The sequence below is a fragment of the Bos taurus genome, chromosome 15, assembly GCF_002263795.3.
Source record: "Bos taurus isolate L1 Dominette 01449 registration number 42190680 breed Hereford chromosome 15, ARS-UCD2.0, whole genome shotgun sequence".
Lineage (NCBI taxonomy): Eukaryota > Metazoa > Chordata > Mammalia > Artiodactyla > Bovidae > Bos > Bos taurus.
This window is the reverse complement of record NC_037342.1, coordinates 49,754,087-49,898,265: the sequence shown is the minus strand read 5'-3', so window position 1 is coordinate 49,898,265 and position 144,179 is coordinate 49,754,087. Positions and strand designations below refer to the sequence as shown.

At 37.1% G+C, this 144,179-nt stretch overlaps 5 protein-coding genes and 7 pseudogenes across 5 annotated transcripts; 10 read left to right on the top strand and 2 right to left on the bottom strand.

Moving 5' to 3' along the window:
• Nucleotides 3,670–4,273, top strand: OR52AH1P (olfactory receptor family 52 subfamily AH member 1, pseudogene; annotated as a pseudogene).
• On the top strand, nucleotides 11,519–12,454 carry OR52J3D (olfactory receptor family 52 subfamily J member 3D). The gene is given in 1 exon segment (NM_001206686.1): nucleotides 11,519–12,454. A coding segment is annotated over 1 exon segment (936 nt).
• Nucleotides 25,224–26,148, top strand: OR52J14P (olfactory receptor family 52 subfamily J member 14, pseudogene; annotated as a pseudogene).
• Nucleotides 35,052–35,663, top strand: OR52E68P (olfactory receptor family 52 subfamily E member 68, pseudogene; annotated as a pseudogene).
• LOC784727 (olfactory receptor 52E2) lies at nucleotides 41,810–42,764 on the bottom strand. The gene is given in 2 exon segments (XM_059875050.1): nucleotides 41,810–42,685; nucleotides 42,687–42,764. Coding segments are annotated over 2 exon segments (954 nt in total).
• Nucleotides 42,765–61,492: 18,728 nt separating this feature from the next.
• On the top strand, nucleotides 61,493–62,437 carry OR52E1 (olfactory receptor family 52 subfamily E member 1). The gene has a single exon (NM_001390584.1). The coding sequence runs from the start codon at nucleotides 61,493–61,495 to the stop codon at nucleotides 62,435–62,437; it is 945 nt and encodes a 314-aa protein (NP_001377513.1).
• On the bottom strand, nucleotides 67,057–67,918 carry OR52S1P (olfactory receptor family 52 subfamily S member 1, pseudogene; annotated as a pseudogene).
• On the top strand, nucleotides 78,464–79,363 carry OR52E3BP (olfactory receptor family 52 subfamily E member 3B, pseudogene; annotated as a pseudogene).
• OR52J1 (olfactory receptor family 52 subfamily J member 1) lies at nucleotides 86,002–86,958 on the top strand. The gene has a single exon (NM_001390065.1). The coding sequence runs from the start codon at nucleotides 86,002–86,004 to the stop codon at nucleotides 86,956–86,958; it is 957 nt and encodes a 318-aa protein (NP_001376994.1).
• Nucleotides 99,738–100,675, top strand: OR52E51P (olfactory receptor family 52 subfamily E member 51, pseudogene; annotated as a pseudogene).
• OR52E58 (olfactory receptor family 52 subfamily E member 58) lies at nucleotides 117,833–118,771 on the top strand. The gene has a single exon (NM_001390582.1). It carries the CDS (start codon nucleotides 117,833–117,835, stop codon nucleotides 118,769–118,771), a length of 939 nt encoding a protein of 312 aa, NP_001377511.1.
• Nucleotides 139,278–140,230, top strand: OR52E19BP (olfactory receptor family 52 subfamily E member 19B, pseudogene; annotated as a pseudogene).

Here is a 144,179-nt window from a genome sequence, read left to right as displayed (position 1 = left end):
ATGATCTATTCATGGGGGCTGAGAGCTAATACCTTGATATGATATGCAGTAATCCATTTCAGGTGGGAAATCTTGCAACATTTAAATGGAGATTATGTATCTTCAAAAATATCTAGATCAAAAGCATTTAAAATCTATTTATAAGAATGGTTATGTATTTGGTTGATAAAGTAAATTTCTGCTTCTGGAAAGGGTTAAAGGGATTGAGTGAAATGCATTAAGGAAGCTTGATGAAAGTCTGAGGTAAGCACTGACTTAATATTGAGCATTTATTTCCGGAGACAAACTCAAGTAAGCATCACAAGGTCTAGCAGCCTTGCTCTTGGCCAGCACCCTGACAGTGACCACTGGCAATTACCTGGAAGTTTCAGTTTTCTTTTTTTTTTTTTTAATTTAAATTTATTTATTTTAATTGGAGGCTATCTACTTTACAATATGTATTAGTTTTACCATACATCAACATGAATCTGCCACAGGTGTACACATGTTCCCCATCCAAACCCCCCTCCCACCTCCCTCCCCGAATCATCGCTCTGGGTGCATCAGCCCCAAGCATCCGGTATCATGCATCAAACCTGGACTGGGGATTTGTTTCTTATATGATATTACACATGTTTCAATACCATCATCCCAAATCATCCCACACTCTCCCTTTCCCACAGAGTCCAAAAGACTGTTCTATACATCTGTGTGTCTTTTGCTGTCTCACATACAGGGTTATTGTTACCATCTTTCTAAATTCCATATATATGCGTTAGTATACTGTATTGGTGTTTTTCTTTCTGGTTTACTGCACTCTGTATAATAGGCTCCAGTTTCATCCACCTCATTAGAACTGATTCAAATGTATTATTTTTAATGGCTGAGTGGATTGCAATAAACTGTGGAAAATTCTGAAAAAGATGGGAATACCAGACCACCTGATCTTCCTCTTGAGAAATTTGTATGCAGGTCAGGAAGCAACAGTTAGAACTGGACATGGAACAACAAACTGGTTCCAAATAGGAAAAGGAGTACGTCAAGGCTGTATATTGTCACCCTGCTTATTTAATTTAGATGCAGAGTACATCATGAGAAACACTGGACTGGAAGAAGCACAAGCTGGAATCAAGATTGCCAGGAGAAATATCAATAACCTCAGATATACAGATGACACCACCCTTACGGCAGAAAATGAAGAGGTACTAAAAAGCCTCTTGATGAAGGTGAAAGAGGAGGTGAAAAAGTTGGCTTAAAATTCAACATTCAGAAAACGAAGATCATGGCATCCGGTCCCAACACTTCATGGGAAATAGATGGGGAAACAGTAGAAACAGTGGCAGACTTAATTTTTGGGGGCTCCAAAATCACTGCAGATGGTGACTGCAGCCATGAAATTAAAAGACTCTTACTCCTTGGAAGGAAAGTTATGACCAACCTAGATAGCATATTCAAAAGCAGAGACACTACTTTGCCAACAAAGGTCTGTCTAGTCAAGGCTATGGTTTTTCCTATGGTCATGTATGGATGTGAGAGTTGGACTGTGAAGAAGGCTGAGCACCGAAGAATTGATGCCTTTGAACTGTGGTGTTGGAGAAGACTCTTGAGAGTCCCTTGGACTGCAAGGAGATCCAACCAGTCCATTCTGAAGGAGATCAGCCCTGGGATTTCTTTGGAAGGAATGATGCTAAAGCTGAAACTCCAGTACTTTGGCCACCTCATGCAAAGAGTTGACTTATTGGAAAAGACTCTGATGCTGGGAGGGATTGGGGGCAGGAGGAGAAGGGGACGACAGAGGATGAGATGGCTGAATGGCATCACTGACTTGATGGATGTGAGTCTGGGTGAACTCTGGGAGTTGGTGATGAACAGGGAGGCCTGGCGTGCTGCAATTCATGGGGTCGCAAAGAGTTGGACATGACTGAGTGACTGAACTGAACTGAATACTCCATTCTGTATATGTACCACAGCTTTCTTATCCATTCATCTGCTGATGGACATCTAGGTTGCTTCCATGTCCTGGTTATTATAAACAGTGCTGTGATGGGGTACATGTGTCTCTTTCATTTCTGGTTTCCTCGGTGTGTTTGCCCAGCAGTGACTGCTGGGTCATAAGGCAGTTCTATTTCCAGATTTTTAAGGAATCTCCCCACTGTTCTCTATACTGGCTGTACTAGTTTTAATTCCCAATAGTGTAAGAGGGTTCCCTTTTCTCCACACCCTCTCCAGCATTTATTGCTTGTAGACTTTTGGATAGCAGCCATTCTGACTGGCTTGAAATGGTACCTCATTGTGGTTTAAGTAGCCGTGCAAAATACAGCTCTCTTTTCTTTTTTTTTTTTTCTCTCTCTCTCTCTCACACACACACACACACACACACATATACACCTCAACTTGGGAATGTATATAACATTCCGTTTATTTTTTCAACCTGATATTGGAAATATTGGGAGATAGGGAAGTATGGAGTTATACTAAAGGTAAAAACAGAGGTAGGTGCTATTTTATCCCAATCTTGAACAACACTGCCTCGAGTTGATGACTCTGAAAAAATTCAATCTGTTTTATTATTTTATATTATGGGGCTTCTCTTGATTGCTTCTTCATTATTTCCAAGGCATTGCAACAATACCCTTCTCCATTTCCTATAGACAATGACAGAAAGCAACTTTTTTTCCTATTAAATTTTGTTACTCAGACAGTATTGTGATGCACAAAAATGCCTTCAGCAGATTCTTAACACCCTGAAGCCTTCTAGGGTGTTCTCAACCCATATTTTCAGTGTCTTAATCAGGAGGAGTTAACCTAGTGCATGTTATTTCTGAAGCAGTGATAGGAGGTTTCTTCTGTGGAACTGATGTAGAATGAGAAGTTAATGAGGAATTGACACATACCACCATAAACAACCCCAATCATAACAATCTAGAATGAGCCACTAAGAAATGGAATGGCCTTGGGAAAACAGAGATATCAATGAAAATCTATGCAGGTTTAATATTATCTTTCTTTTTGGGCTCCTTTGAGTACAGAGGTGTGTGACCAGACTATATCTGCTCTTGGGCAGGCGAGAATGCCTCTGTCTTTGTTTGTGATAATATATTTTTCTTAAATTTTTTTCTGTCTTTTTGACTGGATAGTAGGTATGATGTTGGAATCTTCTCTGTGTCAGTAAGGATGAATGAATCTTTAGAGAATTTTCACATTTTCTAATTATGGAAGGTGTGTCCATTCATGCCTTTGACTTTATTTTCTCACCTGCCTATCTCCTTTTGGGTTATGCCTGCATTTTCACAAGTGTATCCTTGATTATTCACATGTCCCTCTTCAGACAAGGACTTCATAAAGGGTATGGGAAATACTACATTATTCCATACTTCATGTTATGTTTTATAGTTCTGCCATGGATTTGATGCTAAAACCTTTGTGTTAAAAAATAGGATTAAATCTGTATAAATATTATGTGCATTCTTTAAGCCTGGTCCATTCAAAAGAGATTGACTTCCTCTAGAATTTAAAAAAGAAACAAACAGATAAGTCCTTCCATATAGAAAACCTTTCCATTTTCACTTAGTACTGAAGCACTTAGCACTGAAGCACTTAGCTGATCATTTTTATTACCAGTTCTTATTAAATCTTTTTTTCCCCCTGATTCTAGGAGTGGCAACTTCTCCTAATCTGTGATTTGGAAGAATGTTTTATCACAATAGGAGCATTTTTCACCCAACCACATTTTTCCTCATTGAAATCCCAGGTCTAGAAGAGGTCCATGGCTGGATCTCCCTGCCTATCTGCTCTGTATACCTTTTGGCTTTACTGAACAATGTCACAATTCTGCTGGTTATCAAGATGGACCAGACAATCCAGAAGCCCATGTTATACTTTCTGGTCATCCTTTCAACAATTGATTTGGCCCTTTTGACAACCTCAGGACCCCATATGCTGGGTATCATATGGTTTAATGCTCATGAGATCAAGTTTGGAGCTTGTGTGGCCGAGATGTTCTTGATCCATGCTTTCACTGGCACAGAGGCTCAAGTCCTGGTGGCGATGGCCTTTAACTGCTGTATGACAATTTGTGCTCCACTCCAGCACATGACCATCTTGACATCCAAGGTGTTGTGGGCATCAGTTTGTACATTGTAATGTGTCCAAACCTGCTTACACTTCCCGTGATCTGTGTCATCTATTGCTTACGCTTTTGCCAGTTTCAATAATAATAATACCTCAAACCTACTGTGAACACATGGGAACTGCAAAACTATCCTGTGGAAATATCCAGTTCAGTTCAGTTTAGTCGCTGTCAAGTCCAGCTCTTTGCGACCCCATGGACTGCAGCATGTTGAACTTCCCTGTTCATCACCAACTCCCAGAGCCTATACAAACTCATGTCCCTTAAGGCAGTAATACCATCCAATCATCTCATCCTCTGTCATCACCGTCTCTTCCTGCCTTCAATCTTTCCCAGTATCAGGGTCTTTTCAAATGAGTCAGTTCTTCACATAAAGTGGCCAAAGTATTGGAGTTTCAGCTTCGGCATCAGTCCTTTCAAAGAATACTCAGGATTGATCTCCTTTACAATGGACTGGTTGGATCTCCTTGCTGTCCAAGGCACTCTCAAGAGTCTTCTCCAACACCACAGTTCAAAAACATCAATTCTTTGGCATTCAATTTTCTTTATAGTTCAACTCTCACATCCATACATGACTGGAAAAACCATACTGGAAAAACCATAGCTTTGACTAGACGGACGTTTGTTGGCAAAGTAATGTCTCTGCTTTTTAATAAGCTGTGTAGGTTGGTCATAACTTTTCTTTCAAGGGGCAAGTGTCCTTTAATTTCATGGTGGCTGTCACTATCTGCGGTGATTTTGGAGCCCCCGAAAAAAAACTCTCTCACTGCTTCCACTGTTTCCCCATCTATCTGCCATGAAGTGATGGAACTGGATGCCATTAACTTAGTTTTCTGAATGCTGAGTTTTAAGCCAACTTTTTCACTTTCCTCTTTCACTTTCATCAAGAGTCTCTTTAGTTCTTCTTTCCTTTCTGCCATAAGGGTGGTGTCATCTGCATATCTGAGGTTATTGATATTTTCCTGATTTCAGCCTGTGCTTCATCCAGCCCAGCATTTCACATGATGTACTCTGCATATAAGTTAAATAATCAGGTGACAAATTACAGCCTTGACATACTCCTTTCCTGATTTGGAACCAGTCTGTTGTTCCATGTCTGGTTCTAACTGTTGCTTCTTGACCTGCATACAGATTTCTCAGGAGGCAAGTCAGGTGGTCTGGTATTCCCATCTCTTTCAGAATTTTCCACAGTTTGTTGTGATCCACACAGTCAGAGGCTTTGGCGTAGTCAATAAAGCATAAGTAGATGGTTTTTCTGGAATTCTCTTGCTTTTTCCATGTTCCAACAGGTGTTCGCAATTTGGTCTCTGCTTTCTCTGCCTTTTCTAAATCCAGCTTGAACATCATGAAGTTCATGGTTCACATATTGCTGAAGCCTGGCTTGGAGAATTTTAAGCATTACTTTGCTAGTGTGTGAGATGAGTGCAATTGTGTGGTAGTTTGAACATTCTATGGCATTGCCTTTCTTTGGGATTGGAATGAAAGTGGACCTTTTCCAGTACTGTGGCCACTGCTGAGTTTTCCAAATTTGCTGGCATATTGAGTGCAGCACTTTCACAGCATCGTCCTTTATAATTTGTAATAACTCAGCTGGAATTCCATCACCTCCACTAGCTTTGTTCGTAGTGATGCTGCCTAAGGTCCACTTGACTTCACATTCAAGGATGTCTGGCTTTAGGTGGGTGATCACACCATCGTGGTTATCTGGGTCATGAAGATCTTTTTAGTATAGTTCTTCTTGGTATTCTTGCCATCTCTTTTTATTATCTTCTGCTTGTTAGGTCCTTACCATTTCTGTCCTTTATTGAGCCCATCTTTGCATGAAATGTCCCCTTGGTATCTCTAATTTTCTTGAAGAGATCTCTAGTTGTTCCCGTTCTATTGTTCTCTTCTATTTCTTTGCACTGATCATTGAGGTAGGCTTTCTTATCTCTCCTTCCTATTCTTTGGATCTCTGCATTCTTTTCTATTTGTAAGGCCTCCTCAGACAACCATTTTGCCTTTTTGCATTTCTTTTTCTTGTTGATGTCTTGATCACTGCCTACTCTACAATGTCACAAACCTTTGTCCATAGTTCTTCAGGAACTCTGTCTATCAGATCTAATCTCTTGAATCTATTTGTCACTTCCACTCTATAATCATAAGGGATTTTTTATTTAGGTCATACCTGAATGGTCTGAGCACTGAAGGATTGATGCTTTTAAACTGTGGTGTTGGAGAAGACTCTTGCAAGTCCCTTGGACTGCAAGGAGATCCAACCAGTACATCCTAAAGGAGATCAGTCCTGGGTGTTCATTGGAGGGACTGTGTTGAGGCTGAAATTCCAATACTTCGGCCACCTGATTTGGATAGCTGACTCATTGGAGAAGACCCTCATGCTGGGAAAGATTGAGGGCAGGAGAAGAAGGGGACGACAGAGGATGAGATGGTTGGATGGCATCATCTACTCGATGGACATGGGTTTGGGTGGACTCCAGGGAGTTGGTAATGGACAGGGAGGCCTGGCATACTGTAGTTCATGGGGTCGCAAAGAGTCAGACAAGACAGAGTGACTGAACTGAACTGAACTGAATGGTCTAGTGGTTTTCCCTATTTTCTTTAAGTCTGAATTTGGGAATAAGGCATTCATGATCTGTGGCACAGTCACCTCCCAGTCTTATTTTTGTTGACTTTATAGTGCTTCTCCATCTTCTGCTGTAAAGAATATAATCAATCTGATTTTGGTATTGACCATCTGGTGATGTCTATACGTAGAGTTTTCTCTTTTGTTGTTGGAAGTGGTTGTTTTCTATGACCAGTGTGTTCTCTTGGCAAATCTCTGTTAGCCTTTGCCCTGCTTTTTTGTACTCCAAGGCCAAACTTGCCTGTCAATCCAGGTATCTCTTGACTTCCTACTTTCACATTCCAGTCACCTATGATGAAAAGGACATCATCTTTTGGTGTTAGTTCAAGAAGGTCTTGTAGGTCTTCATAGAAACGTTCAACTTCAGTTTCTTAAGCATTAGTTGTTGGGAAACAGACTAGGATTACTGTGATATTTAATGATTTGTCTTGTAAGTGAACAGAGATCATTCTGTCCTTTTTGAGATTGCACCCAAGTACTGCATTTCATACTCTTTTGTTGATTATGAGGGCTACTCCATTTCTTCTAAGGGATTCTTGCCCATAGTAGTAGATATAATGGTCATCTGAATTAAGTTTGCTCATTCCAATCCATTTTAGTTCACTGATTCCTAAAATGTCAATGTTCACTCTTGCCATCTCCTGCTTGACCACTTTCTATTTACCATGATCCATGGACCTAACATTCCAGGTTACTATACAATATTGTTATTTATAGCACTGGAATGTACACCCACCATCAGTCACATTTACACCTGGGTGTCGTTTTCGTTTTGGTTCCATCTCTTCATTTTTTCTGGAGTTATTTCTACACTTTTCTCCAGTAGCATTTGGGCACCACCAACCTGGGGAGTTCATCTTTCAGTGTCATATCTTTTTGCCTTTTCATACTGTTCATGGGGTTCTGAAGGCAAGAATACTGAAGTGATTTGCCATTCCCTTCTCCAGTGGATCACATTGTGTCAGAACTCTCCACTATGGCCCTTTCGTCTTGGGTGGCCCTATGCATCTTGGATCATAGTTTCATTGAGTTAGGTAAGGCTATGGTCCATGTGATCAGTTTGATTCATTTTCTGTGATTGTGTTTTTCATTCTATCTGCCCTCTGAAGGATAAGGATAAGAGGCTTATGGAAGCTTCCTGATAGGAGAGACTGACTGTAGGGGAAACTGGGTCTTGTTCTGATAGGCAGGGCCATGCTCAGTAAATCTTTACTTACTATCTCTTAATAACACATTAAGTAAAAGTAACCCTAACTGGAACAATGGGATAAAGACCTCAGAGAAAAGGTGTATGACCTTACCTAATGTTTCTCAGCTTTTGTTCTGAAATTAACTCTTACTAAACTTATTGGTTACATGCCCATGATTTCCAAGATATTGCCATATTTGAATATATGTATATGAAAGTGATTGAGAATATATATAGAGAGACATATATATACATATATATACTTAAGTATGTACATGCAGATACACATATATGTTTGCACTTCATATCATGTATGAAGTTTTATATTTCCAGAGATTTAACTTTAAGATTTGTGTGATATAACTGAAAGACAAGAGTCAAAAGAAACATTTAACTTCATTCTTTGTAGTCTATGCTTTATATCTTAAACCTGATCATGCTCTGTTTTAAGTATTATCTAAGATATCTGCTTAAACCTAAAGAGATTCAATTTTTGCACTCAAATACATTCCAGTCAGAATAAGAACTATGTGTACATTTGACTCAGCACTAATGGATAAGTGTTACAATAAATTAGAACTTTCACCAAATGTTACAGACTGGTGGCATAAGAGATTCTCAGTATAGTTTACATAGGTCCAGTGTTTACAAAGGTGGTGCTGTGAGCTAAATCTTATTTTAATTAACCACTTAAAATATGCCAGGAATTATACTGAGTGCCTGATATATAGTACTTAATTTATCTTCAAAATGCCTTATGCTCTTGGTCCAATTATCATCCCTAATTTTCCAGTTGAGGAAACTGAGACATAGAGATAATTAGTAAATCACTCATGGTGATATAGCCATACATGGGAGTCCAGTATTTGAACTGAGTCAGATCAATCCCAGGGTTGGCCACTTTGACCATTTGTCTCTATGGCCTCTATGACATATATATGAACAACTGTAAAAGGGGAGCAATCGTGGACAGAGGATAGTGGGTCCAAAGACCCCTAAAGCTAAGCTTTCAATGAACTGAGATACCTGGTCAGTGAAGGGAGACAGGGAGAGCTAAGGCTGAAAATGGAGTCTCCAATGCTAGCTTATTATGTTTGAACTTAGAATATGAATTAGGTGCCATTTTGTCTAGAAACAACAACCCATAGAATTTGACTACAGAATCTTCCCTAGAGGAACATGAATACTTCTCTCTATGGCATATACAAATGATAATATCTGTGTTTTTGTCCCACATTCATAACTTTCTATAAATCCCTAACCATGTTACTTTCTCTTGGGTTTCTCTTTTTCTACATCATAGTCTGAGGGTTTTGTCAGCAATCTCAGAGGAGTTAATCTCAGAGCACGATTTATAAGAGAAAGCTGAATTAACTCATTTTTTTCCCAAACCTATAAACAGCTACAACCTTAATATAAAACTTCTCTCTCCAGACTGTATGAAAAAACAGACATAGAGTTTTACTGTTTGATATTTATCATGTGTCTCTCTTTCTAAGGAAAAATGAAGCATCACACATGAATTTTCTTTTTATTTAGGTGTGTACTGAACTCAAATGAAAGAGGCACGATCCATCCAACGTGGCTGAGAACTACTACTTTGATATGATATGCTTGATGCAGTAATCCGTTTCAGGTGGGAAATCTTGCAGCTTTTAAATAGAGATGGGTATCTTTAAAAATATATAAAAGATCAAAGGCATTTAAAATCTACTTACAAGAATGGTTATTTAGTTGGTTGATAAAGTAAAATTTCTGCTTCTGGAATAGGTTACAGGGATTGAATGAAATGCCTTTATGAAGCAGGATGAAAGTCTGAGGTGAACAGTGGCGTGTTATTGAGCATTTATTTATAGAGATGAACCCAAAGTAGGCATCACAATGTCTTCTAGTTTTGCTCTTCACCTGCACCCTGACAGGGGCCATTGGCAATTACCTGGAAGTTTCCATTTAAAACACACACACACACACACACGTACACACACATAAAGGAGCACTGCAAAATACAGCTGTTCTCTATCTCTCCATCTTTCTTTTTTTCTTTATCTCACAAACACACACACCAACTTCAGAATGTATACAACATTTATTTTATTCATTCAACCTGATATATTTCCCATGGAAATATGGAGTTATACTAAGGTTAAAACCACTCCAGTACTCTTGCCTGGAGAATCCCATGGAGGGAGGAGCCTGGTAGGCTGCAGTCCATGGGGTCGCTAAGAGTCAGACACAACTGAGCGACTTCACTTTCACTTTTCACTTTCGTGCATTGGAGAAGGAAATGGCAACCCACTCCAGTGTTCTTGCCTGGAGAATTCCAGGGATGGGGGAGCCTGGTGGGCTGCCATCTATGGGGTCGCACAGTCGGACATGATTGCAGCGACTTAGCAGTAGCAACAGCAATGCTACTTTATCATGAACTTGAAGCACTCTGCCTCAAGTTGGGAACCCAGAGAAAGTGTCTTATCTTTATTATTTGAGTTTATGGGGTTTCTCCTGATTGCTTCTTGATCATTTTGAAGGCATTGCAAAATTGCTTCTATTTCCTTCAGACAATGATGAAAAGCAAGTCTCTCTTCTGTTAGATTTTGTTGTTTCAGATTTTTTGTGATGCTCAAAAATACCTTCTGCAGATCCATAACAACCTGAAGCCTTTTAGGCTGTACTCTACCCACACTTCCAATGTTTTAGTCAGGCAGAAGGAGTGAATAGAGTACATGCCAGTTCTGAAGCAGTGATAAAATTATCAGGTTTTCTCAGAGGAGCTGATGTAGAGTGAACAGTGAATGCAGAATTTGTCACATACCACTAGAAACCAATATATTCATAACAATCAAAAATGAACCACTATTAAATGAAATGGCTGAGAAAATAGAGACATCAGTGAAAATCTACAGAAGTTTATTATCTTTTTATTATTATCTTTCTTTCAGGGATCTTTCAAGTACAGAGGTATGTGTCCACTTGAGTCTGCTCTTGGGCAGGAATCTCAGAATGTCTGTATTTTTTTTCTTATGATAATATATATCTCTGATATTTTGCTTCTGTCATTTTACAGAAAACTGTTTGATCTTGGAATTTTCTGTATGTCAAAATGATAAATAAATCTTTAGAGAAATTCTGCCTTTTCTAATTATGGAAGTGTTGTGTGCATTCATGCCTATGACTACTTTCTCATCTGCCTCTCTCTTTTGGGGTTATGTCTGCATTCTCATATGTGTATCCTTGGCTTTTCATGTGTCCCCTTTCAGTAGGGATTTCAAAAAAGATATAGAGAATATTAAATTATTCCATACTTCATGCTATGATTTATGTTTTCTATTTTGCCCAGGGTTTGATGATAAACCTTAGATGATAAAAAAAATAGGGTTAAAGGTTTATAAGGATTACATATTTTGAGACTGGACCATTCAAATGAGTATGGCTTGATTTAGAATATGAAAAAGAATTAATAGATCTTCCAAAGCAAAATTTTTCATTTCACAATATATTGAAACTCTAAGCTAATCATTTTCATAACCAGTTCTTACTGAAATTTCTTTTTTTCTTCTTCCTTCTAGGGGTGACGACTTCTTCTACTCTGTGACTTGGAAGGATGTTTTATCACAATAGGAGCATTTTTCACCCAACCACATTTTTCCTCATTGGAATCCCAGGTCTGGAAGAGGTCCATGGCTGGATCTCCCTGCCTTTCTGCTCTGTTTACCTTGTGGCTTTACTGGGAAATGTCACAATTTTGCTGGTCATCAAGACAGAGAAGTCCCTCCAGGAGCCCATGTTCTACTTCCTGGCCATCCTTTCAACAATTGATTTGGCCCTTTCAACAACCTCAGTACCCCGTATGCTGGGTATCTTCTGGTTTGATGCTCACGAGATTAGTTTTGGAGCTTGTGTGGCCCAGATGTTCCTGATCCATGCTTTTACTGGCATGGAAGCTGAAGTCTTGCTGGCGATGGCCTTTGACCGCTATGTGGCGATCTGTGCTCCACTCCACTACACGACCATTTTGACATCCCGGGTGCTCATGGGCATCAGCATGTGCATTGTAATTCGTCCACTTCTGCTTACACTTCCCATGATCTATCTCATCTATCGCCTACCATTTTGCCAGACTTATATAATACCTCATTCCTACTGTGAACACATGGGAATTGCAAAACTGTCCTGTGGAAATATCCGAATTAATGGTATCTATGGACTTTTTGTTGTTTCCTTCTTTGTCCTAAACCTAGTCCTTATTGGCATCTCCTATGTTTATATTCTCTGGGCTGTCTTCTGTCTCCCATCCCAAGATGCACGACTAAAAGCCCTAAGCACATGTGGGTCCCATATTGGGGTCATCTGTGTTTTCTATATCCCCTCAGTCTTCTCTTTCCTTACCCACAGATTTGGACACAAAATACCTCGCTATATTCATATTCTTGTTGCCAACCTCTATTTGATTATCCCACCCTCACTCAACCCCATCATTTATGGTATAAAGACCAAACAGATATGGGAGCCTGTACTCCGTGCATTTATTAAAAAATAAGACACTTACCACATTGTTTTATTAAGGATTTTGTTCTCTCAAGGAAGATATGCGTATTCTTGCTTTAACAAATATCTCCTGGTCCTGATCTATTGCTGCCAGATTGCAACACAAGTTGATTTATTCCTAACTGCTGACTAATGGGTTCTAGGACTTGTGGAAACTTTATTGGAGCTTCAATTCAAAGGTTAATAGGCTAACTTGAAAGGAAGCTGTTGTGGTCTCTATTTGTATATCATCATACTTTGTTCTTGATAGCATGAAACTATTTCTCTTCCAGGCAAAGAATGTATAAATGGTGTGTTTTTAGCTCTTTAATTAGAGAAATGTGGAACTGGGACTTTGACCCAGTAGCCTGTGTCCATTCACTCACTCATTCATTTTTTTTATTCTCCTAATTTACATTCATTTTATGTTTATTGTATGTATTGAACCATTCTTATCATTGTTGTTGTTCAGTCACCAAGTTGTGTCTGACTCTTTGTGACCCTATAGACTGCAGCATGCCAGGCCTCCTTGTCCCTCACCATCTCCCAGAGTTTGCCCAAGTTCATGTCCACTGAATCCATGATTCTTATCATTAAGGATGATAAATGAACCAAAATAAAATGAACGTCTGTTCTTATGGAGCTTGCATTCTCTTGTGCCCTTAAAAAAAGCCAAGTTCATGGGCTTTGGCAACCTATGAACTAAGGAAGGAGAGAGGTGATCACCAGGGGATGACTGACTCATACTGCACGTGGCCAGGACTGCTGGTCGCCTATGCTCTGTCCAGTTCAAAATAAAATCATTACTAAATTTGTAGCTGAAGTGGAAAGGTCAGCCAAATATGTAAGATTCAGAGAATTGGTAGCCAAAACAAACGTAAAATTTCAATACTCTTTCTCACTAATACCATCAGTGTCATTTCAGTGAACTTCTCTCTATACTCAGACCCATAATATAAGGGTGGTATTGTAGTTAAATTACATATAGCATTTCTATCTATGTGATACATGCTGTTGTTTATCACTTAACTGGCTGTTCTCTCAGTCTACACTTCATCATAAAATACTCCATTCTCAAGTCCAAGACTTCTCATTCTAAACCTATGATCTATTTCTAGTGCCTTCCTGATTAACTTTCAAGTTATCCAATCAATCAATGATTAGTCAACTTCTGCATGACCAAGGATTTTCAACTGATTCTACAATAAGATTTCTTTAGACCATACAATGGGGTTTTGCAGCATCCAACTTGTCATATTATTTTCTATCTTTAACAAATTATTTTCTTTTTCATACTTTAAAAGAATTAAAGTAAAAATGTAATAAATATATTTCTTCCTACAACTCATGAATTAATGAATTTTAACACTGCAGTAATCTCAAAGGTAATGCTTGTTAAATTAAAGTTTAAACCATCTTTAACACTGTTCCAATAGATCTCTCCTATTTTTCCACAGGCAAATTTTATCGTATGTTTTTTGACATTACAGTATGTCAATTTTTCGCTTTATAACCAATCACACTATTTTCTATTTTAGTTAGATCATGTTAATTTAGTTAGAAACCTTACTATGTATTTTTTAATAGCATTGATTTTATTTACATATTCCTCTATGAATAGATACTGATACTAAGTTTTAAGTAGAAATATACTACCTATGCTTTCATTTTCTTCTTGGTACATTTTTAGATCATTTATCCAGGCTGTACAATTTAATATAAAATTACTGGGTAAAAGGATTGTAATCAATTACAACATAATTCTGCTTTCTTGATCTTTGCTTTTGATCACTTTTTAAAAATTTCACATTTTCAATACTTTCTTTTCTTCACATTTTTATGCTTTCTGATTTAACTTTCCTAAGATTAGTTAATTAAGTGTTCATTTTCTAAGTACACTGGTTTGTAGTTCAGTTCAGTTCAGTCACTCAGTCGTGTCCAACTCTTTGCGACTCCATGAACTGCAGCAGGCCAGGCCTCCCTGTCCATCACCAACTCCTGGAGTTCACTCAGACTCACGTCCATCGAGTCAGTGATGCCATCCAGCCATCTCATCCTCTGTCGTCCCCTTCTCCTCCTGCCCCCAATCCCTCCCAGCATCAGGGTCTTTTCATAGAGTCAGCCCTTTGCATGAGGTGGCCAAAGTACTGGAGTTTCAGCTTTAGTATCATTCCTACCAAAGAACACCCAGGACCGATCTCCTTTAGAATGGACTGGTTGGATCTCCTTGCAGTCCAAGGGACTCTCAAGAGTCTTCTCCAACACCACAGTTCAAAAGCATCAATTCTTCGGCGCTCAGCTTTCTTCACAGTCCATCTCTCACATTCACCCTACTCTAAACAAAACAAAAATTTTAGGCTTCGTTGATTTTTTCCTGTGGTTTGATTTTAGGAATTGTCATTCCAGCAGGTTAGCATAGTGCATTGGACTCCCTTGGAACTCCTTTCCTGACCTTGAAGCAGAACTGTCTTCAGTCTAGCATTTGATCTCAGTAGTAAAGCCAGAGTGAGAATCAGAAGGCTTGGCTGGTTGAAAAAATAATACTTCACTTAACATGGACATTCCATCAATTTCTTCAAGTGAGAAACTTTAGTTATCACTATATAAGTAATTCTCATTCATTTTTCCATAATACTTTGCCACAAGTTCCAGAGTTCCTATTCTAAATAAGAAGTGGTGGCAGTACAGAACAAGGTGGCTTGACTTCAGGTAGTATCAGAGTAAGCCTGGAATTGTCTTCTGCATCCAATAAGTGAGAACATGAAAAAGAGACACCCACATATCATGAGTCAGATTGCAGCTTAAAGCAGAACCATGCGAACAAATTGATTTTGTGGATATCAACTCCTCGGCCTGGCAGCTGTATCTGAAAATTAGAAACCAATACTATTCTTATGGTTAGAGAGACACATACACTGAAATGAAAAGTAGGTATGAGGTGTGGTCTTAGTAGGCATTCCAAAGAAGCACTTCCTACCCCTCATATATGTATTTTCAGGTGTTAGTACTGGAGTGAATTGCCAATTCCTTCTCCAGGGGATCTTCCCAACCCAGGGATTGAACCCAGGTCTCCTGCATTGTAGACAGATGCTTTACTGTCTGAGCCACCAGGGAAATCTGTATATGTAGTTACATGCAAAGGTATAAGTGAAGACCTTATAATACACTTCAGTAAACTTTAACATGCTTGTTGAAACATGAAATAAGCTCAAGATCTAAATACAGAGAAATAAGGCAGTATAATACATTGAATAATAATATAGATTTTGGAATAAGACATTTGGGTTCAAATTCTTTGTTGTTGCTAAAATTTTCTATAGCTCAAGTTTTCCATATGTATAATGGAAATAAACATAGTATCTATGTTGTAGGGCTGTTTCAGAGACTAAAGACATTAAGAAAGTAAAATACACTTTGAAAATACCTCTTACCTAAAACCACATTAAGTAATATCAGTCCTAACTATAACACTGTGATAAAGGCTTCAAATAGAAAGGTCTCATGGGGAAAAAAAATACTTAAGTATGATCAATGGAACAAAATAGAAAGCCCAGAGATAAATCCATGCACCTATGGACACCTTATCTTTGACAAAGTAGACAAGAATATACAATGGAAAAAAAGACAATTTCTTTAACAAGTGGTGCTGGGAAATCTGGTCTACCGCTTGTAAAAGAAGGAAACTAGAACACTTTCTAACACCATACACAAAAATAAACTCAAAATGGATTAAGATCTAAATGTAAGACCAGAAACTATAAAACTCCTTGAGGAGAACATAGGCAAAACACTCTCTGACACACGTCACAGCAGGATCCTCTATGACCCACCTCCCAGAATATGGAAATAAAAGCAAAAATAAACAAATGGGACCTAATTAAAATGAAAAGCTTCTGCATAACAAAGGAAACTATAAGCAAGGTGAAAAGACAGCCTCCAGAATGAGAGAAAATAAAAGCAAGTGAAGCAACTGACAAAGAATTAATTTCAAAAATATATAAGCAACTCCTGCAGCTCAATTCCAGAAAAATCAATGACCCAGTCAAAAAAATGGGCCAAAGACCTAAACAGACATTTCTCCAAAGAAGACATATAGATGGCTAACAAACACATGAAAAGATGCTCAACATCACTCATTATCAGAGAAATGCAAATCAAAACCACAATGAGGTATCATTTCATGCCAGTCAGAATGGCTGCGATCCAAAAGTCTACAAGCAATCAATGTTGGAGAGGGTGTGGAGAAAAGGGAACCCTCTTACACTGTTGGTGGGAATGCAAATTAGTACAGCCACTTTGGAGAACAGTGTGGAGATTCCTTAAAAAACTGGAAATAGAACTGCCATACAACGCAGCAATCCCACTACTGGGCATACACACCAAGGAAACCAGAATTGAAAGAAACCTGTGTACCCCAATGTTCATTGCAGTTCTCTTTACAATAGCCAGGACATGGAAGCAACCTCGATGTCCATCAGCAGATGAATGGATAAGAAAGCTGTGGTGCATATACACAATGGAGTATTACTCAGCCATTAAAAAGAATACATTTGAATCAGTTCTAATGAGGTGGATGAAACTGGAGCCTATTATACAGAGTGGAGTAAGCCGGAAAGAAAAACACACCAATACAGTATACTAATGCATATACATGGTAATGATAAACCTGTATGTGAGATAGCAAAAGAGACACAGAAGTATAGAACAGTCTTTTGGACTCTGTGGGAGAGGGAGAGGGTAGGATGATTTGGGAGAATGGCATTGAAACGTATAATATGAATAAAAACTTATTGGTACTGAAAAAAATAATTAAGTATGTATCTTTACATAATTTTGAATTATAAGTAAAAAAAAAAATCAAACAAACAAAAACCCGCACCAATCTTACTTAACCTAAATATTAAGGGAGATTTTCTCTCACCTTAAAACAAAGTACAATAAAAATATTGGTCTGAGTTCCTTGTCACCAAGAAGAAGTTGTTCTGATATTTTTTGATAACTAGGCAATACATTTTTTAAAGTATTTCAGAGCTGACATTCTGTGACTCACTTGTGTCTAAGGTTGCTCTTGTCATGATTCTAAAACATCTAACCAGCAACTCCTCAAAATAGATGCTTCTTCATTCCAAACTAGCAGAAAAAGGGATATGAACTTCCCTAATATTTCTCAGCTTAAGTTCAAAAAGTAATTCTGACTGAACTTATCAGTTACATGCCTATGATGTCAAAGAAAATGCTATGTTTGAATATTCACATACTAAACTATTTTAGAACATATATTTATAGAGATAGATACACACATACACATATACATATATAGACTTCCCTGGTGGCTCAGATGGTAAAGAATCTGCTTGCAATGAAGGAGACCTGGTTTCGATCCCCGGGTCAAGAAGATGCCCTGGAGAAGGAAATGACAACCCACTCCAGTATTCTTGCCTGGAGAATTCCTTGAAGAGAGGAGCTTGATGGGCTACAGTTCATGGGATTGCAAAGAGTTGGACACAACTGACTGAATATATTTATACTTAATATTATGTGTGAAATTTTAAATTTCATAACAGTCAACTTTAAGGTTTGAATGATACAACTGGGAAGACAAGAATCAAAAGAAATATTTAATTCCATGCTTTATATGGAGAAGGAAATGGCAACCCACTCCAGTGTTCTTGTCTGGAGAATCCCATGGACAGAGAAGCCTGGTAGGCTGCAGTCCATGGGGTCACACAGAGTCGAACACGACTGAAGTGACTTAGCAGCAACAGCAGCAGCATGCTTTATATTTGCAGACTTTATATCACCTGCTTTATATCTTAAGCCTGATGTTTTTTCTTAAATATTATCAAAAATGTCTCCTTAAATGTAAAGAGATATAACACTCAAAATAAATATATTCCAGTGAGAATAATAACTATGTGTACATTCAATTCAAAACTAATGAAAAAATGTTTAAAATAAATGCAAACTGTCAGATCAAATGTAACAGATTTTGTGGCATGAGCAATTTCTCAGTATAGTTTATATACTAGTTTATATATAGTTTATATATGAAGGTGGTGTTGTGAGCTAGCTCTTATTTTAATTAATCATTTAAAATACGCCAGGTATCAGACTTCCCAGGTGGTTCATTGGTTGGAAATCTGCCTGCCAACGCAGGGACTTGGATTCAATAGCTGGTGCAGGAGGATTCTACATGCTGCGGGGCAACAAAGCCTCGACTCCACAAGTACTGAGCTCATGTGCTTCAGTTGGAAAGGAGCCTCTGCTCGCTGCAACTAGAGAAAGCCAGTGCAGCAAGGAAGATCCAGTGCGGCCAAAAATAAATTAATTAATAGAAAAACAAGCTAGGTATTATACTAAATGCCTGATATTTGATATCTACTATTTAATTTACTCTTCAAAATACCTCTAGGCAATTGGTATTATTATCATCCCTAATTATACAGTTGAGAAAACTAAGATATAACTAATAAATCACTCATGGTGATATAGCTGGTACATGGGAAGTCCAGTATTTGAAGTGAGTCAGGTCAGTTCCAGGATTGACTGTTTTTACCACTTATCTATGGCCTTTGTGATATACATATGGATCATTGTGAAAAGGAAGCAGTCATGGACAGAAGATAGTGGGATCAAAGACCCACAGATTGGAATCCCTGAAGCTAAGCATTTAATGAACCCAAAACACCTGGTCAGTGAAGGACAGAGAGAGCTAGGGCTGAAAATGGGGTCTTCTATGCTGGGTTATTATGCTTGAATTTAGAATATAAATAAGGTACTATTTTATCTAGAAAACAGAAATCCATAGAATTTGACTGCCAAATGAAGGACATGAACATTATCGGTATGCCACATTCAAATAATAATATCATGTTTTTGCCCCGTATTTATAATTTTCTTGATATAAATTCTTATCCATTTTACATTCTCTCAGACTTCTCATTTTCTAAATCATAGTCTGATGGTTTTGTCAGTAATCTTAGAGAATTTAATCCCAGGGCATGATTAAAAGAGTAAGCTGAATTATCTTATCTTCCCCAAAGGTATAAGCAGCTATAACATAAAACTTCTGTCTTTGTACTATATAAAAAATGGACATAGAGTTTTACTCCTTGATATCTATTGTGTCTCTATTTCTGTGGAAGAATGAAGCATCACAGATGAATTTTCTCTTCATGTGGGTGTGTACTGAAGTCAAACGAAGGAAGTATGATCCAAGGTGGCTGAGAACTACAATCTTGATATGATATGCTTGATGGGGCGGGGGTGGGGATGAGGATCTTGTAAATTCTAAATGGAGATTGGGTAACTTTAATAATATTAGAAGATCCAAGACTTTAAAAATCTGCTTACAAGAACAGTAATATACTTGGTTGATAGAGTAGAATTTCTGCTTCTGCAAGAGGTTATAGGGATTGAATGAAACACACATATGAAGCCCAGTGAAAGTCTGAGGTAAGCAGTGGCTCATTACTGAGAGTTTATTTCCAGAGATGAACCCAAAGTAAGCATCACAATATCTAGAGGGCTTGCTCTTGACCAGCACCCTGACAGTGGTCAATGGCAATTACCTGGGAATTTCACTGTTCAATAAACACACATACAGGAGCATTGCAAAATGCAGCTTTTCCTTCCTTCTCCCTCTGTCTCTGTCTCTCTCTTTGTCACAATACACTGTCTCCCTCTCTAAATTCATAATGTTTACAACACTTATTTTATTTTCTCAACATGTTATATTTGCCAAAGAAATATGGAGTTATACTGTGGGTGAAAACAGGAGTCTGCTACTTTATCCTGATCTTGAAACACTCTGGCTCAAGTTGAGGTCCCAGAGAAAGTTCTTTTGTTTCATTATTTAATTTTATGGGGCTTCTCCTGATAGCTTCTCCATCATTTTGAAGGCATTACAACAGTACTCTTCTCTATTTCCATTAGATAATTACAGAAAAAAATTATCATTCCTATAATACCTTATTATTCCAGACAGTTTTAATATGCCTTCCCCAGATCCATAATGACCTGAAGCCTTCTAATTTCTCTTCTACCCACATTTCTCTTGTCTTAACCAGGCAGAAGGAGTGAACTCAGTCGCTAGTTCTGAAACAGTGATCAAATTATCAGGTTTTCTCAGAGGAACTGATGTAAAGAGTGAATAAAGAAGTTGTCACATAGCACTAGAAACAACCTCAAACACAACACTCTAAAATGAGCCCTTATGAAATGGAATGACTTTGGGAAAATAGAGACATCAATGGAAATCTACTGAATTGTATTATCTTTCTTTCTGGGCTCTGGGCTCTTTCAAGTATAGAGGTATGTGTCCACCGGTGTCTGCTCTTGGGCAGGCATCTCTGAATGTTTCTGCTTTTTTCTTGTGATAATATGTATCTCTGATATTTTGTTTCTGTCTTTTTGACAGGATACGAGGTTTGATTTTGGAATTTTCTCTATGTCAATAAATGATGAATGAATCATTAGAGAATTTCTGCATTTTCTAATTATGGAAGTGTTGTGTGCATTCATGCCTGTGATTTTACTTTCTCACTTGCCTATTTCATTTTGGGTTGTATCTGCATTCTCATATGTTTCTCCTTGATTTTTCATGTGTCCCTCTTCAGATAGGGACTTCATAAAAGGTATGCTGCTGCTGTTGCTAAGTCACTTCAGACGTGTCCGACTCTGTGCGATCCCATAGACGGCAGCCCACCAGGCTCCCCCGTCCCTGGGATTCTCTAGGCAAGAACACTGGAGTGGGTTACCATTTCCTTCTCCAATGCATGAAAGAGGAAAGTGAAAGGGAAGTCGCTCAGTCATGTCCGACTCTTAGCGACCCCAAGGACTGCAGCCTACCAGGCTCCTCCGTCCATGGAAGTTTCCAGGCAAGAGTACTGGAGTGGGTTACCAGTGCCTTCTCCGCATAAAAGGTATGAGGACTGCTAAATTATTCCATACTTTATGCGATGTTCTGTGTTTTATAGGTTTGCAATGGGCTTTATAATAAACCTTCAGGTGTGCTCAGTCATGTCTGATTCTTTGTGACTATAGTCTGCCAGGATTCTCTGGCCGTGTAAAATTTCCTGGCAAGTATACTGGAATTAGGTTGTCATTTCTTCCTCCAGGGATGATAAACCGAACATGTTAAAAAATAGGACTAAATCTGTATAAGTATTAGGTTCTTTACACTGGGCCATTTAAAATATTATGGCTTGATTTAGAATTTGAAGAAAACAATAATCAGTTCAGTTCAGTTCAGTTGCTCATTCGTGTCCAACTCTTTGCGACCCCATGAATCACAGCACACTAGGCTTCCCTGTCCATCACCAACTCCCGGAGTTCACTCAGACTCACATCCATCAAGTCAGTGATGCCATCCAGCCATCTCATCCTCTGTCATCCCCTTCTCCTCCTGCCCCCAATCCCTCCCAGCATCAGAGTCTTTTCCAATGAGTCAACTCTTCCCATGAGGTGGCCAAAGTACTGGAGTTTCAGCTTCAGCATCATTCCTTCCAAAGAAATCCCAGGGCTGATCTCCTTCAGAATGGACTGGTTGGATCTCCTTGCAGTCCAAGGGACTCTCAAGAGTCTTCTCCAACACCACAGTTCAAATGCATCAATTCTTCGGTGCTCAGCTTTCTTCACAGTCCACCTCTCACATACGTACATGACCACAGGAAAAACCATAGCCTTGACTAGACGGACCTTTGTTGGCAAAGTAATGTCTCTGATTTTCAATATGCTATCTAGGTTGGTCATAACTTTCCTTCCAGGGAGTAAGCGTCTTTTAATTTCATGGCTGCAGTCACCATCTGCAGTGACTTTGGAGCCCAGAAAAATAAAGTCTGACATGGTTTCCACTGTTTCCCCATCTATTTCCTATGAAGTGATGGGACTGGATGCCATGATCTTCGTTTTCTGAATGTTGAGCTTTAAGCCAACTTTTTCACTCTCCACTTTCACTTTCATCAAGAGGCTTTTTAGTTCCTCTTCACTTTCTGCCAGAAAGGTGGTGTCACCTGCATGCTGAGGTTATTGATATTTCTCCCGGCAGTCTTGATTGCAGCTTGTGTTTCTTCCAGCCCAGCATTTCTCATGATATACTCTGCATAGAAGTTAAATAAGCAGGGTGACAATTTACAACCTGGATGTACTCCTTTTCCTATTTGGAACCAGTCTGTTGTTCCATGTCCAGTTCTAACTGTTGCTTCCTGACCTGCATACAGATTTCTCAAGAGGAGATCAGGTGGTCTGGTATTCCCATCTCTTTCAGAATTTTCCACAGTTTATTGTGATCCACACAGTCAAAGACTTTGGCATAGTCAATAAATCAGAAATATGTATTTCTGGAACTCTCTTGCTTTTTCCATGACCCAGTGGATGTTGGCAATTTGATCTCTGGTCCCTCTGCCTTTTCTAAAACCAGCTTGAACATTTGGAAGTTCACGGTTCACGTATTGCTGAAGCCTGGCCTGGAGAATTTTGAGCATTACTTTACTAGCATGAGAGATGAGTGCAATTGTGCGGTAGTTTGAGCATTCTTTGGCATTGCCTTTCTTTGGGATTGGAATGAAAACTGACCTTTTCCAGTCCTGTGGCCACTGCTGAGTTCTCCAAATCTGCTGGCATATTGAGTGCAGCACTTTCACAGCATCATCTTTTAGGATTTGGAATAGCTTGACTGGAATTCTGTCACCTCCACTAGCTTTGTTCGTAGTGATGCTTTCTAAGGCCCACTTGACTTCACATTCCAGGATATCTGGCTCTAGGTCAGTGATCACACCATCGTGATTATCTGGGACATGAAGATCTTTTTTGTACAGTTCTTCTGTGTATTCTTGCCACCTCTTCTTAATATCTTCTGCTTCTGTTAGGTCCATACCATTTCTGTCCTTTATCGAGCCCATCTTTGCATGAAATGTTCCCTTGGTATCTCTAATTTTCTTGACGAGATCTTTAGTCTTTCCCATTCTGTTGTTTTCCTCTATTTCTTTGCACTAATCGCTGAGGAAGGCTTTCTTGTCTCTTCTTGCTTTTCTTTGGAACTCTGCATTTAGATGCTTATATCTTTCCTTTTTTTCTTTGCTTTTCACTTCTCTTCTTTTCACAGCTATTTGTAAGGCCTCCCCAGACAGCCATTTTGCATTTTTCCATTTCTTTTCCATGGAGATGGTCTTGATCCCTGTCTCCTGTACAATGTCATGAACCTTTGTCCATAGTTCATCAGGCACTCTATCTATCAGATCTAGGCCCTTAAATCTATTTCTCACTTCCACTGTATAATCATAAGGGATTTGATTTAAGTCATACCTGAATGGTCTAGTGGTTTTCCCTACTTTCTTCAATTTCAGTCTGAATTTGGCAATAAGGAGTTCATGATCTGATCCACAGTCAGCTCCTGGTCTTGTTTTTGTTGACTGTATAGAGCCTCTCCATCTTTGGCTACAAAGAATATAATCAATCTGATTTTGGTGTTGACCATCTGGTGATGTCCATGTATAGAGTCTTCTCTTGTGTTGTTGGAAGAGGGTGTTTGCTATGACCAGTGCATTTTCTTGGCAAAACTCTATTAGTCTTTGCCCTGCTTCATTCCATATTCCAAGGCCAAATTTTCCTGTTACTCTAGGTGTTTCTTGACTTCCTACTTTTGTATTCCAGTTCCCTATAATGAAAAGGACATCTTTTTTGGGTGTTAGTTCTAAAAGGTCTTGTAGTTCTTCATAGAACTGTTCAACTTCAGCCTCTTCAGCGTTACTGGTTGGGGCATAAACTTGGATTACTGTGATATTGAATGATTTGCCTTGGAAACGAACATAGATCATTCTGTCGTTTTTGAGATTGCATTCAAGTACTGCATTTCGGACTCTTTTGTTGACCATGATGGCTACTCCATTTTTTCTGAGGGATTCCTGCCCACAGTAGTAGATATAATGGTCATCTGAGTTAAATTCACCCATTCCAGTCCATTTTAGTTAGCTGATTCCTAGAATGTCGGCATTCACTCTTGCCATCTCTTATTTGACCACTTCCAATTTGCCTTGATTCATGGACCTGACATTCCAGGTTCCTATGCAATATTGCTTTTTACAGCATCAGACCTTGCTTCTATCACCAGTCACATCCACAACTGGGTATTGTTTTTGCTTTGGCTCCATCCCTTCATTCTTTCTGGAGTTATTTCTCCACTGATCTCCAGTAGCATATTGGGCACCTACTGACCTGGGGAGTTCCTCTTTCAGTATCCTATCATTTTGCCTTTTCATACTGTTCATGGGGTTCTCAAGGCAAGAATACTGAAGTGGTTTGCCGTTCCCTTCTCCAGTGGACCACATTCTGTCAGACCTCTCCACCATGATCCGCCCATCTTGGGTGGCCCCACGTGCATGGCTTAGTTTCACTGAGTCAGACAAGGCTGTGGTCCTAATGTGATTAGATTGACTAGTTTCCTGTGAGTATGGTTTCAGTGTGTCTGCCCTCTGATGCCCTTTTGCAACACTTATCATCTTACTTGGGTTTCTCTTACCTTGGACGAGGGGTATCTCCTCACCGCTGCCCTTCCTGACCTTCAACGTGGGATAGCTTCTCAAGGCCCTTTTGCGCCCGTGCAGCCACTGCTCCTAATCCTTCCAAAGCAAAATTTTTCATTTCATATTATATTGAAGTGCTAAGTTAATCATTTTTTAAATAACCAATTCTTACTGAAATTTCTTTTTTTTCTTCCTCCTTCTAGTAGTGACAACTTTTCTTACTCTGTGATTTCGAAGGATGTTTTGTCACAATAGGAGCACTTTTCACCCGATCACATTTTCCTCATCAGAATCCCAGGTCTGGAAGAGGTCCATGGCTGGATCTTCCTCCCTTTCTGCTCTGTTTACTTTGTGGCTTTACTGGGCAGTGTCACAATTCTGCTGGTCATCAATATGGACCAGACTCTCTGGGAGCCCATGTTCTACTTTCTGGCCATCCTTTCAACAAGTGATTTGGCCCTTTTGACAAACTTCAGTACCCTGTATGCTGGGTATCTTCTGAGATTATCTTCTTCATGAGATTAATTTTGGAGATTGTGTGGCCCAGAAGTTTTGATCCATGCTTTCACTGGCATGAAGGCTGAGGTCCTCATGGCCATGGCATTTGACTGTTCTGTGGTCATCTGTGCTCCACTCCACTACATGACCATCTTCACAGCCTGAGTGTTGCTGGGCATGAGTTTGTACACTTTAATTTGTCCAGTTCTGCTTACACTTACTTCCTATGATCTATCTCATCTACCCTCTACCCTTTTGCCAGGCTCATGTAATAATACTTCATTCCTACTGTGAGCACATGGGAATTGCAAAACTGTCCTGTGGAAACATTTATGTCAATGGTAATTATGGGCTCTTTGTGGTCTCTCTTTGTGGTCTCCTGCACCTAGTCCATGTTAGCGTCTCCTATATTTGCATTCTCCATGCTATTTTCCATCTGCCATCCCAAGATGCAAGGCTAAATGCCCTAAGAACATGTGGCTCCCATGTTGCTGTCCTCTGTGTTTTCTATCTTCCCTCAGTCTTCTCCTTCATCACCCACCAATTTGGGCAAAACATACCCTGCTATATTCACATTCTTGTTGCCAATCTCTATTTGGTTATCCCACCCTCACTCGACCCCAAAATTTATGGTGTGAGGACCAAACGGATATGAGAACGAGTGCTCCATGCCTTTATTAAAATATAAGGGCTATTACTATGTTCATTAAAAAGCATTTTGATCCAGAAAGAAAACCTGTGTGTGATATTTCCAGAAAGATGGTGTGTCTAAATTTAGTGCTATCACATTCCATGTTGGGGATTTGATTCTGGCTCATTAATAATTCTATACTTTGAATAATCTTTAAAATATTTCAAGTTCAAGTACTGATTCCTATTGTGGAAGAAAGGACTGTTTGCATGATTTCACTTTGAATGTGGATAATATGTGCAACGACCTCTCCTAGCATAATGTTTCTTAATACTGTTTCACCCCCCAATTTCCCCTCTCAGCCTAACAAAAGAAAGACAAGGAAACATATAACAAGAAACTTTGTTACCATAACAAGATTTTAAATATATTATTGATATTATTTATCTTAAATGCTAATTTTAATCAAACATATGAGGTATTTAAGTTGAAATAACCTACTCAGAGACAATGAGACTACCAGAGGCTTTTTTGTCTTTCTTAGAGTCCAAATTTATCACTTTAAATTCAATAATTTCTGGGGAATGGAATTGTGATTTTTAATTCATGTAAATGGTAGTACTATGTATGACCTCACAGACAGTTTTTTCACTTATTATTAAACTTAGAGATATATCTACGCTAATACAAATAAGACATAGTTATTTCCTTTAAAACTTAATAGAATCTTTCATTTGCATTTTATTTTTCCTCATCTTTTGATGACATGAATAGTACTTTAGTTATTTTTAATTTAGAACCAATGTGACCTCTTTATGAATTATTTTTGTGCATATTTGAAAATTTTCTAAAGTTTCTATATTTGAAATTGTTAGAGAGTAGGCTAAAGACTAAAAAGTATTGCTTTCTTGGATTGTATTTCTTATTTATTGTAATTTCCTTCCCACCTCACCAATTTTTCTACCTAGCTTCTTAAAAGTCTCATTGCATGAGTTGAGTGCACTTGATATTAACACTTTCCTATATTAAAAAAAAAACACTTTCCTATAAACCCTTTTCATTTTACTACCTTATTTTTACATTAAATGTCATTGCTGCTGCTGCTGCTAAGTTGCTTCAGTCGTGTCCAACTCTGTGCGACCCCATAGACGGAAGCCCACCAGGCTCCGCCGTCACTGGGATTCTCCAGGCAAGAACACTGGAGCGGGTTGCCATTTCCTTCTCCAATGCGTGAAAGTGAAAGTGAAGTTGCTCAGTCGCGTCTGACTCTTAGCGACCCCATGGACTGCAGCTTATCAGGTTCCTCTGTCCATGGGATTTTCCAGCCAAGAGTACTGGAGTGGGTTGCCACTGTCCTCTCCAAATGTAGTCATTACCAATTATATTACCTATGGCACAACCTTCAATCACTTTCAAATTTAGGGCTCTGCATAGCTTTATTATATACCATCATGCCAAAATCTATTTTATTATTTGGATTTGTCCATGTGTGTTTATGTGTATGTATTAATTTTTACCTTTTCTTCTAGTCTAACTGCAATTTGTTTTGGTGTAAAATGTAGGCAAGAAAATAAACAGTCTCTTTTTCTATTCCTAACTTGTTTTATAACACAATTGAGTTATTAAAATTACACAATTGAATTGTACTTAATCTTTCTTCATATTGAATTTCAATTTATACAAGAATATGATTTTCATTAATAGAATAGGCTTGTCTACCTGTTCTTTACTCAATATCACAATGTTTTAATCACTACAGATTTGTAATATATTTGAATAAATTTCAGAGCTGATTATCCTTCTATAATTATCTTGCCCTCCTTTTGTTCTTTATTATAATTTTTACAAAAAGTCTTGTCACTTTGCCATAGTTAACAATATCCTCATGGAATTTTGAGTTAACTTATTCTTGGATTCACTTACACAATATATTCATTTCTTAAAATATCAACTAATAATTAAATATTCTCCACACGCAAATGAGCACAGATGATAAGATGTTCCACGGTAATTTTGTACTGTGTCTACTTAGCTAAGCTAACATTCTATTTCCCAGAATCCTCTCCCCTACTAGTTTTCAGTTTAGGGTTGGTTACATAAGAAATGCAGAAGCTGTGGGCACAAATGTGAAACGGTAGTCATTTTTTGTTCTACAGTTCTACACTTTACGGGCAATGACAGGTAAACAGTGATACTGCTGCTGCTGCTGCTGCTGCTGCTAAGTCGCTTCAGTCGTGTCCGACTCTGTGCGACCCCAGAGACGGCAGCCCACCAGGCTCCCCTGTCCCTGGGATTCTCCAGGCAAGAACACTGGAGTGGGTTGCCATTTCCTTCTCCAATGCATGAAAGTGAAAAGTGAAAGTGAAGTCACTCAGTCATGTCCTAGAGGGTTCTAATTTCTCCTCACTTCCCCCAGCTCCACGTCCAGCTCTCCATCTACCAACCCTGCTGACAAAGTTATTTCAAGTTCACCACTAGATACTTTACTGCAAGTACACAGGTGCAGTAGCCGCAGGTTATAAGCCATCTTCCATAAATTTCTATATCTTCTTCCTTTATGATTCCATCCCAGAAGCTGACTGTACCTAGCTTTCTGCAGAAAGCAACTCATTCATGTATACCTAATATGTTTAGCAAATTTGTTTTCAAAACTTTTCTAGTTCCTTCTACATTTGTATCAATTCCTGTGATAAATTCTTTACTTCTTATATTCATAGTAATTCTGAATCCTAACTGACATAAGTATATATGCATGCATGCATGTGTGTGTGTGTGTGTGTGTGTGTGTGTATGTATACCAAGAGTAGCTTCTGCGTAAAAAGTTCTTAAGAATGCAAATTTAGGATTAGTTCCTTATTCAATTAAAGTCATTAAGATCCCTGTTGGTAATGAGGACACTAGTGGTGTAGGGGATGCAGTGACAAAATTGTTGTGTATATTATCCCTCTAGACTTCCTTAACCAAGTGCTTAAAAAAAGGCAAGGCTCTCAATGTCCAAGTATTTCTGCCAAAGAAGATTTTGATAAGAATAAAGACAATATAGATTTGGCTTTTTGTGAAAAAATAAGCTGGAGAACCTGAATAAAGGAAATAATGAGCTCAGGGTTTTAAATATCCAGCCCAAGATCCAGGTAAGAAAATGGAAATCATTTTTGACTATCAAATGGTAACCCACTCCAGTGTTCTTGCCTGGAGAATCCCAGGGACGGTGGAGCCTGGTGGGCTACCGTCTATGGGGTCACACAGAGTCGGACACGACTGAAGTGACTTAGCAGCAGAGAAATACACATCTCTCACTAGTCCATTCATTGGGAAGAAGTAGAGTTCTAAGAATTGAAATGACATTATATGAGTATACCCCAGTGAAGTAAATCCTGAGTTCTGCCAAACCTCTCACGATTTGAAGCAGCTCTTCTTCTCTTGCTTGAAGTTTATTGTCTCCCCTTGTCCATAGAAAATGTGATACTCTCCCCTGACATAGATGAATTAAAGTATATTGCTTATCTATCTCATAAGCTATTCCCATCATTCCTTACTATCTCTAGAATTATGCTCTCTAATACAAATAAACTGTGGGTCACCTATTACTTCAAGTTTTGTAATCATCACTTTACAAAAGCTAAAGCAAAATGAAATTAATTTGGTAGAATATTTAATAAAACATAATATGCAAATATTATTTAAATATAAATTCAACATAAAATATCAATTAAATACTTTACATTCTTTAAAATTCCAAGCAAATCTTAATTCAGTACTTTACATTTAAAACACAGATTGTTTCATTCACTAAATTTTCAATGACTGAAATAAAATGCAGCCTTAGAAAAACAAAGCAAAATATAGTGTTGAACTGAAATTTTTTTATACTGCTTCAGACTTTAAATTAAATGAATAAATATTAAAATTAAGTTCTTCTGTTGCATTTGCCAGATTTCAGATGTTCAGTAGTCATGTATGGCTGGTGTCTAACATAATTCTAGACCTATAACTGGAATCAAATGGCAGCAGACTTTAAGGAATAAAATCCTAACCAAAAGAATTGAAAGATTTTGTCACTTTGTACAGATAGAAACTGGGGAACATATGCCTTAGAATTTAGAATGAATTCTAAGACTATTTGATTTGAGTAGAAGGAAAATGACATTTCAAGAGACTGAATTTTAAAATGAGGATGTTAAAATGAGATTCTAGATTCAATGTTTTCAGGAGTGGCTCTAAGACTATTTGGTTGGTTGACTAAAACCTGGACTCACTGATGGCCTGCAGCAAATGTAATTGAAATGCCAGTATTTTCTTGGAGAAGCTGCAAAAAGAGTTTCCAATGATTTCAGGGAGCACAGAAATTTCAAGTGGATTTATCATGTAATTTCTACTCAACCAGCCCCCATCTCTATTCTCAGAGGGCCTAGGAAACTGTCTTTTCACTATGGCTGCGATAAATAATATTCATGAAGAGAACCCAGGAAACCAGGAAAATATCCCTTTTGACTAATTTCTGTAAGCCAGGAAAGATATCATACATTTTTGCTGCAAAACTACTTTCTGAATTCAATCTTGAAACAATTCTAAAACATAAAGCCCATTGAAACGGAAGCTGTATTTCTTTGAGGAAAAATTCTGTTAAATCACTAAATACATACTAGTCTTCTTGAAAGGGACATGGGATCATTTATCATCAAGACTGTGGATTGGAAAGGGGACCAGCTAGAGTCTTGGTGAGGCCAGGGGAGGAGTGGACTGGACACTGGTCCTGAACTGATACTAATATCTGGAGAAGCAAAATGCCACTGTGGTTCACTATTCAGAGTAGGGGCACATGAAGGTCTGGCAATCAATGGAGTTTTGACTGGTGCCCATCTCATAGTGAACCACAGGTTCTTGTAACCTATCATAGAAAATAATAGCACATTCACAGATGCTGTGTGTTAGTCACTCAGTAATGTCTGACTCTTTGCAACCCCATGGACTTCAGCCCACCAGACTCCTCTGTCCATGGGATTGCCTAAGCAAGAATGCTGGAGTGGGTTGCCATTTCCTTCTCCAGGGGATCTTCTCGACCTAGGGATCACACCAGGTCTCCTGCATTGCAGGTGGCTTCTTTACTGTCTTGAGCCACAAGGGGAGTCTCTATATTCATAGATAAATTGCAGAAATTAGTTCTACCATTAAGAAATTAAAATGTTTACTCCTGCAACATCTCCATTGCACTTGTTTCTCAACTATACGAAAGACAAACTGATCTTGGGTAGAATCCATGGTGCTTGGGTTCAATCACATTGTTATGCTTTCTTTGAGGAGGTTAAGAGTTCTCATGATTCCAGGAAAGGAATATAGTTGGTTCACTTAGGCTCAGGTGCATATCACTGATTTTGAATAACTGGTATCCTTATCCCCAGAAAAGGGCAGAAATATCTAATGGATTTTTCTACTTAGTGTAGGACCTGGCTTAAAACAGGAACTTCTAGACCCTTCAGTCTTTAATGAATGTTGCTCAAGGCAGTTTCATTTAGAGGCTTTCCTTTGGGGAGAATCTTATTAAGGATAAAAATTTCATTCTCTATTTGAGCATACATGAAAATGTAGAGATGAAGATAGACTCAGAAGCACTTAATGTGCACAGTTTGGTCAGTCTATCACACCTTTCCCCAACCCACAGACAGAATGACAGACAGAGGGGAAGAAAGGAGAAAAGACAGAAGGGCCAAAAAAAGGGGGAGAGCAGTAGGGCTGAGAGTTGAGTTCATGAGATGATGTTCAATATTTACATATAATAGAAAAAAATCACTTTATAACTAACCCCTGTTTGCATTTTCATCTTTTTAATCATTATAAGGTCAGATGTCTCAACCTAGGTAGATTTTTCATTGATTCATATCAGAATGAAGTACAAAAAGAGAAAAAAATCCTAGGTGTGTCTTCTCATATCCCAGTGCTAAAGTGGTTATAACTGAGCCCTTGTGGCTCAGCTGATAAAGAACCTGTCTTCAATGCAGGAGACCTGGGTTTGATCCCTGGGTTGGGAAAATCCCCTGGAGAAGAAAAAGGCTACCCACTCCAGTATTCTGGCCTGGAGAATTCTGTGGACTGTATAGTCCATGGGGTTGCAAAGAGTCAGACACGACTGAGTGACTTTCACTCACTCACTCGTGTGTGTGTGTGTATATATATATATACATATATATATATATATATGTGTGTGTGTGTGTGTGTGTGTGTATGCACACACACACACACACACACACATATATATAGCAACAGTAGAAATAGAGAAATAGTCTGGTGCATTTCTTTCTGATCACAGCTATGTACCAGGCAAATGAAGGATCAACCCCATATTCAAAGAGTATTGTGCTATATAAACAGTTCCCAGCATGTATGGATACTAGAGGAGAAAAACAACAAACAAAAATTATGTCTCCAAAGTCATAAGGTTTTGCTAATGTATTTCCCTGTACACTCTTGGCTTTTGACACTACTGAGGTCCAGAGTTTTCAGGTTCTAGTTCCTTGGACGGGCATGTATTTTATATCAGAAAACTAATGATTTCCTGAAAACATAAGGAATTCCCTACATGAGTTAAAATTCCTGAGACAGGCAGTAAACCTTGGGTCTACTTCATAATTATCTCCGTCACTCAAAACTTAAGACTCTTTCAGGAAACTAAATATTTAAGGTATATCTTTCTTTTTATCAAAGAAATCTTATAGAGTATTTATATTTTATTACTTATTTAAACAACAGAATACAAAAATATCAATTAAAATAATTTCTAAATTGCACTTTAAGCTCACCATTCAAAAAAATTCCTTATGTATTTAAATATGTATTTAAAATTCACTTAACTGATATGCCAGGCTCAGTACTATATCTCTTCCTCTCTCTCTAAATTTATAAGACATTTACTCCTTTTTTTCTATTTACCTAAATCTACTTCTGAATCTTTCTGAATTACTTTTCTCTTACCTTTAAAAAAATTATTGTAAACCACTCTAGACCTAATCTATGAGAGATGAGAGATTCACTTTTGCTGTCATTTATTATTCCGCAGAATTTAGACTAATACAGATTCTCCTTAAATACCAGAAAAAATATTTCTTAACAAAAATTTGTGTAAAAACTACTTGTATTTATTTTGCCATTTGCAAAAGTAAGTAAACTTTTACCACAGCATATATGTGTTTGTCTGTGAGTGCATATAGTTGATGTTTGAAAAACATGGGTTTCAACACGGTCACTATACCACCTATGGTTAATTGAATTCACAGGTGCAGAACCAGATACATATGGTTGACTACAGAGTGATATGTGGAATTTTGACTGCATGGGAGCCAGTGCCCCTAACATATGCATCGTTCAAGGGTCAAATATAGGTAGCTGTGCATACATACATACCAATCTACATAGAGAGAGAAAGAGAGTTATATAATTATATATGTATGTGTATATATATATATATATACACACACAGTTATTTATTTCATATATATATATATGTATATATACAAATCTTCAGCTAGCCATAGCTCTTGATAAACCCATCATAAGTCAAAAATGCATTTAATACATCTAACCTACCAAACATCATAGTTGGGCCTAGCCTATCTTAAACCAACTCAGCACACAGTTACATTAGCCTACAGTTGGACAAAATCATCTAACACAGTGCTTTTTGTAACACATGTTGAATATCTTATGTAATTTATTGAATACTATACTGAAAGTGAAAAACAGAATGGTTGTGTGGGTACAGGATAGTTTTAAACACGTAAGTTGCTTCTATTTATATATATACACACATATTGAGAGAGAAAATTGGAAGATCTCACTGTTTACAACATCATATAACTTTTGCATAAATATCTATTCAGTTATAAAGAAGATATTTGAGATTAAACAAGGAGTTATTTGATAAGAAACAATGTTTGGTTGCCACTCCTGTAACTTTTTCTGCCCAACAATGATTGCATTTTTAGTCCTCCATCCTCCTTTCTTAGCTCTCCATGCTCTTGGCAGAAAGCACACATTTTAAAGCTATGGGGCATAATCAATGATGTGTCACAAAGAAGAAATTTTAGTAGAATTATTCTCAAGATTATTCAATATCCTACTTTTCAGTCTCATCTTCCTTCCCTCCCTCTCTTGTTTCTATGAAACAAAGATTTAGAGTAATAAAATTCAGTTTTCTTTAAACTCCAATTATAAGTTTTCTTAAAGTAGAAGATTTCAATCAATATGATAAAACAACAACAACAACAACAACAACAAGTTTACTGAGGAGTTTTTTTCTATATTGGGATAAACAGATAATTGCTTCTTTCCGGTACCGGTAAAGATCATGGTAACAGACCGGGACCTCCCAACATGGATCAGCATACATTTGCCATGAAGGCATTATATGAAACCACAAGCAAGATGCCTCTTTCCAATGGCACTGAGTTTCACCCCTCCTCCTTCCTGTTGCTGGGAATCCCAGGACTGACAAACATTCACATCTGGACTGGCTTTCCTTTTTGTGCTGTGTATCTGATCACACTCATAGGCAACTTCACCATCTTGTCTGTCATTCAGACTGAGCACAACATTCACCAGCCTATGTTCTGCTTCCTGGCTATTCTGGCTACCATTGACTTGGGGCTGTCCACAGCCACCATCCCTAAGATGCTGGGCATATTCTGGTTCAGCTGCAGGGAGATAATTTTTGATGTCTGCCTCACTCAAATGTTTTTCATTCACATCTTTACTGACATGGAGTCCTTCTTGCCATGACTTATGGCCATTATGTAGCTATCTGTAACCTTCTTCATTACAGCATTTCTGACTGGACTTCCCTGGTGGCTCAGTCAGTAAAGTGTCTGCCTATAATGCGGGAGACCTGAGTTCAATCCCTGGGTTGGGAAGATCCCCTGGAGAAGGAAATAGCAACCTACTCCAGTACTCCTGCCTGGAAAATTCCATGGATGGAGGAGACTGGTAGACTCTGGTCCATGGGCTTGCAAAGAGTCGGACATGACTGAGCACCTTCACTTGTTCATTATAGCACAATCCTTACTAACAAGATAGTATCTCTTATTGGTTTTGGGGTGATAGGGAGATCAGTCCTCTGTGTATTTCCTTTTGTATTCCTCATCTTGCAACTGCCCTTTTGTGGACACCGAGTCATCCCCCACAGGTACTGTGAGCACATGGGTCTTGTTCGTCTGGCCTGTGCAAGGATCAGGGTCAACACCATATATGGTCTGGGGACCATTGCTCTCCTGGGATTTGACATAATGGCCATTGCTCTCTCCTATGTTCAAATTCTTCATGCTGTTTTCCATCTCTCCTCCTGTGAGGTCAGACTCAAGTCTCTCAGCACCCGTGGTTCCCATGTATGCATAAGTCTAACCTTTTATACCCCAACCCTCTTCTCTTTTATGACACATTGGTTTGGCTGAAATGTTCCCTGCTACATCCATATTCTTCTGGCCAATCTCTATGTTGTTATTCCACCAATGCTTAACCCTGTCATCTATGGAGTTAGGACCAAGCAGATTCATGAAAGAGTGCTCAGAATATTCATCCCAAAATAAATAGCAAATGAATACCTCCAGTTTTGGTCCAAAAGATTAAATGTTAACATGTATACATCTGAGAAATGAAGAGAGGCCTTGAAAACGGCAAATAGGTGCAGCCATGATTACTTACTGGAAAGGATGTCTTTTAAATGTGGATCTCATCTATTTAGGGAGTGAGAGAATAACCTTTGAATTCTAAATAGTGTGAGTGAGTGAACATTCTATATGATTATTGGAAGGTGGACAAGAGAGATATGTTCATGATTTCCAAGATTTACGTCATGTCTTTTGTGACTAGGTCGAATAACAGAAGATATTTTTCTATTTTCACTATGGGTACCAGGTATTCCTCCTCCTCTCCTCTTCCTTTTTCTCTCTACCTCTTTTTTTCCCCTAGAAAAAGTCATTTTAATTTCAGTATTCAAGTGAGTTTTATGACCTTTTGAAAAAATAAATTTTCTTTTAAATTACTTATGGGGTTGTCATCCTAATCACTTTAGTATTTGGATCTTCTAAAATTCTTAACCCAGCCCTGAATACAAAGACTCTAAGAACAAAGGGTTAAGGAATCAAAGATGAAAGATAGTATACTCACAACTATTTATACCCCAAAAGTTTTGACATTCTGCCAGAGTATGCCGTTTCCCAAACACTAACTTAACTACAAGGTTTCATAACTTTCATAACTAAGGTTTTATTAGCTGGGATTTGAAGCTCAATAATAATACTGCCAGTTAATGTGAAACTCAATCATGAAGACTTGAGATTTTTGTTTTATGAAAACAGAGAATTGAAATTCTTTTATGCCATAAATGTGCATTCAGAGTCCATGAACTATGCTGTGCTTTTATTTAGGGATAGAATATTTTTCTGTCAGACCCCATTCTTCCCATTTCTTGGTAGAAACATGGTATGGAGTACTTCTCTTGGCTTCCTGCTAGTGCATAGGACACTATTGCACAACCCACTCGCAGTGCCTACCAGCCCTGCTGTAGGACATGATTTCTCCTGGTGCTGTTCTTCACTTCATATCCTGTACTTGATGGGAGTATGTGACATGCTGCTCCGACACTACTCAATTAGTGTTTGTCTTTATACTGGTGCCCTTGCTTACTGCATATTTCACTTACAGCAGCAGTTTAAGGGGCTCGGCAGAGCTGGAGGAACCATGCATTCAGGAGGCATGTGCAGTTGATAACAGACCAGTTTACATGCCTTATGAAGGTAGTCAGGAGACAGATCTGTAGTCTTGCCTCTCTATATTCTGATACCATGAGCTAACGAAAGAACAAGGTTTAGGGGGTCTTGCTGTGCTAATGGGATTCCCAGGTGGCTAAGTTCATAAAGAACCTGCCTACAATGCAGAAGACATCAGAGATACAGGTTCAATTCCTGGGTTGGAAAGATCCCCTGAAGGAGGGCATAGAGACCCACTCCAGTAATCTTGCCTGGAGAATCCCATGGACAGAGGAGCCTGGTGGGCTACGGTCCATAGGTCACAAAGAGTTGGACATGACTGAAGTGACTGAGCAAAAATCCTGCTCATCCTTGGGTCAACTGACCTTGTAATTTCTTTTTAAACTAGTTGCCTTAATAATCATATGGTAAGTAGGTTTGATCACTCATCTTTCTGAGGTCAGGTACTTGATTTAAACACAGAGTCACATATTTCTGAAGTCTTTCAGCATCATGATGATTGGGACATAATCTCTGCATTGAGAAGTTTGAAAAAAACCTTTATACATCATTTTCACTTCCTAGTTCTTTTTATGAAACTAAAATTCCTGATTGGAAAAGCAAAATTTTTTCTAGATACAAGGATGAAATTTTAAGAAGTGTTTTGAATTAATTGTGGAAACTATAAACAATTTCATTGTCCCCAATGTCAGAATTTGAAAAAAAAAAAAAAAAAAGACTTTGCTTTACCCCAGTCTAGCTCGCTCTTTATTCTCTTTCTTCTTTTCTTTCTCCTCTTCCTTCTTCTGATGCTCATCTTTACTTTTTTCCTCTATCCTCCAAATTTCTGTCAGTCAGTTCAGTTCAGTCACTGAGTCTTGTCCAACTCTTTGCAACCTCATGGACTGCAGCACACCAGGCTTCCCTGTCCATCACCAACCCCCAGGGCTTGCTCAAACTCACGTCCATTGAGTCGGTGATGCCATCCAACCATCTCATTCTCTGTTGTCTCCTTCTCTCTTGCCTTCAATCTTTCCCAGCATCAGGGTCTCTTTCAATGAGTCAGTTCTTCACATCAGGTGGCCAAAGTATTGGAATTTCAGTTTCAACATCAGTCCTTCCAAAGAATATTCAGGACTGGTTTTTTTTAGGATTGATTGGTTTGATCTCCTCCCTGTACAAGGGACTCTCAAGAGTCTCCACCAACAACACAGTTCAAAAGAATTGAACACAGTTCAGTTCTTTGGCACCCAGTCTTCTTTATGGTCCAACTCTCACATCCATACATGACTACTGGAAAAACAACAGCTTTTACTAGATGGACCTTTGTTGGCAGAATAATGTCTGTGCTTTTTAATATGCTGTCTAGGTTGGTCATAGTTTTTCTTCCAAGGAGCAAGTGTCTTAATTTCATAACTCCAGTCACCATCTGCAGTGATTTTAGAGCCCCCCAAAATAAAGTCTGTCACTGTTTCTGGTGTTTCCCTATCTATTTGCCATGCAGTAATGGGACCAGATGCCATAATTTTAGTTTTTTGAATGCTGAGGCAATGGTAAACCTCTTCTTGCCTTGAGAACGCCATGAAGAGTGTAAAAAATTTCTTCAGCCTTTTTCAATATGTCTTACTATAGCTCTCTCTCTCTCTGCCTTACCCACCTCTTCCTAACCTAATTTAGTTCTCCATTTCATTTACACTCAAAGTACAAACAACTTTTTTCTTATTGGTTTTAATGAGTAGTTGACTAATTGGGTTAGTAGAGTAATTAGACACAGGAAGTATAAGTAAATGAAAGCAGTCAAGTAAATGAAAAATTCACTTCTATAAATACTAGAAATTCTGTATGTTTAAAATTAAATACATATCCATCTCATTAAAATATTTCTTAAACAGTTTATCTCATTTCACATGCTAGCAAAGTAATGCTCAAAATTCTCCAAGCCGGGCTTCAACAGTACCTGAACTGAGAACTTGTAGATGTTGAAGCTAGATTTAGAAAAGGCAGAGGAATCAGAGATCAAATTGCCAACATCCACTGGATCACAGAAAAAGCAAAAGAATTCCAGAAAAACATCTATTTCTGCTTCATTGACTACACTAAAGTCTTTGATTATGTCGATCACAACAAACTGTGGAAAATTCTTAAAGAGATGGGAATACCAGACCACCTTACCTGCCTCCAGAGAAACCTGTGTGCAGGTCAAGAAACAACAGTTAGAACTAGACATGGAAAAATGAACTAGTTTAAAATTGGTGAAGAAGTTCATCAAGCCTGTCTATTGTCATCCTGCTTATTTAACTTATATGCAGAGTACATCATGTGAAATGCCAGGCTGGATGAAGCTCAAGCTGGAATCAAGATTGCTGGGAGAAGTATCAACAACCTCAGATATCAATGCCACCCTAATGGCAGAAAGTGAGAGAGGAAAAACAGAGCCCCTTGATGAAGGTGAAAGAGGCTTAAAGTTGGCTTAAAACTCAACATTCAAAAAAGTGAAGATCATGGCACCCACTCCCATTATTTCTTGGCAAATAAAAGGGGAAACAATGGAAACAGTAAGAGACTTGATTTTCCTGGGCTCCAAAATCACTTAGGATGGTGACTGCAACCATGAAATGAAAAGACACTTGCTCCTTGGAAGAAAAGCTATGATTAATCTAGACAGCATATTAAAAAGCAGAGACATCACTTTGCTGACAAAGGTTCATATAGTCAAAGCTATGATTTTTTCAACAATCATGTACAGATGTGAGAGTTGGAACATAAAGAAAAAGGCTTGGCGCCGAAGAATTGATGTTTCAAACTGTGGTGCTAGTGAAGACTCCCTTGGACTTCAAGAAGATCAAGCCAGTGAATCCTAAAGGAATCATCCCTGAATATTCATTGGAAGAACTGATATTGAAGCTGAAGCTCCAATGCTTAGGCTACCTGATGCGAAGAGCTGAATCATAGGAAAAGACCCTGATGCTGGGAAATATTGAGGGCAGGAGGAGAAGGGGCAACAGAGGATAAAGTGGTTGGATGGCATTAAAGACTTAATGGACATGAGTTTGAGCAAACTCCAGGAGACAGTGAAGGACAGGGAAACCTGTAGTGCTGCAGTCCATGAGATCACAAAGAGATGGACATGACTGAGCGACCGAACAACATCAATACAAATTGATGAATGTGCTAATTAACCTGACTTTGGTAATCATTCACAATGTGTACATATATAATATCATCACATGCATACATATAAAAATCACTTTGTATAAGCTAAATACAGACAATTTTTATTTGTCAAGCATACTTTCGTAAAGCTGGATAGCCTGAGTTAATTTAGAATTTGATATCCTCCAGATAGCCTTAAAAATAAAGTGGGGTAAAATTATTTTTAGCAAAGAAAAACAAAAACTCACCACCAACAGAACTGCATAAAGGAAATAAGACCTAAGTTTATGTAAGAAGGAACACATACCAGTAGAAACAGTAGATATCGGGAACATTTAAATGGAAATTTACTGTCCTACATACTTATATGTATATGAGTTTTAAATTTTATAAGAAGTAACTTAAACCAACAATAGTATATGTCAGAAAGCAGATACATGGACTAAATTTTTTCTAAGATCATTTACTAAACAGAAAGTGATAAGATTGTTCATTTATATTAAGATTTGATAAGTTGTTTGGGCATTTGTAGGGCAATGGCTAAAGTAATTTTAAAGTTATTTATAAAATAAATGCAAATGAGACTTACGATATTAACAAACATAATTCAGAGAGCAAAAGTTTTGCTGTGAAAGATCTGTAGTTCAGGTTGAAGTAATAATGGCAAACATAAGATAATAATTTAACAAAACAAGTAGCTGTAATTGTGTCAAATGTGCTTGAAATAGTAGCATACTTAAGATACTAAAATTGCCAGACTGGTTTAAATATAAATTGTTTCATATGTGAAAAATGAAACAATTATCAGGATATTAAGAGGCTGAAAGAAAAAGGATGACTAAATGAGTTTTTATGACTAATTTTAAACTCTACAAGTTCCACAGTCATAGAAAGTGACACAGTCACCATTTTATTCCCGGTAGTTATGAAAATAGACACGCAAAGTGATTATAATTATATTGAGAGAAGAAAGAAGCTCAGTAAAACACCAAATGGCCCACCAAAAATGGATACATTAAAAACTTCTGACATAAACATATTAACCAGATATTGAGAAAAATAAAGAAAAATGATATAATCTACTTGATGCAACTACAAGGGACAAAGAATATGCAGCACTGAATGCTGATAAGTGGTCTGAAGAGCTGATGGAAATTAAATGCAATTCAGTTCAGTTTAGTTCAGTCACTCAGTCGTGTCCAACTCTTTGTGACCCCATGGACTGAAGCATGCCAGGCTTCCCTGTCCATCACCAACTCCCGGAGCTTACTCAAACACATGTTCATCGAGTCAGTGATGCCATCCAACCATCTTATCCTCTGTCATCCCCTTCTCCTCCTGCCCTCAATCTTCCCAGCATCAGGGTCTTTTCCAAATGTCGGTTCTTCACATCAGGTGGCCAAAGTATTGGAGCTTCAGCTTCAGCATCAGTCCTTCCAGTGAATATTCAGGACTGATTTCCTTTAGGATTGACTGGTTTGATCTCCTCCCTGTACAAGGGACTCTCAAGAGTCCTCTCCAACACCACAGTTCAAAAGCATCAATTCTTCTGTGCTCAGCTTTCTTTATAGTCCAACTTTCTCATCCATACATGATTCCTGGAAAAACCATAGCTTTGACTAGATGGACCTTTATAGGCAAAGTAACTTCTCTGCTTTTTAGTATGTTGTCTAGGTTGGTCATAGCCTTTCTTCCAAGAAGCAAGCATCTTTTAATTTCATAGCAGTTAAATATTTACAAAAGAGACCCAATATAGATGCATATTTAGCATAATTTTTATGAAAAAGGTATTTTCTACATTTCATGAAATTGCATATTTAGCCTCATATGAGTTAGATATCATTCTTTTTTCTTTGTTTCAGTTTTAATATTTTCTTTACATGGTCATAGATCTGCTTAGTTCTGACTCCATATATGACAGGGTTGAGCATTGGCGGTACTATGACATAAAGATTGGCCAGGAGTATATGGATATAGCGGGGAACATTTTGTCCAAGGCGATGTGTCATGAAGGAAAAGAGGGCTGGTGTATAGAAAGCAAGAATCACAAAAACGTGAGAACCACAGGTGCTGAGGGACTTGAGTCTGGCTTCATGGGAAGGAAGACGAAAAATGGCATGGAGTATCTGAACATAAGAAAGGGCAATGGCTATGATGTCAAACACTAGATTACAAATTGCACATAAGCCATAAATAATATTGATCTTGATACTGGCACAAGATAGGTGAGCAAGACCCATGTGTTCACAATATGTATGAGGGATGACATAACTCCCACAGAATGGCAATCGTAAAATGAGAAATACAAACGGAATCACAAAAATAAATGCCCTCCCTAAAACAGCAAGGCCAATCTCAGAAACAACCCTGTTGGTGAGGATGCTGCTATATTGGAGGGGGTTGCAGATGGCTACATAGCGGGCATAAGCCATTGCCAAGAGGACTGCTGACTCCATAAGTGTGAAGCTGTGAATGAAAAACATCTGGGAGAGGCATGCTTCAAAGAGGATCTCCTTGAGACAAAACCAGATCCCAAGCATATTAGGGATGGTAGCTGTGGAGAGACCCAAGTCAATGGCAGCCAACATGGCCAGGAAGTAGAACATAGGCTGGTGTAGACTGCTCTCAGCCTGGATCACAAATAGGATAGTGAAATTCCCTATCAGTGCTGTCAGGTACACAGCACAAAAGGGGAAGCCAATCCAGATTTTGGAGTGTTTCCAGTCCTGGGATTCCCAGCAACAAGAAGAAGGAGGGGTGAAACTGGGTATCATTGGGAAGGGACATCCTGCTGGGCAATGCATATGTCTTCAGAACTGTAGACTTACACAGTCTATAGGTCACCAGATAGTTTTATGTAGCTTTGACGACCTAAAGGTAGTATAAGAATACTTCATTAGCCACCTTCTCTCATTATCACAGTCATCACCAAGAGACAACCCTCATTTTGACCATTTAAAAATTCTGCAATCTCTAAATACAGTTATGGATATGAATTCCACGATTGAATGGCAACACAAGCCTTAATACACAGGATGGATAATAACATTTCAAAAAACATGTGGATTCATCAAAATTTATAACAAAATATTAAAAATTACTTTAAAAATTAAATGGATTCATTCATTAGTATTTAGTCATGAATATTATAAAATAAGGTAGGAATAATAGTGAAAACAGCAACATCAACTACCAATTATTGAGGTTCTCCTACTATTTGTAAGACTCTTTACAAAAATTACACTTAATATTTAAAAAAAACACCTTTTAAGAAGAGTACATTTTACATATAAGTTGTCTATAATTCAATGTGTTTAAAAGATTTATCAGAAGTTTAAAATGTTTTCAAAGGAATATCTGGGAGATTAAGCTAAAAAGAAAAGTAGTGAAAGAAAAAGGAAGAAAAATAGAAATAAAAGCTATGCCTTGTCTATGTTTTACTGCACACAAACACATAATATTCCACACATATTATACAAATACACAATCATTTTTAAAATTCACAACATCTACCTGAATAAAATATGTTAGTATTTCTCATTTACAGCTGAGTCAGTTACAATTTTAGGAGTTTAAACTAGATGTCAAATGCCAATCAAAAATGAGAGAGACAAAAAATTAGGAATATTGTTGAATTAGGCACATGACAATTCGATCATTTTCAAGGTTCCCTATATCTTTCTTTATATTTTCATGTACTTTGCTTATAACATTTGATAGGAGATTTCCAAAGCATCTATGCATTCATGTGTTTAATTATTTTGTAGTGAAAAGTTGCTCTTCTGATTATTTGAAGATTCCATAGCAGCAATACTAATTACAACCACATTTTCAGTAAGTAAGTCAGGATATTATCTAGGTGCTGATATAAAGAGTGGAAAAAAGAGTGTAATAAACATGATTGCAGGAAGCAGTTGAGTATGAATGGTAAACCTGAAGAGAAGCAAAGTTAGCAGAAGGAGGCACTCTGTGGCAGTTGTGACAGAAATAAAGGCTATTTCCCTGGGGTTATGTCATTATGACAGACTTGTAAGTACTTTTAAAGGGTATGGCAATGAATGGCAGGAGGAGTGAAAGTAGAATTCATTTATGGAGGTGAGTTGTTCTGTGAATCCCATGGGTGAATATAAGCAAAAAATCAAAAACATTTTCCTTTCTTTTCCAGTATACAAATATGCAACAGTTTAAAAGCTAATGAAAGTTTACTTTGAGTACTAAAGGGTAGATTTGATTGCTAAATGGTAAAAATAAGCTACTTCTCTGGCTTTTCTAAGAAGGAAGGAATAATACTATATTATTTGATTGATAATAATTTAAGCGAAAACTATATTTCCCTGGACGTATATAATCATACCCCATGGGCCCACTCCAGTACTCTTCCCGGAAAATCCCATGGACAGAGGAGCCTGGTAGGCTGCAGTCCATGGAGTCGCAAAGAGTCGGACACTATTGAGCGACTTCACTTTCACTTTTCACTTTCATGAGCACTGGAGAAGGAGATGGCAACCCATTCCAGTGTTCTTGCCTGGAGAATCCTAGGGATGGTGGAGCCTGGTGGGCTGCCATCTATGGGGTCGCCCAGAGTCAGACACGACTGAAGCGACTTAGCAGCAGTAGCAGCAGCATGGTGGTACAGAAGGTAAATATCAGGAAAGTAGTCAGAAAGTGGTATGATTAAACCAAGTGGAAGACACATATAGACAAGGAATACACACACACACACACAAGGAATATACAGAAAGGAGTAAGATCTGACTTGTCAGCTATATAAACTTTAATTTTCCTATGGACATTAAATAGTTTTGCTTCAGTCAGTCAGTTCAGTTGTTCAGTTGTGTCTGACTCTTTGCAACCCCATTGACTGCAGCACACCAGGCCTCCCTGTCCACCACCAACTCCCAGAGTTTCCTCAAACTCATGTCCATTGAGCCAGTGATGCCGTCCAACCATCTCATCCTCTGCCATCCCCTTCTCCTCCCTCCTTCAATCTTTCCCAGCATCAGTCCTTTTCAAATGAGTCAGTTCTTCAGATATATAAACTTTAACGCTCCTGTGGACATTCAATAGTTTTGCTTAGCTGATTGTTAAAGAGCAAATTTTGCAAAACCCCAAGAACAAGATGTAATATCTATGGGCATGTGAAAGTGGGAGGGGATAGTAAAGGTAGTCTTTACCTGTTGACATGCCTTCAGGAATTACAAAAGTTTAGATGGGACAACAGTTTACAGAGATGGATGTGTTGAAGGAAGGGTTGTTAGTGATCTTGGTTCTTGTCACTGAAATTGAGGACACCTACAATCTTATGTTTGCTGCTGCTGCTGCTAAGTCGCTTCAGTCGTGTCTGACTCTGTGCGACCCCATAGATGGCAGCCCACGAGGCTCCCCCGTCCCTGGGATTCTCCAGGCAAGAACACAAGTGGGTTGCCATTTCCTTCTCCAATGCATGAAAGTGAAAAGTGAAAGTGAAGTCGCTCAGTCGTGTCGGACTTTTAGCAACCTCATGGACTGCAGCCTACCAGGCTCCTCTACCCATGGGATTTTCCAGGCAAAAGTGCTTGAGTGGGGTGCCATTGTCTTCTCTGAATCTTATGTTTAAACCATCTTAAACTTTCATTCCTGCCCATAGGTATTCTATCCATTTGATGTTACCATGAGTATACCCTGATATTTTCTCCTTGACTCCCTTGGATTTAAATTGGTAAAAATATCAGTGTTATGTCTAAGCCTCTGATGGACAAAAGCACATAAACAATAATGGAAAGTTCCATCAAACAAATTTTAAAAACTCCCTTCAAGACATAATTGAGATATATACTCAAGGTAATGGTGAATGACCTCATACAGGGTAAATATCCTTTTCTTCTGCATCCTTAAACATTGTAGGCTAATAGTGTATGTAGTGAAATACTGTACATATGAACAATCTACAACTACATGTCCTAACATGTATGCATATTACCAAATGATGATGAGAGAAAGAAATTGGCTGTTTATATAAAAATTAAAAATAGTAAAAACTATTCTAGATTCTAAGAGGTCAGGATAATTGTTACTTTGTGGAATACTGGTAGTCAGCATGAGTGGGACTCCCAGGGTGTTGATAATGTCTGTTTATTTACTTATATACTGGCTATACAAATGTAATCACTTTGTAAAATATTGAGCCATGCTTTTATGATGTGTACCTTGTTTATGGATATGAAAGTTCGACAAAATATTTACAAAATGTGAATTCTTTAGTGCTTACAGAATATGTCATTTATTTTTATATCCCTGACATCACTTAGTACAGTATATTTCATAAGGTAAGAAATCAATATTAAAATGATTCATGGTCATAAAGACATCTTAGGTTAGATATAATTTGTGCTCTAATCTTATTAATAGTTTCATGCATGTTATGTGTTATTCATTAAATACACATTATTGGATGTGTTCTGTGTTGGAAACTGTCCTGAAACATTTCAAATTTGAGGTTTGTGCAATCATGAATAAAATATTATGCAGTTGACCCTTGAACAATTTGGGGGTTGTGGTACCAACTTTCCTTGCAATAAAAAATAACATGTAACTTTATTGTTACCTTGCATTTCTGCAATTTCACATTCTCTGATTTAACCAATCTGGGATCATGTAGTACTATAGTATATATCATTGAAAAAAAATAAAGGTACAAGTAGACTTACAAAATTCAAAGATCAACAGTATATAATCTGATGCAGTACTGAAAAACAAGGATATTCAAAGGAAATGAATTTCTAAAAATTCGTAAAGCTATTCTGGCAATCCACTCCAGTACTCTTGCCTGGAAAATCCCATGGACGGAGGGGCCTAGTAGGCTGCAGTCCATGAGGTTGCTAGGAGTCGGACACAACTGAGCGACTTCACTTTCACTTTTCACCTTCATGCATTGGAGAAGGAAATGGCAACCCACTCCAGTGTTCTTGCCTGGAGAATCCCGGCTGCCGTCTATGGGGTCGCATAGAGTCGGATACGACTGAAGCGACTTAGCAGCAGCAGCAGCATTCCACAAATAGGGAAACAAGTTCTACATCAATATTTGAATTCAATCATGTAATCTACCCTTAAAGGGCTTTCCTTGTAGCTCAGATGGTAAAGAATCTGCCTGCAATTCAGGAGACCCAGGTTTGACCCCTGGACCAGGAAGATCTCCAGAGAAGGGAATGGCAACCAGTACAGTATTCTTGCCGGGAGAACTCCAAGGACAGACCATAGGGTATTAAAATAAAATGGAATAGGGTTTCTCAGAATTATAAGACATCCTTAGTCATACATACATAGCATCTCTCAACAGCAAGATCAAATGCTTCCCGGTAATTGTCATCATTGTGTGAGGCAATTCTGTAAATGTATTTTTGTAAGCTCTAGAAAGATAAGTCCTGTGATATTGAACATTTCATATTTTATTTCTATTTTATCTTCACATTTTCCTTTAAAGATGTCTGTTCCTCTGATTATTTAGTAAATACTGGTAATTCTTAACCATCAGCTTTAGCTCCAGTTATTTCTCATCTAATTTAATATTTCTAAATAATCTTATCCACATCCATTGCTTTAAAAACTTTCTTTATAATAAAGATTACTAAATAAATGTCACTAGTCCTCAGGACTGTGACAAATTCAGATTCATATAACCAAATTCCTGAGTAACTACCTTCACATTTTCACATGCAAAAATACTACAAATAGAATATTTCTATAATTTAATCCCCAATCCTGCTTCTATAAAACTCTAACTCTAACTTCACCTTAATTGTGCTGTTATCAGCCTCAGTAAATGGTATTACTATTCAGTGGTTTGGCCCATCCAGAAATATGAGCATCGCTCTTTTCCCTTCTCCACCTGTGCAAAAAAGATCAACACTTGATTCTATTTCTAAAAATGTCATTAAATATAGTACCTTGTCTCCATCCTAACTGGGATGGTTTAAGCCATCTATATTTTCTATAGCACAGTACTTTCCAGTGTACACGAGCACGAGCTCTACATTCAGACTGGTTGTGTTAAAAGCCAGCTTCATGATGTATTCACTCTAGAGTTGAGAGAAAGTAAGAAGTATTACTTATTAGCTGTGTGGGTCTGCACAAGAACTTTAACATCTCTGTACCTCAGTTTCTTCATGTAGAAAATACAAATAAGAAGTGTAAATAAATCCTTAAAATTAATCTCTATTTAGAACATATAATTCTTTCAAAACACTTTGAACTGTATTCCAAAGATATTAGCTACCCACCTTTCTTTAGATGTCAGGCAGACTTTTTTTTTTTTTTTCCTGAAATGTATGTTGAATAGATTTACACTGAAATCCAAATAAATGCCTAGGATTATATGGTCCTTCCTAAATGTGATATTCTTTCCCTAAACTCCATCAATTGTCTCCTTTTCTCAAAACTTATCCCATATCTCTTTTCTTTCTCTTCCATTCTTCTTTCCTTTCACCTATCACTGTGTCCTATAGATGCAGTCTGAGTTGAGAGACAGAGAAGACTCACTAACTAAAACTATCGCAACATTGTTAACCAGCTATACTTCAATATTAAACAAAAAGTTAAAACAAACAAACTCATCAGACTGAACACCAGGATCAAATCCTGTCTGTTTTGTCTCAGTCTGCTTAGTCTGTATGAGGAGATTTTCATGAGAAAATCTCCCAGAGCCAGTTTTGTAAAATGACATAAGGTCTCTGAGGATTCTAGTTTCTAATATGGCCCTGAGTCATAATTAGAAAGCCATGATTACTAAGAAAAAGAAGACAGAAAAAAGTGAGGTTTCTTGATTACCTTGTGAATCTCCATTAACCTTTTATTAACCTGCTCCCATCTTATATCATACAATAATAAATGGAGCTCATTCTCTTACCATCTCAGATCTTCATTTAAGGAGACAGAACAATTCTGTGTTCAAAAACAATGACTCTCACGTCAAAACACTTCTGTTCTACTATTTATTTATTTATATGTTTACCAATCAAAAGTGATAATGGATCTATTATTTAACCTCTTCATTTTATTTTACTTCTTTTTCAACTGTTCTTATGTTTTACTATAGCAACTCACTGTTCATTCATAGTTAATCTCAAACCTAATAATTTACTCCAATTCTTTTTACTGACTTGGCTTGCTTGCTTGCTAAGTTGCTTTAGTTGTGTCTGACTCTTTGAGACTTCATGGAATGAATCCTGCCAGGGTCCTCTGTCCATGGAATTCTCCAGGCAAGAATACTGGAGTGGGTTGCCATTTCCTTCTGCAGGGGATCTTCCCGACCCAGGGATTAAACATGCATCTCATGTATCTCCTGCCTTGGCAGGCAGGTTCTTTACAACTAGCACAACCTGAGACTCTTGATCTTATTGATTTTAACACTGCAGTCAAATTTTGAGTTATATTCAATAGGTAGAATTAATAAAATTTTAATGAATTTTTCAAATGTATCAATAATTTTAAACAGATGTTCTTAATGTGTTTTAGATGTTTCAACTAAGTCTAATTATTACATAAAAAATAAAAACGTTATTAATGCATTTATTGACTTACACAGTCCTTTTGCCTTATTTTTTTCCGAGAAATAGGACCTAACTATTATATCACAATAATTGGACTTGCAGAGGCTATGTAATGCCAATAAACTTTTTGTGGGTATTTGACCAATAACCACAGAACTCAAGATCTTGTTTTAAATAGAGGGTCTAATGTGTGGGGGTTAATAATTTGCTGTGCTTGAGTTTTTAAAACACTTACATCTTTGGATTTGGAAACAGTGACAGATTTTCTAGGGTTCCAAAATCACTGTAGACAGTGACTTCCACCATGAAATTAAAAGAAACTAACTCCTTGAAAGAAAAGCTATAACAAACCTAGACAGCATATTAAAAAGCAGAGATATCACTTTGCCAACAAAGGCCCATCTAGTCAAAGCTGTGGTTTTTCCAGTAGTGATGTACAGATGTGAGAGTTGGACCATAAAGAAGACTAAGAGCCAAAAAATTGATGCTTTCGAATTCGGTGCTGGAGAAGACTCTTGAGACTCCCTTGGACAGTAGAGTTCAAACCAGTCAATCCTAAAGGAAATCAATCCTGAAAATTCACTGGAAGGACCGATGCTTTTGAAGCTAAAGCGCCAATACTTTGACTACTGGATGCGAAGAGTCGACTCACTGGAAAAGATCCTGATGCTGGGAAAGATTGAGAGCAGGAGGTAAAGGGGATGACAGAGGATGAGATGGTTGGATGGCATCACTGACTCAATGGACATGAGTTTGAGCAAACTCCCCGGGACATAGTGAAGGACAGGGAGGCCTGGAGTGGTGCAGATCATGGGCCATGGGATCCCCAAAAGCTGGACACTGACTGAGTGACTGAACAACAGCAATCTTTGAATTTATATTCTGGAATTGAAATCTTATGTGAAAATGAGGCAGATGATAGGGTTTGAAATCAGACATATACCTTCATAACTGCTATACCCATTGTATCAGACTCATATACATTCTTCTAAGAATGATATTTTGCCACTTGTTACCCTACCCTGGCCCAGAGACTGCTGCTGTTCTCTCTTGCCCTTGGCCTGCTTCAAATTCTGAAGTTATCCACACTGGTGACCAGTACTCTATTTCATAAGACAGGAGCCCTGTGTTCCTGTGCAAGTTTTCTCTTACCCAACAGTTAACCTCACACCCCAAAGAAAGAACAACAGAAGATAAAAAAGAACACCATAAATGTTTGAAAGAGAGAGATTGTTGTGAAATGAAAATATCTCCTGCCATTACCAATAAATATGAAACGTCACCACCATTGGCAATTTCTGGCCTTCAAATGTGAATGAGGGATCCCCAAACTGTCATCCAGCGGAATCTGCTGCCACCACCCCAAGATGACTGCAGAGGAGCTGGGGGAATGCACTAGAAAGCCAACTGCCACGTCAAAAGGTGAACAGGGAAACATGATTGGCTACAGATAGCTTAGGTGCATATGAAAGGAATAAATTCAATGAGCCTAGAGGCTTGCATCTTCCTATACAAAGAATGCTAAATACTGATCTTTGATGTTCAGACTGCCTGCTCCTTCTGTTGCAAAGTAGCATAGAGCCTGACTTCCCCTCCTGCCTTCTTGGAGCAGTTTTCTGAGTTACTAGGATGCTGACTCCTGGACTCAGAGTCCTGAACATTCCCACCAAATGAAAGAACTCTCTACTTTTAGGTCAGATGTCTTTTTTTTTTTTTTCAGTCAACACTATCAAAGAAAAACAAAGCTCTTTATTTCCTCCTGCATTTTCAACAAGGACCCTGTGGGGGAATGTGTAATTTCCACAGTTTTGTCTCATGGCAGCAAAAATTTGAAGCGACAGATGGAGCAGTGTTACAGCTCTGTTTTATTTAGAAAGCAAAGGAAAACGCATCCTCGAGGTGTGAGGGCAGGTTGATCCAAAAGAGAAGAGAAGAGAAGTCCCTCCTTCTCAGTTTTGGGCTCCTCTTATTATATGTCTTTTCCTCCTCCCCCTGGGCCTGCCCTATGTAAATTGGGCTAGCCAGGAGGACCTGAGGTCCTCACTTAGGTCCTTGGACCTTCCTTTCTATTTTTGCAGGCTTTTCCCTTCTTTGTCTTTTAGCCACCTCCATTCTGGACTCCTTTTTCCTATTCTAACTTCCTAACAACCCCAGGAACTCCACTTTGCACTGTGCTTCTCAAATTCTGCAGCCAGCAGTGGTTAAGACTGAGGATCATAGATAATATCCTGAAAGTTCAGGGCACTGTTATGGACTGAAAGTTTATAGACACTTCATGTGTTGAAACTCTAACCCCCAAGATGATAGTATTTTCAGATGGGGTTTTTGGAATTAATTAGGGTTAATTAATTAGGGTTGGAGCAGGTCATGAGGGTGGGGCTCTCATGATGGGATTATTTGTCTCATAAGAAGAGCTTCCCTGGTAGCTCAGATGGTAAAGAATCTGCCTGCAATGCAAGAGACCCAAGTTCAATCCCTGGGTTGGAAATATCTGCTGGAGAAGGGATAGACTACCCACTCCAGTATTCTTGGGCTTCCCTGGTGGTTCAGCTGGTAAAGAATCCACCTGCAATGCGGGAGAGCTAAGTTCCCAGGTTGGGAAGATACCCTGGAGAAGGGAATGGCTACCCACTCCGGTATTCTAGTCTGGACAGTTCCATGGACTGCATAGTCCATGCGGTCACAAAGAGTCAGAAATGGCTGAGGGACTTTCACTTTCAAGAAGAGGAATGGCCATATGTGGACAGCAAGGAGGCAGATATCTGCAAGTCAGGAAGAAACCTCTAAGAGAGAGCTGAATCAGCTTGGCCCTTGATTTTGCCCTTACCTGGAAGAAATACCATTGAGCAAACTGTAGAACAGCTATGATTAGAATCCGAACCCTTGTTTGTACAGCTTCTACATCTTCCACTGAAGGATTTGAATTCTATGTCCAGAATCTAGCCTCAACTATTTGCTATGATGACGTTCCATCACAACTAGGAATTAGAGTGATGAACATAATTTATAAATGGTCCCCTTTTTCCTCTCAAACTATTTTTTATAAACAACTTTTTCCAGATTCTTCTGAGGAATACCCTTGTTCTTTCCTTCAAATTTGTCTGAATTTTACCTGAATACACCTGAATGCATACTGTCTCCCTACTTTTGTATCTCACAAAATAAACACACTAACAAAAACCTAGAAGAAAGAGGGGAAGAAGAGGTAATTATTTGGAGGGAAAATCTTTTGCTAAGCATAAAGGGAAGTAATGAGGAGAGCTGTGGGAATATTTGTAGCCAGACCACTACCTAAGTCAGTTATTGGAACCCAGAAAGTATTAAGAAAGAGAAGGAAGACAGAGATCTAGCTGTATTTTGATACTTCAACTCAGAAGAACAGATTTCTAACTTATGGCAGCTATCCAATTGTGTTGGCAGATTGAGGTATTACTGCTAGAAGGAATCGAGCCCCAATGAAGTCAAAGAGCAGAGCAGAAAGTTCCCATACTAGACACTTAGTTCAGAACCTTATAACACTGTGAAACAGGTGGAAATTCCTAGGTGAGAGTTGAAATCTTAGAACTTACAAGTGGGAAAGTGTACAAACGTCTCGTTATAGAACTGGAAAACAAATGAATGAATAATATCACCCTTTGAGGATTGTAGATCATCTGGAATTATCTAAATACATGTGAAAAGGATTATACCAGCACAATAAAGCATATAATTTGATTTTTCTCAGCTCATTCCTATTCTCTTTAATCTGTTATCCTACCCAACATCCTGCTAAAACTGAAACAGTCTTAGTCAGGTTGATAAATGACCTCTAGTCACCAAACTGAAGCATATGCCCCTCCCCTGGTCACAATACAACTCTCATCAACATATGAAACTGTTGACTGCCAGTGTCCAGCCCCAGCAAGATCCAGGGGTACCCTCAGGATGATGGCTTAGGCGATAAGGATAGTGAAGTGAAGAGCAGGGCTTGATCTTCCTTGATTAACACAGAAAGCCAATAAAACTCCTGTGTTCCAAGGAGTCATCCTGAAAGAAGAACAGAGAGAGAATAGGAGGGAAAAGGAAAAAAAAAAGAATGACATGGGGAGACCAAGCTTCAGTGAGCAAGGCCCATAACTTTATTTTCAAAAGGAACTTTTATACCTTGACTTGCACATAGAGGGAAATGAAAGATGCAAAGTCACACAGAGTCAGCCCAAATATTACATCTGTTTTGTCTTTATCAAAACCAGGATTTTTTTGCATACCTTTCCCACAAACAATGTTGTGTACATTATCTTCTGGCCTTGGAGGCCTGTGGACATTTTATGACCCTTTTTTGATAAAAGGCTGATCAACCAGAAAACTTGTTTTCCCTTAAAGTGTTTCTTTTTTATTTTTCCCAGCCTCAGAAAGTACTAAACAGAGTTACATTTTCATGGAGCAAAGGTGCAGTGGGTCACAACAAAGAAAGAACCAATTAGCTCAAAGGTCTGATGTGGTGAATTCCAAGGCTGCTACTTGTTTTTCCTACATTCCAACTATGCTAACCAATGCACTCCCAGGTGCACAATGGATAAGGGATATGGGGACTTGGCAGCAAGCATTGGCCCAATAATGAAGCCCTTTACCAGTACTATCTATTCTAATAAGTTTTCATCCCTTAAAGGACTCTATGCTCATTAGGACTTTTAGAATGTTTTGGCTTCCTGTGCCTTTCAAGGTTGGGGAGTTGTGAACAATCATGTGTGTTGATTGCAAGAGTATGGATAAACCTGTCAGGCAAGCTAGAATGCCAACAGAGGGGTTAAAATAGAAATATTCCTTTCATGCCCAGGAGACTTATTAACTAAAGCTCTAAGTTAACTTTTTCCAGAGAAAGGTGGTAGGGGATAGCCCCCTGTTAATGACGGAAGAGTTGGTGAAAGGCATAATATAATAAACAGTAGACAGATTTTGGTTTTGGGGTAGATGCTCGAGTAGATTCGGGGGTCCCTCGAGGCCTGATCTGCCTTGCCTGTCAGGTCTCTTCTGCATGACCTTTGTCATGGGTGGGATCTCCTGTGGTGGCTCCTGGCAGTTGAACATTCTTTCATTTGAATCTTATTGGTGTATATATCCAAAATAAATTAAAACATGATACTGAAAAAGATAGCTGCTTTCCCATGTTTCTTGCAGCAATATTCACAAGAGTTGAGATATGAAAAAAAAACCTAACTGCCAACTAAGGATGGATAAAGAAGATGTAGTGTATATACACAACGAAATATTATTCAGCTAAAAAAAGGAGAAAATCCTGTACTTTTTGACAACATGGATGCACCGTCAGGACATTAAGTGAGAGATAAGTCAAATAAAGAAAGACAAATATGATATGATATCACTTATATGGGGGAATCTAAAAGAGTTGGATTCATAGAAACAGAAAGTAGAACAGTGGTTATCAGGGACTAAGGATGGAGAACTGAGGAGATGTTGGTCAAAGTTACAAACTTGCAGTTAGAACATGAATAAATTCTGGGGATCTAATGCACTGTATAGTGACTACAGTCAATAATACTGTATTATATACTTTAAAATGGGCTTCCCAGGTGGTGTTAGTGGTAAAGAACCCACCTGCCAATACGGGAGACATAAGAGAAGCGCGTTCAGTCTCTGGGTTGGGAAGATCCCTTGGAGGAGGACATGGCAACCTACCCCATAGGTTCTTGCCTGGAGAATCCCCAGGGACAGAGAAGCCTGGAAGGCTACAGTTCATAGGTTTGCACAGTCAAACACTACTAGAGCAACTTAGAATGCATGCATACATACTTTAAAATCTCTAACAGATTAGTTTTTAAATATTCTCACCACAAAAAAGAGATAACTGTATGGTGTGACAGAGTATTACCAACACTAATGTAATAATCATATTATAGTATGTAAGTATATTGAATACAGTTCTACACCTTAAACCAACACAATGTTTTAGGTCAATTATATCTCAATAGAAATCAATTGAGATTGTGAGGATAAGGCAATTTGTACGTGGATTGTGATAATATGAAGATTTATAATAAGAAGTATTCAGCTTCAGTCCTTGTTTTTGGCACAGAGCACTTAAAAGTCTTGAGGGGAGGGAGGAGGGAGGAGGGTTCAGGATGGGGAACACATGTATACCTGTGGCGGATTCATTTCAATATTTGGCAAAACCAATACAATATTGTAAAGTTTAAAAATAAAAAAAAGAAATTTCCTAAATGATAAGAGCCACAAAAGTGTCTTTTTTATGTTAATGGAGTGACTTTTAGGTCCTCACCTAAAATGAGGGTGTGGGTGGGGGAGACGGTTGCTGGCAGAGACAATCCTGTAATTAAGAGGATTACAACTTTCCACCTTCACCCTCTGGGAGGGAAGACAAGCTAGAGACTGAGTTCAATCCTCAATGGTCAATGATTTAATCAAATATTACCTGTGTAATAAAGCACCAATAAAAACACAAATGATGGGATTTGGAGAACTTTTGTGTTTGTGAAGATGTGGAAATTTGAGGAGAGTAATATGCCTAAAGAAGGCATTAAATTCCAAGGGTTTTAGGAACTCTGTGCTAGAAATAGGGACTAAAGCAGTGTTCTCTTAAGTAAAATTTTTCTCTGAATTCTGTAAGCTGCTCTAGCAAATTAATTGAACCCAAGGAGGAGGTCATGGCAATCCATCCCGGTATTCTTCCTTGAAAAATTCCATGGACAGAGGAGCTTGGTGGGCTACAGTTCATGAGGTTGCAAAGAGCTGCACACAACTGGAGTGACTTAGTACACAAGCACACAAGGAGGAGGTCATGGCAATCTCTGATTTATAACCAGTCAGTCTAATGTACAAGTAATAACTTTAACTTGCAACTTGCCACTAAAGTCAAAAGAGTGAGTTTAGAGTTTACAATCAACCTACAATCTGGTCTGTATGCTGGTCTGTCAGAAGCATGGATGATAACTGGGCTTGTGACTGGTATTGGAAGTAGGGCAGGGGAAAATCTTGTAGGAATGGATTTTGACCTGTGTGATCTGATGCTATCTCCAGGTGCATGCATGTGTGCTCAGTCACTCATCTGTATCTGACTTTGCAAACTCATAGACTGCAGCCCATGACAGACTTTATTTTTCTGGACTCCAAAATCACTGCAGATGGTGACTGCAGCCATGAAATTAAAATAAGAAAAGCTATGACCAACCTAGACAGCATATTAAAAAGCAGAGACATTACTTTATCAACAAAGGCCTGTCTAGTCAAAGCTATGGTTTTTCCAGTAGTCATGTATGGATGTGAGAGCTGGACCATAAAGAAAGCTGAAGAATTGATGCTTTTGAACTGTAGTATTGGAGAAGACTCTTGAGAGTCCCTTGGACTCTAAGGAGATGAAACCAGTCACTCCTAAAGGAAATCAGTCCTGAATATTCATTGGAAGGACTGATGCTAAAGCTGAAACTCCAATACTTCAGCCACCTGATGCAAAGAACTGACTCATTGGAAAAGACCCTGATTCTGGGAAAGATTGAAGACAGGAGGAGAGGGGGACAACAGAGGATGAGATGGTTGGACGGCATCACTGACTCGATGGATAGGAGTTTGAGCAAGCTCTAGAAGTTGATGATGGACAGGGAAGCCTGGCATGCTGCAGTCCATGGGGTTGCAAAGAGTCGGACATGACTGAACTGAACTGAAGACTGTAGCCTTCCAGGCTCCTCTGTCCATGAGATTTTTCAGGCAAGAATACTGGAGTGGGTTGTCATTTCCTCCTCCAGGGGATCTTCCCGACAGGGACTGAAGCCCCATCTTCTGTGTCTCCTGCATTGGCCAATATTGAATCAAAATGGTAGCTATACGATACTAAGAAGAGAGATTCAAATTTATGCAGCCATTGCTTTATACATCATGTGGCCTGGATCAGCCCCAGTCATCTCAAGGAGTTAGGATTAAGAATTTAGAACCAATCCCAAGAACCCTGTTGTGAAAAGTTTTAAATAATTTTAGAAGGTCAAAAAAAAAAAAATTTTCCTTTGAAAATAAACAATACTAAATTTGAAAGTCTGGGTCCAGGACCAGGATGTGGGCTACTTACGTATGGTGATCTTCTATTTCACTGAAAAAGGAGTTATTTCAGATCTCAGAGCTTTATTGTTCTTCTTTCTCCCAACCTTAGAGTGTTCCCAATACAACCAAAGTCTCATTCTGGAGGCTGTGATCACCAAACCATGAAACCTCCCACCTAAGCAAAGGGAGTTCAAAAGGATGCTAACTTCTCTAGAAATCTCTTCAGGTAAGTTAATTTTTGGAAGTGAAGATCTTTTTCTGTGGTCAGCTGAGCACAAGAAAAAGAATCATAGGTGGTAGGATAGTGGGAAGCAAGCAAAGCTTTCTGACTGAGGGGAGGGGATAAGGGAACTGACTATAAGAATGTGTTGGTATAATCCTCTATGTACACTTGAGCAACTACCTGATTTCATTTTTTCTAATACATTATTAAACATTCTCTGTGTACAGCTCATATATCTTTTGATACTTGTGACATTCTTTCTGTGCACTAGAGCTCTTTGCTAACCTGACTCTTAATGTATTTACTTATCTATCAAAATTCTCTTTGTGTTTTCTTTCTCACCATCAACCCTTTCTAAACCAATATAAAGGCTGAAGAAATGCCCCCATCCTGAGATTATATTCAACACAGAGGAGAACTATAATTGAACTGAACTTCAACTATTCAGAAACGATCCCTCACCAGTTACATCCTAGTAAAACATAACCAAACAACTTGCTAGTTTCCTCCAACTAGAACATCAGATCAGATCAGATCAGTCGCTCAGTCATGTCTGACTCTTTGCGACCCCATGAATTGCAGCATGCCAGGCCTCCCTGTCCATCACCAACTCCCGGAGTTCACTCAGACTCACGTCCATCGAGTAAGTGATGCCATCCAGCCATCTCATCCTCTGTCTTCCCCTTCTCCTCCTGCCCACAATCCCTCTCAGCATCAGAGTTTTTTCCAATGAGTCAACTCTTCGCATGAGGTGGCCAAAGTCCTGGAGTTTCAGCTTTAGCATCATTCCTTCCAAAGAAATCCCAGGGCTGATCTCCTTCAGAATGGACTGGTTGGATCTCCTTGCAGTCCAAGGGACTCTCAAGAGTCTTCTCCAACACCACAGTTCAAAAGCATCAATTCTTTGGTGCTCAGCTTTCTTCACAGTCCAACTCTCACATCCATACATGACCACAGGAAAAACCATAGCCTTGACTAGACCAGCCTTTGTTGGCAAAGTAATGTCTCTGCTTTTGAATATGCTATCTAGGTTGGTCATAACTTTCCTCCCAAGGAGTAAGTGTCTTTTAATTTCATGGCTGCAGTCACCATCTGTAGTGATTTTGGAGCCCAGAAAAATAAAGTCTGACACTGTTTCCACTGTTTTCCCATCTATTTCCCATGAAGTAGTGGAACCGGATGCCATGATCTTCGTTTTCTGAATGTTGAGCTTCAAGCCAACTTTTTCACTCTCCACTTTCACTTTCATCAAGAGGCTTTTGAGTTCCTCTTCACTTTCTGCCATAAGGGTGGTGTCATCTGCGTATCTGAGGTTATTGATATTTCTCCTGGCAATCTTGATTCCAGCTTGTGTTTCTTCCAGTCCAGCGTTTCTCATGATGTACTCTGCATAGAAGTTAAATAAGCAGGGTGACAATATACAGCCTTGACGTACTCCTTTTCCTATTTGGAACCAGTCTGTTGTTCCATGTCCAGTTCTAACTGTTGCTTCCTGACGTGCATACAAATTTCTCAAGAGGCAGAACATAGTCCTAATCATTTCAAGTAAGACAATCTCCAAGTATGTAATGCAAATATCTGTGAAAATGTCTAAGGATAAGGGTAATCAGATATACTTCATGATAAATATAATGAACTCTATCAAAATATTTATATGCAAATAAACTGAATATCAGGATTTAAAGTCTGCCCTGATGTAAGAATTACCTGACAAGTTGAGATATGCAGAACCAAGTTCACTATAGCTCTCTATTTATCACATTCTCATCAATAGGTTAATCAGTAACTGTAGCTACTTTTTGATGAACACATTATGACCCATGTAAACCGTGCAACAACCAGTGATATCAACATTTTAACCTCATTTCATAGGGGAGGAATTTCAGACTAAAAGAAGGGCAATTATTTAATTAAATTCACATGGCAATGAACAATAGCATTTCGCTTCAATTCCTAATATCTGTGCCTAAATATTATGCTGATTCCCAAACACTAAGCCCTAAGTTAGCTGAACTCAAGTCACAGAAGAGAAATTTGGTGATAGGATTCTACTTCATTTCTTTCCCAAATTCCCTCAATTTAAATACCATCCCTTAATACAAGATTGTTAATCAGCTATACTCTAATATAAGATAAAATTTTTAAAAATTCAATAAGTAAATATGACTCCTTATAACATCATCCTTCTCAATATTATGTATTTTTCCTACATAGTTCTTATTTCTTTCTCCATATCCTTTTTCTTTTTTCTCAATCTTATTATTTGCTTGCTTTTGACTAATTATCTTAATTCACAGTTTTATCTCCATCTGGGATCAAAGTCTCCTTTGTAGAATTTCTCATGCAATGTGTCCAAGGTTCAAGAAGCAATGTGCCCTTTCAACACACACACACACACGCACACACACACACACACACACACACACACACTTTCATGCCTAGAAATATTGTTCTAATACAGTTTACCTGTCTAATGCAGTGTCTCCCTGTTTTTCATAGGCATATGTCCCTTTTTTATGTATATGTCTATCTATCTCTCTCTCTATTGAGAGACAGAGTATGTGAGTGTGAAAGAGAAAGAAACAACTCAATTACAGTGTGCTCAGACTTATTAAGGTGATATATCATGGTGACAACTTTGTATAGTAAAATTAATGGTAGATTTGGTTTCAGAGAGTGATGTGTATAAATTAACTCATTTTACTTGAGTATTTTGTGATCTTTTATAAACCTGAATATTAACATTTGTGTGTATGTATATATATCTGTGTTTCTGTCTTGACAGGAAGACACAAATAGCAGGCTTCATTTGCCTACAGTCAGCAGAGAAATGAAGAGGGAAATATACATTCCATACTAAGCAGACCCAGTTTAAGAAGATTATCCAGAGATGAAGTTTCCCATGGCTTCATTGATAAAACTTCATAAAAGGTTATTTTATGATGTTAGAACTAACAAGAAAGGAGAGACCAGAAGATGACTACGACATGAGGAATGGTTTTGGGTGGCTTAAATAGTGGAAGGCCAGCACAGATCCAAAAGTATCTTACAAAGTTCTTGTTACATTTATAGTTCCTTTTAATAGTGTATTGTGTATGTTTAAGTCAGAAATGTGGTATATTCAGAATAATAATGGTTGTAATTTTTTAAAAGACAGCTTTTTTTGAGATATAATTCACATACTCTACATTTCTTATTATGTTTAAGATGTATTCCTACTTTGTATATAAAATATATAGTCATGAATCAACCAGTTTTTCTATAAAATAATAATAAAAAGATTTCAGGAAATATTTTGTATATCCAAGTAGCAAGGGAACAACTTATCTTAAAATTATTTTATTAATTTGAATGGCCTATTTGTATGACTCTTTCAACCATTAACTTTTTAAGTTCTACCAGGAAAGATACCTTGTTTAACTCATCTTCTGCATTCAATCTTAGCATAGAACTCAGTGCATATATGGTAGATACACAGTCAATGTTTGTTGAACTAAAATATAAAATTCAATTGAATGAATGGATTTGATGAAGTACATTAAAATCTTGTGGCCACATTTTACCATTAAATTTCATAGACTTTTAGGCCTCTATGATGCAACAAAGCCAGCAGTTATAGTAGAAGTTTCACTGATCTCTTCATTTTCTCTGTAGGATGAGACATGTTCTCTGACTGAGAAGATCTTGGTCTCTGAAATATTTCACTACAAAAAGATCCCCAAATGATGGCCTCACTCAATGCCACACTATTTCATCCCTCCTCTTTCCTTCTTCTGGGGATACCTGGACTGGAACATATGCATATATGGATTGGTTTTCCTTTCTTTGTTGTGTATCTGACAGCTGTACTTGGGAATACTAGCATCCTTTCTGTGATTCAGACTGAAAGTAGTCTCCATCAGCCCATGTTCTTCTTCCTGGCCATTCTGTCATCTGTTGACCTGGGTCTGTCCACATCCACCATCCCCAAGATGCTTGGCATCTTCTGGTTCAAGCTGAGCGAAATCTCCTTTGAGGGCTGCCTTGTCCAGATGTTCTTCATTCACCTATGCACTGGCATGGAGTCGGCTGTGCTCGTGGCCATGGCCTATGATCGCTATGTGGCCATCTGTAACCCTCTTCACTACACACTGGTGCTGACAAACAAGGTGGTAGCCATCATTGCATTGGCAGTCCTCCTGAGACCTCTGACTTTTGTCATTGCCTTTGTTCCGCTCATTCTAAGGTTACCATTTTGTGGGCACCAAATCATACCTCACACTTACTGTGAGCACATGGGTATTGCCCGCCTATCCTGTGCCAGCATCAGGGTCAATATCATCTATGGCTTATGTGCTATCTCTGTCTTGGTGTTTGACATTGTAGCCATTGTCGTCTCCTATGTACAGATCCTCCGTGCTGTATTTCACCTTCCTTCCCATGATGCCCGGCTCAAAGCTCTCAGCACCTGTGGGTCCCATGTGTGTGTGATGCTGGCTTTCTACACCCCTGCATTTTTTTCATTCATGATCCACAGGTTTGGCCAGAATATACCACGCTACATCCACATCCTTCTGGCCAATTTCTATGTAGTCATTCCACCTGCTCTCAACCCTGTAATCTATGGTGTCAGGACTAAACAGATTAGAGAGCATGTGCTGAAAGTATTTTCCAAGAAAAAAGCATAACTCTGGTAAAGAATCAAATCTAAGAAGGGAGTGGCACTCTATGGTCAAAATGAAATCTTTGGAAGCAATAGAGGCCTATCTTAGAGAAGGCCTGTCAGCTTCCTTCACAAACCTAAATTTAAAAGTTAGAATCATGTCAAATGCATTAATAAAGGTGTTTTATAATTTCCATTGTTTGAAAATAATTCAGCCTCTTCACATGGAAGAAAACCAACACTTTGTTTTGCTTCTACTATGACTGAACAAAACATATCACATTCCATAGTCACCACCAGTTTGAAACTAAACCATGCTGCCCCCACTGCAAAAGAACACAAGCAAACAAAAAAGATCTTTATATATTGATTTAAACAAAAATAAATGAGTTACGCTGATCATTGCTAGTTCTAAAATAACAGGTGCTGGAGCACTTCCCATATGCCTGGAACCCCTATTAAAAAGAATGCTGCTCTTGACTTCGCCATGTTAATGTTAGAGGATATAAAATTGACACTGTGTATATGCTATGTGTGAAGATGAGAATTTTCCATGAACAAAACTGAGGAAAGTTGACACTCTTTGTAAAGGTGTAGTTTTTCTCTTTTCTTTTCTTTTTTTTAAGCTGTATTGTGTTGGTTGTTTAATGGATGAGTTCTTACAGAGTCTTGCTTGCTGATACTTCTTTTCAAAGAAACCCTTATTTTTTAAGCAGTTTGTCTCTGTGTTTTCTGCCATTCTGCCACTCCATAGAAAAGTTTTATCCTAATAGAATGTTGGAAGCCTTAGATTTCAAGTCCAGTGTTACCCCTGAGTGTGTGTGTGTGTGTGTAAGATGAAATTCTAATTCCATGTGCTATCACTCACTATTTCTATTTCTATATGGCTTTGCTGACATTATTTGTAGAAAAGATTCAAGGGAAAATATGTTTGTAAATCTTGGCCAATAAAACTAAATTTTTAGTTATATTTTACTGCAGGACTCTCAGAGCTTTTAATTAACAAATTATTCATTTTAAATTTTGAAATTATCCTCCAACCATACTATGACACTTGTTCTATAGAAGGCACTTTAGGAAAAAATTTCCACTTATTTTTATTGCAATGGAAAATATAATGTCATAAATTATTGGAGTTTGCATTAATTAACATCACACCGTGAACTTGGGTTTATTCAAAAACAAACAGTTATGCTTTGGATTTTCTAGAACCTTACTGTGGTTCTAGAAAATTAATTATCCACTTATTATACTTATGACATAGACTCTAGTTGTATAGCCTAATTTGTTATCTTGAGTGATTTGGAAAGTATTCAGTCTGTTTGTATGTTTTTGTTAATGTGTGAAGAACTGGTATTTAACCTTTATAAGTTTGGTAGAACTCACCAGTGTAGCTATTTAGGCCTGGAGACTTCTGTGTTAGAAGGTTGCTCACTACAGGTTCAAATTTTTAAATTGGTAAGGGACTACTAAGGCCATCCATTTCCTCCTGCAATTTCTTTGAATGTCCTCAGTGAATGAGTCACAGGATTCATATCTCTCTAACTTTACCTTTTACTCAGGCTGAGGGCTGGTGAGAAGGTTTTTCTAATGTCTATCCCAGTATCAGCTTTGGATCACCCCTTTATTCCTGTGGCACAGACAAGACCAATCTCCAGGCTCTCCACACCCCCTCAGAAACAGAGCACAGTGCTTTGTTACTTGAACCCAGTGATTCTGCTGGTGGGACCTGGAGGATGGGGCTGTCTTCTGATTGTTCTGTTTCGGCCTGTCTCAGGCAGGTGTAGTGTTCCTGGATATTGAAAGTGCAGATTTCTCTGTGATTCTGCCCCTCCCCCAGTGCTGCAGGAGACTTCTGATGAACCTGCCTCAGCCTGGGTTATAGAGTCTGTTCCTACTCCTTTACCTCACAGGCAATGGATCTTCAAGTGATGCTTAGGGGACAGGAACTGGGTGAGGTATAGTCCCCATCCTACAGCAGATGCCATTCCCATCTACCAAGTCTGTTCCGTGATGCAAGCCTTCTCAGGCCTCTAGTCCTACTTTCCAAGAGTAGGCTTTCCAAGAGTACCTGGCTGAGCTCTAGGGAGAAAACCTGAGTGGGTCTAAATTCTCATTTGTGTCATACACAGACGGCCCTCAGCGATTCTATATTCTCGGTAGGTCTACACTTAGTTGTGAGGAGTTCACTTGAAAATTTGAACCAGTTCTTTTTTACAGGCTTGTATAGCATATGGCTGGAAAAGGAAATGGCAACCCATTCCAGTGTTCTTGCCTGGAGAATCCCAGGGACAGGGGAGCCTGGTGGGCTGCCGTCTATGGGGTCACACAGAGTCGGACACTACTGAAGCGACTTAGCAGCAGCAGCAGCATGGCATATGGCATCTTGGCTGGTAAGCATGGACCTGCGTTTCATACATCTTTGGCTCTGCCTATCTTCTCTGAGGTTTTGTGTTGGTTAGTTGCTCTCTAACTTCAGTCATCTGACATTTTCAAGAAAAGTATAGATTTTTATTATTTAGCATTTTTTAAAAGTTTTTAGAGACACATCTTCAAAGTTTATATATTCTAATGAAAAGCTATAACTCCTGGTAGGAATTTTAAATCATGTTACATCCTCTAAGTGGAAGGACCTTTATGTGTTCATTCTCAGGTTCCTACAACAGTATTTCTCAAAGCGTGGACCACTGAATCATAAGTACTCAGTATGATCTATCAAAAGAAAATAGGATTTTATTTATGAGACATGTGACAAAAGTTCTGAATCTTAGTAGCTTTAGAGTAGGTCTGAGCAATCTGTATTCTTAAGAGACTTTAAGTCTCCTTAATCTTGAGAACTATTATTCTGGAAAGTTGAAATTTGATTATTAATCAAAATGGTTAATTGCCAGAGGGGGGAAAAATCAGATACTCTTTAGGAAGTGAGATGCTTGAATGTAGAATTGGCTAACTCAAAACTGGACACTTCCCTTTATCCAACACACAAAGGCACGCATGTGCACACACATAAACACACACACACACAACTGACTTGACCTAATCCACACTGACTTTTAATTATCTACCTAATGTTCCTGATGTCCTATCCTTCTGGAACACTTTTATGATTTTCTAAATCCCATAGCCTTGGCTAATTACCTATTTTGTATTAATACTTCTCTCATAGCACTTGTCACACTTACATATCAGTGTGTAATATAACTAGATATAGTGTAGTGGCTAAGAATGTATATCTATATATGGAATTACTATGAGATTAGAAGAAAATTATGGTTTTAGAGCTGGAAAAGACTTCCAATTCTAGCTCCTCGACTCACTAACCCATTGAATATGAGTTTGTTGAACTATTTAATATATGGATATTTATGATAACTAACCCTAGAAAATATTATAAGAGTTAAGTCATTATGTATATAAAATACAAAATGAAGAGCTTGGAACCTAGCAAATGCTTAATAAATGCTGATTCATTTCCCATTTTTAGCTTGAATGGTAAAGTACTTGACTAAAATATTTCCCCATTGGTCAACTAATTTCTCTGTGCACATCTGAAGCTGAATTTTAGCTGCATCTGTGGATTACCTAAGGAACTTGAAAATATGAATGCCTGAACATGATCCCTCATAGTTTTACTTTCTCTAGATATTCATTTACATAGAACCATACAGCATGTATTCTCTTGTGTCTGACTTATCAGTTAGCATGATGCCTATGAGATTTACCCATGTGAACCTGTGTGGTGTGTGCTCAGTTGCATCTGACTCTTTGCAACCCCCTGGATGCCACCCACCAGGATCCTCTACCCATGGGATTTCCCAGGCAAGAATACTAGAGTGGGTTGCCATTTCCTTCTCCAGGGGGTCTTCCTGGCTCAGGGACTGAGCATCTATTGCATCTCCTGCATTGGCAGGCAGACTCTTTACCACTGAGCCACATGGGAAGCCCCATGTGAACCTTTAAGACATCAAGAAAAGCAAAATTTAATTTAATGACAAAGAGAAAAGATAATAAGGATAATTTGGTCAACACAAGCCTATTCAACTAATAATAGATTCCAAAAGACTGTAGGAGAATAACTTGAAAAGGCTAATAAAATGTAATAACTAGAGAATAGAACTGCATAGTTAGAGAAGTGCCATTCAAGAAGAGGGTGAATTGAAGAAAATTTTGGTGAACAGAGATAGGTAGCACCAAGAGACTCTGACTAGGAAAGTATTAAAGCATATGCTTGAGAATGAAGTATATTTCATCAAGAAGGAAGAACTGGGGCAAAAAATGGAAATTTCTAAATCTAGTAGTAAATTTTATACTGTAAGCCAAAGATGTGATTATATATCATGTTGATTTTAAATTTCTCTTATTTTTTACCTCATATGATTCTCCATTTTTGAAACAATATTTTATTATTTTGACAAAGAGCCTTACTTGGTACTATACTTCCTTAATGACTATGACAACATAGATGCAATAATGTAATAACTCATCTTTGGGTAAGTTACTTCCCATAGAAAAACCTTAGCCCTCAAACAATTAAAAGAAGTTCTTGATGAAGAAACCACACATTCACAGTTAGATAATATAATGTTTGTTCAGATATTACTTATGAATAAAAAAGATTTAGTTCAGAGACTTTGAAAAATTGAAAAATTTGAGAAACCTGTCTCGTATCTTCTTGGTCCTTACCCCATAGATAATGGGGTTCACCATGGGAGGGACTAGGAGATAAATGTTGGCCACAAATATGTGGACATGGGGCACATGGTGCTGGAGTATAGGACACTAAGATCACACAGGCATGAGAGCCACAAGTACCCAAGGTCTTGAGTCGGGCGTCCTTGGATGGGAGATGGAAGACAGTGTGGAGTATGAGGACATAGGAACAAATGATCAATATGAAGTCCACTCCTCCTGTAAGAAAGGCAACAATGAGGCTATAGGCTCTGTGGATTCTGGTCTCAGCACAGGCAATCTTGATGAGGGCCATGAACTCACAATAGGTATGGGAAATGATATTTCTGCAGTAGGGAAGCCACCGTAGCAAGAAAGGGTGAGGAAAGAGAAGTACTGTGCCCCGGAATACAATTGCTAGACCGATGCACCCAATTGTAGAATGTGTCAGAATAGATGCATGTCTCAGTGGATTACAAATGGCTATATAACGGTCAAAAGCCATTGCCAGGAAGAAGCTAGACTCCATGGTGGAGCAAGAGTGAATCAGGAACACTTGGGTGAGGCAGGCTCCAAAGCGAATCTCTCCATCATGGAACCAGAAGAGGCTGAGAAGTTTGGGCACAGCTGTAGTGCACACAGTAAGGTCAGCCAGAGCTAGCATGCAAAGGAAGAGGTACATTGGCTCATGGAGGCTAGAATCTGTCTTGATAATGAAGAGAAGAGAGCAGTTTCCCAGTAGGGCCAAAAGATAGATCACACAAAAGGGGATGGAGATCCAGATGTGAGTAGTCTCTAATCCAGGAATGCCGATGAGAATGAAGGTTGATGGATAGATATGTCTTATTATCTGCTGACATAATCATCAAATGTTTCAGTTTTCCCTTCATGGATTTTCATCTAATGCAAACAAATCAGAACATAAATTTTGAAGCCTCTGAGAAGTTAAGTTAGCCAAAATGCAGAGAATTATAGTCTATGGAATAAATACAATGTCTGTAAATATTTTGATAGACATTATTTCATTATCTGAGTGTGCAATATTATTTTAGAGTTATAAATTTCAATGTGGCTGCTCTGTAAATGCTAAATGAGAAAAGATATCTAGGTATCAAAAAAACTGGAGTTACATATATGAAAGCAAAATCTTCCATCAAGAAGAAAGAGATATCAGTTGAAAGCTGAAGACTATGTAATAGTCATGGGTTTGGATGACTTAGTAACAAACATGCAATTGTAAGATACAAACCAGAATGAAACAGGATGGGTGACAGAGTATTTTGAATGGAAAATAAACTTTATTTTAGATTTTAGTTATAATAGTTTGGGCACATGCCAAATTATAGGGGGTGGGTAGTTTTGAGATTTAAATATTGCAGTTCTGGGGGACTGTTGTAGAATAAACAGAAGGGGGTTAATTCAAACTAACATGGGATTCATGCAGGATGATGGCAAGAGTGAGCCTGATGACGGTGTGTCAGAAAATGATCAGTTTATTGCATTGCTCATGACCCACATCTGGCCCAAGAATTTGTGTTTGCTCTAGTAGATAAAAATTACAATATTGTTATAACCTGTATTCTGTGCTTCCTTTACTTTTTGGGGATTGTTGTTTAGTCATTAAGTTGTGCCCAACTCTTTTGCGACCCCAAGGACTGTAGCCGCCAGGCTCCTCTGTCCATGGGATTTCCCAGCAAGAAACTAGAGTTTCTTCTCCAGGGGATCTTCCCAATCCAGGGGATCTTCCCAATTTCCTTCTCCAGGGGATCTTCCCAATCCAGGGATTGAATTCATGTCTCCTGCTTTGGCAGGTGGGTTCTTTATCACTGAGCCACCAGGGAAGCCCTACTCTTGCTTACCTTTAGGTTTATGTCTACATTCATTGAGCTAAAACGAGTTTTTACAAACTTTCCCTTTTTGATCCTCAAATGAAATTTTATATCCTTTTATCTATAGTTGTGTTTCCATCAACATTCTCCTAGTAGTCATGTACTTTAAGTTTCATTCTTTCTATTTGTTCTACCTCTTTACACAAGTTAAATCTATTTCCCAGTAGAAAATAAGTGTATTAATTATGCAGAGAAAAATTCATACAGAAGTGAATAAAATTTTCCAATTATTTAAAACATGTTTTATCTTTACTTGCAATCATGAAATTAAAAATGCAAATGAATATGATAGAAATCACAGTTTATATTTTTAACCAACAGAATATCATGATTTTTGATATCAAGCATTAGAGAGGTTTGAGCAAATGAGCAACTAGTATGCATAATTGGCAGAAGACAATTGACCTGTTAGAGAAAAAACTGCATAGTAACTATTCTTATGAAACAAAAGGTTTGGCAGATCAATTTAACTATTTGCCATCCTAGGGAATAATGCTCATATATACATATGGAGGGAAGATCCTCTGGAGGAGGGCATGGCAATCCACTCCAGTATTCTTGCCTGGAGAATCCCATGGACAGAAAAGCCTAGTGGGCTACAGTCCATAGGGTCACCAAAAGTTGGACATGAGTGAGTTACTAAGCACATAGACATAGAAGTATATACAGCGATTCTCATTGTAAAACTGCCTATAATAGAAGAAAAAATTAAGCATCCAAAATGTCCATCAAAGTAATATCAAGTTAAAAAATCTGTAACATATTATGGAGTACTCAGAAGCAATTAGAATGAAGTAATTTTTATATATTTACATATAAAATATCCAAATGAAGAATGAAACAGAAATTCGATTTATCTGTTAACACAAAAGCACAGCAAAAATGAAACATGTATGTTTGTGTGTGTGTGTGTATATATATATTTATACTAAACACATTTATACTAAAGCTTTTACAAACACAGAAAACAATCAGAGAGGGTATACTTAGGAAGCATAGACTTAGAAAGAGCCTAAATTTGGGACTGTGATAAGAATATAATTTAGCTGTATCACTGTGGTTACCTTTTTTTATCAGCACCAGTGTAGTCGATAAATTCATGTGCTATATATAGTTCATGGTAAGTAAGTAAATAATGCAGAGCTGCAATGGTATTCATTATAAAAATATAAACCATGAAATTACAGAGGAGATGAGGCTTTCCTTCTCTTATAAAATATTGGAACATTTCTCTAAGCTTTTTAAATATCTTTCCCACATCTCTCATAGAGAACTTGTCAGTTTGTGAAAGTGGTGACCCAGTGTCTTTGTCCTTCATGGTGGTAATTTTTCCACATAAAATCCCTCAATAACTCAAGAATTTACTCACATATCACTCCTCTGAGATTACTTTTCTAGTTATTTTCAACCATCATTTGATATCAAATGATATCCCTCCTCAGCGTCCCTATGATGTGTACACTTACGTGTCTCTATTTTGCCATACTGCATTTTTATTTCTGTACATCTTTCACATTTATTATGGTACAAATTCTTACTTGACAGAGTTCATCTCTTTTCATGTATTTGTTTGATGTTCCAATGAATGAATTAATAAAAAGAGAAAAATAAGAACCTAAGGGAGTGTTATTTTTTCTGGTAAATAATATTATTTAAACTTAAGACAAACAATGGAATCACTATAAACTGACTCTGGTTCACACTAATCCCCAAACACTATAGTGTTATAGTTTCATATTATTTATACTATTCATACTATTAAATTTTTAATACTACTTTAATACTGTTTATACTATTTATTTTATCATATTAAATATTTAAGACATATACAAGAAATTAAAAATACAACAAAAATAAATTATAAAAAAGAAATACAACAAAATTAAATTATATCAATATTTTTTTCTTTGTCTGCATATAGGGGGAAAAAAGAGGGAATGGAGGAGAAGAAATATCTGATTTTAAGGATGAATAAAATAAATGACCTATAACACCTTCTGGCAAAATTCTGCATCTCAGACTTTCTCCATGCTGTTAAATATTCTATATAATTTTTTATTCTTGTTGGTTTTTTAAACTTTTTATTTTGTATTGGAATATAGCCAATTAACAATGCTGTGATGGTTTCAAGTGTGATGCATTGATACATGAAAAAATGTCAAGTTACAAAATAAGAGCATAGTAGATCCTGATATTATAAATCAAAACCCAAAAGACCTTGTATGCATACTTAGAAGAGTCAAGAATATGGATGTACATATGAGTGAAAGATAGTATATAAAATAAACACACCAAAAAAGTAAAAAATAAAAAAATAAGTTCTACATCTCTATCAAGCTTATAACAAAAATAAAAAATCAACATGAACTGAGCTTCTATTAGATATTATATTTCTTTATACTGAGGGCATTGTTGTACTGAATCCTTAAAGGGACTTTCTAGATAGGTACTCAAACATATAACACAGATATGAATACAAGTACATGATGTTCACTTTAGGTTCTCAAATCTCTTCTACAATGAATTCAAGGAGCTAGAATTGGAATCCAAGTGTAATTACAAGGTTTGCAATTTTGTAAAATGTTATGAAGTTTATATTAACCATTAAGAGGCAAGTGCTACACAGGATTCTGTAAATGTAAAATGACATAAAGCATGTTAGACAGTTTGGGGCAGCATGAAGAGTTATTCAAATACCAGAGATCTCTAAGGTTTGTTCAGAATGTAGGGCTGATACATCTGCACTCCCATCCTTTCTTCATTGCCTTTTTTCTGAAGGCCTGATCTAAGTAGAGAAGCCCATGCACAAATTTATTCTCAAGGAAAGCTGCACCCTGAAATCAACTCACATCAGAGTTAAACAGAGACCCCTATTCAGGGGTCATAAATCCAAAGGGGCTCAGTTGCTCCAAGAAATCTTACACAAGCCTGTTTTTCACAGCCTGTTTACCCTGATGAGAGTCCTGAAACCTTCCATCTGGCTATTGTCAACCTAGCCTATGACACAAATGAGAGCAAATTGTATTGCCTTACCTCACCAGGGGTGCTCCTGGGATGAGGATGAGTACCCACCTCAACTGAAGAAAACTTCATAACTTACAGCTTTTCATAATGAACTCAGTTGTAGACATGTTTCCCATTTTCTGAGGGTCCCATGGGCATTGAGTGGGAATGATCTCCCTATAGTGTCAGGGAACGATAACACTGGGAGTTAGATTTGAGTTCAGAAATCAGGTTGTAAGTCTTTAGAGCTAACATCTTTATAACAGGAAAATCCAAGAAAGAGGAGAGGGAAAGGAGTCTTCCTCAATTGCCTGGAGTCTGCCTTTCAGCAGGATTGCTTACATCTCAGAATTGGTTGTTTTTAAAAATAAATGCACAAATCTAAGAAAAACACCAATACAGTATACTAACGCATATATATGGAATTTAGAAAGATGGTAACAATAACCCTGTATACGAGACAGCAAAAGAGACACTGATGTATAGAACAGTCTTTTGGACTCTGTGGGAGAGGGAGAGGGTGAGATGATTTGGGAGAATGGCATTGAAATATGTATAATATCATATATGAAACGAGTCGCCAGTCCAGGTTTGATACACGATACTGGATGCTTGGGGCTGGTGCACTGGGACAACCCAGAGGGATGGTATGGGGAGGGAGGAGGGAGGAGGGTTCAGGATGGGGAACACATGTATACCTGTGGCGGATTCATTTTGATATATGGCAAAACCAATACAATATTGTAAAGTTAAATAAAATTAAAAAAAAATAAATGCACAAATCTAAAAAGTGAAGATAATGTCTAGTCCCTTTGTTTTAAATAATGCCTTTTTATTTTTAATATAAGAAAAGATAAAGAAAAACTAATATCAATCCTAAAGTAACCTTGATATTTAAATTATATATCATAATTTTCATATTAACATGATTTTAAGTATTCAAATTATATTAGACTAAATTTTATAGCATAACCTATCTCAAGACATGATATATACTTTATTACTTTCATATTAATCAGAATAAATTCCATTGATTTTTTTTTAAATGCACATCATGGTGATTTGATATATAAATATATTTTAGAAGGATTTCCCCTCCTCCCACATCTAGTTAATTAACATATCTGTAACCACACATATTTATTTGTATGTGAGAACATTTGTGTGTGTGTGTATCTATAAGAGAGAGAGCATTTAAGTTCTACTCCCCAGCAAATTTTGATTATATAATATAGTATTATCAACTATAGTCCTTAAGTTAGGTGCTAAATCCTCAGACTGTATACATCTTATAGCTGAAAATTTGTACCCATTTACCAATCTCTTCCCATTTTTTCCCCTAACATAGCCCTTGGCAACTATTTTTGAACTGTATGTCTGTTTCTATCACAGAAAATTTATTACATGAAACAAATGAAAATGTGACTTTGTTGAAAACTGAATAGCATTTAAACATTATTGTGTAAACTTTGACATCTTTAAACAATCAAGCCACTGAGATTTATTGCTTGATTTTACATGTATGTATTCCAGGCTAGCTTTTGACCTTTAACTAATTTTTGAATCTTTATTGTGTGTGACAATCTCACTAATTTCATTCATTATATAACTTGGAATTTTCTCATTTAACTTTAAATTTAGTTATATTCTTTATGTTATTGTTAATGTGTCTTATATACATTACATATACACAGTGAGAGGGGAACAGGCAGGAAGGCCAGGGGTCTTCAAATGGAGGAAATAGGCTACAAGTGTCAGATATTTTTATCTCTCTCTTAAGCAGAGGAGGAAACAAACTAGTGTTATATTTTTTCCCCTTCTCTATACAAATTTAAGAGACTTCCCTGGTGGCTAAGATGGTAAAGCGTCTGCCTTCAATGTGGGAGGCCTGGGTTCAATTCCTGGGTTGGGAAGATCCTCTGGAAAAGAAAATGGCAATCCATTCCAGTACTCTTGCCTAGAAAATCCCATGGACAGAGAAGTGTGGTAGGCTACAGTCCATGAGACTGCAAAAAGTCGGACATGACTGAGCGACTTCACTTTCACTTTATACAAATTTAAAAAGAGGTTTCTCTTAAAATTCTGTGTTGCCATAATGACACCTGGTTCCACCTGAACTTTTCTCAAACCTTGAGCTAACTAATGCATTTTTGTTATGGAAATGTTTGCCTTAAACTATGTTAATGTACTATACATTTACCCTAGACTCTGTCTTCAAGTCAGTTCCACCTAAAGGCTCAAATCCTGTATGTTTTACTTGTACATTGTTCTCCTAATCTATGTTAATAAAACTATATATTTGCTTGGAAATCTGCCTTTCTTTAAGATTCATGTCAATCGTTTATGGCCCAGGATGACTCACCCAATTCCAATGTTATCTCAATGCATGTTGTGGGTAAGGGGCCTGGTGCCATTCTCTGAGTTTTGAGACATTTCCTTTCTCTAATTAGCAGACTGCTAGTAGCTATATAATATCCGGCTAAAGACTAGCAGAGGGCACTCTTTCTGCCCTCTTCTGATGTCTATGTCAGAAACTTTCTCTATCTCTTTTATACTTTAATAAAACTTTATTACACAGAAGCTCTGAGCGATCAAGCCTCGTCACTGGCCCCAGATTGAATTCTTCTCCTCTGGAGGCCAAGAATCCCCGTGTCTTACGTGGTTCAGCAAAAACCCTTCAACAGCTGCTGCTGCTGCTAAGTCACTTCAGTCTTGTCCAACTCTGTGTGACCCCATAGACAGCAGCCCACCAGGCTCCCCCGTCCCTGGGATTCTCCAGGCAAGAACACTGGAGTGGGTTGCCATTTCCTTCTCCAATGCATGAAAGTGAAAAGTGAAAGTGAAGTCACTCAGTAGTGTCCGACCCTCAGCGACCCCATGGACTGCAGCCTTCCAGGCTCCTCCGTCCATGGGATTTTCCAAGCAGGAGTACTGGAGTGGGATGCCATTGCCTTCTCCGCTTTCAACAGCACAATCCCATTATTTGGAAATTCTATAGTTGCAAATTTGCCTACTCTCAAGAATTTATTTGTAACCTCAAATAAATAGTTATGACATTTTCACAGTCATCTGTAGACATGCAAAGATCTGGGACAAATTAAATTGCCTGACATGTACATTCTCAGCTGAGGTGGACTTTTCATTTCCTCTTTCACGTTGTAAACAAGTATTACTTTTGCATTCTATTAGTGCCGCATTTTTCTTATTTCCATGTTTCTTGTTGATAATATTGCTGTTTGTAATAGCTGTCAAGTGTAGTGAAATGCACTAAAATAAATAAATATTTTAAAAATTTACTTTTGAAGTGTACCAGAATAAAATAATATTTATCTGCATTGTCCTTCTGAGTGAGTTTGTTTCCTGGAACACATGGCTACAACAGTGACAAGAAGCTTGTAGGAACCTAGATCTGCATTTCCTGTAGGAATGATATTTTCCTACATTTTAATTCAGTGTCCATGGTGACTTTATGGAAAAGAACTAATGAGAATAATGAGAAAGGACTATGCCTGTGCATGAATATATATCATTTGTATACGTACACTCCCCCCACTCACCACCATCACACACACACATTCATCCGGAGCTGGGCTTACTCTCTCATTCCCCCACAGGAGAACTCAGGCTGAGGGAATTTCTTGGTGCAGAGCAGTGCCAGTCTAGAAAAGGTGAGTGATGAGGGCAAAGTGAAACATTTCTTCTTACTCTTACTAATCTGTTTTGTCTTGTTCTTTGCTCCACCAGTATCCTATAACCTCCCATCTAGATTTTGGAACTCTTATTTTCATCCATTACTGATTGCTGAGCAGGTGTTTCTGTGAGGGAAGAGTACAAAGACCTCCTATTTAGTCACCTTCCTAATGTAAACCTGACATCTTTGGTTTCTTTTCCTTAGAAACCAGGGCTCCCTAATGGCTCTCTTTTTTTGACTCAAAACCAGATTAGAATCTTGATTCCTCAGAGGTCTTTTTTGTGCTTTATAAAACTGGCTGTGGGGAATTTCTACTGAAAACTCCTCCAGGCAAAGAGCAGTGTTCTCCTAAAGACTAAGTGGTTTAAGACAAAACAGAGACAGGATTCCATCCTGGTGCTCTGTCTGGTAAGTCTTCTGTCTCTTATCTCACAGTGTATCCAGAGGCCACAGTGATAGACAAAAGGAAAGATGAGAGAAAGAAAGGAAGAGAAGAGACACAAGATAAGTTTGAGGGAAAGAAGACTGAGACAGAAGTTTAGAGAAATGGATAAGATAATAGTTAGGAAGGAGCATGTAATCATAATATACACATTTGGATTTAAGCCTCAATCTATCCTGTGCATTTTAGAAAAATCATTCTCCTGACATCTAAAGAATGATGGATAGCATGGTATCTTTGAAATAGGCTCAAAGTGTTCAAAATCCATCTAAAACTAAAAAAATATTATATTTAGGGCTTTAACTTTATTCCTTCTTTTATAGATGAAAAATGCTTGTCACTTACTTTCTTTTGATTACACTGTAAATAAGTTGTGAATCTGGGTTTCAACACAGTTAGTCTGACTGCAGACCTCATACTTTCAAGTACTGTAAAGTACTGTGCTGTAATAAATCCAAGAAATGATAATGATTTAAACTAATTTAATTATGAATGAGATAGATGAACTGATTTTTAAAATACTGAAGAGGTAAAATTAGTTGTACTTTTTTATAATGTGTGAGAGAAGAGGATGCTACTCAGATATTTTTCTTTATTTTTTAAATTTAGATATAATTGACATACAATGTTATATTTGTTTAAAGTATACAACATAACCTACATCTTATGAAATGATCACCACAGTAATCTGATTAGCATCCATCACCATAGATAGTTACAACTTGATTTCTGGACTAGGAATACAAAAAAAAAAAAAATTAAGACTGTCGTTAACTTCTGTTAATGAATCACAGAAAATTTTGCTTCCATAACTGAGTTCTACTTTCAATTATCTATATCACACATTTTTAGAGTATTCACTATTGCATTTCAAGGCCACAGTATTATGGAAGAAAGAGTTTATTCTTAAAGACATTTCACAGAGTGCCTCCTACAAATAACATCTGTTGCTTTCAGCTTCCCTTGTTTTCATGTTTGCCATTTCCTCCTAGGAGTTCCCTGCTTTTTTACTCATATCATCAGACCTAGATGATACCTGATTGTCTTAGTGAAACTGTGATCATAATTTCCATTGCTCTTCTGGCATTTTCCAATAATACAAAATGATGAAAAGACTTCTTACTATAAAACCACTATCAGTAATGAATGATCAATTTTTTTTTTTAATACTCACCTAACAATTGCCATAAGTAAAGTACATGAAAATCTGTAAGAACAGCTTTGGTAATTTTGAAAATGGTAGACCCAGTTTGCTCAGAACAGGCATCTATTTAGTTTTTTCTTCAACATATTTGCCATGAATCTTAAACTGTTACAACTATGACCTCCTTAGATTATAATGAAGATATGACATCTTGTATTCAGATGGATGTGGGTTTAAAAGAGATGATGTGTCTGTTTGAATGTGTGTAGAGGAGAGGGAGCTATGTACATATGATATGGGTTAGGCATGTATTAGCTTTTCCTTATTTCCATTCTCTTTTCATTTCAATTTACTGTTTTCTCCTCTATTTTCTTTCTATAGCTCTGTAGCTATAAGCATTACAAGTTTTGACAAGTCTTTTAAACTATATGAGGTTTAGGTCCATACATAAAGATGGGATTAATGTTTTCCTATTTGTGTTTATAAAGATTAGAGATAATATTTGCACATGTTCCACAGCATTGGAATTAGTAGGCAAGTACCTTAATGGATGGTAGTTGATGCTGTCATTTTAACTGCACTTTAACTGCACACTTTAATATTAATGAATAAATATTAACAAATGGCTTACCTGAATCCTTTATATTTATTTTGAAACCTTTTAGACTGCATCTTAATGAATATGTGTTCATTAGCAATTATTAGAAAAAATGTTTTAATACTTGTGTGTTACCATCTAATTAAATGAAACTACAGACCATTTTAGAGGCTGGCAAACCCCTATGTATGTCAATATTGAAAATAAATTATGTTGATGATGATGAGAGAAGGTAATTAATGAATTATTAATAGTAAGGCAAAATTTTAGCATAATACCAGTGATAGAACCATCACAAATTAGCAGAGAATAAAAGTGCTAACAAAGATGAATACATTATGTAGAATTTTTTATGACAATCCACTACAAAATTTCTAAAACCTTCTCAAGAATTTGCTTTTCACACTGATGTTTATGTATTGATCTACATTTCTTATTGTGTGAATTAACTGAAGAAGAGAGTATACTCAATTGTATGGTATTCTTATTTTCCTTAGGTTTAAAACATTGCAGAGCTTTACTCAGTACTCTGAAGATCGGTAAACACCCATTTGTAAGGAACATGGACTTATGCATTACCAAGCAGGATGTCCCTTCCCAATGACACCCAGTTTCACCCCTCCTTCTCTTGTTGCTGGGAATCCCAGGACTGGAAACTCTCCATATCTGGATTGGCTTTCCCTTTTGTGCTGTGTACCTGACTGCACTGATAGGGAACTTCACTATCCTATTTGTGATCCAGGCTGAGAGCAGTCTACACCAGCTTATGTTCTACTTCTTGGCCATGTTGGTTACCATTGACTTGGGTCTCTCCACAGCTACCATCCCTAAGATGCTTGGGATCTTCTGGTTTAGTCTCAAAGAGATCCTCTTTGAAGCCTGCCTCACTCAGATGTTTTTCATCCACAACTTCCCTGGTATGGAATCAGCAATCCTCTTGACAATGGCTTATGACCTCTATGTGGTTATCTGCAACCCCCTCCGATATAGCACCATCCTCACCAACAGGGTCGTTTCTATGATTGGTGTTGGTGTGTTAGTGAGATCATTTATTTCTGTTATTCCATTTGTATTTCTCATTTTACAGCTGCCCTTCTGTGAGAATCAAGTCATCCCTCATACCTACTGTGAACACATGGGTCTTGCTCACCTATCTTGTGTCAGCATCAAGATCAATATCATCTATGGCTTAGGTGCTATGTCAATCCTAGTGTTTAATATCATAGCCATTGCCCTTTCTTATGTTCAGATACTCTGTGCTGAGTATTTTCGCCTTCCTTCTCGTGAAACACGACTCAAGTCTCTCAGCACATGTGGTTCCCATGTTTGTGTAATTCTTGCCTTCTATACACCAGCTCTATTTTCCTTTATGACACATCGCTTTGGCTGAAATGTCCCCCGTTACATTCACATACTTTTGGCCAATCTCTATGTTACAGTGCCACCAATGCTCAACCCTGTCATATACGGAGTCAGAACCAAGCAGATCCATGGCCGTGTGAAAAAAATGTTATTACAAAAATAAGGAATTAAAATGGAATAGCACCTAATATGTATGAGATGGAACTTTTGAGCAAGGAAACAACTTATTATATTAAATTATGTACATTTAAGTGTGATTGACAAAATATGTATTTTGTCTCCCTTCTGTAACTATTTTAATGAATTCAGAGACTGAAAAATCTAAGCTTTGTTACCCAATTCAAATAGTAAGTGAAAGTCCATGACAGTCTTTATATATGATATTTGATCACTGGTATCAGTAGATTCGAAGTAGAAGTATAGAATGTACTATTTTTTGGTATTATATCATTCATATGAATTTTCTTGATGATTCTCACTTCCTCTTTATCTCCAAGTTGCCCTATAACTGTTTCTCCCTTCTTACTTTGCAATCCTCTCTTGTTTCTCCTTCTTCTTCTCATTTTCTCTACCTTCAGAACTCAATCATTTTTATTTAAGGACTGAAATATTATATATTATGATTTCATCATAAATATTATCAGTTCAGTTCAGTCGCTCAGTCATGTCCAACTCTTTGCAACCCCATAAATTGCAGCATGCCAGGCCTCCCTGTCCATCACCAACTCCTGGAGTTCACTCAGACTCACGTCCATCGAGTCAGTGATGCCATCCAACCATCTCATCCTCTGTCATCCCCTTCTCCTCCTGCCCCTAATCCCTCCCAACATCACAGTCTTTTCCAATAAGTCAACTCTTTGCATGAGGTGGCCAAAGTACTGGAGTTTCAGCTTTAACATCATTCCTTCCAAAGATATCCCAGGGCTGATCTCCTTCTGAATGGACTGGTTGGATCTCCTTGCAGTCCAAGGGACTCTCAAGAGTCTTCTCCAACACCACAGTTCAAAAGCATCAATTCTTCAGTGCTCAGCTTTCTTCAGAGTCCAACTCTCACATCCATACATGACCACTGGAAAAACCATACCCTTGACTAGATGGACTTTTGTTGGCAATGTAATGTCTCTGCTTTTCAATATAGACATCCAAAATTGTGTCATAGATTAGGTACTTATTTTGCACATAAAATGGAACTAGTGACATGACTGTCTATAAAAGGTTCATTATAAATGTTTGTATAGAGTTTGTCACAGATATATTTAGGTTTCATCAACCAAACTAAGACATAAATGTAAGTAAAGAAACCATCTACAGCCTAGAGTCGTTGACTACATTCACATTCTTAGTTCTATATGTTCTATAACTTATTTTTAGACTAATTTTGTAGTTGCTGTTTCCTCTTTTCATTAACAGACAGAACTGGTTTGGTCCTAGTTCTGTTTTTAATATACATATTTCAATGATTCTCAATTTCCTTATTTTATAAGCATTGCCATAGTTTTATTTCAAAGGTTAAGCATGAAGACTTAATTACATTGCATAATGTTTATACAATAATCAATATAGTACCTGCATGTTTTTATAATAAATAAAAATAATTATTAGCCATTAAGATTATCATCAGACTTCCTTGGTGGCTCAGTGGTGAAGAATCCACCTGCCAATGCAGGACATGTGAGTTTGATCCCTGAATCGGGAAGATCTCCAAGAGAAATAAAATGGCAACCCACTCCAGTATTCTTGTCTGGGAAATCCCATGGACAGTGGGACCTAACTGGCTATAGTCCATGAGGTTGCAAAAGAGTTGGACATGATTGGGAGGTTAAACCACTACAACAGCATTATCATCTTTATCATTTGTGTTATCATATTTTGTTATTGATGCTCACCCCTGACAACAATGTTTCTATTAGAGATGTTTATGGGTTTTTATTTTAATATTAGCCTTATACAAAATACCCTGAAGCTGTAGTGACACAACTAAAGTACAATTAGTGTCAAATTTAATATATATTGTCCACAAATTTAGTTTATATTTTTTATATTTATGTTTAGTGTTACCTCTTAGTCTTTATTTTTTTTTTGTTTGTTTTGATAATCCCTTTATTATGGGAGTCTGGAACCAAACCCACAATATCTCTGAGGTATACAACTTCTGATTAGAAAATTATGTTTGTGTTAGAAGTTGTAGAAAAGATAGAAAAATACAAAGATGAAAATTAATTTTATTCAGCATCCAAATCTCTAAATATAATCTTTCTTGTCTCCTTCCACATATGTGTGTGTGTGTGTGTTACCTCTGTATATTTTCTTTTTTTTTTTCTTTAATAGAAAATTATTTAATTAGTATACATGTGTTTAAAATAGAAATTTGTAATTTGGAAATAATTACATAATTTATTTTTATCTTTATCCATATATAATGTGAGGAAAGTTATCTCCACAATCTTCTGTCACTTCATTTATATCTGTTACTTTTAATCATATGTTCATCTTTCTAATTTCTTGTATCCTAATTTCTTATATCATCAGTCTGAGGACTCTATCACTGAAGTACCTTTATCACCGGGCACTTTCAATCTTCCAGATCAGCTGATTTTATTTTATTTGTTGTTGTTGTTTAATCACTAAGTTGTGTCTGCCTTTTTATAACCCCATGGACAGTAGCCTGCCTCTATCCATGGAATTTCCCAGACAAGAATACTGAAGTGGTTTGCCATTTCTTCTCCAGCTAATCTTCCTCATCTAGGGATTGAACTTGTATCTCCTGCATTGGTAGGCAGATTGTATACCACTGAGTCACCAGAGAAGCCCTTTTATTTCAGAATTATCTGAAACATTTTCATTTTTGCCTCTGATACTACCATCTTACTGTTTCTAGCAATCAGCATATGACATTTGTACTTTTGCTACATGCTGCTGCTGCTAAGTCGCTTCAGTCGTGTCTGACTCTGTGCGACCCCATAGACGGCAGCCCACCAGGCTTCCCCGTCCCTGGGATTCTCCAGGCAAGAACACTGGAGTGGGTTGCCATTTCCTTCTCCAATGCATGAAAGTGAAAAGTGAAAGTGAAGTCGCTCAGTCGTGTCGGACTCTTAGCAACCTCATGGACTGCAGCCTACTAGGCTCCTCCATCCATGGGATTTTCCAGGCAAGAGTACTGGAGTGGGGAGCCATCGTCTTCTCCGTTTACTACATACTTTATGCCAAAAATCTCTCCCAGTTTCAGTTTTGCTATTACATTTAACATTCTTCTTGGTCATCATTTTGTAGAAGTATGCCTAATCCTTAATAAACTCCTCTGCAATCCAAATATACCTACTTTATAAGACTTACTGACTTGCCCTCCCTTCCCCAACAACTAAATACTAATATTACACCAATTTTCTGACATTTACTTTTTAAGATCTACTACTCAAATGAAATCGTATTTCAGAAAAAGAAAAACACTGGTTTACATGGGAATGAATTTCTATATACTAACAAACTCTAGGGAAATTGCTCTTACACTATTTAAAGTAGAATAATGCTTACTTTTTTCATTTATTGTTAATTTATTCAGGGTTCTCTTACAACTTAATATAATATCTTGCAATGACTGCCTATAATCACCTCTACTCCCAGATCATATGAAATTTAATGCTACTTAACCTATCTATTAAGTGACTTACAAGCTACTCAATAAATGTCTGCTGAATGAATCAATCTAAGAAAGAATGAAAGAACTTATGTGCTTATTTATCAGTCATAGCATAATACAAGAAAGTTGATATCAAATATATGTATTGATATAAGTTATTATGCCAGAAACTACTGAAACAGGCTGGGTAAACGATACATTGTATTGAGAAGAAAAGAGTAACTGATTTAATTATGAAAGCAGGGAGCAAGTAAGTTAGCAAAGCTTTCCAATCCAATGAATTTATTCAGGCAAAATAGAATATAAATTGGCAGATTATTTGTGACAAGTAATAGCAAAATTAGGTAATAATTGTCTTAAACATGTTTACAATTATCATCCTGGTTAGGATGCCTCATCATTACAAATTAAAAAAATCATAGTATAAATTTACTTCAGTGTAATGAAATGTACTATTTTGTATAACAATAAGCTCAGTGAAGAACAGGATCAGCTGCCCAAAATGTAATCAAGGTTTCAGTTTCTATGTAGCTTTTTAGGAACTAAAAAAATTCTCTCCATAGGGATATTGAAGTCTTCCTTTCATGACTGAATGCCCAGTTTTCATTTTTCTATGATTAAATATTATACTTTTATCTTTATGCTCTCATTATGTTAAAAATATGTTTTGATTTATGACTTTAAAATGTTAGAATAACATATCTTTTCTTTCTTCAGTTCCCATTCATTTCATTTATATAAATACATTCCTTTTATAATTTTTATGTTATTTATTTTATCTTTTCTTTCTTTGGTTCCCATTCATTTCATTTATCTAAATACATTCCTTTTATAATTTTTATGTTATTTATTTTTTATTATCTTACACCCAGTAGGACTAGCACTGCATGGGAAAAAAATTTAAAGTCTTTTCTTATAGAAAAATCATGATATGTCAATACATTATTGATGAGTGCTAAGACATCAATGTGGGAAAGGAAGATACCTGTGTCAGTGATTGACGCCCTAAACTACATTTTTATATTTAATAAAATTTGATGCAAAATTCAACCAGTAAGAGATTCTGTTCACTTCATTCTGTTCACTTCATATGCCTAGGTTTTTGTGTCTCTGACTTCCTAATAACAATATATGCGTGCATTGGGGGAAAGGTGTGGACTAAAGACTATGTCTGCCTCCACATCAGTCCCTTTGCCCCAGGTACAGATAATGGAATTTCCCCAGGAGACTCTGAGTTGTTAATCTTGATTCTCATAGGGGTATGAGTTGGCTTTGCTTTCAGACATGACCCCAAAGATCCTAAGTACAGGAGGTATAAAACTATATTCTCTTTCGTAGGTGTATTGGAGTTCTCTAGCCCTATTCCTCCTGAAGGTAAGTTTCCTTTGAAATGTGTGATGGAGATGGATAGTCATTAGGGACTACTGTTCAAAAGTGAAGAAATGAGCTACAGTTGAATTTATTAAGCTCTATATCACCATTGTAGAAAGATTTTCTGACAGAAAGAGTTTTTCAGTGGGTCATGCTGAAACAATTTAAATTTTAAAATAATCACCTATAAAGGGAACTTAAATTATGGTATAAATGATGATCTCTACTGCCAGGGATAATTGTGTATTTGGGCAATTTGTGTATTATAATAATTTAAAAATAAGATCATCATAGACCCAGAGTTAAGTGCTAGTTTATAAAGCTTATTACCAAGAGGGAAGCAGAGAAGTAAGAAATCTGAAGATGGAGATTAAATACAGTCTAGAAGGATTTACTGGCTGGGGATTCTCTATTTTAGTCATAACATTATTAAAATACCTCCCAAAATTTAGACTTTTGTCTTTCACTTTAATCAAGAGTTGATTAACCTGAGACTCCTCTTCCTTCCTCCCTTCCTTATTTTCTTTATCTCATCCTTTCTTCCTTCGTTTTTATTTCCATTTTTGTTGTCTTCTTTCCCTTCCTTAAGCTTCTCTTTTCCTTCCTCCACCCCTTTCTTCCCACACTCCTCTGCCCCCTTCTTTTCTTCATTAGTGCTGTACTAGCTCTTCTTGTTTTTTGTTTCAGAAAGAAAGAGGAGAGAGAGAAAAAGGGAAGAAGAAAAAAAGATGGAAGAAAATAAGGAAAAAAGAGATGACAGAAAAGAAAGAGAATGAAGACAGACACGGTGAGGAAGAAAGAGAGAAATAATGGAAAACCATAACTACAGTGTGGTAAATTAGGAATACAGATTTCATCAGCCTGAGGCTGACCTTCATAACTGTGATTAGAAAGGTGTTTTTATTCTCTGAAATCATCTCCTTTCAACAAAATTTTCACTGCTTGCCCTCAAACTCTCCCCAACACATGACAAGGAAGTGTAAAGATTTTAGATATTTTTAGATATTCTTAGCATTATGGCAGCCAGTAGAAACTCTGGAGATTCTTTATTCTATATATCCCATCAGGCTATTAATATCAAAGAGACACATATGTCTCCTGGAGGTTATTTCAGGCTGTAACGTTGCCTCATTTTGTGCAACTATCTTTATACTCAATGTACAGTATAACTTGTATATCTTTGTACACCTTTTTTTATATCTGTGGTATATTACAGTGTGTCATTGGGGTTTATGGATAAATATGAAAGGATAACTAAATGAAGCATATTTCTTAATTTAGGATATGGTATTCAGTGTAAATATTGATATTGAATAAACTGGTTTAAGAAATTCTGCTTGATATGCATCACTTTGTATATCTTGGTGCAACTCTGTTCCCATATATATATATGCTTTATGTGCAGGTATCCGTATCTGATGTTCTGTGATTTGGTGTTGATATGTTTAATTAAGGTATACTTTGTCTTCAAAAATACTAAAAACTCAACATAAACATAAACTCCTTCATGTTCCATTAATGAATTCTATGTCTTGTATGAGGTTTGAGCAAATGAGCATAAGATATTACTGCCTAATATTCAGAGAAAGGTCTTTCATAAAGTTAACTTTCCTTCCACTGAAAAATAGTCTGTCTGTGACAATGCCTGCTTTTGTATGTAAGTTTTAGCATTAACTTTAATAATAAAAATAGAGATAAAAATTAAACCTACTGGTGTGAGATTTTATCACTCTTATTTTCACTTCCAGAGATGGTCAACTCTTTGTCTTCTCATCGATGGCAAGATGCTCCACACCAACACTTCCACTTTCCACCCAGACACCTTTTTCCTTGTAGGCATCCCAGGCCTTGAGGATGTCCATGTCTGGATCTCCCTGCCTTTTTGCTTCACTTACTTAATGGCTCTGCTGGGCAATGCTACCGTTTTGCTGATTATCTGGTCTGACCACACTCTGCGGGATCCCATGTTCTACTTTTTAGTCATCTTATCAGCCATAGATCTGGCCCTCTCCACATCTGCAGTACCCCGGATGCTGGGGATATTCTGGTTTGATGCACATGAGATTAGTTTCTCAGCCTGTGTGGCTCAGATGTTCCTGATACACACTTTTACAGGAATGGAGTCTGCAGTTCTGCTGGCGATGGCTTTTGACCGCTACGTGGCTATCTGTGCACCACTCCACTACACAACCATCCTGACGCCGCGAGTACTAGCAGGCATTGGTATTGGTATTATAATGCGCCCAATTCTACTCATGTTTCCCATTCTCTACTTAACCCATCATCTGCCCTTCTGTGGGGCTCGAATTATTGCCCACTCCTACTGTGAGCACATGGGAATCGTCAAGTTAGCCTGTGCTAGCATTAGGATTAATGCCATTTATGGACTTTTTGTGGCTTCTTTCCTCATTTTGGATGTGGCACTGGTTGGAATTTCTTATGCCTACATCCTCCATGCAGTTTTCCGCCTCCCATCTCGAGATGCTCGCCATAAAGCCCTGAATACGTGCGGGTCCCATGTAGGGGTCATGTGTGTTTTTTATACACCTTCCCTATTCTCCTTCCTCACCCACCGTTTTGGCCAAAAAATTCCACCTTACATTCACATCCTTGTTGCGAATCTCTATGTGGTCATTCCACCTGCCCTCAATCCTATTATCTATGGTGTGAAGACAAAGCAGATTCGTGCACATGTGAGTCATGCTTTCAGCTCAAAACAAGGTTGTTTCCTTAGTTCTTGAAGGCCTGGATATAACTGAAATAGTAACTTTCAGTCTACTGTAGACTGATCATCTTTTTAAATGTTCCTTATATCAAAAGGTCTTTCAGATACTAAAAGAACAAAATTTTTGGTCTTAAATCCCAGTGTTTCCTTTTCCTATTGGTGTTCAGTATTCATTCTTCTGAATAAATTACATTTATTCATTACAGTAGGGAAACATTCCATTGGAAATCCTTTCATTTTTAACTATGGAGATTGAGTGAAACTCCATATCCATCTATTTGAAAATGACATAGCATTTCAGTGGGGAAAAATTAGTTTATTATATATGCCTTGATTTCCTCTGAATAAAATAAATAAATTTAAATATAAAATTTTAAAAAGATCTTGGGAGAGCTCATCAATACATTTTTTAATGTATCTAATTTCTTTAAGGATGATACTGGCTATTAAATGAGTTGTTAAAAGCACCACAACTTCTTCCCTTTAATTTCAGTTCTCTTTCCCTTACTCTTCAGGAAAATCTATAGGCAATATGTCCCCTCACTATGTCACTATACTTCTCTCTTTCTGGAGGCATATGAAATGAAGGAACCTGAAAAAAGTACTTATATTAAAGCATGAAAATTTTGTTATGAGAAGATTGAATGTACAGAATTCTAACAGGTGGATTTTGAGTCAGGTTAAACTAGGTGTATTTTATGTGTGTGAGGGAAAGACATTGTTATTTTAGTCACAAAGTCATGTAGGACTCTTGTGACCCCACAGACTGTAGCCCACCGGGTTCCTCTGTCAGTGAAATTCCTCAGGCAAGACTATTGGTATGCGTTGCCATTTCCTTCTCCAGGGGATTTTCTGACCCAAGTATCAAACCATGTTTGTTGTGCTGGAAGGTGAGTTCTTTACTATTGAGCCACCAGGGAAGCTGAAGAGGGGTGGATACTTTGCTTTATCTACATATGTTAAACATATTTAGGAAAGCTTTTACCTAAATAGGCCACTTCTCCTCCAAAGACCTCTTTATTTGTGAAATGTAGAATGTATTTTTCATTTTGGTTGATGCTTTGCAGAAGTAGTTGAATTTCAGGCATTAGGTAGAAACAAGTTTTGAAAGTCAGCTATTATAAAGGAATTTGATGAATATTCTCACAAATACTTTTTGTTTTCTCATAAAAACATATTTCCACTATGACTCTGAGGCATTTAAGGCATTATTGATTAATGTTTCTAAATTAGTTGTGGCATAAACTAATTTCATAAAAATAATGAAATAGCACACAAGAACAACTGTTTAATAAGAATCTAGGAACTAATTTTCTGATGGTAAGTTCACAATATGATAAGAGAAAAATGACTGCACAATTTTATAATATCACTAAATGGATTAGAACACATATTTTCAGAGATTGGAAATGGGAACGATAGGGTATATATCAGCAAGGCACAGGGACTGAAGATTCAGCAAAATCTTTCTTGAAGGAATTAATGTAAGGTGTCACAAGGCACATCTAAATATCATATATTTGAAGAATCTGTTTCTTGTAACACCTTAAGTACTTAAATGCTCTTTTTTCTTAGAGAATGGAAGGTATGCAAAATGAATTTTAATGATATCTTTTCAAAAGTCCATCCAAGAGCAGTCTTTTGAGTGTTTTTGTTCAATTGGATGTTGTAGTTCATTTGCGGCACAACTTAAATTTAATATTACAAAAGACAACAAAAACTAAAAGATTAACTTTTATTATTAATAAGTTATTAATTTACTCTTATTAAATTGACTTTAAATCATTTAATGTGTGATCCCACTTTTAAAGTCACCCAGGATTACCGAAACCATTCGCAAAATAAATGCAGTATCTATCTTTAGAAGGAAACATATACATATTTCTGGAGATTGATAGGATTCATATGCATTAATCAGTAAGCCATGACATTCCCTATTAAAATTTTAAGAGTAGCTTTATAGTCAAATCAAATCTAACAATGCTTTTACAGTTTTAACGTTGACTCCAACCCCACAGTCAAAATCATGTCTGCATTTTTTCCCTTTACCTAGATGACTGTGACTAATGGTAAGAAGCAGCCTTTTGTTACTTCTGTCTTTTATTAATAAATTATTAAAATAATAGTTTAATAATTATTAAATAAAATAATAAATAAATAATTAAGTTTTATTAATCCTACCCATTATCTGATAACCTGAAACTAAAGATTTCTAGAAACTGAAGCACATGACATCATATGAGACAACTTTCTAAAGATATCTGAACCAGGGCTGTTAATGTTTGTCACCAAACCTTTGATGATGATATTATGGTTCAGATGATATCCAAGATCATAGGATCCTGATAACCTATGGACTTTAGATCAGAAATGGCCTAAGTGTTGTTCTTCCTCTAACCTTCCTTGTTACCCGAATGAGCCCTGAATACTCTAATCTGCATATTTTCCCTCTAACATAAAACAATGTACCGGGAAAGATCCTTCCTGGCATTTGAAGGACAAAAAACTGCTGAAACTGGGAAACCTGACTCTTGATCAGCAGTACTTTAGAGAATCTCAATAAAAAGGGGAAATGTAAAAAATAATGATAATAAACAGAAACCTTAATTAAATAGTCAGGAGACTAGAAGGGGGAGTGCTCACTCTTGGAGCAATAGTAGAATCCAACAGGAAGAAGCAATGCTCTTCTTTCTTGGCAAAGGTTAAGTCAATAAAAAGCCATAGATTCTTCATTTACTATAGCCCGACCAAAATTCCTTTTTTTCTTAAGTACATAAAAATGTTCTCCTTCCCTTGCTTTGTGAGACCTGGCATATGGTTCTTTATAGATCCCAAATCATAATTATTTACTGACCATCAATAAACCCATTTTTGTTGGATAAATATCTGGCAGTCTAATTGTTTTAGGTCAATATACGTTATTGAGAAATCTGTTACTTAGACTTCACATTTTGGAGTTTTCCAGTTATCTTTCTATTATTGATTTGTAATTTAATTCAATTTTTATCAACAGAACTTTTGTATAATTTGAATCATTCATTGATAAGATGTTTTATAGGGCAGAATATATTTTATCTTTGGTAAGTAGTATCCCGGCACTTGAAAATAATTTGCACTTGGCTCTTTGGGGGGAACTGTTCTAGTAATGTTAATATCTGAAGGTGTTTAATAGTGTTTGTGATCTATTTAAATTCTTATTGATTTTTTTCTTCTTGTTATACCGATTATTTATTTTTCTCTGCTTGTCATATCAACTATTCATATTTTAATTGTGATTTTATGTATGTATCACTACAGTTCTATCAGTTTTTTCTGCATGTATTTTGACGGTACTAAAGAAAGTGTATTAAATTTTTGTGATTGTGAGGTCTTTAAGATAAAATGACTTCTTTTAATTTTAAAAAAAGTCACTCTTTATCTCTAATAAGAGAGTTGCTTGGAAATTTACTTTTTCTAGTATAGTCACTTTCTTTTGATTAGTGTTAGTACATTATAAAGTTTTCCATCATTTGATCTGAACAAATTTATTTCTTTATATTTAAAGTTATATTTTAATAGAGCCTTCTGATAGTTATAGTATCAAAAGGTGTGATATTACCAAAAGGTGTGATCTGCCATAGATGTGTGGAATAGAGTGAAAGCCCACAAAATCAACCATACACATAGACTCAATTGATTTTCAATGAGAATGCCAAATCAATTCAATGTGTGAAGACATTCTATGCAAAAAATAGTCCTGGGAAAACTAGATACTCAAATGAATAAGAATTAAATTGGATCTATCTCACACCATGTAAAAATTTAAGTTAATTAATAACCTAAATATTAGAGCTAAAAAAATAAAACTCTTTAAAAAAATTAGGACTAAGTTCTCATGACCTTGGCTGTGACAATAGATTCTTAGAACATCAAAAGCATGAGTAACGAAATAAAACATAAGTAAATTAGACATCCTCAAAACAAAACCAACCAACAACAACAAAAACATTTTGTGCATCAAAGCATGTTATGATGAAAAGAAAAAAACAAAACAAAACAAAAACCCTCCAGAATGGGAGAAAACATTTATGAGTCATATTTTAATAATAGTTTATTATCCAGAATATATAAATATAATATCTACATCTCAACAACAGAAAGGCAAAAAAAACCCAAAACTAGTTAAAAATGGATTGGTGGGGGGCTGTATAGACATTTTTTAAATAATGCATACAAATAGCTAATAAGCACATGAAAAAAGGCTGAACTTCACTAATAACTGCTGCTGCTGCTGCTAAGTCGCTTCAGTCGTGTCTGACTCTGTGCAACCCCATGGATGGCAGCCCACTAGGCTCCCCTGTCCCTAGGATTCTCCAGGCAAGAACACTGGAGTGGGTTGCCATTTCCTTCTCTCTAATAACTAGGGATATTTAAATGAAAACCACAATAAGCCAGGATTTTACACCTACTAGGATTGCTTTAAACAAATAAAGAAGTAAACAAAATAACAGGTGTTGGTGAGGATGTGAATGAATTGGAACTCTTATGCAATGTTGGTGGATATGTAAAATGGGACTGCTGCTAGAGATATTATTTCAAACTACCTCAAAATATCAACCATAGATTTGTTGTGTGCCACAGTAATTCTACTCTCAGGTTTATATGGAAATAGGTAATTGTAGGTCAATGTTTGTTGCAGTATTATTTACAATATCCAAAAGGTAGAAACAGTCCAATCACCACCAACAAATGAATAAACAAAATGTGATATATACATTGAATGGAATATTTTGTTGTTGTTTTGGTCACTAAGTTGTGTCTGACTCTTGGCAACCCCATGGACTGCAACACCCCAGGCTTCCCTGGCCTTCACTATCTACCAGAGTTTGCTCAGATTCATATCCATTGAGTCAGTGATGCCATCCAGCCATCTCATCCTCTGTCACCCTCTTCTCCTGCCCTCAATCTTTCCCAGCATCAGGCTCTTTTCAGTGAGTTGGCTCTTCTCATCAGATGGCCAAAATATTGGTGCTTCAGCATCAGTCCTTTCAATGAATATTCAGGGTTAATTTCCTTTAGGACTGACTGATTTGATCTCCTTGCTAACCAAGGGATTCTCAAGAGTCTTTTCCAGCACCACAGTTCAAAAGCATAAATTCTTTGGCTCTCAGCCTTCTTTATGGTCCATCTCTTACATCCATATATAACTACTGGAAAAAAAAAAACATAATTTTGACTATATAGACCTTTGTTGGCAAAATGATAACTCTGCTTTTTAATGTGCTGTTTAGGTTTGTCATAGCTTTCCTTCCAAGGAGCAAGCTTAATTTAATGGATGCAGTCATCATCAGCAGTGATTTTCAAGTCCAAGAAAATAAAATCTGTCATTGCTTCCACTTTTTCCCCTTCTATTTGCCATGAAGTGATGGCATGGTATGCCATGATCTTAGTATTTTGAATGCTGAGTTTTAAGGCAGCTATTTCACTCTCTTCTTTCACCATCATCAAGAGGCTCTTTAGATCCTCTTCACTTTCTTCCAGTAGAGTGGTATCATCTGCATATCTGAGGTTGTTGATATTTCTCTCAGCAGTCCTGATTCCACTTGTGATTCATCCAGCTTGACTTTTTTTTTTTTTTAATTCCCTTCATGGATCATAGATTTGCTGTGGCAAAGACACTTGCATAACTCAATGAAGCTATGAGCCACGCCATGCAAGACCCCGCAAAATGGATTATTATGGAAAAATAGTCACTTGGAAAAAAGCTTGGAAGTTTCTCACAAAGCTAAATATAGTTTTACCATCAGATCAGATCAGTTGCTCAGTCGTGTCCAACCCTTTGCGACCCCATGAATTGCAGCAAGCCAGGCCTCCCTGTCCATCACCAACTCCCAGAGTTCACTCAGACTCACGTCCATCAAGTCAGTGATGCCATCCAGCCATCTCATCCTTTGTCATCCCCTTCTCCTCTTGCCCCCAATCCCTCCCAGCATCAGAGTCTTTTCCAATGAGTCAATTCTTCGCATGAGGTGGCCAAAGTACTGGAGTTTCAGCTTAGCATCATTCCTTGCAAAGAAATCCCAGGGCTGATCTCCTTCAGAACAGACTGGCTGGATCTCCTTGGAGTCCAAGGGACTCTCAAGAGTCTTCTCCAACACCACAGTTCAAAAGCATCAATTCTTTGGCGCTCAGCCTTCTTCACAGTCCAACTCTCACATCCATACATGACCACAGTAAAAACCATAGCCTTGACTAGACAAACCTTTTATATCCCAAGAAATTTATCCAACTGGCTTGAAAACTATGTCCAAACAAAAACCTACATGTGGATATTTATACCAACTTTATTCATAATTGCCAATAATTGGCAGCAATCAAGATGCCCTTCAAAAGATAAACGAATATCCAAACTGATACATCTATTGAACATAATATAATTAATATTATTCAGCATTATTAAGAAATGAGATATCAAGACATAAAAAGACATAGATGAATCTTATATGTATATTCCTAAGTGAAAAGAAGCCAATCTGAAAAAGCTTCATATGGTGTGACTCTAAAGAATACTCTAGAAAAAGCAAAACTATAGAGACGGCAAACATATCCATGGCTGCCAGGAGAAGGAGGAGTGAGGAGATGTTGAACATGTGAAGAACATGGGAATTTTCAGGTTAGTGAAACTATGCTATATGATAGTGTAATGGTGAACATATGATGCTACACATTTGAAAAATACATGAAATTTTACAACACAAAGGATGACTTAAGTGTATGCAAATTAGAAAATCATTTAGGAGTTCAGAGGATCCCATGATGAAATGCAAAATGTAACAGACACAATGTACTACAAAGGTAGGTTAAAACCTCACTAAAGTTGGTGGAGGAAAGTGTATCAACCTAAATAACTTTGGACATGAGTGGAGTCTATAAGACTAAAGGCAGAAAGGACTGTATACATAAGTGCTGTATCCTAGCAGATGCATTTTTGCCTACAGGGTTATAGGTTAATAATTCTATTATATTTACATGTAAATGCTGCTGTTGAGCAATTATTCAAATGGATGGCACGTGGTGGGATCCAGGTTTCTCATTGTTGGAGTGGTATTTTACAGATAAGCATGAGTGGATACTAGAATAATTCATTTGGTAATGAACTGGAGTTAGAGACTTCACAATGATATATTCAAATAGATGATAGATGTGTAGATCTTTATAGATATGTATTCAATATAACATGCACAGGTTAATATATGCATATATATTTCCTTTCTCTGTCAGCTGAGAGGGTCTTAAAGCAAAGATATCCTAGTAGTAAAGCAAACCTAGCCTTTTCTAACACCATTATCAAAGTAAAGAAACCAGTGATACTTAGAGAAATATCATATTCTAAGTTTGGGGTAGGTGATATGCAAGATAGCATGATGTGGCACCAGAAAGTAAAGAAGTCTACCTACCCCTCCCCCCACAAATAAGAACCTACAATTATAGGGGTATGTCAAAGAGACACAGTAGTCAACTGAAAGAGTTTCCAATAGCCACAGCTAAAAAATGTGAGAATATAAAGTAATACTGAGTATAACGTACAGTATAAATATGATTCCATATTGGTATAAATAAATGATTAAATACATAAGCAAATGGGAGAAATGGATATATCTCATAAAAAAAAAAGGCAAAAACAATATATGAGGATACTCTGTCCTCACAGAAGAGGAGCATCACACCTCACTTAAAGGTTCCACATTACTTACTTACTTCCAGAGAGTAATTTTCTTCACAGAGCAAACCTGGAAATGGGTGAGAAAAAAGATCCTAACAAACACGGCCTCAGATGGTAAAGCCATGGGGATAGTAAGTACCCTTATGTCCTAATATAATATTTTACCTCATTGATCTTTCTCCCCAAATCTCATAAATGTAGTCTAGTCATAAGGAAAGTATCAGACTACTCTCAGTTGAGGAACATTTTACAAAAATCTGACCAGTATTTCTAAAAGCAATCAAGTCATCAAAACCAAGAGAAGCCTGAGACACTGTCACAGCCCAGAGAACCCTAAGAGATCTAACTAAACCAAACTAGTAAATGTCATTTGGTATCCTGGATGGGATCCTATAAATGAAAAAGAACATTAGGTAAAACTAAGGGAATATAAGTAATATCTGAACCTTTAATAACGCATGAACTTTGATTAACACTGGTTCATTAACCGTAACAAATAACCATACTAAAGTACAATATTATTGATGGGGGAAATTATGAATGGGTCATTTGAGAGATCTTTTTACTGCATCTGCATTTTTCTTTACAACTGTTCTATTTTTTTAAGTTTATTTAAAACTTTTAAAATAGTTTATAGAAAATCAGTTAGTCAGAAATTACCTTTCAGACCTTCAAGGGGAAAACAGGACATGATCTGTGAGAGATAAAGACTTTTACTATACTGCTGATATTATGAAAGATGATGACTGACAATTGAATAAACAAAAAAGATGAATATCCTAGATAGAGACTCCAGAAATACATAGATTTATTAGGTTTATTTCTCATATAATAGTGCTGACATTGCAGATCTCAGTGTCAGTCTCCAAAATTCATGAATTCCAATAAGCTTTCTAAAAACTTCTGTTTCTGCAACCAAAAACCCAAGGTTTTCAGGTTAAGTTAAGGGTGTGAGGAGATTCCCAGGTGGTTCAGTGGTAAAGAATCTGCCTGCCAATGCTAGAGAACACAGGGGACACAGGTTTGACCCCTGGATTGGGAAGATCCTCTGGAAGAGAAAATGTCAATCCACTCCAGTATTCTTTTGGGAAAATCCCAAGGACTGAAGAGTTTGGAGGGCTACAGTCTGTGGTGTTGCAGAGAGTCTGACATGACCGAGCAACTGGGCATGCATACAAGGAAGTGGGGACAAAGATTTGTTAGACAGCCTACTTTCCCAGCTTAGACGCATAACTAAGGCCAGAAACAACATGCAGCTTTTACTCAGTATTAATTCTGATGTTCTAAAAGCCATTTGTTTGACCCAATGATTTTTTCATTATTGGCAATAAGTCTAGGCAAGGAATGTGATGACATTTATTGACTGCCCTATAATTTCAGGTGTGAGTTCTAGGAGACATCTTCATGGCAACTCCAATCAGTATGAGCTTCCACAGAATATCACAGCTTGAGAATATTAAGTATTAGCTAAGTAGCTCAACACATGGTTACAAACTTCTTACTATATATCAGGAAATGTTTTAAGTGTCACACAAGAATCAGCTCTTTTAGTCTTCACAGCAGTATTTGTATTTGGTATTATTCTGTTCATTATAGAGAAGAAAATGGAGACACAGAGTTTAAATTTCTTGCCTAAACTCTTATGCCTATTAAGTAAGGGAGATGAGATTCAAATCCATACAATCTGTCTCAAAGTCCATCCATTTAGCTAATTTCCTATATAACATATTTCTTTCCTTAGACCTCTGCCTTTCTATCATTAAATTTAACCCTATCTTATTTACTGTTAATAGGAATAATAAAGAAGAAAGTATTTGTGTTTGAAACAACTGGTCATTGTTTTATTATATTATCATTCCCATTTAAGTTCTAACATATACCTCATGAAGTGATGGCTACTAGCTGAGCTTCAGTTTTTTGAGATCATATTTAAGGTTGAATTGTGCTTAGCATTGGGGTGTGAGAGGCAAATAAGTGGAAAGTGAGCCCTCCTCAAAGCATCTCCTACTTAGAAATTAGACAATTCATCAGTAGTCACCTCAAGCTTGGGAATCAGCATCCAGATACAGGACTTTTTTTTTTTTTTTAATCATCAATGATGTTATGCTTCATATTTATGAAGCATCTAGCTCTGTGCCTCTGGACACTTCTGTTCTCCAGAGAGCACTAATGTTTGGAGACACTCCATTTTAAAGGCAGTGTTTACAGTATAAATCTCCCATTGCAGTCAGAGTGCATGAAATGGAAACATTCTGGAGCAATTCAACTAGCTAATTCAGAAAGCTTTGCTGGTAAGTCTGGCCTTGGGGCCAGAAAGGATGTACTAAGACAGGAACCATTTTATTATGGTCATTTCATTGAGATTTAAGATGAGCCAAAATAGATGACAGAAATGTAGAAAAAAGGAAAGTTAATTGAATATGGAAGGTATCACCCCAAAATGTAACAAGATGATAATTTACATAGATTCAGAGCTGTACTCCAACAAATATTTTATTAAAACTTCATTCTTAAATATTTGGATAAGTGATACATGTGTGCATATGCAAATACCTTCACAATTTCCTGTATTGTCTTTCTCTAAGACTTTTGTCATTTATCTCACTTTTTCCTTTGCCTGTGTGGTTGTATCTTCACCTTCAATCTTGTCTCCCTTGCTTTCTCTTAGCATTTTGCAATTATTTTGCAGAACTTAACTTTGTATATTCCTCTAGCCTCCATTCAGCTCTCAAGATAAAAAGACAAGACAATCACAATCTAGTTAACTGAAAAGTTTTGACCTTTCTAAATTACCATTCCTCCTATAAATGGAGTAAACAAACAAACAAAATCCACATATCAGTTGGTAGTTTTGCACAATATCTGTGAAATTCATGGAAGTTTCTGCCTGAGAGTTGGAGAACAAGTAGGGCTCCAAGAATTTCTGAGCTTCAAGAGTCTTTAAACAACATGAAATGTTTCATCTACATAAGTCTATTTATTTTTTTTTCTTATCTGTTCTTTTTTAACAGAGGAGCATGAGCATAGGGAAATCCTGAGAAAAATGTTAATAGCTGATGATTATATTTACCACATAACCTGGTAGCTCAGCTGTAAAAAATTCCTCCTGCATTGCAGGAGACCCTGGTTTAATTCCTGGGTCAGGAGGATCTCCTAGAGAAGGGATAGGCTACCCACTCCAGTATCCTTGCCTGGAGAATCCCCATCAATGGAGGAGCCTAGTAGGCTAGTCCATGGGGTCGCAATGAGTCGGACACGACTGAGCAACTAAGCACACAATCATTCTACTTTCACGTACTTCTTAGAAAGGTGCCAATATGCGTTTTTAAGTGCTTAGAAGATATACATGTAATAAACAAAAGATTCCCCATAAGTAACTCCAGTTGAGGAAAGGGATGAAGTACTACAAAACCTGTAAGTGTCATAGTTCTGGGTGGAATCAGTGACTATATTTTGTTTTGAGAATTCAAAGAAGGGTAAAGGGCATATAAAGTCAGGGTTATGAGATATTGAATTACATACCATTCTACTAAATGCACACATATTTTAACACATTCTAACTCATAAATGCTTATGTACATTATCTTATTTTGCAGCAGTTCCCAAATGACAGAAACATTGAATCAGAATAACTTGAGGAGCTTCACAGAAATCATGAGGTGTAATACCATACCTAATGATTCAAAACTTCCAGAGTTTAGACTTAAAACTTGTATTTTTATGTAGTTCTCCACGGGCTGTAAAGGATGAGAAGCCACTGCTGTGTAGTCCCTCTTTCAGTATATTTATAGGAACCATGTGGAGAGCTTTGGCCTACTTCCTTACTACCTTAATCTCTGACAGCTTTAAGAAGCAGTTCAACTGTTGTACATTAACTGCCTGGCAGAGTCCAGCCCAATGTGAGCAACTGATGCATCTTCAAAATATCCTCTTTTCAATTTCTAAGCACAGTGCTAAGTAAATATTTGCTAGAATACATGACAAGATGGTAACACTGTACACTAAAGAAATGTGACAGATATTTTTGAACGGTAGTCACAATCTGACATACAGAAATGAGATAAAGTGTAGGCATGAAAGAAGAGGGAAAAGGATGAAGAAAATAGTGATCCAGACTTCTGTGTGATCCACAAAATCCAATGTTATGCTCTTCTCAGCTATGATACTTTAATCCTGAAACTTTCCTCTACTATATTAAAAATTCCATCAACTCGACTCTCTTTCCAATTTAATTTCATATGGTCTACTATTCTGTCTTCAGGACTATGTCTTAAATATCACTTTGAATAAGTACTTAAGAAGCTGCATGCTGCTGTGAACCAAGCTCTTACAATTTCATCATTATCTCTTCTGCTTTTTTCAACAATCAATTGTAAAATCTAATGGTGAGGCCAAGTCAACTCTATCAACTATATCCACCATAAGTCTGGATTTCCTACATTCAGTACAGTCTATCCAAACTACAATGGTGGTGTTTCTGATGAAAGAGATATAGGAGTTGATTGAGTGGCTTTCTTTACTGGGTTTGGTACTTCTAAAAAGATTTTGTCCAAGTTCTATCTTCACAGGTTGTGGCAATTAACTATGAGATGGTAATTACCTAGGATAAAAGGAAAATATACCTGTAACAATTCCAAAGAAACCATTTTATTATTGTTTTAATTCTTAAGCTATAATTGAACTTCCTTAAGAGGAGTAATGATGCTTAATTTATCTGTGCACACCAAATATCTGGCCATTTGCCTGATAAGTTATTGATCTTTGATAAATTTTCATTAAATTAAATTATTAAATTAATAATAAAATATAAAAGTATAAAATTAAATGAATTAATCATTAAAATTATTGAAGAGATTAATGAAAATAAATGTAATGTCTGATAAGCTACATCAAAATTAAACAAGAATGATGCATTTTAGTTTTCATAAAGGTCACACAATTATGTCGTGATGGGCTTGGTGACTGGAAAAGACCACCCATATTTTTGTATAATTCTGTAGGAAATCCATATAACTGGACAAGAAGTGCTGGAGCCTCTCAATGAATGAGACATCTGGTATGAAACGTGCAGCCTGTCACAGTGCCAGAGAAGCATGGTCCCTCCTAATGACACACTGTTCCACCCCTACTTTTTTCTCCTTCTGGGAATTCCAGGGCTAGAAGATGTGCATATGTGGATTGGTTTTCCATTTTGTATTGTATATATGACTGCTCTACTGGGAAATATTACAACTCTTTATGTGATTCAGACTGAACACAGTCTCCATCAGCCCATGTTCTACTTCCTGGCCATTTTGTCTTCTATTGACCTAGGCCTGTCCACATCCACCATCCCCAAGATGCTTGGCATCTTCTGGTTCAACCTGAGAGAAATCTCCTTTGAGGGTTGCCTCGCCCAGATGTTCTTCATCCACCTATGCACTGGTATGGAGTCGGCTGTGCTTGTGGCCATGGCCTATGATCGCTATGTGGCCATCTGTAACCCTCTTCACTACACACTGGTACTGACAAACAAGGCGGTATTAGTGATAGCATTGCTCATCCTTCTGAGACCCTTAGCTATTGCAATTCCCTTTGTTCTGCTCATCCTGAGGTTACCCTTCTGTGGGCACCAAATCATCCACCACACATATTGTGAGCACATGGGCATTGCCCGCCTGTCCTGTGCCAGCATAAAGTCAACATCATCTATGGCTTATGTGCTATCTCTATCTTGGTGTTTGACATCATAGCCATTGTCGTCTCCTATGTCCATATTCTGCGTGCTGTCTTCTGCCTACCTTCCAGGAGTGCCCGGTTAAAGGCACTCAGCACATGTGGCTCCCATGTCTGTGTCATATTGGCCTTCTATACTCCAGCATTCTTCTCCTTCATGACCCACCGTTTTGGCCGAAATGTTCCTCAATACATCCACATTCTTCTTGCTAACTTTTATGTTGTCATCCCACCTGCTCTAAATCCTGTTATTTATGGGGTGAGAACCAAACAGATAAGAGAAACAGTAATTAGAACTTTCAGAAACAGATTATGAAATTTGCTCTTCAGAGATGAAGAGGCTTGAGTAGGAGAAAACAAAACTTCATCTCTCCACAGATGATTTAAATAGTACAATGCCAGGGGACGATGATATTCTATGTATAGATTTACAAAGTATTTCACTCATTTTAGAAACAATAATCCAAAAGGGACAATAATAAATATTTAATATATGCATAGATATAATCACATACAAATGTAAACAACTGCATAAGTTAGAGAATTTACATGAAAAAAGCACATGAGGTTGGCAAAAATTGACTAATATTAATATAACACTCACTTACATACACATATTATGAACCAGGCTCATAACACATATTATGAGCCATACTTCATAACTTTTAAAGTATGAACTCCTTGAATTCTTGTAGCTATGATGAGAAATAGCTACTAATTATTCCCTGTCTATAGCTCAGGAAATGGAAATAATAATATGGGATGAAAAGAAGTGCATATAGAGGAGGTAACTGAAGAAATATATCTATCTGAAAAGACAGAAGGGTTAAGCATGGGGAGGTAGCTGTGTTTTAACAGGACAAAAACTCAAAGTTTTCTACCAGAGAAAACATTATTCCAAACTAACAAAGGTAGAGTTTGAGGAAAACATGCAAAGGCAACCTTTTTTTTTGTAGTTTTCTTGTTTGTTTGTTCTTGACCCATGTCAGGATAAGATCATACCCTCATGGTTTGGCTTGAAGTGAGAAAGTGTGAAAGTAAGACTGAGCAGTGGAAGGGAAGAGGAATAATTTAATAAAACTAGTTTTTACAGCTAGTGAAACATAACATAGAAATATTAAGCAAAATATTTATGTATTCATTAAATAAAAAGCACATATGCCCTCAGACTTTTCTTTACCAGTAGTTTTAGCAAAATATTCAATGAACCTATGAAAATGAAAGCACCAAAATAATATGGTAGATCTATACATTAGTAGAAGTGGTATGTGCCATGCTGTGTGTTGGGCTCAGTCACTCAGTTGTGTCCAAAACTTTTTGTGACTTCATGGACTATGCCTGCCTAGCTCCTCTGTCCATGGGATTTTCCAGGCAAGAATACTGGAGCGGCTTGCTATTCCCTTCTTTAGGGGATATTTTGACCCAGGGATCTAACCTGAATCTCCTGTATCTCCTGTACTGGCAGGTGGATTCTTTACCACTGAGCCACCTGGGAAGCCAGAGTGGTCTATGAACAAGTAATTCAACAAGTACCAAGAAAAAGAACACATGCAATAATAATATTATACATTGACATTAATATATTGGGGAAGTAGCATTTTCATTATTGGAATAGAAACTGCCTTATTTCTCACCTGAGTAAACAAAAATATATGACATGAATATATTTAAAAACTGTGGAACAAAAATAAGTATATAGCTTTTACATGTAAATAGGTGTAGACACAACTGGTAAGAAAAATTGATTCCTTATATAGGGTACAATGGGGAAAAGTACCCCCCAATTCCATATGACATAAGCATCATAAAAAAACATTAAGAAACAAGAGGTAATAAAACTAGTAATAATGGAATTTAACATTCTTTGAACAATCACAATGTTATAGAAACTATATGTAGTTCTATAGGTAGTACAAGTTTTAAAAGTAAGTAGATATTTACGGGAGAAGGCAGTGGCACCCCACTCCACTACTCTTGCCTGGAAAACCCCATGGACAGAGGAGCCTGGTGGGCTGAAGTCCATGGGGTGGCTAAGAGTTGGACACAACTGAGTGACTTCACTTTCACTTTTCACTTTTATGCATTGGAGAAGGAAATGGTAACCCACTCCAGTATTCTTGCCTGGAGAATTCCAGGGATGGGTGAGCCTGGTGGGCTGCCGTCTATGGGGTTGCACAGAGTCGGATACGACTGAAGCGACTTAGCAGCAGCAGCAGCAGATATTTAGGAGTGAAGTGATTTACACACAGTCACACAATTATCATGTAACAGAACTTTAAATTTAGTTTCAGTACAGTTTCTTTAGCTTCTCTCCTATGATTTAATATAGAAACTGATGATGACACAACAGACAAACAAAGGTTAAGTAAACGTATAGCTGTCGAGAACAAGATGGCAGAGGAGTAGGTGGATGTGGAGTACATCTCTCCCCATGGATACATAAGAAATACACCTTCAGACACAGAAGTGAATGCAGAACACCAGCTGAGAGCAGACAGGAGTACCTGACCACTGGAAAAGAATATATAGAACCATGCAAAACTTAGTAGGATGAAGGAACTAGAGGGACAAAGAGTGTAAGTAGGACTGGACCTGCTCTCGGTGGATGGGGGAACTGAAGCAGGGGTCTGATCCCCACATTGGGGCAATTGTCTAAATCAGAAGAGAAACATTTAAGGCTGAGAGTGAAACAGCTGATCTGTGGCAGCCTAAATGGAATGAGAATCAGAGAGTTTTTGCCATAGCCATACATACCCCAGATAGGCATGCCAGTCCCCTAGATGGTGCAGTGGCTGGAAGTTGGAGTTTAGGGATTGTGGACCAATTCCAGGGTGAGGTTTGCTGCTTTCTGTGAAAAGACAGATCGAGGGGATGTCAGGGAGGGGATTGTGGTGGGAAATGTCTGTGGAGGAAAGCCAGGCAGCCATGGGAGCAAGGCGATACTGCTGAGTCATGCGGAGGGGTGGTGCCATCACCATAGCCTCTCTCTCCACATGCATCAGCAGCTGAACAATAGAGAGGCTGGCCCATCAAACACCTGACTGCACTGACCTACAGAGTAGGATCCTACCCAGGGTGCCCCTTTACGTGCCTGAGGTGCAGATCTAAAGACTAGGACCTCAGCGAGGGGGACCCCTCTATGTGCCTGATGTGCCAAACAAAAGAGAAGGACCACAGGCAAGGGAGACCTCTAAGTGCCTAAACAGGTGAAGGTGTAGAGAAAGACTGGCCAAAGAGGCCTTCTGATCACTAGATACAAGAGGTTCGGAAAAAAGACTCTGATAGGACCATTAACTCCTGCGGCAGAGGCAGTCCATGTCCCTGCACACTTGGCACCATCAGGGTCCCTGCAAGCCAAGCAGAGTTCATGGTTAACCCTCACTGGGGCAGAGCTGCCACAGACAACAACAACAACAACAATATCTTGCGTCAATGCACACAGGGTCGCTTAAGTCGTGTCCAACCTCTTTGCAACCGTGTTGCCTGAGGCCTGCCAGGCTTCTCTGTCAGGGGGGTTCTCCAGGCAAGAATACTGGAGTCTATTGGACAATACTGGTTGCCATACCCTTCTAGAGCACTATGCTTCCTGCTGGTCTAGCTGCCAACTCCCCTGAGTACCTGGTGCTGTCAGAACTCCTGCAACCCAAGTAGCTTCACCACCTCCACACCTGAACCTCACCCAAGTCCTCCAGCTCAGCCTCAGGAGCAAACCCCAGTGAAAACCCATATGCAGAGGTGGAAAGAAACCCCAGTTGAAACCCAGAGGCAGTGTGGCTAAGGAAGAAGGCCCCAAACCTTCCCAACAGCTGAATAAGCTTCAGATTAAATCCACACGATCAACTAGGCAGACTCTGTGTCCAAGGAATATATAAAAGGACATTGAGGGCTCACACAAAACAAAACTCACTGTTCTGATAGCTGTGGACACTGGAGGCAAGAACACACAAGAATAGGACCAGATTAGAATCTGAACTGCATCCACAGCAGGTCCAGAGATCAGCACAGTGTTGGAGGGCATTCTAGGGAGGTGAGGTGGACCGTGACTCCCAGTGAGGGAAAGGACTCTGATAGCAGTGACTCAAGAATATTTATTATCCTTACGTTTGACTTGTTCTATAGATTACTTTGGATTTTCTTTTTCTTCCCCCTCTGTTGTAGCTATCGATTTTATTGGCATTAAGAAATCTAATTAATTTTTGAGGTTTTTTTTTAAGTTACTTTTTTTTTGGGTTATCATTCTTTGCCTCTAAGGGCTTCCCTGGTGGTTCAGAGGTTAAAGCATCTGCCTCCAATGTGGGAGACCTGGGTTTGATCCCTGGGTCGGGAAGATATCCTGGAGAAGGAAATGGTAACCCACTCCAGTATTCTTGCCTGCAGAATCCCCTGGATGGAGAAACCTGGTAGGCTACAGTCCACAAAGAGTCAGACACAACTGAGCGACTTCACTTTCTGCCTCTAAGTTGGGCTTTTGCAGTTCTGTGGAACATTTTTTTTCTTTCTTTCTTTTTTTTCTTTTTCTTTTTTAAATTTCAACTTCTAATTTTTTAAAACCTAGCATTATTTTTTTCTACATTTATCCTTTGGTTTGCTTTCCTACAGTTCTTTTCCTCTTGTAGTTAATCTTTAAAGTATATAAATCTTCTTTACCTACTTCTATTTAACTTTGCATGTCTATTCTTTTATCTCTGCTTTCTTTCCTTTTCTCTCGACATATTTGTTAGTTTTGTGTTCATTGCTTTATTCTCTACTTGTCACCTTACTTTAGTTTTGTTTTCTAGTTTGCACTTTAGTTAGTTTTGTTCTTAACTGGTAGATATAATTTTTGGTTTCCTTTGTTCACCAGGTCAATCTATTATACTTTATTTTTGTTGAACTGTTTTTATTTTGCTTATGTATATGAATATGTATATGTGTATATTCCATTATTTTAATTATTATTTGCCTAATTTTGTAACTGCCATTTGTCTGGGGTTCCTCTTTGTTTTCTTGTTTTTGGGTATTTGTTTTATTCTCACTTAATGCTGTAACAAACCACTTGTGGAATCTTTGTTCCTGACCAGAGATCAAACTCTGAGTCTTTGGAGTGGGAGTACTGACTCCCAAACCCTAGATTACCAGAGAACTAACCCTAGGGAGTAATCAAATAGTGAGAACTCACACAAAGGAAACCACCTGATTACAAGACCCTGTCTCTCCCAACCATCAGTAGCACCCTTTACAGGACGCCTTATCTAAACAACAAGCAAAACAAAAATACAAACCCAATCACAGCAGACAGGATTACCACCTCACTCAGCCTTGCCCATCAGAGGAAAAACAAAAACAAACAAAAAAACTTAGCACAAATCTCACCATATATGAAGCTTACACAAACAACTGGACCAACCTCAGGAGGGCAGAAACCAAAAGGAAGAAAGAATTCAACTTTAAAGACTGAGAAAAGTTGAACACAAACACAATAACTTAAATAATGAAAAGGCAAGCAATACTACACAAATGAAGAAACAAACTAGAGACACAGAAGTTCAAATAAATGAAGAGGAAATAAGCAAATTACCTGAAAAATAATTCAAAATAATGATAGTAAAGATGATAAAAAAAAAACCTTGAAAACAGAATGGAGGAAATGCAAGAATCAGTTAACAAAGAACTAGAAGAATTAAAGAATAAACATACAGAGACAACACAATTACTGAAATTAAAAATACTCTAGAAGGAATCAATAGCAGAATCTGAAGCAGAAGAACAAATCCATAGGCTGGAAGATAAAATGGTAGAAATAAATTCTGAAGAGCAGAATAAAATAAAAAGAATGAAAAGAACCAAAGATAGTCTCAGAAACCTCAGGGTTTCTGATATCAAATGCACCAACATTTGAGTTATAGGGGCCCCAGAAGAAGAAGAAGAAAAAGAATGAGTATGAGAAAACTTTTTAAAATATTACAGTTCAAATTTCTCCAACATGGAAAAGGAAATAGTCAATCAAGTCCAAAAGGCACAAAGAGCCCCATATAGGATAAACCCAAGGAGAAACATACCAAGACACATACTAATCAACCTGCTGCTGCTGCTGCTAAGTCGCTTCAGTCGTGTCCGACTGTGCGACCCCATAGACTGCAGCCTACCAGGCTCTGCTGTCCCTGGGATTCTCCAGGCAAGAACACTGGAGTGGGTTGCCATTTCCTTCTCCAGTGCATGAAAGTGAAAAGTGAAAGTGAAGTGGCTCAGTCGGGTCCAACTCTCAGCGACCCCATGGACTGCAGCCCACCAGGCTCCTCCATCCATGGGATTCTCCAGGGAAGAGTACTGGAGTGGGGTGCCACTGCCTTCTCCAACCTAACAGAGACTGAATACAAAAAAAGAATATTAAAAACAGCAAGGGAAAAGCAACAAGTAACATACAAGGAAAACCCCACATCTGTAACAGCTGATCTTTCAGCAGAAACTCTGCAGGCCAGAAGGGAAGGTCAGGATATATTTATAGTACCGAAAGGGAAAAATCTACAACCAAGATTACTGTACCCAGCGAGGATCTCATTCAAAATTGATGGAGAAATAAAAAGCTTTTCAGACAAGCAAAAGTTAAGAAAATTAAGTACCGCCAAACCAGTTTTATAACAAATGTTAAATGGACTTATATACTCAAGAAATACAAGAGAAGAAAAAAATGTACAAAATCAACCCCAAATAATTAAGAAAATGGCCACAGGAACATATATACCAATAATTACTTTAAGTGTAACTTGTATTAAACGCTTAAACCAAAAGACACAGACTGGCTGCTGCTACTAAGTTGCTTCAGTCATGTCCAACTCTGTGCGACCCCATAGATGGCAGCCCACTGGGCTCCCCTGTCCCTGGGATTCTTCAGGCAAGAATACTGGAGGGGGTTGCCATTTCCTTCTCCAGTGCATGCATGCATGCTCAGTCACTATAGTCGTGTCCAACTCGTTGCAACCCTATGGACAGCAGCCCACCAGGCTCCTCTGTCCATGAGATTCTCTAGGCAAGAATACTGGAGTGGGTTGCCATTTACTCCCACAGACTGGTTGAATGGATACAAAAACAAGACTCGTATATATGCTGTTTACAAGAAACCAACTTCAGACCTAAAGACACATATATCCTGAAAGTGATAGAATGGAAAAATATATTCCATGCAAATGGGAAGCAAAAGAAAGCTGGAGTAGCAATCCTTATATCAGACAAAATAGACCTTAAAAAAAAATATATATATATATATATATATTACAGGAGATAAGGAAGCACACTACATAACGATCAAGGGATCAATCCAAGAGGAAGATTATAACAATTGTAAATATCTATGCACCCATTGTAGAAGAACCTCAATACATAAGATAAACACTAACAGACATAAAAGGAGACATTAACAGTAACTCAATAATAGTAGGAGACTTTAACACCCCCTCACATCAATGGATAGATCACCAAAACAGAAAATTAATAAGGAAATACAAGTTTCAAATGATATGTTAGATGAAATGGATCTCATTGATATCTTCAGGACATGCCATCCAAATGAAGAAGAATACACCTTCTTTTCAAGTGCATATGTAACATTCTCTAGGATAGACCACATCTTGGGTCACAAATCAAGCCTCAGTAAATTTAAGAAAATGGAAATCATATCAAACATCTTCCCTGACCACAACGCTATGAGATTAGATATCAATTACAAGAAAAAAAAAAAACTTAAAAAAACACAAACACATGGAGATTAAACAATACATTTCTAAATAACCAACAAGTTACTGGATAAATCAAAAAATTTCTAGAAACAAGTGACAATGAAAACACAACTCAAAACCTATGGGATGCAGTGAAAGCAGTTATAAGAGGGAAGCTTATAGCAATACAATCCTACCATAAGAAAGAAAAATACTTGTAGCAATACTTGTAGCAATACACTCCTACCTTAAGAAAGAAAAATATTAAATAGACAAGCTAACTTTACGCCTAAAACAACTGGAAAAAGAAGAACAAACCCCCTCCAAAATTAGCAGAAGGAAAGAAATCATAAAGATCTGAGCAGAAATACCTGAAAAAGAAATGAAAGAAACAATAGTAAAGATTAATAAAATTAAAAAGCTGGTTCTTTGAGAAGATAAACAAAATTGACAAAACTTTAGCTGACTCATCAAGAAAAAAAAAGAGAAGAATCAAATCAACAAAACTAGAAATGAAAAGGAGAGGTTACAGCAGACAATGCAGAAATACAAAGGAGAATAAGAGACTATCATGAACAACTATATGGCAATAAAATGGATAACCTGGAAGAAATGTACAGATTCTTAGAAAAGTTCAATCTTCCAAGACTGAACCAGAAAGATACATAAATTATGAGCAACCCAATTACAAGCACTGAATTTGAAGTTGTGATCAAAAATCTCCCCATAACAAAAGCCCAGGAGCAGATGGCTTCACAGGAGAATTCTATTAAACATTTAGAGAAGAGCTAATGCCTATCCTCCTAAAACTATTTCAATAAGTTGCAGAGGGAGGAACACTTCCAAACTCATTCTATGAGACCACGATCACTATGATACCAAAACCAGACAAGACAACACACAAAAAGAAAACTACAAGCCAATATCACTGCTGAACATAGATGTAAAAATCCTCAACAAAATTTTAACCAGCAGAATTCAGCAACACATCAAAAAGCTCATACACCATGATCAAGATGAGTTTATTTCAGGTATGCAAGGATTCCTCAACATATGCAAATCAGTGTGATATACCTTATTAAAAAATTGAATGATAAAAACCAGATGGTAATCTCAATAGATGCAGAAGAAGCCTTTGACAAAATTGAGCAACTGTTTATGATTAAAACTCTTTAAAAAATGGGCATAGAAGGAACCTACCTCTACACAGTAAAGGCCATATATTATAAGCCTATAGCAAACATTATTCTCAATGGTAAAAAACTGAATCCATTCCCCTTAAGATCAGGAACAAGACAAGGATATTCACTTTCACCACTATTATTCAGCATAGTTTTGGAAGTCCTACCTACAGCAATCAGAGAAGAAAAAGAAATAAAAGGAATCCAGATCAGAAAAGAAAAAGTAAAGCTCTCACTGTTTGCAGATAACCTGATACTGTACATAGAAAACCCTAAAGATGGTGTCAGAAAATTTCTAGAGATAATCAGTGAATTTAGCAATGTTGCAGGGTAAAACATACAAAATCATTGCATTTCTATATACTAACAGAAATCACTTGCATTTATATATACTAACAGAAATCACTTGCATTTATATATACTAACAATGAAAAGTCAGAAAGAGAAATTAAGGAATCAATCCCATTTACCACTTCAAAAAAAGAATAAAACATCTGGGAATAAACTTACCTAAGGAGACAAAATAACTGTACACAGAAAATTATAAGACAGTAATGAGAGAAATCAAAGATTACATAAACAGATTGAGAGATGATATTCCATGTTCCTGGGTAGGAAGAATCAGTATTGTGAAAATGACTATACTACCAAACACAATCTATAGATTCAATGCAATCCCTATCAAATTATTAATGGCATTTCTCACAGAACTAGAACAAAAAAATTCAAAATCCATATAGAAACACAAAAGGCCCCGAATAGCCAAAGCAGTCTTGTGAAAGAAGGATGGAGCTGGAGGATTCAACCTTCCTGATTTCAGATTATACTACAAAGCTACAGTCATCAAGTCAGTATGGTACTGGCACAAAAGCAGAAATATAGACCAATGGAACAAGATAGAAAGTCCAGAAATAAACCCATGCACCTATGAGTACCTTATTTTTGACAAAGGAGGTAAGAATATGCAATGGAGCAAAGACAGCCTCTTCAATAAATGATGCGGGGAAAACTGGACAGCTATATGTAAAAGAATGAAAGTAGAACACTTCCTAACACCATACACAAAGATAAACTCAAAATGGATTACAGACCTAAATGACAGACCAGAAACTATAAAACTCTTAGAGCAAAACACAGGCAGAACACTTGATGGCATAAATCAAAGCAAGATCCTCTATGACCCACCTCCTAGAGTAATGGAAATAAAAACAAAAGTAAACAAAAATTAAAACAAGTAAAAGCTTTTGCACAGCAAGGGAAACTATAAGCAAAGTGAAAAGACAATCCTTGGAATGAAAGAAAATAATAGCAAATGAAACCACTGACAAAGGATTAATTTCCAAAATATACAATCAGCTCATATAACTCAATACCAGGAAAACAAACAACCCAATCAAAAAGTGGGAAAAAGACCTAAACAGACATTTTTCCAAAGAAGACACACAGGTGCCTAGCAAACACATGAAAAGATGCTCAACATTGCTCATTATTAGAAAAATGCAAATAAAAACTACAGTGAGATATCACCTCACACCAGTCAGAATGGCCCTCATCAAAAATTTGACCAAAAAAAAAAAAAAGTTGACAAGTGATAAATGCTAGAGAGGGTGTGGAGAAAAGGAAATGCTCTTGCACTGTTGGTAGGAATGTAAATTGATACAGTCTTTATGGAAGATGGTATGGAGATTCCTTAAAAAACTTGGAATAAAAGCACCATATGACCCAGCAATCCCACTCCTAGGCATATACCCTGAGGAAATCAAAATTGAAAAATACACCTGTATCCCATTGTTCATTGTAGCACTATTTACAATAGCTAGAACATGGAAGCAACCTAGATGTCCATCAACAGATGAATGGATAAAGAAGTTGTGGTGCATATACACAATGGAATATTACTCAGCCATAAAAAGGAACACATTTGACTCAGTCCTAATGAGGTGGATGAACCTAGAGCCTATTCTACAGAGTGAAGTAGGTCAGAAAGAGAAATAGAAATATTGTATTCTAATGCATATATACAGAATCTAGAAAAATGGTAGTGAAGAATTTATTCACAGTGCAGCAATGGGGAAACAGACATTTAGAATAGACTTATGGGCATGGGGAGAGGGTAGCAGAGGGTGATATGTATGGAAAGAGTAACATGAAAACTTATATTACCATATGTAAAATAGCCAATGGGAATTTGCTATATGACTCTGGAAACTCAAAAAGAGGCTCTGTATCAACCTGGCGGGGGGTGGGGGATGGAGAGAGAGATGGTAGGGAGGTTCAAAAGGGAGGAGATATATGTATACCCCTGGTTGATTCATGTTGAGGTTTGACAGAAAACAACAAAATTCTGTAAAGCAATTATTCTTCAATAAAAAAATAAATAAAAATAACATTTAGCTGTCAACATGTTTTACTACTTGGAATTATATAAAATAATGAGCATGTGTGCATGTGTACTAAGTCATTTCAGTAGTTTATGACTCTTTGCAACCCCATGGACTTCCAGGCCCCTCTTTCCATGAGATTCTTTAGGCAAAAGTACTGGGGTGGATTTATGTGCCTTCCTTCAGGGGATCTTTGCAATACAGGGATCAAACTGGATCTCTTATGTCCCCTGTATTATCAAGCAGGTTCTTTACCACTAGTTCCACCTGCATAGCTGTCAATTCTGGAATGTAAGTGAAAGAAGGGAATATTATAAATATATATTATATATATATGTATTAAGATATATGCAATGAAGATAAACTACATTCAAAAATATTCTGGCTAAGGGACAAAATACAAAATGAGTTAGTTCTTGACTGCCTAGATTGAGGTTTAAACCAAAATGGTTCACAGTCAATGCTTGAGTCAACACTAGATGTTGTCGGTCCCTGAAGAGATGAACACAGAACGTCCCTCTCAGGGGAGATACAACCTTTGTATGAAGTGTTCCTCTTAGGGATAGTGGGCAAGAAGGCCAGCCTGACACACAGGAGGAGGCAGAACATTTCCTTGGGAAGGTAGCCCAGGTCATACTTTATACTTGTGTGTATGAGGGGTCTTCCACAAAAGACTCATACTGGTGGGGTAGCTTAGCACTGTAGACATCGAGGAGAGTTTCTAGAGGTCACATCAGGTAGAATCACTTGCAGATATACCACAGATTACATGCCAGACCCCCTTTATTTCAGTTACTGCTACAGAGAGGGAGCATCCAGACACTGTGTTCTGTACTTTCCCTGCAGATATGGGCCTGGGTAAGTGATTAAGAGTCCAGAACCATGGAAATAAAAGTGATAGTCAGTAAAGTGACCTCTGAAATAGCTGCTGTATCATATGGGTTGTAAGGCCTTAGGGATGACCTTTGCACTCTGAGCTACAAAAGAGGGATGTTAAATATTTGCTTTCTCTGTGTATTAACCTACATTCAAAAATCAGATTCTATAAAGATGATAGTGCTTTCCACAGTTTGTGTGATAAAACATGAGTTGACTGACAGCATCCAATCTTGTTCTGAGTTGAATATAACTCACATATTTATATTTTAGAATGAAAAGCAAGTATTTTTAAATTTACCCCAGGTAGAAAGTCTTTCAAAAATGAATATCAATAAAGGAGTATTAAAAGTTTTGTCATTTGTTCCCTAAATGCAATGTATACCTGGGATATTATAAAGAGGCTTTAAAGTGCAGCTCTTCATCTAATTAGATGAAAAAATTAATTTTCAACTTAAAATGAATGGTGGTGCTCAGTTAACATATTCCCTCAGAAGGGGCCATGTGTATACTCTTTGTAAGCTATTGTGTTTTATTAGAAAATCAAACAGTAGCACTGAGTCATATTCATGGATAATAATGTCAGATTATTTCAACTAATGTTACTAAGGGGCCAGTATTAAGGCATGTTTATGTTTCACATATACAACATCTTATTTTATTAACACAAGAGCCATTTGAAGTTGATACATGATTATCTCAGACCAGACAGTCAAAATAAAGCTCAGGGAATGATTTTCCTAAGGTCATTAGAGTGTAGGGGAGTGAAGACTTAAAACCATGTTTTGTTGGGTTAAAAAGGAGTGTTCCCAAACACCAAACAACTGATTTTTAATCAACCACAATAGGCAGAATATTTAGACTTAATATAGGTTGTTTCTTTAGTTTATGTTCTTTGACTTTAATTTTTTAATATTATTGTTAGATTTTAGGATTTTTAGCTCTCAGCAGTAATTGAGTGAGATAAATGATTCTATCTTTAAAATAAGCTCCAAAATTGAATGTTTTATTAAATCAAATTATACTATAGTTTGCATTACAAAATGACTAGGTTTATATTTATGCTTTTTAATATGAGTCATTTTAAACATATACAATCAGTAGACACACATAATACTCTTATCAGCAATTTCAAGAACTATATATTGAATTTTCCTTCAGATCTAAATTTGATTTTTTAAAGTAAAATTTACACACATTTACTTGTACACACTTTATCTGCATATTTTTAACAAAGGTAATTGTATATCCATTTATATCCTGCTGCTGCTGCTGCTAAGTTGCTTGAGTCGTGTCAGACTCTGTGTGACCTCATAGTCGGCAGCCCACCAGGCTCCCCCGTCCCTGGGATTCTCCAGGCAAGAACACGAGTGGGTTGCCATTTCCTTCTCCAATGCATGAAAGTGAAAAGTGAAAGTGAAGTCGCTCAGTCATGTCCGACTCTTAGCGACCCCATAGACTGTAGCCTACCAGGCTCCTCCGCCCATGGGATTTTCCAGGCAAGAGTACTGGAGTGGGTTGATTTATATCCTACATTCTTATAAATAATTTTTCTATCATGTCAAAAATCTTCTTAGGTTTCTTCCTATTCTGTCCCTGAAACCACTGAACAGATATCTTCAGCACTTATTTTATCTATATAATCTAGAACTTCATAGAAATAAAATTATTTACTTAATACTCTCTAGTAGTAATTGGTAACGCAGTATGATGACTTTAGATTCATCTATGCTGTTGCACACATAAGAAGCAAATCCAGCTTTGTTGCTGAATAGAGTTGCATTATGTAAACATCCCAAAACTGATTTATCTATTCACTTGGTGATGAGTAGTTGTGATGTTTCCATTTTGGGGTAATTATGAATAAAGCTACTATGAACATTCCTGCACAAGTCTTTGTGTAAGCATATGCTTTAATTTGTCTTGAATAAACACCCAGGAGTTCAATTATTTCAGGTAATTTAAGAGAATATGTTACTCTACATTATTACCAAAATTTGATTTTGTCATGGTTTTTAATTTGATCATTCTAGTGCTTGTGTAGTAATATGTCATTATATATTAAACATGTAATTCCTGATGCCTAATGATTTTGATAATTTGAATGTCATTTGTATATTTTTTTTTGCCAAATGTCAGTTTAGGTTGCTTTATTTTTTCCATTGTTTGTTTTTCTTATTTATTAGTTGTGTTTTGTATGTTTTTGGCATGAATTTCTTTTCAGAGAGTAGAGATTATGAATATTTTATTCCAGTCTTACTCTCTAAATTCACATTCTCTACAATAAGTTTTAAAATTTCATGTAACATGTAATAGCTTATTTCTTATGGTTCTTGCTTTCTGTGTTCCGTCTTAGAAACCATTACATTCCATTGGGTTGCAAAGATATTCTCCTTTTTATAAATTTTATAGAATTTAAGTTCTGTGTTTTTTTTTTTTTAACCTAGGTCTACTTTAGAAGTATAATTAAAATTTTGCTTATGTTGTGAAGTTGGAGACAAAGTTCATTTTTTGCCTCATAAGTATATTCAATTGCACCAGATTACTGGAAGAAACAACTATTCTATTTTCACTGAATTACCACATTTTTCACTTGATAAAATATAACTGAGCTTGTAAAATGTGTTTGTTTCTTTTCATTACCTTGTAGTTATCTATCATTGCACAAATGCTATAAGTTTTGATTACTATAGTTTTATAAGTTTGAAGTTCTATAGTATGTTTCATCAAGTTTTGTTATTCTTTTCCCAATGAAGGTATTCTTAAAATAAGTAGATGAAGCTTAAATTTCTTGGAATTCAACAAAGCTGTTCTAAACTTACTGGTGAATTTAGGAATAAATGACATCATAACAGACTTCAGTCTTTTAAACTATAGGTTAAAAAAATTTTAAGTCTTTTATAATTTCTGTCATGTTTTATAATTTTAACTACTTTATTGCTAAGTTCTCCCTGTTTCTGATGTCACTGAAGGTGACAGTTTTATAAAACTGTAATTTAAAATTACAAAATTTAATTAATTTAATTTTAATTTTTAAAAATTTCAATTCCCAATGTTTTGTTAAAACAAGTATAAAATATATTCTTATACTTGAGTAATTGATAAATTAAATTATTGGTTCTAAATTAACAGTTTATGTACATTTTTCTTGACATATTGACCTTGTTACTTCCAGTAATATATTAAATATAATTGATGTTTGTTGATATTCTTGGCTTTTTCCAAATCCTAGGGAAAAAATTTCAGTGTTCCACCATTCATTATGATATTGGCTGCAGAATTTTCATCGATTCCTTTTGCCTAATTGAATAAGATTTATGCCTTGCCTATTCTATTGAAAACTTTTCTTTTAATATAATACATAGATATGGGATTAAATGATTATTTTCCCCACCTCTATTAAGATGATTACATGTGTACATGTGTAGAATCACAGTTTTTTATTGTAAAAGTATAAAAATACTAATAATTCTGCAACCACACCATAAAAGACAGTTTCACTAAAATACAGATTTAAACACAGTCTATTAAGCCAAATAAAAAAAAGTAACACCTAGAGAGATGGGACTATGACAGGCAAATAAGCCTAAGAAGTGGATGTTTTATTGACTACAATGACCATTATGGAGCTTCCCTGATGATTCAGATGGCAGGAGACTGGATTCAATCCCAGGGTCAGGAAGAAGGGAATGGCTACCCACTCCAGTATACCTGCAGAAGAATTCCATGGACAGAGGAACCTGGTGGGCTATAGTCCATGAGTTCTCAAAAGTCAGACATGACTGAGCAAATAACACTATTGACCATTATAAGGAAAGATTCCCAATCCAATACTTATACTTTTTTAAAAATAACATTTTGCAGGCTTTTCTTTTTTGTACTGCTCAACTAGGTAACCAAGGTAACTTGAAAATATTATACAAGTTACGATTATTGAAAGGATTTTCACTTGATATTAGCATATGTAGGTGAGCATTCCATGAAAGAATGACCTCAGAGATGATTCAGTTAAGTTCAGTTCAGTTCAATTCAGTTGCTCAGTTGTGTCCAACTCTTTGTGACCCCATGGACTGAAGTAGGACAGGCCTCCCTGTCCATCAGCAAATCCCGGACTTTACCCAAACTCATGTCCACTGAGTTGGTGATGCCATCCAACCATCTCATCCTCTGTCATCCCCTTCTCCTCCCACCTTCAATCTTTCCCAGCAACAGGGTCTTTTCAAATGAGTCAGTTCTTCACATCAGGTGGCCAAAGTATTGGAGTTTCCGCTTCTACATCAGTTCTTCCAACGAATATTCAGGACTGATCTCCTTTAGGATGGACTGGTTGGATCTCCTTGCAGTCCAAGGGACTCTCAAGAGTCTTCTCCAACACTGCAGTTCAAAAGCATCAATTCTTCAGTGCTCAGCTTTCTTTATAGTTCAACTCATATCCATACATGACTACTGGAAAAACCATAGATTTGACTAGATGGACCTTTGTTGTCAAAGTAACGTCTCTGCTTTTGAATATACTGTCTAGGTTGGTCATAACTTTCCTTCCAAGGAGTAAGTGTCTTTTAATTTCATGGCTGCAATCACCATCTGCAGTGATTTTGGAGCCCCAAAAAATAAAGTCTGCCACTGTTTCCCCATCTATTTGCCATGAAGTGATGGGATCAGATGCTATGATCTTAGTTTTCTGAATGTTGAGCTTTAAGCCAACTTTTTCACTCTCCACTTTCACTTTCATCAAGAGGCTTTTGAGTTCCTCTTCACTTTCTGCCATAAGGGTTGGGTCATCTGCCTATCTGAGGTTATTTATATTTCTCCCGAGAATCTTGATTCCAGCTTGTGCTTCCTCCAGCCCAGCATTTCTCATGATGTACTCTGCATATAAGCTAAATAAGCAGGTTGACAATATGTAGCCTTGACGTACTCGTTTCCCAATTTGGAACCAGTCTGTTGTCCTATGACCATTACTAACTGTTGCTTCCTGACCTGCATATAGGTTTCTCAAGAGGCAGGTCAGGTGGTCTGGTATTCCCATCTCTTTAAGAATTTTCCACAGTTTGTTGTGATCCACACAGAGATGATTATGAATCATTATACCACACTAACATCAGAGAAGTGCAACTTATAAAATCCATGTGGAATTTTAAACAGGACAAAAATAATTTGAATATCTTTGAGAGTTTAATTTAATAGGGCCCTAATTTCCTTCCATTATGTTCTCAATAATTTTATTGTTATTCTACTATATAAATATATACAGTGACATCCTACCACCATATATATATTCCCTCATGTCTTCCCAGAAATACTGAAGAAGACAGCAGACCATCCTCCAAGAATTTTCAGCAGAATGTCCTTTGTTAATGACACCACCTCACATCCTTCTGCCTTCCTTCTGCTGGGTGTACCTGGTCTGGAAGATTTCCATATATGGATTGCTTTCCCTTTCTTTGTTGTTTACCTGATAGCCCTTGTAGGGAATGTCACAATCCTGTTTGTAATCAAGACAGACCAGAGCCTTCATCAACCCATGTTCTACTTCCTGGCTCTTCTCTCCTTTATTGATCTAGGTCTGTCCACTTCTACCATACCCAAAATGCTGGCCATCTTCTGGTTCAACCGTAGGAAGGTAAGCTTTGAAGCCTGCCTCATCCAAATGTTCTTTATCCACACCTACACAGGAATGGAATCTGTTGTACTCCTGGCCATGGCAATTGACCGCTTTGTCGCCATCTGTTATCCACTGATGTATACCACTATCCTCACCAACAAAATGGTAGCCATCATGGCCTCTGTTGTAGTTGGGAGGCCAGTCCTCCTTGTCATCCCCTTTTGTCCTCTTCTCAAAAGACTTCCCTTCTGTGGACGCTATATTATTCCTCATACCTACTGTGAGCATATGGGAATTGCTCATCTAGCCTGTGCTAACATAAGAGTCAACATTATCTATGGCTTATTTACCATTGCTGCCCTGATCTTTGACTTGCTCCTTATTTCCCTCTCCTATGTTCAGATCCTACAAACTGTTTTCCACCTTCCTTCTAGGGATGCCAGACTCAAAGCATTCAGCACATGTGGTTCACATGTCTGTGTCATCTTAGCCTTTTACACACCAGCATTTTTCTCCTTTATGACACACCGATTTGGTAGGAATGTCCCTCTCTACATTCATATCCTCCTGGCCAATTTGTATGTAGTTGTTCCTCCTTGTTTAAATCCGGTCATTTATGGTGTCAGAACAAAGCAAATTTGGGGCCGGGTTGTGAGAATATTTTTCAAGAAAGAGTGACCCAACATATTCAGAATTTGGTAAGTTCTTTCAGGCTAACTTTATTTTGAATGTTTCTCAGGGTCCCTAAATTGAGATTATATAAAGGCCACTAAGGCATTACTTCAGCCTTAGTGAAGTAATTATTTATTATACTTATTTATTACTCTAACCTCATATTAAAAGTTTCCTTTATATAATTTTCACTTTAACTTTCAAGAAATATACTGATAGATGAGAGAAGATTGTGGAGCCAAGTAAAAGTTATAATAAAATTTATTGAAGTTAAATTACCCTTAATGATGAAAAACTGAATACTTTCTCTCTACTGGTTTTTCTAGTCAATGCATTAAAGCAAACAAATGTAATTTAAAAAACAAAAACAAAATTTTGATGTTGGAAAGAGAAAATAAACCCTATTTCTTATGGCATGGTTTGTCCAGGCAGAAAAATCTTATGTAATGTACAAGACCATTAGAACAAATAAAACATAAGTTTAGTGAGTTTAGAGGCTACAACAAGGTCACAATATAAACATTTGGGTTTCTTACAAAATGACATCCCATTAGAAATGAAATTAAACACAATGGAGTATTACTCAGCCATTAAAAAGAATACACTTGAATCAGTTCTAATGAGGCATTACTTCAGCCTTAGTGAAGTAATTATTTATTATATTTTATTTATTACTCTAACCTCATATTAAAAGTTTCCTTTATATAATTTTCACTTTAACTTCAAGAAATATACTGATAGATGAGAGAAGATTGTGGAGCCAAGTAAAAGTTATAATAAAATTTATTGAAGTTAAATTACCCTTAATGATGAAAAACTGAATACTTTCTCTCTACTGGTTTTTCTAGTCAATGCATTAAAGCAAACAAATGTAATTTAAAAAACAAAAACAAAATTTTGATGTTGGAAAGAGAAAATAAACCCTATTTCTTATGGCATGGTTTGTCCAGGCAGAAAAATCTTATGTAATGTACAAGACCATTAGAACAAATAAAACATAAGTTTAGTGAGTTTAGAGGCTACAACAAGGTCACAATATAAACATTTGGGTTTCTTACAAAATGACATCCCATTAGAAATGAAATTAAATATTATTTTAAACAGTTGAAAAAGGAGACATATTTTAGAAAAAAATACACATATATGACCTACATAGAGAAAACATATAATAATTGCTACAAAAGATTAACAAAGACATAAATGGAGATACAAGCAATTGTCATGTACCCATGTCTTGATACAGTGAATATTTTTATTCTCCCCAAGTTGATATAAAGATTTAATCATATTCCAATTGAATTTCTAGGGGGATTTTTGGGGGTAGTGATTGAAAGTCTGGTTCTAAAATTTATATGGAAGTGTAGAAGTGAAAATAATCAAAAATAACTTTGAAAAATTATGTAACAAAGTTGAAGAATATACATCAATAAAGTTAGGATACTAGTGGCATGATTGATCAATATATTGATCAATATAGAAGAAGCCCCCAAACAGAGCCACATATAGACATGGTTAAATGATTTTTAACAAAACGCTAAGGTGTAAGTTATTTCAATGTAGAATTATAGATTGAAATAATTGTGTAATGATGTACACATGCATGCAACTCCATCTGTACCTTACATTCTACATTAAAAAATGAAGTAATCCTAAATTATAAAGGTTTTAGAAAAATTAAAGATCAATATCCAGATAGAGTGTAAAATTATGAAAGCATAAAACTTCTAAGAGAAATTATGGTAAAGATCAAAATCTAAATATTTTTTAAAATAAACTAACTTTATAAAACTTTAATGTTTCTGCTCTTCTAAAGCACTGTTAAAAGAACAAAAACACAAGCTGGAGACTGACAAGAAGATGCTGCAAATTAAATATCTAATAATAGATTGCATCCAGTATACATAAAGTTTAAATGAAATCAAACCTTTCAATAGAAGTGGGCAAAATGTTTTAATGAAATTTTCACCAAAAGATTCAAACAAAAGCATTAATCAATTTCATTGTCATTAAGTAATTAGAAAATATAAATTAAAATCTCACAAGATACAATACCACCCTACAATATTGGAAAACTAAGAAAAAAAAAAAGACTGACCATAATGAGAGGAGGTGAAGAAACAGGTACTCTACTGCTTTTAATAACGTAAACATCACAGATACTTTGGGAAAACAAATGACAATTAACTAAATTTTCAGTCCTAGTTACTGTTTGTAAAAGCTTTTATTTTTATAAAGCAGTTTTAGGTTCACAGTAAAATTAAGCGTAAAGTATAAAAATTTTCCATATACACCCCCTACACATAACTTTCCCCATTCAACTTCCATCAGAGTTGTACATTTGTTACAATGGATGAACCTACGTTGACACGTCATAATACCTAATGCCCTTAGTAGATCTTAGCATTCATTCTTGGTGTTGTGCATTCACTCAATTTGGATAAATATACATAATGACATAGATTCACCATTATAGTATCATACAGAACATTTTTATTGCCTTAAAAATCCTCTATCCTATTGATCCTGCCCTCCACTTCAGTCTCCAACAACCACAGATATGATTATTGCCTTCACGCAAGTGTGCATGCTAAGTCACTCAATCATGTCAACTCTTTGTGACCCTATGGACTGTAACCCACCAGGCTCCTCTGTCCGTGGGATTCTCCAGGCAAGAATACTAGAATGGCTTGCTTTGCCCTCTTCCGGGAGATCTTCCTGACCCAGGGATTGAACCTGCTTCTCTTACATCTCCTGCATTGGCAGGCAGGTTCTTTACCACTAGCGCCACCTGGGAAGCACTACTGCCTCCGTGGTTTTACCTTTTCCAGAATATCATTTATCTGGAATCACAAAGTATATAACCTTTATAAATAGGCTTATTTCACTTAGCAATATGCATCTAAGTTTCCTCCAAGGCTTTTCATGATTTGACAGTTCATTTATTTTTCGTACTGAATAATATTCCACTGTCTCTTGTGCCAAAGTTTACTTTTCCATTCACTTACTCTAGGATATCTTGGTTGCTTCCAAATTTTGGCAGTTTTGAATAAATCTGCTATACACACCTACATGCAGGTTTTTCTGTGAATGTTAAGTTTTTAACTCTGTTGGCTAAATATCATAGAGCATGGCTGCTGGAATGTGTGGTAACAATATGTTTAGTTTTGTAAGAAACCGTCAAACTGTCTTCCAAAGTGGCTGCTTTCCTACGAGCAGTGAATAAGAGTTCCTTTTGCTCCACATCTTTGCCAGAATTTAGTGTTGTCAGTGTCTAGACTTTGACCTTTTTAATAGATGTTCAGTCTCTCATTATTGTTTTAATTTGCATTGTACTGACAATATATGCTGTGGAGTATGTTTGCATATACTTATTTGTCATCTGTATATCCTTTTTTATTTTTCATTTTTCTTAATTTATTTTTTTATTGAAGGATAATTGCTTTACAGAATGTTGTTGTTTTCTGTCTACCCTCAACATGAATCAGGCATAGATATACATATATCCCCTCCCATTTGAACCTCCCTCCTATCTCCCTCCCCATTTCACCCTTCTAGGTTGATAGAGTGCCTGTTTGTTTCCTGAGCCATACAGCAAGTTCTTGTTGGCTATCTATTGTACATACGGTAATGTAAGTTTCCATGTTACTCTCTCCATACATCTCACCCCCTCTTGCCTCTCCCCATATCTGTAAGTCTATTCTTTGGTGAAGTGTCTCTTAAGGCCTTTGGCCCCCTTTTTTTTTTTTTAAATCAAGTTGTTTATTAGTGTTAAGTGTTAAGAATTCCTTGTATATTTTGGATAACAATCCTTTCTCAGATATGTCTTTTGCAAATATTTTTTTCTAGTCTATGCCTTTTCTTCTCATTTTCCTAATGTTGTCTTTCAGATTATAAGATTTCAACTGTAATTAAGTCCTGCTCATCAGTTATTTTTTTAAAAATCATGTCTAAGTGTTATTTCTAAAAAGTCACTGTCATATCCAAGTTCATATAGGTTTTCTCCTACATTATATTATAGGAGTTTTATGGTTTTCCATTTTATATTTAGGTCTATGATGCATTTTGAGGCCATTTTTGTGAAGGAGGTAAAATCTATGTCTAGATCCTTTTTTTTTTTTTTTACACTGTGGATGTCCAATGTTCCCACACGATTAATGAAAAGACTGTTTTTGTATCCTGTAGTCCCAGACCCTGGGACCCACTTTCTCTCACCAGTTAGCCACACTAGATCTTGGCCTCAGCTACCAGTGGGCTGGTACCAGCCCTGGGGCCCCTGGGCCATGCAGTCAGAGGGACTCAGGTCAAGTTGTAGACAGGTATGAGCCCTAGGAATCCCTGGACCCAGCCCTGCCCATCAGCAAGCTCAACACAACATCAAGACTGTTGGAGCCCTTCAACAGAGGACTTGGAATCTAGTTCTGCCCATTACTGAATTCACACTAACTCTAGGATCCCCTAGTCTCAGCTCTACCTACCAGATAACTGGCATCAACACCAAGATCTGGTATCATCTATTAGTGTATGAGCACCAGTCCCCAAGTCCCTTGGGCCCTGACCTTGCCTATCAATGAGCAGACACCAGCCCCAGGAAAAGTGCAGCCTCACAGCTTTCCTTCTCAGGACCCAGCCAACACACCAAAAGGCTAGCCTCAGGCTTGGAACACCCCCGGATGTGGACTTGTCCCCCAGCTCTGGCTCTGCCACTAGCAGGCCAGCACCAGCTCTAGGACACCTTGCTCCCCTCAGGAGCAGCCCTGGAATCTACCATACCCAACAACTAGCTGGCATCAGCATTGGGAAATGTTGGGATACAGCTCTGCCTGCCAGTGATCTAGCATTACCCCTGGGATGCGAGTCCTGGCCTCACTTACTAGTAGGCCAAAATCAGCTCTGAGACACCTCAGTCTCCTCAGTCAGCTCCCCAGGATTCAGCCCCACTCACCAGATCCAGGTACTAGATCCAGGGCTGATACTTGGCCCTGAAATAGCCCACCCCAAAACCTGGTTCTGCCCACCATCAAGCCAATGCAAGACCTAGGACACTCTAGGGTTCTGCAGCCAGATGACTATTGACTCAGTCCTACAACCCAAAAGTAAATTGTAAAATATGATGAAACAAAAAGTAATTTTGGGGTGAGGGGAATAAAAATGCAGGAATGTCAAAATTCATTCAAAATTAAGAGATCATGTAAGATATATGTCAAAAGCCATAGAGTAGCTGAATTGATATAAAAATAAGACCTGTATATAGCTCCCTATAAGATATTCACTTAAATCTAAAGATACAGAAAGATTGAAAGTGATAGGGATAGAAAAAGATATGACATGCAAATGGAAATCAAAAGATAGTCAAGGTAGTGATACTTATATCAGAAAAAATAGGCCTTAAAACAGACTGTAGTAAGAGACAAAAGTAACAATCAAGGGATCAATCAAAGAAGATATAACAATTGGAGATATATATGCACCCAGAATATGAGCACCTAAATACAAAAGCCATTATATCTGTTTTATAGATGTTCACGTTGGATAAATTGTATATGACATCCGCTTACAGAGACATTAAGTGGAAAAATTGAAACTCTAATTCCCAGTCTTGCTGATGGTAAAATCTAAGAAATTTATATCAAAGAATTATAGATGGATGGGGATAAGTACAAAAACGTCTTAGAATTGTCAGCTGATTTTAGTCATGAATAATTATAGAACACAATTTTGAATCTGTTTAGTCCTTACACCAAAAACAATGGGCTTCATCATAGGAGGGACCAACAAGTATATGTTGGTTAGCTGGATGTGGCTGTGATGTGGTATGTGTTACTAAAGCGGTGGGTGAGGAAGGAGACAGGAGCAGTAACGTAGAAGGTCAGGATGACACAAACATGGGACCTGCAATTGCTGAGGGCCTTCAATCTGGCATCTTTAGAAGGGAGACTGAAGGCAGTATGGAGTATCTGTACATAAGACAAAAAGATGAATGTCACATCAGTCCCAACAATTAAGATAATGATTGCCAAACTATACAGACTATTGATGGAAATGTTAGTCAGTTAGTTCAGTTGCTCAGTCGTGTCCGACTCTTTGTGACTCCATGGACTGCAGCACGCCAGGTTTCCATGTCCATCACCACCTCCGGGAGTTTACTCAAACTCATGTCCATTGAGTCGGTGATGCAATCCAACCATCTCATCCTCTGTCATCCTCTTCTCCTCCTGCCTTCAATCTTTCCCAGCAGCAGCATCTTTTCAAACAAGTCCGTTCTTCACATCAGGTGGCCAAAGTACTGAGTGTAAAAATACAATTAAGCAAATTTATTCATATTTTGAATCCTCCTTGGTGGACCATCTCTGAAATTAGAAGTATTTCATTCCTCACAGTCAGCTAGTAATCTCATCAAGGACTACTAGGAATAGAGACTATCTTCTTAGCTCAGAACTGCCAGAGCATTCTACCTAATACTAAGTGTTCTCTTTCTGTTATAGCCTAGCTAGGCAAAAGTTCTGAAAAATAATACAGCTTCTTCACCTCTTAACAAAGTAAAGGGGAAATATCTATAGCATTGCTGTCACTGGAAATTACACTGACAAAATGATTATAGTCTCAGGTTAAATTCAATGAAGTAAAATCTCAATAGATATGTGTGAAAGTAACACAGGACTGGAAAAGGTCAGTTTTCATTCCAATCCCAAAGAAAGGCAATGCCAAAGGATGCTCAAACTACCACACAACTGCACTCATCTCACATGCTAGTAAAGTAACGCTCAAAATTCTCCAAGTCAGACTTCAGCAGTATGTGAACCATGAACTTCCAGATGTTCAAGCTGGTTTTAGAAAAGGCAGATGAACCAGAGATCAAATTGCCAACATCTGCTGGATCATGACAAAGCAAGAGTTCCAGAAAAACATCTACTTCTGCTTTATTGATTACGCCAAAGCCTTTGACTGTGTGGATCACAATAAACTGGAAAATTCTGAAAGAGATGGGAATACCAGACTACCTGACCTGCCTCTTGAGAAACCTATATGCAGGTCAGGAAGCAACAGTTAGAACTGGACATGAAGCAACAGACTGGTTCCAAATAGGAAAAGGAGTATGTCAAGGCTGTAAATTGTCACCCTGCTTATTTACCTTCTATGCAGAGTACCTCATGAGAAACACTGGGCTGGAAGAAGCACAAGCTGGAATCAAGATTGTGGGAGAAATATCAACAACCTCAGATATGCAGATGACACCATCCTTATGGCAGAAAGTGAAGAGGAACTCAAAAGCCTCTTGATGAAAGTGAAAGTGGAGAGTGAAAAAGTTGGCTTAAAGCTCAACGTATAGAAAACTAAGATCATGGCATCTGGTCCCATCACTTCATGGCAAATAGATGGGGAAACAGTGGAAACAGTGGCAGACTTTATTTTTGCGAGCTCCAAAATCACTGTAGATGGTGACTGCAGCCATGAAATTAAAAGATCCTTACTCCTTGGAAGGAAAGTTATGACCAACCTAGATAGCACATTAAAAAGCAGAGACATTACTTTGCCAACAAAGAACTGTCTAGTCAAGGCTATGGTTTTTCCAGTGGTCATGTATGGATGTGAGAGTTGAACTGTGAAGAAAGCTGAGCACCGAAGAATTGGTGCTTTTGAACTGTGGTCTTGAAGAAGACTCTTGAAAGTTCCTTGGTTGCACGGAGATTCAATCAGTCCATTCTGAAGGAGATCAGCCCTGGATGTTCTTTGGAAGGACTGATGCTAAAGCTGAAACTCCAATATTTTGGCCACCTGATGCAAAGAGTTGACTCATTGGAAAAGACTCTGATGCTGGGAGGGATGGGGGCAGGAGGAGAAGGGGATGACAGAGGATGAGACGGCTGGATAACATCGCCGACTCGATGGACATGAGTTTGAGTGAACTCCGGGAGTTGGTGATGGACAGCGAGGCCTGGCATGCTGAGATTCATGGGGTCGCAAAGAGTCGGACACGACTGAGCGACTGAACTGAAATGAACTGAACTGAATACATGGATGCATGAAGGAATGACAAGGTTTCCATACTCTGAATGATAATACTTACTGAAATTTGTCTCTCAGATGAACTTTGATCATAAGAGAACCAGCATCTATTAGTTACTTAAATGCATGATAGCTCTAAGATAGTAATAAAAACATTGACACATCTAAAAGAGTATGCTCCTTGGATTGATTAGTATCCTTGGAAATATGTGACTCAGGCATTTCAGTCCACGTTTTCACAGAGATGTCCCAATGGAATATCCATTAAACCATTCTTCCTTTTTATCAAATATATATTGCTACCATAACTAGGACACATTAAATTTCTTACCATACCTAGTTAGAATACGTTTTGGGAAAGAAGGACCAATGAGTCCTAAATCAATCAAACCATCATCATGATTGAAAATAGTTAACAGTTGCTTTATTTTGGGTCATAATATGTACCACAGAAAATAATGAATCATTAACCAGTGCCCAACGGCTGATTTGTATTATAAACAGTCTTACTGGGCTCATTATTACCATTCTCAATTTATTTAAAAAAGAAACTCACATTTTACATGAGCTAAACATTCCTCCAAAGTCACACAATCAGCATGTGCCAGAGGAGAAAGTAAAATCCAGTTCCACTCCAAACCTTCACCTTTCTTCTACTACAAAAGGAAATCAAGATAAAAGAAAAAAACTCATAATAAAGGTTTTCCACAGTTTTTATCATGAAGGATTTTCAGAGTACTCAGAAACAATAAGGACAGATATTCTTATTTACTCTTGTTTTATAAATGAGCTTTGATGAATAATTAATATGACTTAGAGCAAATCTATTAATAAATCATTAACTATCTATTCCAACATCTTGGTCGATGTTCACTGTTAAAGTGGTGGTCAGTGTATTATTTCTTTTTTTTAATTAATTAATTTATTTTTTACTTTACAATATTGTATTGGTTTTGCCATACATCAACATGCATCTGCCATGGGTATACACGTGTTCCCCATCCTGAATCCCCCTCCCACATCCTTCCCCATACCATCCCTCTGGGTCATCCCAGTGCACCAGCCCCAAGCGTCCTGTATCCTGCATCGTTTCTTATATGATATTATACATGTTTTAATGCCATTCTCCCAAATCATCCCCCCTGTCCCTCTCCCACAGAGTCCAAAAGACTGTTCTATACATCTGTGTCTCTTTTGCTGTCTCGCATACAGGGTTGTCGTTACCATCTTTCTATATTCCGTATATATTATTTTAAGTTTGGAGGATATACCTGCACACACTTCAGTTTGTAAAGTTGGTACCAGTAGACTTCTGTACTACAGGCCCCTAGTCATTGCCTCTCTCAGTTGTTAGATTTGAGCAAATATGGATGAATTGACTATCTTTCAGATTAATTGTGTTATGTTGAATCAAAGCCAGGAATTTGGAGATGAATCATTCCCCATATTGCAGGTTTTATACCCTCACTTGGAAGCAGTCCCAGAGGCTCAAACTTTGCAGTGGATACTTCTTTACCATCTGGGAAATAATAAATAATAGTTGAGAGAGTTCCACATTTTCTGTATCACATGATGTGAGTTGATAACAGAATTTGATTTGAGTGAGATTGAGTAACTTTCTGAAGAAACAGGAAAGCAGAAATAAAGTCACAGATGTAGAAAACAAACTTATGATTACTGTGGGGGGTGCAAATGGGGAAATTGGGATTGACATATATGTTCTACTATGTATAAAACAGATAACTGATGAGAACCAACTATATAGCACAGGAAACTGTACTCAATCTGTGGTGATCTAAATGGGAAAAAAAAATCCAATGAAGAGTGGATATATGTATACATATAGGTGATTCCCTTTGCTGTACAGCAGAAAGCAACACAACATTGTAAAGCAGCTATACTCCAGTGAAAATTAATTTTAAAAGTAAAGAAACAGTTTATTTACTCAAGTTGTATGCCTCTGACAACACTAGTTCAGCTAGAATTAAGGATGTAGTTATATAGGGAACTTAGCTGAGAGGGAAACACAGAAATAAAGTAGAAAACTGGATTCGTGTAATACTGTCAATCTTCACATGCATGGATGCACGGTTCCCTCTCTGTCTCTCTTTACATTTCTAGCATTGCTATCATTGAAAAGTACCCCTAAAAAATAATTATAGTCAGGAGGTAAATTCAATGAGGTCAAGTCTAATTAAATATTCATGAAAACAATACATGAAGGACAAATAATCTGTACATAATTGCAACACTCTTTACATATACATATGCATATGCATAAACATATACATATACATACATACATATATATGTTTGTGTGTCTATACATAAAATAGACATATATTCAAATATATGTATTCCTTAATATACATACATGTATACACACAAAATCACATGTATGCATATATACATGTGCAAACACCACACATACATATTTATAAAAATTCCTACACAAATAAGAAGTATGGGGATATTATATATTGCAAGCAAAATACAGATACAACATATGTACATTTGTTTCTGCCTATGTGTGTGACTAACAATTTGATACTCAGTATTTATTAAATGTCTACTATATACCTGAATTTATCTTAGATGCCTTGGAAAACACTATTATAAAAAATAATACCATGTTTTCTCTCAAGAACCTAGAGCACTCATGAGGATTCACATCATTAACCTTTTAAATAACATGCTACACAGAATCTTATAGTATAGAACAATATTTTAGTGAATGATTGGCATGACTTCATTAAGTAGATTAGTAAAAAAATCTTTTTAAGAGCTGACTTTTATAAAGACATACATATACACATATATATGCATATCTATATGTAGGATTTTAACAATCTATTGTCCAATGAACATTAAAAGGCCCTTTATAAGCTTAAAATATAATTAAAAACATGAATTTATATTTTTGAAAAATTAATGTTAAATGTTTTTATATTTTTATTACATGAATAAACACTACAGATATGTTCTATAAAAATTCAAAAATGTAAATACATCTCTACTGAAAATTATACTTAGGAATACAAAAGTTTTTAACTCTGATACAAAAGCCTACACTTATAGAAACCATCACAGATATCTAATGTTATTTTCCTAGTTTACTAAAGAAGATATATATATTTAAAATTGATTTTCCCTATTTTGACTTCACTTTATTATTGTAATTGTATGTATTAGAAAGAAAAAAAAATCACTGAATTTTAAATTCAATGTTATATATATATAACATCTTTCTTCCAAATCCCTCTAATGTATCATACAGCTCTATTTGTCCTTTAGCATGAAAATTTTAGGCATGAACTTTATTATGGTAGATACAGTCTACCAAAACTTACTAAAGATAGCAATATGTATCTGGTGACTGTCATTAATATTAATAGCTGAAAACAATGTAGGACCCTTATTTTACATGGAAGAATGCTAAGAGATTTGCACATATTATCTTATCTCATTCTCACAGCTTTGTAATAAGTTAGGCACTGCTACAATCCTTTAACTACAAATGGTAAAACTGATATTCTACAATGCGCCTTCAGTTACTAAATGTATAAAGAAGACCTAATACTTATCCTTTTCACAATATTTCAAAAAACTGAAGCTGATGGAACCCTCTCAAAGTCATTCTGTGAAGCCATTATTCTGATACCAAAACCTGAGAAATACAGTAAAAGAAAAAAAAAAGAAAAGAAAAGAGAAGAAAACTCTGATAAATATAAATATATTGACCAAAATATAAGAAAATAAAATTCAACAATATATAAGGGATCATACACCGTGATTAAGTGGGGCTTATTCTAGGGATATAAGTATGGTTCAATATTTGCAGGAAATAAAGCAAAGCCTCAAAACGGCTAAAGAAACCATAAAACTCCAAGAAGAAAATATGGTAATTATCCTCTTTGACAATGATTGTTGAAATACTTTATTGTTTTTTTGGATATATCAGGTAAGGGAAGCAAAATAAAACATAAACAAATGATCTAATCAAATATCTACATTTTCGTACATTGAAAGAAACCATCAAGAAAATGAAAATGCAATCTACTAAATGGAAGAAGATTGTCACAGATAATATGTTCAATAAATTTTTAATATCCAAATATGTAAAACACAACTAAGTATCAAAGAAACAATCTGATTTTAATGGACAGAGAAGTTGAATAGATATTTTTTCCAAAGAAGAGCTACAGATGGCAAACAAAAATATGAAAAGGTGCTTGATATCACTAATTAGGAAATGCAAATAAAACCCACAATGAGAAATTAGTTCACACAGAATGGCCATGGTCAGAAAGACAAGAAATAGCAATTGTTTGTAAGAAAGCAGAGAGAAGCAAGTACACTTCCTAGTACACTGTTAGTGTGAATGCAAATTGGAGCTGGTTCCATACAAAACTGAATGGGGTTTTCCTCCAGAAATTATACATAGAACTATCATACCATCTAGCGGTTCCAGTCCTGGATATTTAATCCAAAGAAAACAAAAACACAAATTCAAAATGATATATGTACCCCAAAGTTCACAGTAAGATATATAGTAACCAAGATACTAAAGCAACCAGAGCCACCTGATTGTACATAATGAGAAAATGGATAAAGATGTTTACACAACACATCTATATACACACAATGGAACATTTGTCAGGCATGAAAACAATGAAATCTCATTTGCCTCAAGATGGATAGTCCTGCAAGTATTACACTTAGTGAATGTCTTTACTTATATGGGGAATCTAAAAAATGAAGCAAACAAATAAAACAAAAGCAGAGTCACAAATAAAACAGAATCAAAGAAATAAAGCAAAACAAAACACAAAACTAGTGGTTATCAGAGAGGAGTTCAGTCAGAAGGAGAAGCAAATTAGGTGAAGGGGATTGAGCAAAATAAACTATCAGTTATAAACACAATTTGAGAAAATGATAAACTACATAAAAGGGGTGTGACTAAGATAAAATATGAAATGGATTCCTGGCTCCCTAGATGTAGGTGTGAAGCTAGTCGCTTCAAAAAGTTTGACTTAAGGTCACAGATGCTCTCCTACCCTGAGAAATTGTCCTGGTATGTCCCCCTCAGGGGAGAAATAGCCTCTGCATAAAATGTTTGTCTTGAGAGATCCTGGGCAGGAAGGACAGCCTGACACACAAGAAAAGGCAGAATGTTGTTCTTGGGAAGACAGTCCAAGTTTAATACTGGTGAGGGGTTCTCCTCTAAAATGACTCAGAGCAGTGGGGCAGCGCAGCACTGTGGACATTGAGGAGAGTTTCTGGAGGTCACATCAGGTAGTACCACTTGCAGATATATCATAGATGAGATACCCAGCCCTCTTTATTTCAGCTACTGTTACAAAGAAAAGGAGCCACTCAGACATTGTATTGTGTACTTTCACTGCAGATATGAGTCTGGGTAAATGATCAGAATCCAGAACCATGGATATCAAAGTGACCATCAGTAGAGTGACCTCTTTGAAATAGTCACTGTTTTATTAGTTGTAAGGCCTTAGGGGTGATCTTAGTACTCTGTGCTAAAAAAATAGAGATGTTAATACTTGGTCTCTGTTTATTAATCTGGTCTTGAATCAGAATCTATAAAGATGACAGTGTTTCTCACAGTTCAAAATGAGAAACTGACTTACAGACTCCCATTTTGTTCTGACTGAGTTGAATCTAATTTACATATTCCATGTTCCAGGATGAAAATCCAGTATTTGTAAATTTATCCCAGGAAGATTTTTTATAAATGGCTGTCAAAGATGGAGCCCTAAAAGTTTTACCATTTGTTCCCTAAGTGTGGTGTATATATGGAATATTATGAAGATGCCTTAAAACACAGCTCCTAAACTAATTAGATTAGGGAATTACCTTTCAATTTCAACCAGGGCTGGGATTCAGTTTTCATAGTTCCTCAGAAGGAACCATGTTTATACTATTTGTAAGCTTTGTGTTTTGTTAGAAAATACATTATTAGCATCAAGAGTTTTACTAGAGTGTAATAATAATTTGGAATAGCTAACGTTATGAAAAACCCAGTGTCAAGGCATTTTTTTAGACATCACAGATGCAATGTTTGATTTCATTAGTGCTAGAGCTATATGAAGTTGATACCATGATGATCTCAGACTCTACAGATAAAAATATGAGGCTTAGGGAATGACTTTCTAAGATCACTAGGAAGTGGGAATTTGAAGACATAAAGCTATGTTTGAGTGGGTTAAAAGGAGTGTGTCTGAACACCAAACCAACCGAATCTTAACTGGCCACAATAGGCAGATATGATCTGAATGAACATTTCCACAGATAAATCCAACACCAACTGGATATCAGTTGACAAGAACAGTCTAGTAAGAAGATCAATCTGTTATTCAAGATCTAAAACCATATAAATCAGGAGGCCTTCAAATTAATCCATACCTTTACAACTTTTGAGAATAGGTGGGCATGGGGAAGACTGGTTCCACTCTCAGTTCAGTTCAGTTCAGTTGCTTAGTCATGTCTGACTCTTCGCGACCCCATGGACTGCAGCATGCCAGGTTTCCCTGTCCATCACCAACCCCTGGAGCCTACTCAAACTCATGTCTATCGAGTCAGTGATGCCATCCAACCATCTCATCCTCTGTCTCCTTCTCCTCCCCTTCAATCTTTTCCAGCATCAGGGTCTTTTCCAATGAGTCAGTTCTTCGCATCAGGTGGCCAAAGAGTCGGACACGACTGAGTGACTGAACTGAACAAAACTGAATTTATTTACTTGACCCTTTGTTAGCATAAACAGTCAGTCAAATAAAGGAGAAAAATAGTTATTTTACATACATAAGGTTGGAGAAAAATTTATAGTATATCCTGAAGCCTATCTCAACTGGTTCTTTCCAATTCATTAGGTCTCTGCTGTCCTGAAATAGTTTTGAATTCAATAACAGTTACCTTTAAATTTGGTTGAATGTGTTGAGTCATATGTTTGAGAAATCATAGTAAGGCATAAAATTCTATACCACTTCAAAGATAAATACTAAATTTAGGAAATCTCAGAGGTATTTGAAGAACCTATCCTAGAATAAAACACTAGCATGCTGTTGGACTGTTTACTTCTCATCAAATTTGTCATTATTTAGAATAATTACATTCACCAATGGTCTTGTTGCAAGTAATTATAGTAACCATGTGGATAAAAACTGAGTATGAATAAGAAAGAGACTGTAACTAATAAAAACTAAATCCCATATAAAACAGAATATTTAGAGTTAACGCAGTTCATGTATTATTTTCATTCCCAGTCTGTCCCTGATTGCTCTTAATCCCTGTGCAGCCACTGAAGAACTATTGTCAGCACCTATTTTTTTTATATGCTCTAGAACTTCACAGAAATTAAAGTATTTAATTAGTACTCTTTAGTAACTGCTAATTAGGATGATTTTAGATTCGTCTATGCTATTGGATACCTGAGCAGTCAATCGTCTTTGTTGCTTAGTAGAATTTCATTATGTAAACACTTCAGATCTGACTTGTCTATTTTCCTGGTGATGAGTAGTTATGATTTTCCACTTTGGGGTTATCAATGTATACAATTGCCAAAAAACAAGTCTTTGTGTAAATACAGTTTGTAAGTAAGGAAAATGTATGTATGAGCCTGTAAAATGTAATTACTTCTATTCTTTTTATAATGCTTTATTGACCTATGTGTCTATCACTGTGTAAATGGCCAAGACTTGAGTATAGTTTTATAAGTTTGTAATTCTATAAGAACATTGGTTTTGCTATTCTTTAACCAAAGCACTTCGAGTGTTCTTATAACCATTTTAGTTCAGTTCAGTTCAGTTCAGTCGCTCAGTTGTGTCCGACTCTTTGTGACCCCATGAATCGCAGCACGCCAGGCCTCCCTGTCCATCAAAAACTCAAGTCCATCGAGTCAGTGATGCCATCCAGCCATCTCATCCTCTGTTGTCCCCTTCTCCTCCTGCCCCCAATCCCTCCCAGCATCAGAATCTTTTCCAATGAGTCAACTCTTCGCATGAGGTGGCCGAAGTACTGAAGTTTCAGCTTTAGCATCATTCCCTCCAAAGAAATCCCAGGGCTGATCTCCTTCAGAATGGACTGGTTGGATCTCCTTGCAGTCCAAGAGACTCTCAAGAGTCTTCTCCAACACCACAGTTCAAAAGCATCAATTCTTCGGTGCTCAGCCTTCTTCACAGCCCAACTCTTACATCCATACATGACCACTGGAAAAACCAAAGCCTTGACTAGACGGACATTTGTTGGCAAAGAAATATCTCTGCTTTTCAATATGCTGTCTAGGCTGGTCATAGCTTTTCTTCAAAGGAGTAAGCATCTTTTAATTTCATGGCTGCAGTCACCATCTGCAGTGATTTTGGAGCCCCAAAAAATAAAGTCTGACACTGTTTCCACTGTTTCCCCATCTATTTCCCATGAAATGATGGGATCAGATGCCATGATCTTCGTTTTCTGAATGTTGAGCTTTAAGCCAGCTTTTTCACTCTCCACTTTCACTTTCATCAAGAGGCTTTTGAGTTCCTCTTCACTTTCTGCCATAAGGATGGTGTCATATGAATATCTGAGATTATTGATATTTCTCCTGGCAATCTTGATTCCAGCTTGTGCTTCTTCCAGTCCAGCGTTTCTCATGATGTACTCTGCATATAAGTTAAATAAGCAGGGAGACAATATACAGCCTTGACGAACTCCTTTTCCTATTTGGCACCAGTCTGTTGTTCCATGTCCAGTTCTAACTGTTGCTTCCTGACCTGCATACAAATTTCTCAAGAGGCAGGTCAGATGGTCTGGTATTCCCATCTCTTTCAGGATTTTCCACAGTTCATTGTGATCCACATGGTCAAAGGCTTTGGCATAGTCAATAAAGCAGAAATAGATGTTTTTCTGGAACTCTCTTGCTTTTTCCATGATCCAGCAGATGTTGGCAATTGATCTCTGGTTCCTCTGCCTTTTCTAAAACCAGCTTGAACATATGGAAGTTCACAGTTCACATATTGCTGAAGCCTAGCTTGGAGAATTTTAAGCATTATTTTACTAGCGTGTGAGATGAGTGCAATTGTACAGTAGTTTGAGCTTTCTTTGGCATTGCCTTTCTTTGGGATTGGAATGAAAACTGACCTTTTCCAGTTCTGTGGCCACTGCTGAGTTTTCCAAATTTGCTGGCATATTGAGCGCAGCACTTTCACAACATCATCTTTCAGGATTTGAAATAGCTCCACTGGAATGCCATCACCTCCACTTGCTTTGTTTGTAGTGATGCTAAGGCACCCTTGACTTCACATTCCAGGATGTCTGGCTCTAGTTGAGTGATCATACCATCCTGATTATCTTGGTCGTGAAGATCCATTTTAAAATAAGCTTAAACTAAAAAATGTTTTAAATTGATTTGCCAATATAGGAAGAATTGAGATCTTAACATAGTTTGGTCTTTTTAATCAATCATACGTTTATACTTTAAATTTTTTAAGTTGCCTAAATGTCAGGAATTTTTTAGAACTTAAATTTATAATTGATTTACAATACTGTATTACTTTTAACTGTTATACAATATTTTTAGATTATACAAGAGTGATATAATATTTTAGCTTATACATCATTTAAAGTTATTACAAAATAATGTCTTTATTTCCCTATTCTATACAATATACCCTTGTTTACCTATTTTATACATAATAGTAAATATTACTTAATTGCACACCCTATCTCTCCTTCCCTCTCCCCACTGGTAATCAACAGCTTGCTTTCTGTATCAATAAGTCTATTCTGGTTTTATTATATACATTTGTTTGGATTTTTTTTCAGTTGCAACACATAACTAAAAACATGAGTGTTTGTCTTTCAATGACTTATTTCACTAAGCATAAAATACTCTAGATGTATGCACATGGCTGCGATTGGCAGAATTTCATTCTTTTTATGGCTGAGTATTATTCCATTGTGCATTATTACCACATCTTATTTATACATACATTTGTTGATGGGCACTTGGGTTGCTTCTATTCCATGGCTATTACATGTAACACTGCTATGAACATTGACATGCATGCATCTTTTCAAATTAGTGTTTTGATTTTTTTAATATACATATACAGAGGAGGGAAGTTACTGTTCACATGGTAGTTCTATTTTTATTTTTTGATGTATTTTCATGCTATTATCCACAGTGGCTGCACCAATTTGCAAGCACCTCAACAACACACCTGAGTTCCCTTTACTAGGCATGGTAGTCAACATTTGCTATTTGTGTACTTCTTGACAGCTATTCAGACAGGTATGATGTGATATTTCATTATGGTTTTAATTTGCATTTCTCTAACTGGACAGCTACATGAAAAAGAATGAGGTTAGAACATTTTGTCACAGCATATAAAAAAGTAAATGCAAAATTAAAGACCAACATGCAATACCTAGAACAATAAAACCACTAGCAGAGAATATAGGCAGAACACTCAGACATAAATCATAGCTACAATTTTTTGGATCTGTCTCCTAAGGCAAAAGAAATGAAAGCAAAATAAACAAATGGGACCTCCATAAACTAAAAAATGTTGGAAAGGAAAACATTGACAAAAGAAAAAGACAATCTACTGAATGGGGAACATTTCTGTTGTATTTTATAAGTGCCTACTACTAAGTACTCTATGTTTCCAATGCCTTTGTAAGTGGTATTGTGAATTTCTATGAAAATTTATTTTAAAATTTTAATTTCCAACTGTTTGCTAAGAGAACATATAAAAAAGTGTTGAATGTTATACTAGAGAAGTTACTGAGATAAATGACTGGATCTAATAATTTTTTTCTGTAAATGTTCATGTCATTTGTGAATAGGAAAGCTGACATCTTTCATTCCATCATCTTACTTCTTTACTTCTTATATTTTACTAACATCATCTTATTTCTTTTTTCTTCCTATGGACCTCACTAGAATCTATAGTAAAATACTAAACATAATCAAGGCTATTTTATATTCTTCAGATCAGATCAGATCAGATCTTTAACTCAGTTGTGTCTGACTCTTTGCAACCCCATGAATTGCAGCACGCCAGGCCTCCCTGTCCATCACCATCTTGCCGGTCACCAAATCCTAGGGACAAACCTTTCACTGTATTACCATTGAGTATGATATTAGCTGGAGTTTTCTCATAGATTCCTTTCACCTAATTAAGCAAGTTTTAGTTTTTGCCTAGTTTGCTGAGTGTTTTTTATTTTTTTTAATTAACATACATGGATGCTGAATTTAATCAATCAATTTTCTATCTCCTTTACAATGATCATGTTTTTAAATTATTTTTTGTGATGAATAATAACTTTTATCTATAAAAGTAGAAAAATATTAATATTTAATGCATTAACCATGGCATAAAATCACAATTTCATTAAATGTTAGGCATGAACAGTGTCATTAAAGTAAATGAACAGAAATGTACCAACCTAGAGAGCAAAGCTATGATGGGCAGATGACCCTCACAACTGGAAATTTCTTAATCATCATATGCAAATTTGTTTATCCTAATTACTACATTTTTATCATATTATTTTGGTGAGTTTTCTTTCATGTATATATGCAACAAAGTAACCAAAGTGATTTGATTATGTTAAAAAGTTCCATTTACTACAAGTGTTTTCAGTTGATACTAGCATATATAGAAGAAATTTTCACAACATAATGAGCTACAATATAATCATGAATCACAATACTACACTAACATCAGAAAAGTCTGTTTCTAACTTCTAAGATACCCATGGAATAATAAATGAGATCGGCAATAATAGATAATAATTGAAAGATGCTTGCTTCTTGGAATAAAAGTTATGAATAACCTAGACAGCATACTAAAAAGCAGAGACATTACTTTGCCAACAAAGGTCCGTCTAGTTAAGGCTATGATATTTCCAGTAGTCGTATATGGATGTGAGAGTTGGACTATAAAGAAAGCTGAGTGCCAAATAATTGATGCTTTTAAACTGTGGTGCTGGAGAAGACTCTTGAGAGTCCCTAGGACTGCAAGGAGATCCAACCAGTCCATCCTAAAGGACATCAATCCTGAGTATCCATTGGAAGGACTGATGCTGAAGCTGAAACTCCAATACTTTGACTATCTGATGCTAAGAACTGACTCCTTGGAAAAGACCCTGATGCTGGTAAAGACTGAAGGTGGGAGAAGGGGATGACAGAAGTTGAGATGGTTGGACAGCATCACTGACTCAATGGACATGAATTTGAGTAGGCTCCAGGAGTTGGTGATGAACAGGGAAGCTTGGCGTGCTGCAGTCCATGGGGTTGCAAAGAGTCGAACATGAGTGAGTGACTAAACTGAACTGAACTGAACGGAATGTGTGTGAGAGAATTGTACTAAAATTTGTTCCATTATGTTTTTAAGAACTCTATTGGTATTGTATTGTGGTATTGACATACAACTACCATATATACCCTCATGTCTCCCCAGAAATACTGAAGAAGACAACAGACCATCCTCCAAGAATTTTCAGCAGAATGTCCTTTGTTAATGACACCACCTCACATCCTTCTGCCTTCCTTCTGCTGGGTGTACCTGGTCGTGAAGTTTTCCATGCATGGATTGCTTTCCCTTTCTTTGTTGTTTACCTGATAGCCCTTGTAGGAAATGTCACAATCCTGTTTCTAATCAAGACAGACCAGAGCCTTCATCAGCCCATGTTCTACTTCCTGGTTCTTCTCTCCTTTATTGATCTAGGTCTGTCCACTTCTACCATACCCAAAATGCTGGCCATCTTCTGGTTCAACCATAGGAAGGTAAGCTTTGAAGCCTGCCTCATCCAAATGTTCTTTATCCACACCTACATCGGCATGGAATCTGGTGTACTCCTGGCCATGGCAATTGACCGATTTGTCGCCATCTGTTATCCACTGAGGTATACCACTATCCTCACCAACAAAATGGTACCCATCATGGCCTCTGTTGCAGTGGTGAGGCCAGTCCTCCTTGCCATCCCCTTTTGTCTTCTTCTTAAAAGACTTCCCTTCTGTGGACACTATATTATTCCTCATACCTACTGTGAGCATATGGGAATTGCTTGTCTAGCCTGTGCTAACATAAGAGTCTACATCATCTATGGCTTATTTACCATTGCTACCCTGATCTTTGACTTGCTCCTCATTGCCCTCTCCTATGTTCAGATCCTATAAACTGTTTTCCACCTTCCTTCTAGGGATGCCAGACTCAAAGCACTCAGCACAAGTGTTCACATGTCTGTGTCATCTTAGCCTTTTACACACCAGCATTTTTCTCCTTTATGACACACCAGTTTGGTAGAAATGTTCCTCATTACATTCACATCCTCCTGGCCAATTTGTATGTAGTTGTTCCTCCTTATTTAAATCCAGTCATTTACAGGGTCAGGACGAAGAAAATTTGGAACAGAGTTGTGAGAATATTTGTCAAGAAAGAGGGACCTAATATATTAGAGAGTGGAAAACTTCTAGCAGGCTAACTTTTATCTTGTACTTCTCTCAGGGTACCAACTGAAATTACGAAAAGGTTAGTAAGGAATTACTTTGGCCTTTATTAGAATCTTCTAAGTGTATAACTCAAGTATTTCCTTTTCATAATTTATATATTTTTAAATTTATTTTTTTATTGAAAGATAATTGCTTTACAGAATTTTGTTGTTTTCTGTCAAACCTCAACATGAATCAGTCATAGGTATACATATATCTGTTCCCTTTTGAACCTGCCTCCCATCTCCCTCCCCATCCCACCCTTCTGGGTTGATACAGTGCCCCTGTTTGAGTTTTCTGAGTCATACAGAAAATTCGCATTGACTATCTATTTTACATATGATAATGTAAGTTTCCATGTTACTCTTTTCATACATCTCATCCTCTCCTCCCCTCTCCCCATGTCCATAATTCTATTCTCTATGTCTGTTTCTCCATTGCTGCCCAGTAAATAAATTCTTCAGAACAATTTTTCTAGATTCTGTATATATATACTTTAGAATATGATATTTATCTTTTTCTGACTTACTTTACTCTGTATAATAGGCTCTAGGTTCATCCACCTCATTAGGACTGACTCAAATGTGTTCTTTTTATGGCTGAGTAATACCCCATTGTGTATATGCACCACAACTTCTTTATCCATTCATCTGTGGATGGGCATCTAGGTTGCTTCCAGGCTCCAGCTGTTGTAAATAGTGCTGCAATAAACAATGGAATACAGGTGTATATTTCAATTTTGGTTTCCTCAGGTTATATTCCTAGGAGTGGGATTGCTGTGTCATATTGTGCTTTTATTCCTAGTTTTATAAGGAATCTCTATACCATCTTCCATAGTGGCTATATCAGTTTACATCCCCACCAACAGTACAAGAGCATTCCCTTTTCTCCACACCCTCTCCAGCATTTATTGTTTGTAGACTTTTTGATGATGGCCATTGTGACTGGTGTGAGGCTTTGATTTGCATTTCTCTAATAATGAGTGATGTTGAGCATCTTTTCATGTGTTTGCTAGGCATCTGTATGTCTTCTTTGGAGAAATGTCTGTGTAGGTCTTTTCCCCATGTTTGATTGGGTTGTTTGTCTTCCTGGTATTGAGTTATATGAGCTGATTGTATATTTTGGAAATTAATCCTTTGTCAGTTGTTTCATTTACTATTATTTTCCCCCATTCCAAGGGCTGTCTATTCACCTTGCTTATAGTTTCCTTGGAGTGCAAAAGCCTTTAAGTTTAATCAGGTCCCACTTGTTTACTTTTGTTTTTATTTCCATTACTCTAGGTGGTGGGTCACAGAGGATCTTGCTTTGTTTTATGTCATCAAGTGTTCTGCCTATGTTTTCTTCTAAGACCTTTGTAGTTTCTGGTCTCTCATTTAGGTCTGTAATCCATTTTGAGTTTATCTTTGTGTATGGTGTTAGGAAGTGTTCTACTTTCATTCTTTTGCATGTAGCTGTCCAGTTTTCCCCTGCATCATTTATTGAAGAGGCTGGCTTTGCTCCATTGCATATTCTTACCTCCTTTGTCAAAAATAAGGTACTCATAGGTGCATGGGTTTATTTCTGAACTTTCTATCTTGTTCCATTGGTCTACATTTCTCCTTTTGTGCCAGTACCATACTGACTTGATGACTGTAGCTTTGTAGTATAATCTGAAGTCAGGAAGGTTGATTCCTCCAGCTCCATTCTTCTTTCTTAAGACTGCTTTGGCTATTTTGGGGTCTTTGTGTTTCCGTATGAATTGTGACATTTTTGTTCTAGTTCTGTGAAAAATGCCATTGGTAAGTTGATAGGGATCACATTGAAAATCTGTAGATTGCATTTGGTAGTATAGTCATTTTCAAAATACTGATTCTTCCTACCCAGGAACATGGAATATCTCTCCATCTGTTTATGTCATCTTTGATTTCTCTCATTAGTGTCTTATAATTTTATGTGTACAGTTCTTTTGTCTCCTAAGGTAAGTTTATTCCTGGATATTTAATTCTTTTTGTTGCAATGGTGAATGGAATTGGTTCCTTAATTTCATTTCTGATGTTTCATTGTTAGTATATAGAAATGTAAGTGATTTCTTTGTATTTATTTTGTATCCTGCAACTTTGCTAAATTCACTGATCAGCTCTAGTAATTTTCTGATTCTATCTTTAAGGTTTTCTATGTACAGTATCATGTCATCTTCAAATAGTGAGAGCCTTACTTCTTTCTGATCTGGATTCCTTTTCTTTCTTTTTCTTCTCTGATTGCTGTACGTAGGACTTCCAAAACTATGCTGAGTAATAGTGGTGAAAGTGGACACCCTTGTCTTTTTCCTATCTTAGGTGGACTGTTTTCAGTTTTTCACCATTGAGAGTAATGTTTGCTGTAGGCTTATCATATATGGCCTTTACTGTGTCTACTATGTAGAGGTGGGTTCCTTTTATGCCCATTTTTTGAAGAATTTTCATCATACATGGGTACTGAATTTTGTCAAGGGCTTTTTCTGCATCTATTGAGATTACCATATTATTTTTATCTTTCAATTTTTTAATATGGTGTACCACATTGATTGATTTGCATATATTAAAGAATTCTTGCATCCCTGGGATAAACCCAACTCGATTATGATGTATGAGTTTTTTGATGTGTTTCTGAATTCTGCTTGCTAAAATTTTGTTGAGGATTTTTGCATCTATGTTCTTCAGTGATGTTGCCCTGTAGTTTTCTTTTTGTGTGTTGTCTCATCTGGTTTTGGTATCAGGGTGATGGTGGCCTTGGAGAATGAGTTTGGAATTGTTCCTTCCTCTGCAATTCTTTGAAAGAGTTTTAGAAGGATAGGCATTCACTCTTCTCTAAATGTTTGATAGAATCCTCCTGTGAAGCCATTTGGTCCCGGGCTTTTTTGTTGTTGTTGGTTGGGGGGGGGGGGTTAGATTTTTGATCACAGCTTCAATTTCTGTGCTTGTAGTTGGGTTGTTCATGATTTCTATTTATCCCTGGTTCAGTCTTGCAAGGTTGAATTTTTGTAAGAATCTGTCCATTTCTTCCATGTTATCCATTTTATTGCCATATGGTTGTTCATAATAGTTTCTTATAATCCTTTGTATTTCTGCATTGTCTGTTGTAACCTCTCCTGTTTCATTTGTAATTTTGTTAATTTGATTGTTCTCTCTCTCTTTCTTGATGAGTCTGGCTAAAGGCTTTTCAATGTTGTTTATCTTAAAGAACCAATTTTTACTTTTATTCATGTTTAGTGTTGTTTCATTTCTTTTTCATTTATTGCTGCTCGGATCTTTATGATTTCTTTTCTTCTACTATTTTTTTTTGTTGTTGTCATTGTTCTTCTTCCAATTTGTTAGATGTAAAGTTAGGTTGTCTATTTGATGTTTTTCTTATTTCTTGAGGTAGGATTGTATTGCTATAAACTTCCCTCTTAGAAATGCTTTTGCTGCATCCCACAGTTTTTGAGTTGTCATGTTTTCATTGTCATTTGTTTCCAGAAATTTTTTGATTTCCCTCTTGATTTCTACAGTAACTTGTTGGTTATTTAGAAACGTGATGCTTAATTTCCATGTGTTTGCGTTTCTTATAGCTTTTTTCTTGTACGTGATATCTAGTCTCATACCATTGTGGTCAAAGCAGATGCTTGATATGATTTCAATTTTCTTAAATTTAGTGAGGTTTGATTTGTGATCCAAGATGGGGTCTACCCTGGAGAATATTAGGTAAGGAGCAGCGGTTGCGCTTTGCTGGAGCAGCCGTGAAGAGATACCCCATGTCCAAGGTAAGTGAAACCCAAGTAACGGTAGGTGTTACAAGAGGGCATCAGAGGGCAGACACACTGAAACCATAATCACAGAAAACTAGTCAATCTAATCACACTAGGACCACAGCCTTGTCTAACTCAATGAAACTAAGCCATGCCCTGTAGGGCCACCCAAGATG

Bases quoted from the DNA above. Each gene is read 5' to 3' on its own strand.
- OR52E1 (NM_001390584.1), top strand. From the start codon at position 61,493: ATGATGGCCTCACTCAATGCCACACTATTTCATCCCTCCTCTTTCCTT.
- OR52J1 (NM_001390065.1), top strand. From the start codon at position 86,002: ATGCTCCACACCAACACTTCCACTTTCCACCCAGACACCTTTTTCCTT.
- OR52E58 (NM_001390582.1), top strand. From the start codon at position 117,833: ATGTCCTTTGTTAATGACACCACCTCACATCCTTCTGCCTTCCTTCTG.